General features: G+C 45.4%; 1 protein-coding gene and 1 long non-coding RNA gene across 2 annotated transcripts; both read left to right on the plus strand.

Moving 5' to 3' along the window:
• The first annotated feature begins 3559 nt into the window (after positions 1 to 3559).
• Positions 3560 to 34364, plus strand: LOC145402161 (uncharacterized). The gene is made up of 3 exons (XR_013897713.1): positions 3560 to 3622; positions 7368 to 7500; positions 34235 to 34364. It is a non-coding gene; the product is annotated as an uncharacterized LOC145402161 (long non-coding RNA).
• A 193-nt stretch (positions 34365 to 34557) lies between these two features.
• On the plus strand, positions 34558 to 75543 carry LOC145402160 (uncharacterized). Its single transcript, XM_080274280.1, has 2 exons — positions 34558 to 36088; positions 74619 to 75543. The coding sequence occupies exons 1-2, from the start codon at positions 35015 to 35017 to the stop codon at positions 75405 to 75407; spliced, it is 1863 nt and encodes a 620-aa protein (XP_080130406.1). The 5' UTR covers positions 34558 to 35014; the 3' UTR covers positions 75408 to 75543.
• Positions 75544 to 144179: the final 68636 nt, after the last annotated feature.

The raw sequence follows: 144179 nt of genomic DNA on the forward strand, positions 1-144179 counted from the left end.
CCAGTTACATCAACATGAACCTGCGATAACCGATGCGTTGTTTTCAGATCATGAACACTGTTTCTGATCAACTCCCGAACACATTCATTATTAACAATTTGCCATCCCCTAATCGAAAACCATAATTAAAGAAGTTGTTCCTAATTAACTTAATCAAGTGAGGCATATCAGCAAAAACACAAATTTCTCTCTCAGATGCTGCTGGGTTAACAAATGAACAATTATCAATACCTACACACAGTGCATTCTACAATCGCACATTAGTTGGACTCAGATCATTTACTATTGACACAACTGGATATCCAGTAGCCTCTACCTTCACAATTAAGTCAAACAGTAGTTCTTTGGTCATATCTATGTCAAAATTATAATAGATAAGCTGTTTCCATGAGCCTACTAACCCTCTTATCATGACACACTGAATTTTCCTTTTAGGAGCATAGAGTGTGTCACTTCCTTTATCATAGGTCCACTGGTATGCTACACTCATCTCGTTGAATGACAAAACACATACCCTTTCAAGTTCAGTCATGGTGTTACTTTTATGCTGTAATAGTTTCAAAACCATATACAGTGCTCCTGGTTCAAGATAAATTTTACGAACCCACCGATTTAAAGTGCTAACAGATGGTAAAGGAAAATGACTCTTATCATGAAGATATCTATAAGTTTTTGGACTCAGACTGCGAAAGGTTAAAGCCTCACTGATGTCATTTTCAGACCAGTGTTTAACTGGAACTCCAGTCAAGATAGACTCCACCAGCGAGGGTGAAAAAAATTTACTTAATATGTGTCTTGCAGTGGCAGTTGCCTGAACATAAGCATTGTGTATCTGCTTCTGTAGAGAAATTCTCTCCTTCTCCCAAGTTCTCTTCTCGGCGAGAAGTGCATCTCTCTCCTTTGTTACTTCAGAGAGCTGATGTTGCAATTCCTTGGTGGTCACAGTGGGTCTCACATCATCCTCATTTGCAGGACCTCCCTCATTTGCTTCAATTTCTTGCACCAGTCTTTTTTGTCCTCTTCTCTCTGTGTGAATCTCCCTAATACTGGAAGAATTTTCTGCAAATAATAAATTTTCCTCATATGAGAGAGGGAGAGAGAGAGGAGGCTAAACATCATAAATAATAGAAAGAAAGCAACAGCTGTCTTTTAAATTACCGTTGGTAAGGCTTACGTTTTATGCTGGTTTTAAGCCACATTGTCAAATGTATATATTCCGCATATATCATGGAGAGAGAGAGAGAGAGACTACGTAGATGCCAAATTGTTAATTATAAATAACAAATCTCTTAATCCGAGCTATTAAATATATGTGAATGTATTTCATATACTCTTTGTGGCTTCATGTACAGTGAGCGCCAATAGTCGTGTTGTGAAAATGGTGAAAACATAAGCCGATGGCCTAAACATCTGGTGCATTCCGCTGTCTGTCATACGGAAAGTTCATAATGTTTCACGAATTACATTTAATCTTCGGACAAAACCGCGACACGACTATTGGTGCTCACTGTACATAAAAAGCTATATATATAGTTTTTACGAATTATTCACTCTTTTAGAACGAAAAGTGGCTGTATAAATCATTTCCAACGACCTGGCACCATTGTTTTTGCGAAGGGAGGGAGGGAGGGAGGGAAGGAAGGGGGGGGATGATAACATACTTCTTGCCAAACGCTTCCAGATGGAATTACTATGTTACGAACCTGCTTTAAACAAATACATCCACCCTTACAGGTGGCTTTACATCGAGTGACAAGCCAAATACATCCACTCACTTGATGTAGTTAGTGGTAGGTGGTGGCGACCATCATCCACTCACTTTATGTAGTGCTGCCAACTTCTTCCTTAGCCTTTATCATTCTTTTTCTGTGCCTGCCCTCCTCTCTTCCTATTTCTCCCATCTTTTCTGTCACTATTTATTGCTTTTCTTTCCGTTACAGGTGGCTTTACATTGAGTGACAAGTCAAATGGTTTCCTGTAAGCCAAGAAACCATTTACAACGCTGGGTGGTAACCATATAACCAAACCATACGTGCTCCCTACGTGTCATGTGGGTTGGTGGAGGGTTAGTGCCCCTCCCTGTAAAACAAATAACTCAGAGTCAATGGCCACCCCGTATGGGATTACGGAGTCTGGCAATAGATAGACAGATAGACTTGATGTAGTGCTGCCTACTTCTTCCTTAGCCTTTATCATTCTTTTTCTGTGCCAGCCCTCCTCTCTTCCTATTTCTCCCATCTTTCCTGTCACTTCTTATTGCTTTTCTTTCTCTTACAGGTGGCTTTACATCGAGTGACAAGCCAAATGGTTTCATGTAAGCCAAGAAACCATTTACAACACTGGGTGGTAACCATATAACCAGACCATACATGCTCCCTACGTGTCAACAAGTGGGTTGGTGGAGGGTTAGTGCCCCTCCCCGTAAAACAAATAACTCAAAGTCAAATGACCACCCCTTGCGGGATTGTGGCGTCTGGCAATAGATAGATAGATAGATAGATTCTGCGATATACCGTACTTCATTTTCAACACTACTGCTTTCTTGCTAGGGTACTCAGTAATGGTTACCTACAGTACGTGGGTAGAACAAAATAATGGTGGGTAAATATGAATACTAGCAACTCATACTAGTGCGGTGGCCAGCTGCCTCAATTTATTTTACCTGGGCTGGTAAATGCAATGCACCATGTGCTTTTCCACATTTCTGCAAGCACTAACCCCGTGAGGGGCGATATACTGTACAGCTTATAAAGAGCAAAGCCCACCATGTACAGGGATATGCACCTATGCAAAGAGAGAGAGAGAGAGAGAGAAAGGGAGGACTTACCATTTAATGAAGCTGATGGCAGATTCAGCGTTGGCAGGGCGTGCTCTTCAAGGCGTTTTTGATTTTTTGGAATAGGCAGTTTGAGAAGTTCATATTTTAGATTTCTTTTATAAGCACTGTGATCAAAGTGAAGGCTGCAGATGCGAGCAGTATTCGGATTAATTGTGTCTTTCCTCTTGCACAGATGAATCCATTTAAGTCTAATCTCTTCATCTTTGGGGAAAATATGGAAAGTTATATCCCCTCCTTTCTTCAGTAAAGAGTTACAACCAAACACTGCACAATTGGTAGGCATTATTTCACTGGGCACATACAATGGAATAAAGTGCAGGTGACAGAGGTGACCTGTTTGTCGCCGTGACCTCAGAGCAACTGAGTCTACTTCTCACTATATGGCAACCCCTTCTGGGAAGCCCTCACCTGGTGTCTTCGCCATGACGTCATGCGCAAAAGGGACGCGTTTTGGGGTCCGTATGGTTAGACCCTGTATATATATGGGTCCTGGTTGGTGCCATACCCTGACTTATTTCGACCCTGGGCCGCACCTACTGCAGCTGGATATTCATTATTATTCATATCCTGGAAAACTTTTTCACACTCTTTCATATCCAGAAAGTGCAAAATCATAATTCCATAAAGTTACTATTCTAAAAAAACAAAAAGAGGGGGGGGGGGCAGGTATTGGTTGTTCAAGCGATCAAGAATGACGTTTACGTTACGCTTTGACGACGACGGTAGCGCACCGGTGTACTGAATGAAAGCATTCCACTGAGCTTTGTATTTAGTTTGCTGAGGGTATGTATGTATATTTTTCGTCATTGCGAGTGATACATAAGTATTATTCAAGCCGTCAGCATTCAGTTACTCAAAGCCATTGCGACGATGGTAATGTACAGTCATAGAAATTCGCTTAGGTCTACTACACAGTTAGTACATGTCCGTCAGTTTCCTACTTGACGAATCACGTCACTATGCTTCATCAGTGAGCACAAAAATAGCCACGCCTCTCAGCATTGGAATATTAGCCAGCAACGGAATGTAAAAACTGAAAAACGTGAAATAGTATGTACACTTGTCTCCGACTGTACTTCTCCCTGTCTGACACATCCCACGGCTTTGTTATTGGTTCCTGTTTTAACGTACAGTACAATAATTCTACGCAGTTTTACATATGTATATTGTGAGAGTGGGGATGCTAGACAATTTTTGATGATTACCACTGAATGGTAAGTAGATATGAGGTTGTAAGAAGGGAGTAATAACTATGGCCTCTGGAACTGTTTTTCCCACCGACTGCACTTCTGTATTATTTTAAATTCACTGTGCTTTACGAGTGGCCACTTATGCACTAATATTGTTACCTGCAAAACTAGCTTCCGTTATAATCAGTTCCTTCTAATAGCTCATTTAGTTTTTCTAGGTATAGCAAGATAACAAGGGACAGGGGAAGACTTTACACATTTCCTTCCTTGTCCTTTCTCACTGTAACACGCACATCCATCATTCATATAACTTATCTCACAGGAAATTGTCTGGCAGGGGTAAAGAAATAGGCACAGTAAGCAAAGATATGGATGTAATGGGATAGGATAGCATGGGTTGGGATGGAAATTTGGAGGGTGAAGGGGCTGGGACAGAAGTACAGCCTGTGAAAATGGGTGTTGTGGGGATAAGTGGTTTAAATGCAGTGACTGTTTACTTCAGAATATCCACACATAATCAGTGCCATGGAGGTTAAACAAAGGGGTATGAAGGGCAGAGAAATGGGTGGGATGAGCTTCAATTGTGGTGGGTGAGGGGTGGGGAGGAGCCATGAGAGTATACCTGTGAAAATGAGTATTGTATTATGATAAGCTGTTTGAGTGCTTTGAAGTCTTAAGGTATTTCAGAATTTTCTTCAGCAAGAGCAAGATGACCTCACGTTGCTGTCATATAGGCCTACCTGGTATCGTGTAATGCAGGTAAAAACAAACACAAATGTGACAGGTATATGATCTGGACCCAACTTTCCCTACCTGGATACAAGTATTGTCATTGCACTAGGGGTATGTGGATTTACCACATGAATGCTTAATTCCACTGGCTTCATAGCAAGTTACTAAAACAGCAAATTGGTAGAAGACAGTCTCATTTTACCCCCTTCGAGTACTAGCTATAGGTCCCAGGCTTAAGTTACACAGTCCAGTACATTTAAGAGATCTGACCAGCGTACTTCCCCTGTTGGTATTACTGTATAGGATTGAAAAGCCTACTATCACCTGTAGGAGATGGAACTGGGGTGTTTTAAACATTAGACCCACCAAGTACCTAAGACAGTCCATGATTTTTGCAACTTCACACAAGTTCACCTGGTCTGGACAGAACCATGTGTCCAGCCTAAAGAGTTCAGTCAGTGCCCCCCCCCCCTCAGCAAAGCTAATACTGATGCCCCTTTATTGTTCTCATTCTCATTGTTGGCAGTTAAGGAAGAAAAGTTATACCACTTCATTTGACAAGTGTGGATTTGCAGAAGTCATACACTGAGAAAGACCAAATGCAGAGTACAGGATCCAGCTTATTTTCATCGTTTCGACCACCAGGGCTTCTTCAGGAATAACACCAGTGGACAACACTCCACTTCTTAAATAGTCCCTAACCTGGCTGGTGACCTAAACACAACAAGGAAACAATTATCTGGCAACGTGGCTGTTCGATAGATAAGAGGTATGCCAATGGCTTCGCTAACATAAAGAATCCATTGTTTTGGTCGATATTACTTACATTTGCAATAAGAGCGGACTCATAGCATCTACGTTTTGTGGTGTTGTCTGCATAGGCTATTTAATAATTTTAGAATGTGTCTAGTAGGCATTATGGCCTGTATCAAACCTGTTTCACAGTGGCATTATTCATATTAAAACACTTCATGTCATATTTGTGTTCCATCACTCATTTCTCTAAACCTCGAAATGTTTCACCAACATATACCTTCTCACATCCTGAACAAGATACACTGTAAACTCCTGCCTGCAGTACATCCTGTCTGCTGTTTTTCTTGTTCAGTAAATTGCCCACTGTTACAGAAGCTGTTCTCACAACACTGATACCAACTTTATTTAGCAGTGGGGAAACATTACTGGCTACTGAGGTATTGGGTAACAGGATTCTCTTTTTACATTTCTCTCTTTTCTCTGAAAATATCCATACAAAAAAGAGAAAAGAGAGAAATGTGAAAAGAGAATCCTGTTACCCAATACCTCAGTAGCCAGTAATGTTTCCCCACTGCTAAATAAAGTTGGTATCAGTGTTGTGAGAACAGCTTCTGTAACAGTGGGCAATTTACTGAACAAGAAAAACAGCAGACAGGATGTACTGCAGGCAGGAGTTTACAGTGTATCTTGTTCAGGATGTGAGAAAGTATATGTTGGTGAAACATTTCGAGGTTTAAAGAAACGAGTGATGGAACACAAATATGACATGAATAATGCCATTGTGAAACATAGGTTTGACACAGGCCATAATGCCAACTGGACAAATTCTAAAATTATTAAATATGCAGACAACACCACAAAATGTAGATGCTATGAGTCCGCTCTTATTGCAAATGTAAGTACTGTAATATCAACCAAAACAATGGATTCTTTATGTTAGCGAAGCCATTGGCATACCTCTTATCTATCGAACAGCCACGTTAGCCAGATAATTGTTTCCTTGTTGTGTTTAGGTCACCAGCCAGGTTAGGGACTATTTAAGAAGTGGAGTGTTGTCCACTGGTGTTATTCCTGAAGAAACCCTGGTGGGCGAAACGTTGAAAATAAGCTGGATCCTGTACTCTGCATTTGGCCCTTCTCTGTGTATATTGTTGCAGTCATAGCTGCTTTCTACACAATTGCAGAAGTCATGTCAATAAAGATAGGAAAGTCGTTAACGAGGTGATGCATACCCGGTATAAGTTGTGAGGGCATTTGGCAAGAAAGTGTGAGAGTAGCACAATGAAATGCACTGTTGCACAGACTTTAATAAAAAGCCCTTGTAGGCAAACCAAGAAAAATATGGGATGGGGCACTAAGAACAGATCTCCAGTTCTTAGGGTTAAAAGAACACAGCTGGGATACTGCAGGAGACTGTTCAGATTGCAAAGCAGCAATCAGGTGAACATGGTTAATCCATGCAAGCATGGAACATGCCCTTTTAGAAAATATGCATGTACTGTATATACTTTGTTATCTGACAAATTCATGATGTGCTTTGCAAGTGCAGGTCTGTGGTGCCTATACAAAGAAAGTTGACCTACCCTGCTGTGGTACATTGCAGGTCCAGTGCACTTGAGATGTACTGTTGTGTCAGTTTTATGAATCCTAGATGATATGACCTGGTAGTATGTTTTATGTGTGGGCTGCAGCTTCTCACTGTCTGCATATGTTGCCAATATAGTAATCTAGCCTGTCTGCATGACTGTAGAAATGCATAGTACATTATCCACAGCACAGCATGTATGCATATAAGTTTTGCATTTACTGCACTGATTAACATATATGCAACTGGGTGCACTATATTTCAGGTAGCTACAGTATATGGTGTGAGAACAAGAGTGAAACTAGGTCCTCTGATGCCTGTTTAAGGTAGCCAGATGTTACCCAGTCTGACTTCACCACACCAGAGCTGCTGATGACTCTGTTGACTCCACCTGTGAGGTAATGTGTGTGAGGTCTGACTTACTATGTTTACTCTGCCTCTTGGCTTACTTCTGGGTTAAGTTGGAACATTGCACACTTGCCCTTATATCACTTTATATATGCTACACTTGCTGCATACAAACTAGACATATTTTACTTTCATGTTAGTATGTATAGTACATTTCAGTATACAGTACAGTACGTGTATGAAATTTTATAATACAGTACAGCTAATGCAAAACTAAAAAGTAGTCTTATCCTTTTTGGTGTGTGTGTGTGTGTGTGTGTGTGTTTTACTGCTCAGAACAATGGTAGTAAACATGTGTTACTGTTATTACTCCACAGATTAAAATCTACATATTATCTTTTGTCCATATTAATAACAAGCCCTAAAACGAAATATTTTCCATATTTTTGTTTATACAAGCATTCCTGATGTATTTTCAGCCTATACAATGACAGGAGGTTCCCCTGAGGAATGTGTAGCTTTGCATCATCATGAATCGATCCATTGTAATTTTTTTTTCTTTTTCTTTAATCATGCAAATATCTGATGCATTTATTCAGCTTAGGAGAGATCTGTAGTGAACAAATTAAGACTATATCTAACCCCCCCATTTCAAAAAGTCTTCCCTAAACTGTATGAAGTCAACTGGTAGCAACAAGAATGCAATCATAAGACATCATCAGATTCAAGGAGTTAAAGGGATTCACCAGCAAGTTAAAATGCAGCAGTATTCACAAGGTTCTGGTAATGCCAGCCTTCAATATTGAGCAAATGGGCTTGTACAATACACTCCAAGATTTAGTGGACAATACACAATTATCTGTCCAGGTTTTGTGAATTTGTGCCGTGAGCTGTAACGTACCCGGTATATGGATTGTTTATATTTTATTACAGTATGGTAAAGGTGTTTGAGAATTAGGGTTATACAGTAGTTGGCATAGAAGGATTTGAAGCATCTCTACTTTCATAATTTATTTTGCATATAACACCTTAACAATCTCTACTTTCATAATTTATTTTGCATATAACACCTTAACATTCTCTTGCATGCTGTTTATATAGTTTTATTATGACAATGATTAGGTGGATGTGCAGTGCGTCCCTGCGTGCAAGGCCTGGGGGGGCTGGGTTTACAATGGAAGAGTTGAGAGGTAGGATGGGACTGGAGTGAACTGGTGTTGTGATGAGAGAGGTAGATTGAGATGGTTTGGGCATGTGGAGAGGATGGGGGATGATAATTGTGTGCTGAAAGTGAAATGTGTTAATACTGGGGGTGGCGTTGCGACTGAGAAAGATGTGGGACGAGGTCATTGTGACCTCAGGGTTAAGGGACTAAACAGGGAGGCTGCCATAGACTGAGCAGCATGGAGAGCTGCCATTAGGTGACCAAGGCCGACGTATGCAAGCAGGTTGGAGCCTTTAAAAACGAAATGAAATGATTAACATAACATAACATAAACAACATACGGTACTGTACAAGAGGATACTGAGGTGCAATGTATAGTTTAAATCACCAAAGAATAGATGTTACAAAATCTCCAAAGCCACTAAGAATACCACCCTTTTTCCAAAGCCAGTAGGACTAGGGCGCAGATTAATATTAAGGTGTCCCCTGTTATATACATTCCAGGCAGGGCTCATTTATGCATCTTCCTTTAGACAGTAGGGAACCACCAACCTACAGTCTTTTACAAACCAGGGTGTTTGGAAAGTACTGTAATGGGCATTACAGCAGTTATTCCATACTCAAAAGTTATTAATAGTTCAATGCTTTTAATACTGAGATAATAGTCTAACAACAGTTCATTTTTGTAGGTGACAGTGAAAGCAGTTGTGAATCAGAAGCACCAAGTTTGTGTTATTAGTGAAGGACTTACGCCTTCACTTCTCCCCAAGACAATATCCCCTGTACCTCGCATCAACACATCCCATAACAGTGAACAATAAGTCAAACTCCTCTAGTAACGGATAAATCAGAGCAAAAACTGCTTGCAATTTATGTGGCAGGGGTCACATATAGTACAGTAACTGTCGTGATATGCACTATTAACAGGTATCAGTGTGGAGAACTGTCAAGTTTGGCACTCATTAGACAGATGAGAATAGAGAGGGAGAGAGAGAAAGTATACATTTGACAGATGCAATACTACAATAAGAGAACCTCAAGTGTTCTGAGCCTCAAGTGTTGTGATGGAGGTGGGTGAGAAATGACCAGGTGATAAGTCTGATAACGAGAACAGTGGCAAAATGTCAGCCTGGGACAATGATGATAATGTGTCAGACTGTGTTAGAAATGTGGCAGGGGTTAGTAAGGAAGAACAAACTGATACATTTGGTTGTGAGGAAGGTGAAGTATATGTTGTGGACTCTGTTGGAAGTGTGATGGAACTGTATGAAGAAAAACCAGCTGATAAATTTGGTTGTGAAGCTGGTTTAGTGTCCATGTGGGATAATAATGATGTCCAAGACATTGGAGGACCAGGAACAAAAGTGAAGGAAAAGTTTGAGTGTCAGGAGTGTGGCAGACAATTTGTTCATAAGTGTAGCCTCAACAAGCACTTAATAACCCACTCAGGAATCAAAAGGTTTGAGTGTGTGGAGTGCGGGAAATGGTTTGCCCGTAATGATGTACTAAGCCGGCACTTATTAATTCATTCTGGGGTGAAGAATTTTGGTTGTAAAGTTTGTGGTAAGATGTTTAAAAGTAAAGGTGAATTAAGTATGCATGTTCTCACTCACTCAAAAGAAAAAGACTTTGAGTGTTTGGAATGTGGTAAGCTATTTACAACTAAAATGAACCTAACAAAACACTTGTTAATTCATAAGGGCGATAAAAAATTTGAGTGTTTGGAGTGTGGTAAAGGGTTTATTGCTAGGAAGTACCTTACTAAACACGTGCAAGTTCATACTGGAGAGAAAAAATATGAGTGTGTGGAGTGTGGTAAATGGTTTACACACAAAGGCTCCCTCACATACCACTTACTACTTCACTCAGAAGTGAAAAGATTTGAGTGTCTGGAGTGTGGCAAGCGATTTGCTCGCAATTCTAAACTCGAACAGCATGTGTTAATTCACTCTGATGAGAAAAACTTTGAGTGCTTAGAATGTGGTAAACTGTTTAAGACAAAAGACTGTTTAACTCAGCATGCAGAAACTCAAAGTTTAAGTGTGATGTGTGTGGTAAATTATTTAAGAGAAAGAATGAAGTGGCTGTACACATTGCCCTACACTCTGATGTCAAAGAGTTTCAGTGTGTGGAGTGCGGCAAAATGTTCCACAGAAAAGACTACTTGACCCAGCACCTGACATCTCATACAGGAGAGAAAAAGTATGAGTGTTTGGAGTGTGGGAAACTGTTCAGCAGAAAGCAACACCTCAATCGTCACTCATTACTCCATTTGTGGTAATGTACCTGGCTAAAATCTCACCTTTCCAGTTTGAAAAATCTCTCCTAAATTGCAATATTCATTACTTTATTTATAGTAACTTTTGTGGCTGAATCTCTCTCCTGTAGTTTGGGGAAAAAAAAAAAAAAAGTCTAAGCTGAATAATATAATCTGTGCTGTGGTGATGTTCCTTGTTGTTTATTCTCACTGCTAACTAGACAGTTTTATTCAGCTGAGGAGAGCCCCATGGTATTGAAGATGTGAAGAAATCTGAGTATGATACCAATATTTGTGATAAACTACTGTACTTAAAGTTTAATGTAAGTGGCTGTCCACCTTGCCCTCCATTAGAAGTCAAAGAGTTTCAGCGTCTGGAATGTGGGAAATTGTTCAGCAGAAAATGCCAGTCATCACTTATTACTTCATCCATGGTAACATGTTTGGAACAAAAGGCAAGTTGATTAGATATCATGTGAAACTCACCTGAGTAATGATAAAGTGTGAGTGCCTGGAGTAGAGTTCATTGCTTAGTTAGTAATGTAATCTCAACAAAGGCTCTTTACCATAATTAATTTAGCTACATGTGAGGTATGAGGAATATCATTTGCTCACCAGACCTCATGCAGCCTAACAAGGTGCCATCCTCACACTTGTCAGTGGCAGAGAGAAATTTCAGGCCCCAAACACAATACTTTTGCCCAATTTGCTCTTTACACATCACTAGCACTTAATGAACATGTCCTGTATATCTGTTCAGCACAGTTCATGCAGAGTATGGATCCACACATGTACTACAAACACAAATACCAGGCAACTCTACAGCACTTGGGTATGTGACACATGCAGCACCTCCACAAACATTCCCCCTGTCACACTTAATACAGTTCCTCCACCCATCCCCAACAGTCCCCCTACTAACACAACCACTGCCACCACAACTTAGCCTCTCGGCACAAACACATCACCTACAACACAGTTCTACGCTATATGTGCACTGCCTTGAACATACAATGTAAACTCAGTGTCAATGGCTTCCACTCAGAACATCACAGACTGATGAATTGCTTCACAAACACAACACATGCATTGCACTGCTACAAGAAACAAAGCTCACATACAAAACTCCACACAGTGGATGCAATTCACACACCTATACAGACAGAAATTATGGTCATGGAAGAGGCCTCCTCATTTATATTCACAAATTCATCCTCTACAAAGACTCAGTACAGACAACACAATCACTCTTCCAAAACGACACCACATTAGAAATATTGTATGGTCACTCAGTGTCACTTCTGGTCACACACAAGATACCACAATTTTTAACATTTACATTCTTCTTAAGATGTCTCACTCTAGACAGACAGACATTCCTCGTGACACCTCCCATGCTATACTAGTGCAAAACAACCCTTAGGGCCATTTTCACAGTCTTCCCTAACCTTTCAGACCTGAACCAAAAGCATCTATGGATTTCACAGTTGCTCTGAATGGCATTTGGGAGCTTATTAACGTAGGGACATCTGCCTGTGTTGATGAGGTAGGGTTGGTAGTTTTAGGTGGCAAAAGCATGAATGAAGTAAACTGACAGAAGAAAAAGACACTTAACCCAGCACCTTCCATATGTTAAGAATATTTTAAAAATTGGAATGTAATGAATGTGATGAATAACATGGGAGGAAAATCCACTTCACACAATTCTTACTAATATATTCAGGAGTGAAGAAATTTGTAAAAAGGCAGCAAAACTAATGAATAGGAAATGTCATCGAAATAAAGAGTTAACTAACGGCAACCTCACCACACTCCTACTTGAAACTGAAAGTATGCTGAATTGTGATGAATGCTAAGTATTGTAAAAATGCTTCGGTATAAAGAACCAAGAAAAAGTAACATGCATAATAATGTCTAATAAGTGACAGTGTGGTTTATTAATAGGTATAGTATTAGTACTTGATCTTTTTTTTTTTTTTTTTTTTAAACAGGGCATAAAGTATATCAACCTTTACATCGGGCATCAGATATTAGAATTTTTATGAAACCATGCATTAGACAATGATTCTCGTATTTCTTTCGGGTCCGTTTGTTGTGAAGCTGCCACCAGTCTGCGAAAGGCTAGTATTCGGATACATGGTAGAAAGTCTTATCAAAGTACACAAACATAATTTTTGTTTCAATACCAGTTGCATTATTTATCTCAGCAATATTACATTGGGTATCTAAAGTTGAAATATTAATGAAAATGTTACATATAATGAGGGAGGGGGAGGGTGAGCTGGGGGGAGGGTAGTCAAATGGTGGGTGACAGAGTGACTTGGAGGCGTTTTGTCTGCGGCCACCCTTTGTGGGATTAGGGCATCGGGCTATAGATAGATAGACTTTCGAGACCGAAATTTGGGGAGACTCCAGGCTCCCAGAGAATGTTCCGGTAATTTGTTCAGGCCGTCCTGAATGCTGTCCCCGACAGGGGCCTCGGAAATGAAAACGTGTGTTCGGAGGCGAGTAGGCTGTTGGGAACTGCATTGGCGACGACTATGAAAATGGCCCTTAGTTCCTATCCCTAACACAGACTCATGATGCTATCATTTTCGGGAACTTGTGGTAAAAACACAGCCAAGTTAACAGCCGAGGCCTCAACATTCTAACAAAATTCAGTGTTTTGCACAGTGGCACCTCATAATACACCAGCATCCCAGTTGTGTGAAAAATTCATGCAGGTATATAGATTCAATATATTCCGTATGTAATGTATATCATCATCCAGACCTCCTTTCCCACCCTAGGGCAGGGTAAGGAGTAGCAATGTCCAAGCAGCTCAAATTTGCCCAATCCAGTGGGCCACGATTCCATTGACTCACTATTCAAGCCTCCGGAATCCTGGTTCTATCGGATATGCCGAAAACATTCATCACGTTCTGTAGCTTCACATAAACGTATCCGACAGAGTCAATCCAGTTGCTGTCATGTTAACCCGCCCCATCCCGCCATTTTCTGGGCAGTGGTACGCCACAGTCCCGACATTTTTGGACCTTCCCCCCCCCCCCTCAAACATCCGCTTTTGGTGAGAAACATCGAATATTCATAGAGAAATCGCTCACCTGAGGTTTAAAATACTCGATCCAGGTAGGAGTACCTCCTTACCTTACAGGGTTTTCTAACAGGCTGGCTGCAAAGAAAACGAGTTCTATGGGAGGATAACTATTCTACACCACTCATAAACGGTATTTATTTATTTATTTGGTACAAATTTATATGTAGTATGAGAGTATATTGGTTTTCAAACGGTAATATAGGCATTATAAGCATTATTTCACCCACTAACTCATCACCATTCCTGACCTTTTTTTGCCACATTACCTGATCATCATTTCTGACTGTTTCTTCCTCTAATGTTTGTCCTCTACATTGTCATCGATTAGGGAATCACTCTAGCCCTGAATTTCGTACTGTGGCATGACATGGCTTTACTGGCCAGGTCACTGATAACAGGTGAATTGCTGAGAAAAGATCATGCAGGGGGGGGGGGAGGTCATGCCGGGTAAGGCATTGTCCCTGCCTGGCATCTTGTAGAGGAAGGTGTCCCGTGTATACGTGCCAAAAATCACTCGCGAAAATTGAAAATTAGGGACCTTGCAATGTCCTTGCAATGTTCTATCTATCTATCTATCTATTGCCAGACACCATAATCCCTTAAGGGGTGGCCATTTGACTTTGAGTTATTTGTTTTAAGGGGAGGGGCACTAACCCTCCACCAACCTACTTGACACGTAGGGAGCACGTATGGTTTGGTTGTTTGGTTACCACCCAGCGTTGTAAATGGTTTCTTGGCTTACAGGAAACCATTTGGCTTGTCACTCAATGTAAAGCCACCTGTAACGGAAAGAAAAGCATTAAGTAGTGACAGGAAAGATGGGAGAAATAGGAAGAGAGTAGGGCAGGCACAGAAAAAGAATGATAAAGGCTAAGGAAGAAGTAGGCTGCAATGTTGCCGCATTAATTTACGTCTCTGGGATACGAGTGCACATCATGTGAGGACGTGAATTCACGTCTCCGGGACGGGGCGGGTTAAAAAGGGGTGCTAAATCCCTAATCATGTGCTTCTCCTCACAATATTCATCCAGCCAGCTTGACCTTCTGTCAGTCTCCTAGCCTCACAGACTTCCAAACCTCTCGTCTTCACACACTCATCCACCATATCCCTCCACCTTCTCCTTGACCTACCTCCCCTCCTCCCTCCTTCAAGTTTGCTCAGATATACCTTTTTCACCACTCTATTGTTATCCATTCTCTCTGCATAACCATACCATCTTATTACGTTCCCTTCGATTCTGGTGCCCACAGACTTCCTCACTCCACATATTTCACGAATCACATTATTTCGTATCCCATCCACTTTCTGTACTCCACATACATTCCTGAGCAGTCCCATCTCCACTACTCTCACTCTTGACTTTTCATTTTCATGCCACACCATAGTCTCATGTCCACATGTTAAAGTTGGCACTAACGCTCCTTCATGTCAGCCTCATGCAGCTGTAACACTCAAGTCTTTGTTTCTTAGCAAGGCCTTCATTGCACCAGCTACTTTCCTCACTTGCATTATTCAACTTTCCACTTCTTTTGCACATTTTCCTCTCTTTTCTATCACTGTACCCAGGTATTTGAACTCTCACCAGTTCCAGTCTCTCTTCACTAACTGCAACATCACACTGGGAGTCACCTTCTGTCTCAATAACCATCACTATGCTTTTCTACATTTAGTCTCAAAGCATGATGCTCACAGGTATCAGCAAACCTCTGCACTAGTCTACCAAGTTCTTGTCTGGTATTTGCAAATAGTACGGCAGTACATTACCCCTTCAAGAAGCACACAGTGGAGTAGACTGTAGCACCAGTCGAGCAGGGCAGTACTCCCGAGGTGGATGGAAAGCTGATGACAGGGAGTGCTGGAGCTCCCGTTTCATCAGCCCTCAGGACTAGTTCCTGACCATCCCCCTTTGCTGAACTTTTTCAGTGTCTCAGTTACACAGAGAGTAGGCCAGCATGCTCTCCAGTACAAATTTCTCTAACTATCTTCACCAAACTACATGCACAGTACACACTACACTTCCTATTCAAAATTCACCAAAAATGGCGTCAATTCACCCAGCCTCGGAGTCCCCAGGGGGGGGGACCATAAATGCCCCCGCCATCTGCCCCTCTCCCGGTGACGACTCGAGGTGCCTGGAACCACTGTCTGACTCTCTTCTTCTTCATTTCTGCAACATTCGCGGCCTTTCATCTAACTTTCGCTCTGTTGAGCACCACCTCTCCTCCTCTAAACCTCACCTTCTTTTTCTAACGGAGACTCAGCTGTCTGAGGCAACTGACAGCAAACCCTTTTCTGTATCCTCCTACTTTCTCTATACTCATTTCAAAGCCAAAGGTGGCTGTTGTGTATACATACGCAACGACTTATCTTGCTCTCGTGTTCCTGAACTTGATTCTTCTGAATTCTCCACACTCTGGCTTCGGCTTTCCTGTCATTCTCTGACTAAATATATCTGTGCTGTTTACTTATCCCCTAATTCTACTGACTATCAAAAATTCTTCGACTATCTTACTTCAACGATGGAACACATTCTGTCCATTTCTCCTTTCTCTGAAATCTCCATCCTTGGAGATTTCAATGTTCACCACCACCTTTGGCTCTCCTCTCCTTTCATGGATCCACCTGGTGAACAAGCCTACATCTTTTCTATCCATAATAACCTAGAGCAGCTTGTACAGCACCCTACCCGTATCCCTGACCGCCTTGGAGAGAGCTCCAACATACTTGACCTCTTCCTCACAACTAATCCTTCTGCTTACTCTGTTAATCTTTTCTCTCCGTTGGGCTCCTCCGATCACAACCTTATTACCTTAACCTGTCCTATCACTCCGGTACGGCCTGTAGACCCTCCAGGGAAACGTCGTCTGTGGCATTTTGGAGCCGCGGACTGGGAGGCCCTCAGGCAGTACTTCTTTGATTTTCCCTGGAATGATTATTGCTTCCATGGCCGGGAGCCATCTGAGTGTGCCTTGCGCATTACGGAGGTTATTCTCTCGGGCATGGAAGCATACATTCCTTTCTCATATCCTTTGACTAACGCAAGAAAGCCTTGGTTTAATCATGCTTGTTCTAATGCTGTCCGCAACAAGGAGAAGGCCTACAAAAGGTACCGGAGCCAACCCACCCCTGAATCACATCATCTTTACGTTTCTGCCCGGAATCGTGCTAAGTCTGTTCTTCGATCTACTAAAAATAATTTCATCCATACTAAATGCTCTCAACTCTCCAACTCGAATTCTTCCCACTCCTTCTGGCATCTTGCCAAAAATCTTTCTAACAACTTTACCTCATCATCCTTCCCTCCTCTTTACTACTCTGATGGTTCTGTAGCTATTTCTTCTACTGATAAAGCAGATCTCTTCGCACAGACTTTCTCCTCCAATTCCACCTTAGACGATTCCGGTGCTGTTCCTCCTTCACTTCCCCCCTCCGACTTCCTCATGGCTGACATTAAAATTTCTTCAGTTGATGTATTTTCTGCCATCACTGGCCTCAGTACTAACAAGGCATATGGGCCTGATGGGGTCCCTCCTGTTGTTCTCAAGAACTGTGCTTCTGTGCTTACACCCTGCCTAGGCAAACTATTTCGCCTTTGTCTGTCAACTTGTACCTTTCCTTCTTGCTGGAAGTTTGCTCTCATTCAGCCAGTCCCAAAGAAGGGTGACCACTCCCAACCCTCCAACTATCGTCCAATTGTTTTAACGTCCTGTATTTCAAAAGTTTTCGAGTCAATTCTCAATAGAAAAATTTTAAGACATCTTTCCTATCACAACCTTCTTTCCGATCGTCAGTATGGGTTCCGTCAGGGACGCTCCACTGGCAATCTTCTCACCTACCTTTCAGACTCCTGGTCATCCTCCTTTCGGGACTTTGGCGAAAGCTTTGCCATTGCACTTGACATCTCAAAGGCTTTCGATCGAGTCTGGCATAAATCTTTAATTTCCAAACTGCCCTCCTACGGTTTCTATCCTTCTATCTGTGCCTTCATCGCTAGCTTCCTTTCTGGTCGTTCTATAGCCGCTGTTGTAGATGGCCATCGTTCTTCTCCTAGATCTATCAACAGTGGTGTTCCTCAGGGCTCTGTCCTATCACCAACTCTCTTCCTTTTATTTATCAATGATCTTCTAAGCTGTACATCTAACCCTATCCACTCATACGCTGATGACTCCACCCTTCACCTTTCCATTCGGTTCCCGCAACGCCCATCTCAACAGTTACTTCAAGAAATAAGGGATGAGGCTTTGGCACACCTAATGTCTGACTTGGCTCATATCTCTGACTGGGGTAAAAATAATATGGTTGTCTTTAATGCATCTAAGACTCAGTTCTTACACCTATCAACCCGACAAAATCTTCCACAGGTATACCCACTAATGTTTAATAATATTCAGCTTAATCCTGCATCGTCCTTGAACATGCTTGGGGTTTCATTTACTTGGGACTTATCTTGGAAAGATCATATTACATCTCTTGTAAAATTTGCTTCCAAGAGATTGGGTGTGCTAAGCCGACTCCGTTGTTTCTTTACCCCTGCACAATTGTTGACTCTATACAGGGGTTTTATCCGCCCCTGTGTGGAGTACAACTCTCATGTGTGGGGAGGCTCCCCACATACAGCTCTTCTCAATAGGGTGGAGTCAAAGGCTTTTCGTCTCATTAACTCTCCTCCTCCTACTGACTCCCTTCAACCTCTGTCTCTTCGCCACACTGTTGCATCTTTATCTCTTTTCTATCGCTACTTTAATGGTCACTGCTCCTCTGAACTGTCTGCTTGCATTCCTCCACCTCTACGACGGGCGCGTAGCACCCGTCTGGCAGCAAACTCTCATCCCTTTTCTGTCCAACTCTCTAATGCAAGAGTTAACCGTTACTCCCAGTCTTTCATTCATGCAACAGGTCAGCTCTGGAACTGTCTCCCTCTGTCTGTATTTCCTCCTGCCTATGATCTCCAGTCTTTCAAACGCAGTGTGTCCAGCCATCTCAAAATGATCGGATCTTGAATTTGGCTCTCTATTGTATTTTGTTTTTCTCTTGGAGGGAACTGTAACTGCGGGCTCATGGCCTTTGGTTCCTTCTTCCTTGCAAAAAAAAAAAAAAAAAAAAAAAAAAAACATTACCCCTTCAAGGAGCACACAGGAATACATTTCCCCTTCAAGGAGTACTGACAGCACTGCACTCTCATTGGTTAAAGAAGTTCCCTAACACCTCTTCCTCAGCGATTTATGTTTGGATATGGCTAGTTAATATCTATCTATCTATCTATTGCCAGAGTATGGCCATGTTTTAAGGATTTATATAACACAGAAGAGGACAGTAGGGTGTAATGAGCAAAATAAATAGCTAAGGAAGAGGTGTTAGGGAGCCAGAGTCTAACACTGACGCCTTCCGATACATGTAGGGCCAAACTGACCCTCCACTGTGACCTTGACCTTCAACTGGTTATTCTCAAATTTTTTCTTCCTTGCTTGACCCTCAACCATTCCAATGTTACGTTCAAATTTCGAAAGTGTTCAAGCTGACTTTGACCTGTTATCCTTACCTTTGGCTGAGTAAAAATAAATAAATAAATAAATAAATAAATAATAATAATAAAAAATGGTTCAGTTCCATTCAGTAGTGTTTCCCATGAACTTGCTAATGATTAATATACAGATGTTATGTGTATATATATATACTGTATGTAAGTTTGAGAATCTCAGCCTGCTGTATTAAAAAATAATGGTACAGTTCACCAGATGTCACCACTTCCGCAGATTATAGAGCTGAACTTGGACCACCAGAAATATAATCAGCGGCAAGGGGAAGTGTTGGAATTGTTTTCATATAATTTGTTTCAGAATTAATGCATGACCCTACCGGACGACCCACACTAGGCAGCTCACATAACTGTGACCATGGGTCCTATGACAAGACTATGGCAGTAAAAATATATAAATACCAGTAATATAAATAAAAGAAATAAATAATTACTATCATCTAATCCTGTGTTTCCCCATGAGGAGTGTAGGAGCCCGGGGCTTGGCAAGTTGGTCCTGACATTTAAGATAAAGAGTGACCAGCCTCACTCATCCCTGAGTGGCATTACATGAGCAATAAATAAATCCCAACCATCCCATGGATATAAACCTACACAAGCTCAATCCGATTGGAGCGTCTTAATTACCCACTAAACCACTAGGAGCCATAGTCTGGTTATATGGTTACCACCCAATGTAGTAAATGGTTTCCTGATGCACAGGAAACCATTTGGCTTGCCACTCAGTGTAGTCACCTGTTTTTTATTTATATATATATATATATATATATACAGCAAGCTCGCCCCTAATGCGAGGGTTTCATTCCAACCACGGCGCGTTCGGCATGAAACCGTGTAAGTTTTAACTACTCATTATTTTGCTCCCTAGACCCCCTAAATGTGGTGTTTTGTTGTTATCTGCCATTGGTAATCAATATGAAGCACTTAGCAGGTTTATATAAATTTATACCTTACAAATACAGTACTGAACAGCAAAACTCCAACACACAAATACGTAAACACAAGGCAACATTCCGATGTCGATTGGTTTCGGGACAATTCGTCGTCAGTCAGTTTGCCATCACAACAATAACAAGACAATTTGCTGTCATTAATGAAGACAGCTGTGGGTGACGCTAAAATATAATTCAAAGGCGAAATAAGTATATTTATTGAATGACAGGGAATCATTCAGGGTGCGAATTGTCCTGATGGGGAATCGTCCATGTTTTGACGGGGAATTGTCTGATGGCGAATTGACGTGACGGAGAATTGTTTTGGAACCCGCTGATCATGGGTAATCATATAAATCAGGTTAACTGGTTACAAGGCTTTACTTAATGCTTTAACTTTAGTTAATGCTTTAACTTACAAGTGCATACCGGAATAGTAAATATTTAACTTACAAATACAGTAGTGTGGAAAATCAGTGCAGCAAATCTTTAATGAACAAATACAATAGGCAATATTCCGATGCCCATCAGGTAAACTGGTTATAAGACTTTATTTCTTGCTTTAACGTTATTTAATAGTACTTTAACTTGTACATAAACGTACCAGAACAGTTACGTAAATATTTAACTTACAAATACACTACTGTGGAAAAGCAGTACTGCGAATCACATGATCACGTGATCAAAACAAACCGTGTGTGCTGCGCCGAGGTTAGAGGATTTGGCCTTTCAAAGGCCTCTCGCGTAAATATATAGTGTTCGCAATGGTTCTTTAATTTTACGTTGTCTTATATGTATCCCAGCACTAACCACGTATAATTGCAAGCGCGTTCGGCGACAACGTGTTCGGGGAGAGCTTACTGTATATGTATGTATGTGTATATATATATATATATATAAAAGGTCCACTGCCAGGAACACTAACTATAGTTTAAATTAACAAGAAAAACTGGCAGAACACGCATAGCTTAGGAAATGACATGGAAACATAGTGTATATACTATAAAAGTGAAACCTAGGATGAAAGTAATACTGATGAGATAATGTTCTTCCCCCCTTTTACCCATTCTTATTTACAACTGCCTTTTATTAATTAATTCATTATTCCTTGAGACAATGGCGCAGCTCTTACATGACATAATGTTTCCAGTGCAAAGAAAAATGGAATTACTGGAGCCTCTTCCTTCTGACACTGGTTAATCACCCTCTGGTCCAATTAAGCTCGGCTACTTTGCCTGCATCTGTTTAAGCTCAGACCAAGGCCCACAGAACAAGAATGTGGGCCTTGACTCAGCCCAAGATCCATCAGTAAAATAACATGTGAGCCACCAAAACAATCATATTGCACTCACCATTTGGCAACAGAAGAGATGGCACAGCATCTTTTTTCAGTGCTTTCATGTGTGCAGGCCTTTCAGTTCCCAGCAGTCATGACTTCATATCGTCCATACAGTCATCTGGTCTGATATGCACACAGCAAATCCTTGCATTTTTGAGGCTGATTGGGTCAGCACGGCTACAAGGTCTGATCCATAGGTCACTGTATTGTTTTTCTCTCGGAAACAAGAAATATCTCATAGATGATCCTCTTGTGTTTTTGAGGGTGTCAAAGCACCCACACACTGAACAGTTACTTGGCATTGCTGGAGTGGATAGCTACATTAGAACTGTCTACTGCGTTTGCTGCTGCTTATGGTGCGGGAAACAGAGAGAGAGAGAATGTGAGGTGAGGTCAGGGTGAGGTCCTTCCTGTCGAGTGGACGACGTGATGTCACTGAGGAAGGATTGACAGCCCTAAGCTGTGCTCTGGCTGACGATGGATCTTGACTGACCCATACCTTTCCCCACGGTTTGTCTGTTATGGCCGATCTGACGCAAAGACACTGGATATTGTTATCTATGAGGAATATACACTTCTCTCTCCAAAGTCACTTTAAAACATACCCTGGATGTTGCAGTACCAATAAAAATTAATGAGGACAGCTACGGGTGACCCCAGAGTCGTCAGCAGCGAGGAAGAAACACGTTATCGCAATTACTGACTAAATGTGTAACTTATAATATCCAAAACCTATGTTACCGAAAGAACGTAGACCTTGATAGTTCCCCATTAATATTAATTATTACTGAAATACCCACCCCAATAGGAGACCCCAGTAGGGGTGGCACAATACCCACCCCACGGAGAAGCCACAGACCGGGTGTCAAAACACCCACCCCAGGAGGAGACCACAGGGAGGCGCATAGGGTGCACGTAAGGCCCAGCCGAGACGGGTCTATATTCCCCACAACCTTGCGCCGCTCTTCCCCTCAACAGGACCAAGAGCAGGAACACTGCCCCGGCGGACTACTCTACAGCCGGGCCAGCCCTCACCAGGATCAGGGCAGGACTTGTATCTATACAGTCCCAGGCAGCACTGCGACAATGCCCACTGTCCGCGTCGGGAAGGAAGAGACGGCCACCATATGCTCTTCAGCTGCTACCCCCTGCAAGACCGCTGTGATGGCCACCATCTGCACTGGGAAGGAAGGGACAGCCACTGTATGCCCTTCACTTGCAGCTACTCCTGGGAGCAACACCGCAGTGACGGCCACTGTCCGCACCGGGAAGGAAGGGACGGCCACAGTATGCCATTCGCCTGCCGTCTCAGGGGCAAGTGGAACAGCAACAACAGCCACCATCTGCATCAGGAAGGAGGGAATGGCCACCATATGTCCCTCATCCACTGCCCTTGTGACTACCCCTATGGAGGAAGTCCCTTGCTCACCTCACCACCCACCCAGAAGCCGAGCAGGACACCCTTCTCTCTCTCCCCACAGGCGCAGTTCCCCAGAGGAGTTGCAGCTGGAGGAGCTCTGGTGAGGTCCTGTTGTAAGCCTGAGAGTCTGTGCCCTGCAGCCAGCACCTGGGCGACGCCCCTTGCTGTCGGACCCCATGAGGAAGGGACACCGCAGGCAACTCCTGACAGCAACTCAACCCAAGGGAGACCGCAGCCTCCAGACGCCCAGGAGCACCCCCCAGGACTCCAGGGCGAGACCTCCCCAGTCCCACCAGCAGGCAGTCCTCCTCCAGGAGTAGGCGAAGGCAAGCCCGCCTGCTCACCCTGTTCGGCCTCAGTCCCAAGGGCCGCCTTTCCCCATTGAGGCCCCAGTAAGGAAAGGCCTCCCTCCACGCCACCCAGCAGCCCACTCCGGATGCCCCAGCCCTTGGCAGTAGTCCCGTGCCTCCTGTGGAAGGGCACACTTGATGATACCTCCCACACCCGGGCGACACCTGTAAGGAGCCCAAGACCACAGCAGCCCGGGCCAGAGTCTATAAATTCTATTGTATCCCCTGACCTGACCAATGTATAATATTAATAATGTAACCTGTTCACAGTTGTAACTAAGGTAATATACATGTAAGGTCGGTTGACTGGAGTTTTTATGCCCTATTCCCCTTGTTGTGTATTCTAGACCCGGTCTCGAAAGAGAACCCAAACTCAGTAGCTCGTGTTCTGAGGACAAGTCGACCCTAGAACACGTAGCATAACAACTGAGGTGTCTAGAATCACAACATCGTAAGCACCACTTTTTAAAAAATGAGAAAATGCCACCTAAAGTTACTGATGTGTCACAACATAACCATTAAAGGTATTGAATCGGTTTTTGTTTCTTTAAGGAGATATATCCCTTACATGTTTTTACAGTTTCATTACATGTGGCACCTGTGCACCTGCACAGGTGCAACAGAAGTATGTATAAGTTAGCTGCAGTACATTCAAAGGCATCAACATATTATAACATCATTGAAAAATGTTCATAACAGTGAGCCAGTACACTGCTGAAGGAAAACAATGGAGAAGAGGTTACTTATGTGGGGCTCAGTATATTCCTTGACAATATTATTATTATTATTTTAATGTTATTTTTCTAGTAATTATGCAAATAATGTGGAGAAAAAATTAATATTAACATACTAGTTTTATTTATTTATTTATTTTTTCCAGTCAGTTATACTAATATGACTGGAAAATTATAGTAACCCCTTTTCCATGAACACTGATTTTAAAACTCATCATTATAAACTTCTTCCCTCCGGTACTTTTGGTGAGAGGATTTCGCTTGTGAATAATGAGATGACACTGTGGGTAACGAACTAATATGCATACGAACACACTCAAGTTTCTGACCTTTTATTTTTGTAACACGTTCATGCATACCTCTTTTGTCAGGTATGGGAGTGCCCGTCAATGTCAGTTTCTTGACGACATTACGGACATGCATCTCACCAATGTCAAAAATAGAACAAAAAGCTTTCTGACACACTGTGTACTCATCTTTTCCACGGGCAATTTTGTATAATACTGTCTGCTGACGCCGAGGTGTTCCCTCAACAGGCTTACGACGACGCTTTACTGGTAATGATTCAACAAGAGTCTGGAGGTATGCTGTCTGTTTATCATGAGGCCCCAGCGCCCAAAAATTCTTAAAACACTCCTCAATCACTACTCGAGGAATCTTGTCAAAACACCCGTTATTGCATGGGGGTCCAATCCTCCGTGCACGCACTTTTTTTCCTGTGTTACGACCAACATACTCCTTCCCTGTGTCACGCAAATGCTTAGTTTTGTGTACTTTCCACTCACTCACATTACACTTTCTTTTTCTAACACTGGAGGGGCCAGGCTCCTCTATTTTTCTCTCCTCATCACTAGTAGACACTTCTGCATGCTCAGTATCACTCATGGTGTGTAATAAGCACTACAACACTCGCAAAGTATGCAAAACATCGGGTGTATATGCAGCAAGTGTTGCAAAAAGGTTGCCTCCATTAAACCTGCATAAACACTTAGCAACGCTACCCAGACTTTGTAAAAGCTGCTCCCTGATTGGCTGACAGCAGGCAGTATTCCCACTTTCATTCGGTAAATGAGGTCGAGAAGGTATAAGCGCCCAACTCCTTTTGGCTGAACTACCATTGCCTGGCTGTAGGGGGGGGTTTCGGACTTCTGCTATTGTGATTGGCTGGAAGATTTCCCATGTGAGTTACGTTTTTGTGATTCAAGCGCTCTATCCTGGGAGAGTCTGACAGCAACAAGAACCAGGGTTCTATACACTTTGTATAAGAAAAACGACCCTATTGCTGCGATCACATAATCGTAAATCCATCATGACAAGACAGAGCAGAGTTTGGGCAGTTGCCTGGTAACATTAGCTCCCTTTCGCCCGCGGCGGAGCTTACGATGTTTTGATATTAACCCTTTAACCGCGGGCATTGTTTTGACCCGACTGGCCCCCCCCCCCCGCGGGGGTTCCAGCCAAAATGTAAACAAACTTTAAACCTTTATAACTCTGCACAGAATAAATCTAGAGCGAAAAATAAGGTACCATTAGAAAGTACTAACCTTCGGCTTTGCAATGATGTAGGTTTCATGATTTCGTTGACTATCACTGGATGGGCAGTGCCATTAGAAGTGAGCGATCTAAAATCACTATTTTTCGCTCACACACCATTACCAAATGCCAACCTCATTCTGATAATAATACTATAAACATATATGAACACTGCACATATGATAAACACCCACTCTGTGTTCACTGAGGCAGGTAAAAGGCACTGTAATTGCCCGCACTTCACTGCCACATCAGCGGTGATGTCACTCACAAAGCTGGACAGATACTGATGCGTGTTTGGTCAGGGGTGGGAGGAGGGAGGTGGGGGTCGGCTGGAGTGAAAGAACCCTTGAAACAATTGGCACGCAGAAAAAACGCGCGGTATTCAAAATATTCACAAACATTCCAGAATGACACCCGCGGTTTGGTCCAGTTTTTGCAATGTCATTCTGGAATGACACCCGCGGTTAAAGGGTTAAGCACATTTATACAATAAAGGGAAATCGCCCAGGGTGCGAATTTTCCGAACAGGGAATCGTCCATCACTGGCATCAGTGATCTGTTCAAAGTAAATGATCATCCTCTAGCCTCACTGCCAACAAGGCAAATGCTCGCAGTTACTGATTGCTACCTTGCTCTTTGATAACGACCCTGATATATTCCCCAACTCTCCTTTTGACGCAAAACTTCCTGGTGTAGCGCACTTATTGTGCACCACACAGCCTCTATACGTGATCACATTTCCTCCACACAGCCTCCATACGTAATCATCACATTCCCTCCACACTTTGCACACGGAACCATGACACCGAGGCTTGAGTGACCCCCGGTGACCCTCCTAAAAACGCTAACCCACGCCGAGGGTGTCGCTCGTGCCTACTCCAGTCAAGTCACGCCGTGAGGTGCGTCTTCCAATTGCTTTCGACCAAAGGTCTAGCTGCCCAATCACAGTCTACCTAGTCATATGCACACGGCACTAGAGGCCTATGTGAGCGTCATGTGTACAAAAGCGCCTGGGGCATTGCCTGAAACCTTCTTCTCACTCCTTACCCCGTCGAGGCAACACCTGTGCACCCTCGCGTACACATACACACCACGGAAACACTTAACCCTTTGTAACTGCCTAACCCTCCAACTACTGAGTTTACATATCCGTCCCTCTCTCAGTAATCACAGTCACAGTACTTGCTCCAGCTCCAATACTATGTAATTCTCCCCTGTAAATGTGTTGGATACAGTGTTGAACCAGTGTTTATACATTTGGTGAATACACGCCTCTCTCCCAAGCTGAGTTTAGTATCAATCCCCATTGTGAGAATCGAACATATAAAAGTTGCAAATTATTATACTCGCTAAAGCGCTACACAGGCAACTATACCTCATACCAATTAATCTGGCCAGGCATGTATGGCAACACTGTTCCTGCCAAGATTCTGATTGGCTGGAGGTGTTTGTTTGATTTCGGTGTTGCTAAAACTGATACAGGTTTTATTATCAGATGTGATACTGAGTTTGTCGACAATACAATCGTCAAAAGTAATAAGATATCCGTTATATACTTATTAACAATGAAGTTTTCGTAGGAAGATTGAGATATGAGTCAACAAAGTATTTTAACAGTCCAAGTCAAGGTCAGCATTCGAACAATTCCTTTAAATCTCTGACACTTCGTAATATAACAGAAAATTAAGGAAACCTGCTTAATCTAAGTGTTGGTATAACACATATTTAAATTTTAAGATCAGTCCGCACCCTCAAATCGTGCCATAACTCTGAATAATTAAAAATTCTAATGAAAAGACGAGTTCTGGGGGGAGGGAGGTTTGAAAAAATCGCAAAAAATCAAAGTAGGCTAAGGGAAAACTTTCATTATAATTATATCCTCTATTATCACAGTGCGGACTGATCTTAAAATTTAAATGTGTTATACCAACGCTTAGAATAAGCAGGTTTCCTTAATTTTCTGTTATATTACGGAGTGTCAGAGATTTACAGGAATTGTTCGAATGCTGACCTTGACTTGGACTGTTAAAATATTTTGTTGACTCATATCTCAATCTTCCTACGAAAACTTCATTGTTGATAAGTATATAACAGATATCTTATTGCTTTTGACAACTGTATTGTCAACAAACTCAGTATCACATCTGATAATAAAAACAGTATCAGTTTTAGCAACAACGAAATCGAACAAACACCTCCAGCCAATCAGAATCTCGGCAGGAACAGTGTTGCCATACATGCCTGGTCAGATTAATTGGTATGAGGTATAGCCCGCATAACTAAGGCGCTACACACTAGCGAGCGTGCATCCTCCGCTCCTTTAAAATCGCTACACTGGCATATCATTGTAACACCCACCCTTCACCTGACACCGTGCCAAGGGCAATGACCATGGTAAAAATGATACTACCTACTTCACGAAGATACTCGATGGTACAGTACCTCACACCCTCTGTTGGGCTTTTCCTCAACCCTCGTTCCTTCCCTTTCCAGCTCGCTATTAACCACTTGCTATCCGCAGACGATTTTATTCAGCTCTGCGGATACTTCGAACTGAACAGGTTAAATACAACCATATATAATTATTACCCCTTCACTATAAGAGGTCTCCTCCATGCTGAATAAAAATGTCTGGAGGTAGCAAGGATCAATCAGTAAATTACGTTACCGCAAGACGCAAACGAAAACCCATGCCCAGTATTTTATCACTGTCATTTTATAATCCTCCAGTACGCAAACAATCGTAAAGCAGAATGGTACTGTACTATTGGGAATGTATGAAACCAAGATTGAACAACGAAGTCAGAAGCTCTACACAACTTTTTTTTCTCTCTCGCATTATTTTTTTCCCCAGTACGTATATCCTGAACACAAAAGTGCTGTCAGATTTTATATATTACAAATGCCACTGAAATTCTTTAATTTTTTGCAGCCATTTCCCGGGAGCCAGTGGCAGAACTATGGCTACACATCCTTTCCACAGCACTTTTTTCATGACTTAGCGCCATATTTTCATGTTAACATCTTGATACAGCTTAACATTGAAGGCGGAAGTGAACAGCATATTGTTTAGTGACCTCGTTTTCACACATAAACAGTGACAATATTTGGCCCGCACCTCGACAAGCAGGGGGAGTCCAACGAAGGGATTGGGTAAACTGATATAAAGGAAGCTCTGATTGCAAAGTGTCAAAAAGATTGCATGGTAAACACCTTGTGGCATCGCAGTTGCAGCTGAGCATATCGCATTCTGAAACTGTCCACTGCCTATAGTAAGGTTAACCACTTTCATTCTGTGATCAATGCATACATACACAAGACATACAGTATATTGTTTGCCTGTCAATCATAATTCATCACTTCAAGCTGCTTTATGCAACATTGAGGTATGGCTTACATGGAAAATTCAGGTCACATAGATTATTACTCCATTCATTATGTAGTTGTGAGCTGGAGTGGAGTTTAATTTCTAAATTTCCCATGTAAACTATCTATCTATTGCCAGACGACATAATCCCGTATGGGGTGGCCACTTGACTTTGAGTTATTCATTTTACGGGGAGAGGCACTAACCTTCCAGCAACCCACCTTCTGACATAGGTAGCATGTATGGTTTGGTTATATGGTTACCACCCGGCATTATAAATGGTTTCTTGGCTTACAGGAAACCATTTGGCTTGTTGCTCAATGTAAAGCCACCTGTGATGGACAGGAAGGCAATAAGAAGTGACAGGAAAGATGGGAGAAATAGGAAGAGAGGAGGACAGGCACAGAAAAAGAATGATAAAGGTGAAGGAAGAAGCAGGCAGCACTACATCAAGTGAGTGGATGATGGATGCCACCACCTACCAATTTAGGCAAATGCATGTTTTAGGGGGGCAGTAGAAGGGCATTACCTATTGAATTCATATTCCTCCAATTTGTTTTCTGTATTTTTCTATTTTCTGGATGGAAAATTACTTTTTCCTACTGAAAAACTTCCCGCAGTTTTAATTGTCACATTCCTTATGCCGCACCTACGGTTGTTTGTTTAAGGCATAATGAAAGAATCTTACTCAGTTTACTGAAAGGTGGATTTCGTTTCCCAACTTCCTGACTGGATGCTAGGTTGGGTTAGGCTAGATTATCAGATACAGTTAAGCTATGTTTGATTAGGTTTAGTTAAACATATAAGGTAGGACAGTCCCTTCCACCATTACGCTTGACAAATTAAATGAGATGACACTGCGGAACACTGCTAAAAACGAGGGAAATTAATTTTGCATGAAACATTTATTTACCACCCCAGAAATAATCCGAAAAATATAAAAGACTATGAGGAAGAAGAAGAACTGGTTTGGTAAGGTACTTCTGCCGCCACAAATAAAGCATATGTTTACCCTTAGTTATTTACGTAATTTTACTTTTTGTCCAGCTAGGACGTAGACTTAAAAGTCTATTCTGTGCAGTAAAAGTCTATTCCCTGCAGTCATCCATTGTACCATGAACCTCTCTCTCTCTCTCGAAAAGAAAAGAGGAATGCAGATCAAATGAATAAAAAAAAAAAAAAAAAATCCTCACACAAGATTGCAGGTGTCCTCCATTCTACAGTTGGACTTGAACAACTTTGTTATCATCACCCACCGTGCTCATACATAACTTAGGTTATGGTATTAGTGTTTTTGGGACTTGAACCCACATCCACTGGGACAGCCCACCAACTCTTACCTACCCCTCCAACATCATCTAGATACAGTACTGCCTGTGTTATTTCTCTAAGTTATGAATTATCTCCTATTGTGTCATGGTTAAAAAAAAGTCTTCCCTAACCTCCTCACACTGAAGGGAATTTACCTGTTTTATTCTTAGGTGGTAGATGGTGGCGACCATCATCCATTCAATGTAGTGCTTTCGAACATGTACAGTTCAAAAGTTACTATAGAAGACGAACAGGTAGACAGAGTTGTGGACTGTGAGGCAGGAGCAGGTGTAATTAGGCGAGACAAATCAGTAGACATAAGTAGAGGATGGGAAACAGTAGGAAGGGCCAGTGAAGTATCAGGAAGAGAAGCCAGAGTTGTCATCAGGATAAAAACATCAGCAGGACTGCGGGAGGGAGAACTGGAGACAATTTCCATAATCGTACATGGTAAAGAAAAGGCTGAACATAACCACTGAAAAATAAAGGATTGTGTGGGTGGAACCCAGAGTCTAGATGCCCATCCAATGACCCAAGCAGGGACCAAGCTCCAAGCAAACACTCGCTACCAGTCACGAATTGGCACGATTCTGTATCTAAACAAACTTGTGCCATTGAACTCTGGTGGAAAACCACTAATTTTAGTGGAATTTCCACTATTTATCACTCAGTTTAACCATCCCCGTATTCACCCGATCGGGAGTGTTTTCAGAACATTTTTCACTATTTCATAAGTGATCGTCCTTGTGCGCGACATTAGCACCTCCACTGAGTGATTTATTGTGGGTGTGTATCTATCTATCTATCTGTTGCCAGATGCCATAATCCCATATGGGGTGGCCATTTGACTCTGAGTTATTTGTTTTACAGGGAGGGGCACTAACCCTCCACCAACCCACTTGACACGTAGGGAGCACGTATGGTTTGGTTATATGGTTACCACCCAGCGTTGTAAATGGTTTCTTGGCTTACAGGAAACCATTTGGCTTGTCACTCAATGTAAAGCCACCTGTAATGGAAAGAAAAGCATTAAGTAGTGACAGGAAAGATGGGAGAAATAGGAAGAGAGGAGGGCAGGCACAGAAAAAGAATGATAAAGGCTAAGGAAGAAGTAGGCAGCACTACATCAAGTGAGTGGTGCTCACACTAATTCCGTTGGCCGTTAGCAAGTGCGGCCGGCACTCGCCCCTCTCTTGTAATTTGAAGTCAGTCAGACTTTGTGCGCCGTGAGAGCAGGTCGTTCTTCAGCGAGTTCCTGAAATTTCCACTCAGTGTGATCCGGCGTAGAGGTTCAGCGTGGTGGTAGCGCCCTTCCTAAGTAACGACACCCAGTTCATCCCGCCTAGCCACCTTTTCTGACCAGTATATCCTTTTGTTTTTCCTAGGATGAGTTTGGGAGAGTGTGTAAGAAACGGAATCTAAAGGTGAATGTAGGGAAAAGTAAAGTGATGGTCTTTGAGACGGGTGAAGTCAGTGAATGTATGGTGAGGAATTGGAAAATGTGAGTACGTTTAAGTACTTGGGTAGTGTGATGAGTAAGGATTGAGGTTTGGTGGGTGAAGTGCGTGAAAGGGTACAGCAGGGAAGAAAGGTTGCTGGTTCTTTGAAAGCAGTGATAAGAAACAGGGAAGTGAGCATGGAAGTGAAAAAGTTACTACATGACAGTATTGTGATACCAACTCTAACGTATGGAAGTGAAGCTTGGACATTGTTGGAAGGACACAAGTCAAGAGTGAGAGCAGTGGAAATGAGTTATTTAAGAGGAGCCTGTGGAGTCACATGGAGAGACAGGCTGACGAATGAGGATATAAAGGAGCGTTGTGATGTGGATGTGGATGTGATAGGAAGCATTATGAGGAACACACTGAGGTGGTTTGGCCATGTGGAGAGGATGGAGGGTGAAAGACTGACAAAGAGAGTGTATGTGAGTGAGGTGGAGGGGGGAAGAGGAAGGAGGAGGCCGAGGATGAGATGGAGGGATGGAGTGGAGACGTATCTGAGAGAGGGGGGTGTGAGTTGGGAGCAGGGCAGTGAAATGGCAGGGGACAGGGCGACTTGGAGGCTTTGTTTGTGGCCACCCCAAACGGGATTGAGGCGTCTGGCAATAGGTAGATAGATAGAAGAGTTTAGTTTAGCTTCTGAGTGAGCGAGTGAGTGTATCCTCTTTGTTATTTTGAATTCATTTTGAAACATACCGCTTTCCGTCCGATCAACGAAGTTAAGCAAGGTTGGGTCTGGTTAGTACTTGGATGGGTGACCGCCTGGGAACACCAGATGCTGTTGGCATCCCTACGTGTCAAGTGGGGTTGGTGGAGGATTAGTGCCCCTCCCTGTAAAACAATTAACTCTGAGCCCTTGGCCACCCCGCTTGGGATACATGGCGTCTGGCAATGAATGAATGAAATTTTGAAACATGTAACAAATTTATTTCATTGTAATTAATAAATTTTCAGTTCTTTTCTCTTGAGCTTAATGTAATGTAAACTCGTGTTTTATTTTCCCACATTAACATTATTTTACTTACCGCTCCTAGTTTGCATAACGCTTTGCATTATTCATACCTGGTACTTAGGCCAGTCCTTATGCATCAAACTTAAATCCGTTGTGCCAACTTGGAGTTAATGCATCAGCAAGAACCTGTTTATCATTCATAGCATTAGATATTGATTGTCAGGGGTGGAGTCACTTTCTCGCGAGGCTAGCAATACTAACAAACAGCATCTGTGAGTAATAGTCTCTGCTGTGTACTGCTGAGAAAGTAAATAAATTCTCGTCCTTAAAGAATCGGCGAAGTAAGCCGGCATAAAGTAATTATTGCTTGATTTTCACGAGTCATCTTTGTCTCTATTGACAAGTTAACATTTAAAGTATTATTTAATATAAAATTCACAAAACCCCGTGACAGTGGATAGCAACACTGTGTGGGAAAGCAGTCTCCTAGTACAATGTTAGGGCATCGGCCAATGGCTGAGAGTCCCACCACAAAGGAACAACATCCCCGGATCTGCAGCTGTAGCTCAGCAGCATTTCTGCCTCCACAAAGGTCCATACAATGGGGTGGTGTCAAACCACAATGGTCATGCAAGTGGCCAGACCAACAGCCCACAGGCACGCCCTAATCCTTCCTGCTGCAACATGCTAAGGGCCATTGGTGAGAATTTTGATCTATGTGGAAAGTTCCACTCTATTTAAAGCCAAAGATGGAATAGAGAGGAGATAAGAAAAAGGATGGAAGAAGCAACAATAGGAGAAAAAAGGGCCCTGCAGAATTTCTTGAGGCAGCAACAGGGACCAAAGGAGAGGGGAGAGGGCAAAACAGAATGGACACACAAATGTGGCATCCACCCAGCAGAAAAAAAAAAACTCCACACACTGTGGAAGTTCATTCAGGCATCCTGCTACACTGGTAGTTCCCCTACACATCACGTCTCTGTTGATGTCTCTGAAGCCCCCCCATGATGACAAGCAAGGAAATTGGGGGGAGGGGGTACCGGGTATTAGGGCAGTTATTTCATAGTAAATTCAAATTGAAAACGGTGAGTTTGCCTCTATTTTTAAGTTGCTTGTTTAATACAAACTGTTGTTGCTTGCAACTGACAGTGAAGGCCAACCACAGGAAGACCAGGAGTGAATGAAGAGTCAATGAGGTGTATTGAAGCAGTTATTCCATACTAAAACACTGATAAGGGTGTCTGTCATTGTTTATTATAATGATATAACATTGTGTGTTGTTGTTACAGGTGATGATGAAGGCCAACCACAGCACAGGACGACCAGTGAAAGAGTGAGTCAGCCACAAGCCAATGGTCACCCGTCTCATCACACCCTTATTTCTCACATAACACAATGCCTCACATCAGTGCATCCTAGAACACTAAATTACATCACCAGTTTCTGTGTGGCTGTTAACAAGTGCAAGAGATGCTGATTGTGTGTCAGAATTCCAAAGAGGTAATAGTTATGATATGCCTGGTATTGATGGCAATTTGTGTTTTTTGAATATCAGTAATTTGGTGAAGTGTCAAAGAAAAATGTAAAGCTGTGTCTGTGTTGCTACTGATGGTTTGTTTTCACCTGACAGAACTGGGCCACTCCTACGGTTTGAATACAGTCATGGTAGCGTGAACTTCACTGCCCTTATTATTTTACGAGGTAGGAATAGGTCTCCTTGGTTACTAGCAAACTGACCTTCCCAACAACACTTGGCCAGTAATTGAACTGAAAGTGGTTAGAAACATGTCATATTAGAACAGACATTATACCAGTGGTTTAACCGTGAAATTTACATTCCACACACGAATCATTGGTCGGTGTCACTTATAAATTATGATCGCATACTGAGCTGACGCAGAGTGGAAAAGAATTTGTCCGTCAGATAAAAGTGAGCTATTAGTGCCATGATGTACAGTATTTGGCAACTGGAGGAGTTGTAATGCTGCACCATCTCATCTGTTATGTGAAGAAGGAAAGAGAAAAAGTGTACAACACCATGGATGCACATGAAGAGTGTGTGAACTGTTATGATGGACATGGATAAGGGAACACCAGGTGACAAGTCTGATTGTGAGAAAAATGGTAGGGTGTCAGTGTGGGATGAAGCTGATGCTGATGATAAATTGCCAGACTCAGTAAGAATTGGGATGCAAATGGAAGAGGATGGACAAGTTAATGAGTTTGGCTGTATGGAGGCTGGTCATATGTCTATCAGGGATGTCGAGAATGTCCCAGACTCTATTAGAAGTGTGATGGCATTGGGCAAGGAAGGACAAGTAGATGACTTTGATTATGAACAGGACTATGAAGTGTCAGACCCTGATTATGACCCAGGCTCAGTTGGAAAGTCGGCTATAAAGAAGTTTGATTGTTTAGACTGTGGTAAGAGCTTCGCATATAAAAGCCACCTGAAGCAGCACTCAGTGGCTCACTCACAGGAGAAGACCTTTGCATGTCCAGTGTGTGGCAAGCAGTTTTCTCGTCAAGATAATCTTAACCAGCACACGATGATTCATTCGGAGGTGAAGAGGTTTGAGTGTATGGAGTGTGGCATTCAGTTTACTCGCAACAGTGATCTCAACCGGCACAAATTAATCCATTTGGGAGTGAAGGATTTTAAATGTGATATTTGTGGTAAGAAGTTTAGGAGAAAGAGTGATGTAACCATCCATCTCGTTGTTCATTCGGAAGTCAAAAAATTTGAGTGTCTAGAGTGTGGTAAACAGTTCACTCAAAAATGTTCCCTGAACAAGCACATGTTAAGTCATACAGGAGTGAAGAAGTTCCAGTGTGTGGAGTGTGGTAAACAGTTCTCACAAAAAGCATTTCTCACTAGACATTTGCTGACTCACACAGGAGAGAAGCATTTTAAGTGTGCAGACTGTGGTAAAATGTTTGCCTGTAACAGTAGCCTTAGATATCACTCACTAATTCATACAGGAGTGAAAAAACATGAGTGTTTGGAGTGTGGTAAGAGGTTTACTCACAAGAGTGACCTCAACAAACACTCGTTGATCCATTCAGGGATAAAGAGGTTCAAGTGTGAGGAGTGTGGAAGAGCATTTACACAAAAATACTCCTTAATTTATCATGTAACAAATGTTCACAAAGTTTCCAAATCTTCTGTTCCTAATTAGTACCCTTGGAGATTATTTACTGAATAACTGCTGACTGGTTTTTCATGGTTCAAATATTTCTGGTTAGATGCTGCCTATGTAATAATGAAAGTTTTAGTGAGATGATTGTAACAGTACCCTAGAAAATAATAAACACTTGACTGATGCAATTTTATTCTGTGCAACCCTCTTCAGAGGTTATGGCTTTGACGCGTTAATGGAAAAACAAAAAAGACATCTTCATAAAAAGAAAAAGAAAAAAAAAAAAACTTGTAGAAATTGCATCACTGGTGGATCAATCAGCATGAAGTTCTTACTGTGAATTTTAATCTCCCAACCCTCCTGTGACCAACCCTGCTCTATGCAGTGACCACTAAACAATTATGACAAGAGGCTTAAGGGGAAAGGAGAGATATCACATTTCTTCAACAGGAAGTAGAGCAAGCAATAATGAAAATTTTCCACTTTGTTTAAAACTGCCATCTCTTCATCTTCAATGATGGGCTATAACAAGAGATGCACCCCCTCAGTCATTTTGTTTTGTTTTTGAAGGCTCCAACATGCTTGCATGTGTCAGCCTTGGTCACCTAATGGCATCTCTCCATGCTGCTTGATCTCTGGGAGCTTCCCTAGTCAGTCCCTTACCCTGAGGTCACACTCAATGACCTCGTCCAGGTCTTTTTCGGCCTACCTCTTGCAACCCTACCCCTAACATTAACACTTCTCACTTTCTGCATCCAATTATCATCCCCCATCCTTTCCACATGCCCAAACCATCTCAGTCTACCCCTCCTCATCACAACACCAATACACTCCAGTCCCATCTACCCCTCAACTCTTCCATCGTAAACCCAGCCCCCCCCAGGCCTTGCACTCAGGGACACCCTGCACATCCACCTAATCATTGTCATTTCTGTATGTTTGAACCTGCAAATATCCTCTTCCTTTACTGCCCTTGTCTCACTAATATACAGCATTACACTTATGACACTTACTGCATACAAAGATCCCTTAGCACATAGGGAGAATCCTCTCCATGTCAAGTGGCAACAGTTCCCTGAACTTCTTCCAACCACTCCTCACTGTAGTCACTGAGCTAGACAATCCAAAGACATATTTTTCATTCAATTCTTGCTGTCTCAAAATGACGATGTCCAGCTTAGGAACATATTTTCAAATATGTGGTATATTATTTTTAGTTAGAAATCGTTTAAATAAAGCTCTCATGTATTTCCACATGGAAAAGTTTGAAAGGAATGAGAGAGTGTTTTTGATCGGTGATATGAATGGTAAAGTAGGGAATGTGAAGGTGGATGCAATAGTTGGTGAGTGGGGTGTGCCTGCTGAGATAGATGAGAATGGCAGTGCATTAGTGGACATTTGTGCTGGGAGGAGGTTGGTGATAGCCAATACCCTCTTCAGGCACAAGATGATCCACAGGTATACATGCAGAGTGATGAGAAGGGTGGGTGGTGAACTGAATGAAAGGAAGGCAATGATTGATTATGTGTGTGTGGATGAAAGGATGCAAAAATGTGTAATGGATGCAAGAGCTTATAGAGGCTGGGGGAGTGGACTTTCTGACCACTACTTGGTGGTGGCCAGAATCAAGATCCAATTAGGATGGAGAAATAGAAGAAGGGAGGGACGGGAAGAAGGAGTATTTGTAAGGAGAGTGGAAAGGTTACAAGAGGATGAGAAAAAGGCAGCGTATAAGAGAGAAGTGGAGGAACGGTTGGGCAATTATGAATTAGAGCAGATGGGGGACGTGGAAGGTGTGTGCAGGATATTTACAGAAGAAATATGTGCGGCATGTGATGTGGCGTGTGGGATGAAGAGAAGACGGAGGGGTGTGCAAGGAACAGCGTGGTGGAATGAAGAGGCAAGACAGGCTGTGGCACAAAAGAAGAAAGCACACAATGAATGGATGAGAAATAGGGGCGTGGAAGAAGTTGAGAGGCGGAAGAGAGAGTTATATGTAGAAAGAAAGAGAGAGGTGAAAAGATTAGTAAGAAGAGAGCGGATGAGGAATTTGGAAGGAACTTGAGTGTAAGGTGGCGGAACTGTAAGAAAATGTTCTGGAAAGAGGTGAAAAGAGTAAGACAGGGTAGAAGTGAAGTTAGCAGGGGAGTGAAAGATAAAAATGGTAGATTACTAGTGGAGAAGGGAGAAAAAGTGAGCAGATGGAGAGAACACTTTAAGGAATTGTTGAACGTAGAGGATGGAAGTAATGTGAGTATAAGTGGCTGGGGAATGGCTGGGAGAAGGAGGGAGGTGAGAAGACAGGAAGAAATCAGTAGGATAGAAGTTGTGGAAGCAATGAAGAGAGTTAAATTGGGGAAAGCCCCAGGAATTGATGGAGTGTGTGGTGAAATGCTGAAGTATGGGGGAGAGATAGTAGTAGAATGGATGTGGAAAATGTGCAGATTGGCCTGGGAGGAAGGTAGAGTCTCGGAGGATTAGAAGTCAGGTATAATTATTCCCTCGTACAAAGGAAAAGGGGAAAAAGAAGTGTGTGGTAGTCACAGGGGCATCTGTCTTCTTAGTATAATAGGAAAAGTGTACGGCAGGATACTTATTGACAGAGTTAGAGAAAGAATATAGGAATTAGTTGGAGAAGAACAGGGTGGTTTTAGGAAGGGAAGAGGTTGTGTAGATCAGATATTCATTCTTAGATCTTTAGTGGAAAAGTTTCTAGAGAAGAGAAAGAAGTTGTATGCGGCTTTCATGGATTTGGAGAAAGCATATGACAGGGTGGATAGACAAGGATTGTGGAAAGTATTAAGAATTTATGGAGTAGATGGGAAGTTGTTGAATGCTGTGAAGAGTATGTATGATGGTGCTAAGGCTGCAATGCGTGTGGATGGTGAACTGAGTGAATTTTTCTCTTTGAAGGTTGGGTTGAAACAGGGATGTGTCATGTCTCCATGGTTGTTCAATCTGTACATGGATGGGGTAATAAAAGAGGTACAAGGTAGGGTAGTGGATGTTGGAGTGGCCCTGGTGAGAGAGGATAGTGTTTGGAAACTCCCTGTACTGTTGTTTGCAGATGATTCTGTGTTGTTGAGTGAAGACAAAGGGGAGCTGCAAGGCTTGGTGGATGAGTTTGGGAGAGTGTGTAAGAAACGGAATCTAAAGGTGAATGTAGGGAAGAGTAAAGTGATGGTCTTTGAGAGAGGTGAAGTCAGTGAATGTACAGCGAGGTTGGATGGTGAGGAATTGGAAAATGTGAGTACGTTTAAGTACTTGGGTAGTGTGATGAGTAAGGATGGAGGTTTGGAGGGTGAAGTGCTTGAAAGGGTACAGCAGGGAAGAAAGGTTGCTGGTTCTTTGAAAGCAGTGATAAGAAACAGGGAAGTGAGCATGGAAGTGAAAAAGTTACTACATGACACTATTGTGATACCAACTCTAACGTACGGAAGTGAAGCTTGGACATTGTTGGAAGGACACAAGTCAAGAGTGAGAGCAGTGGAAATGAGTTATTTAAAAGGAGCCTATGGAATCACATGGAGAGACAGGCTGATGAATGAGGATATAAAGGAGTGTTGTGGATGTGGATGTGGATGTGATAGGAAGCATTATGAGGAACACACTGAGGTGGTTTGGCCATGTGGAGAGGATGGAGGGTGAAAGACTGACGAAGAGAGTGTATGTGAGTGAGGTGGAGGAGGGAAGAGGGAGGGGGAGGCCAAGGATGAGGTGGAGAGGTATATGAGAGAGAGGGGGGGATGAGTTGGGAGCAGGGCAGTGAAATGGCGGGGGACAGGGCGACGTGGAGGCGATTTGTTTGTGGCCACCCCAAATGGGATTGAGGCGTCTGGCAATAGATAGATAGATAGATAGACTGATTACCAATCACACTGAAATTTGGGATGTTCTCCTGATTTATTGGCAACTAGAGTATTTATTCATCTTGTTAAAAAATTTTTCTGTACACTGTTATAAAAAATAAAAATAAAGTGGAAGACAATCCAGTCTTATTCTTTTCTTTATCTTCTTGTCCCCAGATTATTTACTCAACTTAAAATGAACCTCTATAAGTAATAGTAGTTGTTGCTGTGTTAACCAGTCTTTCTGACTGAGCAGACCTATCAACCACAGGCTAGCAACCACCCCTAAAGGGCTGTCCCATGCAATGAACCATTGTTCCCATGCGGATGACAGTCTCACCATATCAAGGCAGGGAAATGACGTGGAGGTTTGGCTCCTGGGTGGATGCTCTATTTGCCTCCACCCAATTAACAGAGGCACCATTGTAGGCACCACATCACCCCATTATCTGGCTATTTGGTTACCACCCAGCATTGTAAATGGCCTCCTGAGTTACAGGAAACCACTTGACTTGCTATCCAGCATACAGCCACCTGAAGAGGAAAGATGAGTAATAAATAGTGACTCGAAGGATGGGAAAAATGTAAAGACAAGAGGACAGACAGAAAAAGTATGATAAGAAATGCAGGAAGAAGTAGGCAGCACTACATCAAGTGAGTGGATGATGGGTGTGCCCCACCTTCTACCAACCTCAAGTAGTAAAGGGGTTAATAAAGGTTATAATGTAAGTAACCCTTTCAGTTTGAACACTTTTGCCTGAGCCGCATAAAATCTTCAGGGCAAACCAAGATTACCGTATGTATATATATATATATATATATATATATATATATATATATATATATACACATATATATATATATATATATATATATATATATATACAGGACCAAAGTAGAGGATGAGTTAGAATTACTGAACTGGAATGAAATGGATCTGGACAGACTGTGGAATGCATATTGGGACTGCTTATTTAGGAATGCTAAAGCGGTGTGTGGTGTGGCAAGAGTAACAACAAAGAAGAAAGGTACAGCATGGTGGGATGAGGAGGTAAAGAGAGCGGTGGAGGAAAAGAGGAAGAAGTGGCTAAAGTGGTTACAGGATAGGGGTTCAGTTGAAATAAGAACTGAATATGTTGAGAGTAAGAAGCACATAAAGAGACTAGTGAAGAGGAAAAAGAAGGAGGTAAATGAGGATCTAGGAAGAAAAATGAATGTGAACTACTCTGAAAATAGAAAGTTATTCTGGAAAGAGGTGCAGAAATGTAGAAGTGAAAGTGGTAAGAAATGAGATGGTGTGAAGGATGCAGGTGGTAGATTATTAACTCATGGAGATGAAGTAAGGACCAGATGGAAAGAATATTTTGAAAGCCTGATGAATGGCGATAGAGAGAGCAGAGCAGCTGTAAACATCATTGGTTTTGGGGGTGTGCAGAGAAGGAATGCAGTGCCAGGAGATGTGACACTCGCACAGGTGAAGAGTGCTGTGAAGCGGCTGAAAAATGGGAAAGCAGCTGGGGTTGATGAGGTGTATGCAGAGATGCTTAAATGTAGTGGAAAGAATGGAATGAAGTGCTTGTTGGAGATATGTAAGAAGGCATGGATGAGTGAAACTGTGCCTGCAGAGTGGAAAAAGGCTGTGATTGTGCCCCTGTACAAAAATAAAGGTGAACGAATTGAGTGCACGAATTATCGTGGCATAAGCTTACTGAGTGTGGTAGGGAAGGTATATGGAAGAATTATTATAGAGAAAGTATGAGAGATATCAGAAGTCCAAGTGAGTGATGAACAGGGTGGCTTTAGGAGTGGTAGAAGATGTGTGGACCAAATATTTGCAGTGAGACAGATAGTAGAGAAGGCTTGTGAGAAGGACCATAAGGTGTTTATGGCATTCATGGATCTGAAAAAAGCATATGACAAAGTGGACAGAGAAGGATTGTGGAATGTTTTGCACATGTACGGTGTAGAGGGTAAGCTGTTAGGTGCCGTCAAGAGTTTTTATGATGGTAGTGACGCATGTGTCAGGGTTAATGGGTATCTAAGTGAATGGTTCACAATCAGTGTAGGCGTGCAACAAGGTTGTGTGATGTCCCCATGGTTGTTCAATGTATATATGGATGGGGTGATGAGATTTGTGAAAACACGAGTAATGGAGAGAGGGATGGCACTGGTAATGAATGATGATGGATGAAATATCTCAAATTTGTTGTATACTGATGATGCAGTACTGCTTGCAAGTACCGGACAAGAACTTGGTAGGCTAGTGCAGAGTTTTGCTGATGTCTGTGAGCATCGTGCCTTGAGAGTAAATGTAGAAAAGAGTAAAGTGATGGTTATTGAGAGAGAAGGTGACTCCCAGTGCAATGTTACAGTGAATGGAGAAAGACCAGAATTGGTGAGAGAGTTCAAATACCTGGGTACAGTGATAGAAAAGAGAGGAAAATTTGCAAAAGAAGTTGAAAGTAGAGTGACACAAGGAAGAAAAGCAGCTGGTGCAATGAAGGCCTTGATAAGAAACAGAGCCTTGAGTGTTGCAGCTGCACGAGGCTTACATGAAGGAGTGTTAGTGCCAACTTTGACATATGGATGTGAGACTATGGTGTGGCATGAAAATGAAAAGTCAAGAGTAAGAGCAGTGGAGATGGGACTGCTGAGGAATGTATGTGGAGTACAGAGGGTGGATAGGATACAAAATAATGTGATTCGTGAAAGATGTGGAGTGAGGAAGTCCGTGGACACCAGAATTGAAGAGAGTGTCCTGAGATGGTATGGTCATGTGGAGAGAATGGATAACAATGAGTGGTGAAGAAGATATATCTGAGCGAATTCGAAGGAGGGAGGAGGCGAGGTAGGCCAAGGAGAAGGTGGAGAGATATGGTGGATGAATGTGTGAGGAAGAGAGGTTTGGAAGTCGGTGAGGCTAGGGAACTGACAGGAGATCGAGCTGGATGGATGAATTTTGTGGGGAAATGTGCATGATCAGGGATTTTTGGCACCCCTTTTTGATGTGGCAGCGTCTGGACTGACTTTGTCGGATGCGATATGTGAAGCTACAGAACGTTGTGAATGTTTTTGGCGTATCCGATACAGCCAGAATTCCGGCGGCTTGAATGATGAGTGAATGGAAGCGTGGCCCATTGGATTGGGCAATTTTGGGCTGTCTGGAAATTGCTACTCCTCACCCTGTCCTTGGGTGGGAAAGGAGGTCCGGATGATGATGATGATGATGATGATATATACTGTATGTATATATATATATATATATATATATATATATATATATATATATATATATATATATATATATATATATATATATATATATATATATATATATATATATATATGTAGTTTGTGGTAGGTGGGGGCACTCACCATCCACTCACTCGATGTAGTGCTGCTGTCGGGTGTCTGCCCTTTCCTCTCCTCCATCCTTCTTTCCTTCCATCCTCTTCTGTCTTTCTTTCCTTCATTCTTTCCTCATCCTTCTGCCTGTGGGTAACTTTACATTCCCTCTTCTGTCTTTCTTTCATTCATTCTTTCCTCTTCCTTCTGCCTGTGGGTGACTCTACACTGAGTGACAAGCCAAATGGCTTCCTGTACACCAGGAAACCATTTACTATGCTGGGTGGTAACCATATAACCAAATTTTGGCGCCTGGTGGTTTAGTGGGTAATTATTGCACTCCAATCGGATTGAACCGGTGAAGGTTTATATCCAAGGGGTGGTTGGGGTTGACTGCTCATGTAATGCCACTCAGGGATGAGTGAGGCTGGTCACTCACCTTAAGTGCCGGGACCAACTGCTTAGCCCCGGGCTCCTACGCTCCTCATGGGGCAATGTAGGATTGGATGATAGATGCATGGATGGATGGATATATATGTAGTATTCATAAATCTCCCAAAACCAAGATTATAAAAAAAAAAAAATAAAGTAAAAAAGACATAGCCTAACTGTACTGATTGGAGTGAAATGAATCTCTTTATCTACTGGTATGTTAATTTTTTCCAATGTACCACAGTATGTAAATTCTGTGGCAAACTGTATCACTCTACATTCACAGTAAATGCTTCAGATTTCAAACTTGCATTCTGTTGTTTAAATACAATTGTGTTTTCCCCACAGACAAAGCTTAATACAGATCAAAATTCAGGTTTGACTCTGCATAACTTTCCTCTTAATGTAGTCTTGCTGCTACCAGACAATTTTATGCAACTTAGGAAAGGTTTCTCATACTGAAGGATATATTAATGCCATATATCCCCTCCAGTTTGAAAGTTAATCCTCAGGTGCATACAGTAAAATCTATGAGAGATGGCAAAAGTAAAATGAAAAAAACATCCCTACACTCAGTGGGATAATGGACATGATAATTTAACATACAAGAGCCAGAATCAATGATAAAGTATAAATGGCCAACACCAATATTATTATTATTATTATGGAGGAGCAAGGAATGGGAAGTGGAAGGTTGAAATAAAGTGGACTTTATATTCTGCACTATGCCATTTGTAATCTTGCCAAAGCAGCCAAACTGGCTCATAAATCTTTCATTTATCGCATGGGTTAATCCCCAGAACTCATGATGTCACCAATTTTTAATGCTGTATGGTGAAAAATGCCAAGAGCAGGCAGTTTGGACAAACCCAGTCCATGACAATGACATCAAGCAAAGAAAAGGAATAGGATGAAGGGCTTTTGTCCATCCATCCATCATCCAATCCTACATTGTCCCATGAGGAGCGTAGGAGCCCAGGGCTAGGCAAGTTGGACCTGACATTTAAGATGAAAGTGAAAGGGCTTTTGTAAACTAAATAAGTACAGCACATGAAGGCTAATCAGATGCCATTAAGTCAGGAGAATTATATAATCAGTGAGTCCTTCCACTTTTACCTTATGGATCGGAAACACTGAACCTAACAAAATCCTCAGAAACACACTTAGGAATGATCCAAGATGAATACAAAGGATTATGTTAAGGGTCACATGGACAGCTGAAAAGAGCTTCCTGGAGAAATGGACAGACAAAAGCAGTGGATATAATTACAATCAAAAAGCAAAAACAGATGTGGGCAGATCCATTCTCTGTAGAACAGACAATAAAAGGACAACCAAGATAACTTTGTGGCACTTCTGAGATGGAGTGACAGGAAGAGACAGACCGAGAATATGGTGGTAAGAAGAGATTCAAGAGATTCATCAGGACTGGACTGGATTAAAAATGCCAACATCCTATAGTCCATTGTGAAGAAAGATGGGAAAAAGCCCTTGTCCTGAAGTGGACTGAATCAGGCTGATGATGATGATGATGATTTTTTTTTTAATGCTCTTTTTGTTGCTCAAGACCACAGTAAATTGCAGAAAAATTGCATACTGATGTACCACTGTTAACTATAAAGCTGATTTAACAGTGCCTTTAACTTTACAGTACCAGTTGGATGGAAAAGTTGTAATATTTTTGAAGATATCCCTAACTGGTAATGAGAACTTCCTGTAATTTTAATATATTTCTTGGCTTATGACTCCACTGAACAGGTTTATAATGAAGGATAAAAAAATATGTACAGGGGCTAGGTTTACAACTGAAGAGCTGAGCGGATGGATGGGACTGGAATGTAGGCTATGTGCTGGGATGAGAAGGGGCAAATTGAGATGGTTTGGGCATGTGGAGAGGGTGGAGGATGGCAACTGGGTGTGGAAAGTGAGAAGTGTGAATGTCAGGGGTAGAGCTGCAAGGGGCAGACTGAAAAAGACCTGGGACGAAGTCACAATGTGACCTCAGGATAAGGGACTCAATAGGAAGACCACATTAGATCAAACAGTGTGGAGAGCCGCCATCAGGTGACCAAGGGTGACGCATGCAAGCATGTTGGAGCCTAATACAATACGAACATACAGACACTCTAGCTTGTAGGGTGGCACCAGGAATTAAAGGTTGGCATGATGCTTGAATATCTGTGTACGGTTGTCTATTTCGCCCGACACGATGTGTGATAATTTTACTTTTGCACTTTCCCGTGAGCTGATGATCTGTGACCCATACCATCTCCCCATTTCCTGAATCTTTCCTCCGCTTCCCTTTCATTCTCTGCAATCAACACCAAATCATCTGCATACAATATCTCCCACAGGAGTCCATTTATGAAGTCATGAGAGAGGGCTTCAAGTACTGTACCATGATAAACAACGAGAGGCTAAAAACTGACTCTTGGTGGACACCAGCATTCACGGAAAACTCATCACTCGTATCTCAATTCACTCTACCTGGATGCTGTGAGCACCCACATACATGACCATAATGATCCTAACCAGCCACTCCTTGATCTCAAGCTTTCTCACTGCCCACTTCACCATGTCTCTGGGGACTCTGTCAAAGGCCTTCTCCAAATCAACAAAAAGTACAGTTCCCTTTTCTTTCCCATACACGGTACACTTTTCCTGAAGCTGTCGAACAATGAATGTGGCATCAGTGGTCCCTTTGCCTTGCATAAACCCAAACTGCATCTCATCAATATTCACTCTTTCTTTAATCATACCTTCTAGAACTCTCTCCATTACTTTCATTATCTGGGCTAAAAGCTTTATGCCTCTATAATTTCCTCTTTCCAGGGCATTACCCCTCTCCTTGTGCACATTTACAATTACACTCTTCAGCCAATCATCTTGGACAACACACTCATATATAATCGTATTTATCAGGTCAGCAACTAACCTCACTCTGTATTTCCTGAGGCTTTCAGCATTTCATCAGTCAACCCAGACACACCTGCTGCCTTCCCCACCTGCATCCTTCCTATTGCCTCGCTCAAGGTAGCATCGTCAATCAGAGGCCAAGGGCCAAACACAGGATCTGCTGGCTCCAAACCTTCCCTGTCCCAAATTCCTCATTCGACAACCAGCTGTAATGGTCTCTCCATGCATTTTTAATATCCCCACTATTCACCACTGTCCTTCCTTCAACATTCTTCACACACTGCTCACCTACGATATCCCTGTTCTCCCTCTTCATCTGATTTGCCATCTTAAATATCATATTCTTCCTTTCCACATGATTTAGGTTATCAAGTAAAAGTTTCTGTGACTCACACTTCGCCCTGTATACCTCTCTTCTAGCCCTTCGCTTGGCAGCCAAGTATTCCTCTCAGTTACCACCCTTCTTCCATTCCCAGAAAAGCCTTCTTTTCTCCTTAACTGCAGCTTCTACACCCTCATCCCACCACCAGGTTACTTTATATCTTGGGGGGCCTCTTGGCTATCCATATACTGAATCAGTAACCCTCAAGAGGTTGTTCTTGAGGGCTCTGTACTGTTCATTAACACTTCTATCAACTTCTCCCTGTTCAGCCACCACTCTCCTCATCTCGCTATAGAAGGCATCCCTTACTACTTGGTTTTTCAGCTTCCATATTTTCCTCCTAGGTCCACAGGTCCTCTTTTTCATTACCGGCTCCTTAAGCACCATGTCACATATCAATAACTTGTGTTGCTGGATGCACTCTTCACTTCCTGTAGCTTTAACACCCTTCACTAACCTCCTGTCAGTCCTCCTGACCAGGAAATAGTCTATCTGGCTACTATTTCCCCCTGGCTCGTATGTTATCAACCTACTCTCCCTCTTCATAAAATGTGTGTTGCAAACAATCATGTTCATTGCCTATCCAAACTCGAGTATTTTTTCCTTCCTCATTTCTTGTGCTTGCCTCCGCCTGCTCCTGGAGGAGGGTCGTCTGGGGGTGGGGCTCAGGAGGTCCCGCCCCGGGGTCCTGGGGGTGCGCCTGGGTGCCTGGGGGCTGCGGTCTCCACAGGGTCGGATCTCCGTCAGGAGCTGCCTGAGGGTCCCTTCTTCGTAAAGTCCGTCAGTGGCGGGCGTCATCCAGGGGCGGCCTGCAGGGTGTGGATCCCCAGGCTCGGGATGGGTCCTCGCCACAACCCCTCGATCTGCAACTCCTCTAGGGGACTGCACCTGTGAGGACAGAGAGAGAGAGAAGTGTCCCACTCGGCCTCCGGATGGGTGGTAGACCAAGCCAGGAACTTCCTCCAAAGGGGAAGTCTCAGGGGCTGTGGACGAAGGGTGTACAGTGGCCGTCTTTTCCTGCTCTGTGGGTACAGTGGCCATCACCGCGGGTCCACGAGCCCTAGAGACAACAGCCAAAGTGCGTCCAGTGGCCGTCACTGTGGGTCTGCTCCCTAAGGAGGTGGCAGACGAAGGACGTACAGTGGCCATCACCGCGGGTCTGCCTCTTCCTGGTTTACCAGCTGAAGTGCATACAGTGGCCGTCACCGCAGGGCTGGTTCCAGGGGTGGCTGCAGCTGACATGCATACTGTACAGTGGCTGTCACCGCAGGGCTGCACAGGGTAACAGCTGAAGGGCGTACAGTGGCCGTTATCGCGGTGCTGCTTGGGACTGCGCTAAGACAAGTCCCACCCCAATCCTGGCATGGACTGGCCTGGTTGTGATGTAGTTGACCGGGACTGCTTTCCTGCTGGTGGCCGTGTTGAAGAGGGGTGCAGGGTTGTGGGGGACCTAGGCCCATCTGCTCGGGCCTTGCACTCTATCTATGCACCTCCCTGTGGTCTCCTTCTGGGTTGGGTGTGGGGCCGTGGGGCCTTCCTGGGGTTGACATTGTGACACCCCTCCCTGGGCTTCCCGTGGGGATGGGCATCTGACCACCGTTGATGGGGAGAAAGTCATGTCCCCGTGGCAGGAGGTGGTAGGTGTCTGAGGTGGTGGTCTGATGTGCCGGTGTGAGGTGGCGGAGGAGAGTGGTCCAGTGGTGGGTGAACTAGTTGGGCTCCTGGTGCAGAGTGTAGGTGATGCGGAAGGTGGAGGTGTGTGGTGTCTGTAGGAGGAGGTGGAGTAGTTGGGGTGTCCCCCGGATTTGTTGGCGTTGTCCCCGGGAAGGGGACCAGATGGCGTGTTGTACCTTCATCTCCGGTGGTGGTGAGTGGTTGAGCTCTCCTGGCTGAATGCTGGCGACAGGTGAGATGGCTGGGGTTGTATGGGAGCTCCTAGGGCAGGTGTGAATCCTCTCCCTGGGGGATTGGGTGGGTGGAACCTTCCACTGCGGCTGATGCATTCTCAGTGTGATGGGGGCTGTGCTAGGTGTGGTGGGGCTTGTTGGGGGTGGTTGTGGTGATGTTGAGGGTGTGGGTGAGGGCGTGACTGCATAGCTGGCTGGTGGGCGGAAGAGGCAGCCGGATCTAGTCGTGGTGGTGGTGAGGACGGGCATGGGTGGTGAGGTGTTGGGGCCACATGGTGCATTGGTCATTTGGGGCGTGGGTGGTTGAACACCCTGGTGGAGGAGTACGTGGGGTGGTGGTGGGCATGGGGCTGGTGTGTGGGGCGTGCATGTGGGGAGAATGTGTGGGCATAGGGGTGGTGGCGGGTGGTGATGTGGTGTGTGCACGTGGTGTATCAGGCAGGTGTGGGAGGTGGGTTGATTGCCTGGGTGGTGAAGTGTGAGAAGTGGTCGCGGCGGTGGGGGGTGTTGGACTGGTTCGTGGTTTGGCGTTGACGGTGGGTGAGGAGTGGGTGCGTGTGGGGGAAACTTTGGTGGGTGTAGGGGTGGTGTTAGTTGGTGTGCGGTGTTGGTGTTCTGGTGGCTTGACAGTGGGTGGGCGTGGGTGTCCCAGGGGATAGTCCTGCGTGTCTGGTGGTGGCGTGAGGTGAGGTGTCAGGTGAGGTCGCCAGTGAAGTGTTGTGGGCCCGTGGGGGTGGTGTGGAGCGGGGAGAAGGTGGGATGGGGGAGGTGTTGGTGGATGGGGGGGGGGTGGATGAATGTGAGGAGGAGGAGGAGGAGGAGGAGGAGGAGGAGGAGGAGGGTGTAAAGTAGTAATCATATGAGTCGGAGGAGTGTTCCAGGATGGCAGGAGGTGGTGGGGCAGCGTGGTGGGGGATGGAACGGGTGCGGCCTGGGTGGGCATTGTCTTGGGGGGCGCGAAATAGCTGCACGTGGAGGTTTCAGTACGTGCATGTGGTGCCGTAGTGCTGAAGAGTTACTTGATAGGGGTTGGGGATATTGATGACGGTGTACGGTCCCTCGAATCATGGAGACATTTTGCTCCGGACCGGTAGGTGTGCTACCACTACTGAGTCTCCTGTCTTGTATAGGTTGGGTGTTGTGATGTCCAACTGTAGGTCTTTATGCTTTTGCAGGTGGTAAAATCGTCTTTTGAGGTGATGAAAGAGGACAGATGTGGGGCTGAGGAAGGTGGATGAAAGTGGTGTCGGAGGGGTAGGAGGAGGGGGGTTTCTCTAAACACCTGTTCGTTGGTGGTGATCCCATCATTTCTTGGGCAAGTGTTCATACCCCACTATATTAACATGCGCCGGCCAATCCTCATTGTCTGTTTCCTGTATCCAAGCCCGCACTTGGTTGAGAAGGGTGCGGTGGCTCCTTTCACATACTCCATTCCCTTGGGGCCAGTAGGGGGAGGAATGGGAGATCTAATAACCGAATAAGGTGGCTAGTTCCTTCCAGATCTTGCTGGTAAATTCGAGGGCGCTGTCCGAGTGAAGGGCTTGGGGAATCCCAAAGTACAGGAAGACATGGCGGATGAGTGCTTCTGCTACGACCACGGTGTGGTGCTCCTTGGCTGGGCAGGCAATGAGGAATTTTGAATAGACATCCACAAATGTTATGATGTATCTGTATCCGGCTTTAGGTGGCCGGGACCCGACTCGTGTCTACGGACAATAGTTGCCATGGTTTGTGGGAGGTGATTTTTCCCAACAGCCCAGGTGTGCGGGTGATGTCTTTACCTGGCGAGCAGGCTCAGCAGGCTTGGGTGATTCGCTTGGCCAGGCTGGATGGGTCGGGTGTTCAGTAGATGTCACTGAATACAGGTAACTCGCACGGAACACGATCTCACGGAACGCGCTCGCAATTATACACGGTAAGGGCTGGGATACATATAAGACAACGTAAGATTAAAAAACCATTATGAAAACTACAAATTAACGCAGGAGAGGCCTTTGAAAGATCAAATCCTCGAACGTCACCGCAGCGCGCGGTTTGTTTTGATTACGTGACGATCTAGGCGGGAAATTATTCAGTGGGTGAGACATTCCCGAGTACAGTAGCACAGTATTTGTAAGTTAAATATTTACAGTACTGTACTGTTCTGGTAAGTTTATGTGCAACTGAAAGTACTATTAAATAACGTTAAAGCAAGAAATAAAGTCTTATAGCCAGTTTACCTGATAGGCGTCAGAATATTGCCTTTTTTATTTGTTCGTTTTTTCCACAGTACTGTACAGTATTTGTAAGTTAAATATTTACTGTTCTCGTATGTACTGTACTTGAAAGCACTTAAATAAAGTTAAATCATTAAATAAAGCCTTGTAACCAGTTAACCCGAATTATATGATTACCCATGATCAGCGTCGGAATATTGCCTTTTTTGTTTGTTCGTTAAACTCTTACTGTACTGCTTTTCTACAGTACTGTATTTGTAAGTTAAATATTTACTGTTCTGGTATGTACTTGTAAGCAGTTAAAGCATTAAATAAAGCCTTGTAACCAGTTAACCTGATTTATATGATTACCCATGATCGGCGTCGGAATATTGCCTTTTTTGTTTGTTCGTTAAAGACTTACAATAAGAGAAAAATACATTTTCGTCTTGGTATCTTTACCTATTTGCTCAGGTTTGCTGTAATGGTTTGGATCATTTGATGCAGTGCAACTTGTAGAAAACTGTGAAAACTTTCGGGAAGTGAACGAAAATCTGGGACATGAGACTGACCTTGACGTCACCCTCCCATGTATTATCTGTCACTCAGTTCACCACCTGCTATCGTGATTAGTGGATGTACGATTTTTTCGCTCGTGGCCATGCCTAACCACACATAGTTACACCCATTATCTCGACCCAGACAAAAAATACAATCTTTTTCCTCCCTTGCAAAACACAAACAACCACCTTGTTTACGAGACAACAATATATATTGCGAAAATAACAAGGCAAAATGATAAAGATGAACGTAAAATGATAGAGAAAGATGAACATGTTATGACGGAAGAAGTACGTTTTCCCTGTCTGTAAATGTATTTATTTCTGCTTTGTATCTGTATTCGTAATAATTAGACTTATTGTTAGTTCTGAAACTGCATTACGATTCTATTTTTAGCCATTCTCGTGGTGTGGGAGCTGGAAGTTGTGACACAACTTCCTTATTGCTAATCGGACTGACCCTCCACTTTATTCTTTCGTGGCAGAGTCTAGCCTTGGAGGACGTGCAGTTTTCTCATTTAGGACTGGAAATTCAACTCTTTCGCTCCCTTTTCCAAGCATGGGCACAACGATAACGTAAAAAATAACTCGAAACTACCATAAACATATATCAAAAAGGTGAAAATATATTCATAACATTTTTTTTTTTTCCAGCCATTCCAAACAGATTATGCACTGAAATCATTCGATACCACAGTACTGCATTTCTAAGTTAAATATGTACTGTTCTGGTATGTACTTGTAAGTTAAAGCACTGGTACCAGTTAACCTGATTTATATGATTACCAATGATCGGCGTCGGAATGTTTCCTTGTGTTTACGTACAGTATTTGTGTGTTGAAGTTTTGCTGTGGAGTACTGTATTTGTGAGTTATAACATTAAATAAACCTTCTAACCACTTAAAGTGCTTTCTAGTGATTACCAGTGACAGATAACAGCAAAACAACACATTTGGGGGGTCTAGGGAGCAAAATACGAAGTAGTTTAAATATACGCGATTTCGCACCTAACACGGCACGGTAGGAACGAAACCCACGTGTTCCGTGCGAGTTACCTGTACTTGTAAAAGTTTTTTTGTGCCGAGATGGATGCCATTGTTGGAATGTAGGTGAGTTACTGCATCGAGGGTGGTGTTGGGGTCAAGGATTATGTGCCTGGCCTGAGTAAATAGGCAGTCGCTGTGCCTGTGGAGCTTGGAGAACACCTTGTGGGCGTTCCTTATCTTGCCATTGTTGTATAAGGCTGGGAGTGGCAGTGATGGAATTAATTGGTAGGCAGGACAAGGCATTGGCATTGGTGTGTAGTTTCCCTGGTCTGTAGGTGATTTCGAAATCAACCTCCTCTAGGGCCTCTCTCCACCTGACCAGTTGAGTGTTATGGGTGTTGGACTGTCATAACCACTGGAGGGATTGATGGTCCGTGATGATCGTGACGTGAGTGCCGGAGAGGTAGGCCTGGAAATGCTCCAAAGCCCGTATAATGCCTAGGCATTCATGTTTGGTGGCAGCATAATTTTTCTCGGCTTGGTTGAGGGTGCGGCTGGCACAGGTGATTGTGTTCTTGCCCTCTTGGATCTGGGCCAGGACAGCGCTGATTGCCACTAGAGACACGTCAGTGTACAGGCAAAAGGGCAGGGTGTAGTCGGGGAAGGCAACGACCGGGGTGGTGATGAGTTTCGATGAGTGTGTGGAAGGCGGTGATTTGGTCATTGGTACAGATGAATGGTTCGCCTTTCTTAGTTAGGTCATAGAAGGGTTTTGCGATGTTGATGAAACCCTTGACGAAGCGACGGCAGTAGGTGAGCCCGAGAAAGGCGTGCACGTCGTTGACAACTTTTGGTAGGGGGAGGTCTGCAATGGCCTGCAGTTTGTCAGCGTCAAGCGAGATCCCTTCTGCTGAGATGATGTGGCCCAGGAAGGAGATGGACCATTCAGTTGGTTTGAGTTGGAGTCCCGCCTGATGGATGCAAAGGAAGACTTGCTTGAGGCACTGGAGGTTGTCGGCCCATGTCCATCTGAAAATGATCACATCATCCAGGTACGCCAGGCAGATTTCCCAGGTAAGGCCGCTGAGGACTGACTCCATCAGTCGGGAGAACGTGGCTGGGGCGTTGCAGACTCCGAATAGGAGGACATTAAATTCGTAATGTTTACCATTACTAGTGGAGAATGATGTTTTCCCTTGGTCCTCAGGGTGGACAGGGACTTGCCAATATCCTGACTGCAGATCTAAGGTGGAGAACCATGATGACCCGTATAAGGAATCAAGAGAGTCATCTATTCTGGGTAGGGGAGTGGCATCCACGGTGGTCATATCATTGAGTCTTCTATAATCCACACAGAAGCGCATGGTGCCATCTTTCTTTTTGACTAGGACGATGGGTGAGAACCACAGGTTGGTGGAGGGAAAGATGACGCCAGCATTGAGCATGTCCTGGACCTGCTGGTCTTCCTCAGCCCATTGTCTGGGGTTCTTTTGCCGTGATGGTTGGCGAACAGGTGGTCCTGTGGTGTGGATTTCATAGTTCAGGTACGTGGTGTGGCCTATGTCCACTGGTCCTGATGAGAATAGGTCTTGGAAGTCCAGGAGGAATTGTTGGAGGCTGTTAGCTTGGTGAGGAGAGAGGTGTTCAGGTAAGGGGGGTAGGGTGGCAGGGGAAGGGGGGGATCTTTACAAGGCTCGTCTTCCTCCATTTCTCCCACCACTAATCCTCTGGGGAGGGTGAGGAGTATGGTGGAGAGATTGGCAATGTGTACTGCTCCAAGGCGGGGAGGGGGAGGAAGGTGAGTGACAGTAGGTAGGAGGAGAAGGCCCCATGTGGTACGCTGGGGAAGAACAGGACGAAGGTGCCGGTAAGTATGTTCAGATGTAGCCAGGCCTCATGCTGGGGAGGAATGGTCAGGGTGGAAGCAATGGTTGCAGGGGAGGTGGGTTGGGGAGGAGTGGGGTGGGAAGGTGGGGTGGAGGACATGGTGGAGGCAGGGTGAGGGGGATGGTGTGCACGTGCAGAATGGCTGAACAGGGAGATCTGGAGGTTTTTAAAACTGGAGGCGCCGCTTGTGGCAGTTGATGTTGGTGTGTAGTTTCTGCAGAACGTCCAGTCCCAGGTGGCCATCATAGGCACGGCAGGTTGAGTTGAAGACAATGAACTTGTGTTTGGTGGAAACTTGCTGGTGGGTGTTGGCTTGTAGGGCCCAGGTCTCCTCACGAATTGGTAAGGGGCCATCCCCCGCGTCTACAAGATGAGCTGAGATGGGGAAAGGCGGGGCGAAGGCAGAGGTGTGGCGGGAGTAGAAATGTGTGTACAGGCTGGATATGGCCACTCCCGTGTCGACCAGTAACCTCGCTAATGAGTCCTTCCTGTGGTGGGTGTTGCAACACCCCTCCCTGGGCTTCCCGTAGGGGCACACATCTCACCCATGCCCAGTATTTTATCATTTTCATATTTTATAATCCTCCAGTACGCAAACAAATGTAAAACAGCAAAATCAAGATCACTAAACAACGAAGTAAACTCAAGACAACACAAGGCTTTTTGTGTGTGTGTGTATTATTTTAGCTATACCATTATGATGTGGCAGGGGTAAACCAGCTCTGCTATCGGGCCCTGCTATGGATGTCGCTGATTACAATGAGCAGTTGACCCTCGTGTGGTGTGGTGCGGCGAGGATCTGTCCCTTCTCCCCTTGAGACTAAGATACGAATAAATGTATATGTCTGGATGAGTAAATTGGGAGTGTATCGTCCTGTTTCGACTACCTCTCTTTCTTTGGAGGTTGCAGTCTAGGTATACCGTATATGAGGCGCTGAGTTCATTACTGGGTTAAGCACCAAAACTACAAAATGCCAGAAAATGCATTTAAAGTCTGGCGACTTTAAAACTTTGACATCTCGGTAACCGCTTGTATTATTTTGATGTGTGTTTTTTTATATTATAGCTTAAGGTATTTTCTTTATTTCAATAACCTCTATTTTGCACTATCTGTCAATAATCATGATGATATCGTGTGAAGAAGTAAAATTTTGCCCCCCACTGCTGGACCGATCGGCTAAGAAAATATTTTTATCCTACTAACTACTGAAATACATCATAAAAGGTCAATAATATATTAGTATAATGTCTCAGGAGTGTCATACTGTGGAGTAAAATCAAAGTTCTATGACATAAGTGAAGTACACACCCCTATGGAGACACCCACTCTGGGACGGCCCCACACCCAACCCAAAAGGAGACCATGGAGGGGCAGGCAGAAAGAGCGCCAGGCCCGAGTGAGATGGGCCCAGGTGTACCACGGCCATACTCCCCTCTTCCCCTCAGCATGACCAACAACAACTATAAACAGTACCGGTGGTCTACATCGCAGCCGAACCAACACTCACCAGGATTGGGGTGGGACTTGTCTACAGGCAGACCCAAACAGCACCGCGGTATCGGCCACTGTCCATACCAGGGAAGGTTCGGCCACTGTACGACCTTCAGCTGTTGCCTCCTACAGCACTGCAGTATTGGCCACTGTCCATACTGGGAAAGAAGCGGCCACTGTATGCCCTTCTGCTGCTGTCACCCCTGGAACCAGCCCCGCGGTGGCGGCCACTGTACGCCCTTCTGCTGCAGTCACCCCTGGAACCAGCCCCGCGGTGGCGGCCACTGTACGCCCCGGGTTGGACACGATGGCCACTGTACGCACATTGACTGGCAAGCCAAGGAAAGGCAAAACCAAAACGTCGGCCACTGTCCACGTCGGGGAAGGGTGGGCCACTGTACGCCCTTCGTCTGCCTCCTCCTCCTCTGGGATCAGCACTGCAGTATCGGCCACTGTCCATACGGGGAAGGGTCAGCCACTGTATGCCCTTCTGCTGCTGCCCTCAGAGCCTGTGGAACAGTGATGTTGGCCACTGTCCATGTTGGGGAAGGGTCAGCCACTGTATGTCCTTCATCCGCGGTCTCCAGGGCTTCCCTGGCTCAGCCCACTTGTCACCCAGAGGCTGAGCGGGATGCCCTTCTCACTCTCCCCACAGGTGTGGTTCCCAGGAGGAGCTGCTGTTTGAGGAATGGTGTCAGGGCCCGATCCCAGGAGAGGGAATGCACGCCCTACGGATCGCCCCTGGATGACGCCTGGCACTGACGGACACCACCCGGAAGGGAAGCCACAGGCAACTCCTGACGATGGTCCAGTCCAGTAGTGACCGCAGCCCCAAGCCACCCAGGGACATCCCCAGGACCCCGGGACGAGACCTCTCGAGCCCGTCTCGCAGGCGACCCTCCGCCAGGAGCAGGCGACGACAGGCGCGTCTGTTGGCCCTGCCAGGTCTCAGTCCCTAGGGCCACCCACCAGGAAAGGGCCTCCCTGTACATCAGTCCGCAGCCACGCCCGGACGACCTCACCCCCCTGCAGTAGTTCCGTGCCCCCTACGGCAGGGTACGCCCGACAACCAGCCTCCCACGCCTGGGTACCACTTACGATTAGCCCATGTTTCAGGAGCCCAATACGCCCAACAGTGTAATACCAGTGTCAACACTGTGAAACAGGGACTGACAGTGTCTGTGTTACATGTCTTATCCACACCTATGGTGCAGTGAGAACTGACAGTGTCTATACTCAACATAACGGCACCTCTAATGCACAGTGAGAACCGGCCAAGTCTAGAACTAACGAGTGGTACACTAAGACTGTATGGTAAAGGCTATTCAGACTATACTTACAACTACGGTGTATTTTTGGTGAACAGTAATGACTAACAGTGACTACACATGTATATAATACGTGAAGTAAATGTTGTGTATCAAAGCCTGACAATGCCCATATAACCTGTACTGTATATATTTGCTGTATATTGTAAGGGAATCAGAATTTAGGAAATATATCTGTACGGTTGGTCTGCCGAGTTTTTATGCCCTGTTCCTCTTGTGTGTTCTAGTTCCGGTCTTGAAAGAGGACCCCGCTCAGTAGCTAGTGTTCTTAGGACGAGAAGTCGACCTAAAAACACCTAGCATAACAATAAGTATTATTATTTTCACAATAATACCAGTTTAAAGGTCAGAAACTTTATGCGTGTTTTTCTCGGCGTTTTTAATCACCAATAAACACGAACCATATCACAAACATCAAGAAAAACACAAATTATTATGTTGCTGATAACAATTAAAAAAAAAAAAGTAAGACAGCATTCAACGTATGAGGACGTTATCAGAAAAATCCGGTACAACTTTAGAAGTACGATAACCAATGTTACCCACAATAAATAATAAAAAAAAAACTTAGTTACTTCTAATATTTTACCAAAACCCCTGTAACCTGAATGATATAAAAAAGAATCCACAACCTGAAAAAAAAAAAAAAACACTGCTACGATTACCAGTAACTTCACAAACACATTGGCAATCATAATCTATCTACCTATCTATAGCCCGACGCCCTAATCCCGCAAAGGGTGGCCGCAGACAAAACGCCTCCAAGTCGCTGTCACCCACCATTTGATTACCCTCCCCCCAACTCACCCCCCCTCCCTCATATACCTCTCACCTCCATCCCTCCACCTCATCCTTGGTCTACCCCTCCCTCCACGTCACCTACATACACCCTCTTAGTCAGTCTTTCATTCTCCATTCTATCCACATGTCCAAACCACCTCTGTGTATTTCTCCTGATCTTCTCAACCACATCCACATCCACCCCACAACGTTCCTTCTCTTCTTCACTCAACCTGTCCCTCCACGTCACGCCACATGCTCCTCTCAAGTAACTCATTTCCACTGCTCTCACTCTTGACTTGTTCCCCTCTTGCAAGGTCCACGCCTCGATTCCATAGGTCAGGGTAGGGATCACAATACTATCATGCAGTGACTTCTTAACTTCCATACTCACCTCCCTATTTCTCATCACTGCTTTCAGTGAACCAACAACCTTCCGTCCCTGCTGTACCCTTCCACGCACTTCATCCCCCAAAGTTCCATCCTTACTCATCACACTACCCAAGTACTTGAATGCACTTACATTCTCCATATTCTCACCATCCAACCTCACTGTACACTCTGTGACTTCATTCCTCTCAAACACCATAACTTTACTCTTGTTTACATTAACTTTCGGCTTCCTCCTCCTACACACTGTGCCAAATTCATTCACCAAACCTTGCAACTCCCATTCATCTTCACTCAACAATACTGTATCATCAGCAAACAGCAACACCGGAATCTTCCAAATCTCACCCTCATTCATTAAAGCCACCCCCACATCCACTGCCCTATCTTGCACCTCCTTTACAACCCCATCCATGTATATATTAAACAGCCATGGAGGCATCATACAACCCTGTTTCAGTCCCACATTGAGATAAAAGAACTCACTCAGCTCACCATCCACTTGCACAGTAGCCCTAGCTCCTTCGTACATACTCTTCACAGTACTCAACAATGTCCCCTCCACTCCATATATTCTTAATACCTTCCACATACCTTGCCTATCTATTCAGTCATAAGCTTTCTCCAAATCCATGAAGGCAGCATACACTTTCCTTCCCTTCTCTAGATACTTCTCCACTTAACATCTTGGAACAAATATCTGATCTACACACCCTTTTCCCTTCCTAAATCCCCCTTGTTCTTCTCCAACTAGCTCCTGTCATATCCCTAACCCTAGCAATGAGTATTCTACCATATATTTTTCCAGTCACACTAAGAAGGCAAATACCCCTATGGTTACCACATACTTCTCTCTCCCCTTTTCCTTTGTAAAAAGGAACAATTATACTTGATTTCCAGTCCTCTGGAACCCTTCCCTCTTCTCAAGCCAATCTACACAACTTCCATATCCACTCCACAACAATCTCACCCCCATACCTCAACATTTCACCACACACTCCATCAATTCCTGGGGCCTTTCCCATCTTGATCGTCTTCATTGCTTCCACTACTTCCGCCCTATTGATCTCTTCCTCCCTCCCCTCATCTCTTCTTCTCCCAGCCATTCCCCAACCACTTATACTCGCACTGCTCACTCTCTACATTCAACAAATCCTCAAAGTGCTCTTTCCATCTCCTCAATTTCTCTCTCTTCACCAACAATCTATTATTCCTATCTTTCACTCCCCTACTATTTCCCCTTTCACACTGCCTTACTTTCTTTACCTCCTTCCAAAACAATTTCTTACTCTCCCTCCATTTCACACTCAGATTCCTCCCAAACTCTCCATCCATTTTCTTCTTACTCTCCTTCACCAGTCTCTTAACCTCCCTTCTCCTGCTCACATATACCTCTCTCTTCTCTCTCTCATCTTTTCCCCTACCTCTACTCGCTAACCATTCACTATATGCCTTCTTCTTTTGTTCCACAGCTCGTTTCACTTCATCATTCCACCATGCTGTCCCTTGCACACCCTTGCATCTCCTCCTCACTCCACAAACCGCCTCACACGCAGCGCCTATCTCTTCCGTGAATATCTTACATAAGTCTTCCACTCTTTCCATCTGCTCTATCTCATACCTTCCCAATCTTTCTTCCACTATGCTCATATACTCTGCCATTTCCTCACTATCTTGCAAATTTTCCATTCTTCTCACAAAAGCTGTTTCCTCCTGTCTTCCCCTTCGTCTCTTCAACCATTTTCTTTGCAGTTTTACCTTGGCCATCACTAAATGATGGTCCGAGACTCCATTCCCCCACCCTCTCCACACTCTTGCATCCAACACTCGTCTTCTCATTCGCTCATCCACGCACACGTAGTCTATCATTGCCTTTCGATCAACAAGTTCACCATCCATCCTCCTCATTACTCTCCATGTATATATCATCTGCCGAAAGTAGGTGTTGGCTATTGCCAACCCCTTACCAGCACAGATCATAATAATAGTAATAATGGTTAAAAAATATATATAATAATAATGAGAAAGCATAAAGCTACTATGCACTAAGCTATACCTCATACCAATTAATCTGGCCAGGCATGTATGGCAACACTGTTCCTGCCGAGATTCTGATTGGCTGGAAGTGTTTGTTCGATTTCGTTGTTATTTAAACCAATACTCTCTTTATTATCAGACGTGATACCGGTACTGAGTTTGTCGACAGTACAATCGTAAAAAGCAATACGAAATCCGATATATACTTAACAACAATGAAATTTTCGTAGGAAGATAGAGATATGAGTCAACAAAGTATTATAACAGTCCAAGTCAAGGTCAGCATTCGAACAATTCCTTTAAATCTCCCGACACTTCGTAATATAACAGAATATTAAGTAAACCTGCTTAATCTAAGCATTGGTATAACAAACATTTAAATTTTTTATTATCAGTCAGCACCCTTAAATCGTGCCACAACTCTGAATAATTAAAAATTCTAATGGAAAGACGAGTTCTGCGGGGAGGGAGGTTTGAAAAAATTGCGAAAATCAAAGTAGGCTAAAGGAAAACTATTTCATTATATCTCCTCTATTATCACAGTACGGACTGATCTTAAAATTTAAATGTGTGTTATACCATCGCTTAGATTAAGCAGGTATCCTTAATTTTCTTTTATATTACGAAGCGTCGGAGATTTAAAGAAATTGTTCGAATGCTGACCTTGACTTGGACTGTTATAATACTTTGTTGACTCATATCTCTATCTTCCTAAGAAAATTTCATTGTTGTTAAGTATATACCGGATTTCGTATTGCTTTTTACGATTGTACTGTCGACAAACTCAGTATCACGTCTGATAATAGAGTATTGGTTTAAACAACAACGAAATCGAACAAACACTTCCAGCCAATCAGAATCTCGGCAGAAACAGTGTTGCCATACATGCCTGGCCAGATTAATGGGGTGCTTTCAAAGCTAGTATTCCGCTAGATGGCTCCACTGTTGCAGTAAACACATTCCCCGCACTGTTTAAAAAGTATATTTTTCTTTGTTAAATATCTATACTGTTGTGTGAAAATGTGGATCATGGTAATGTCATATGCCGAAATATAAATAATACAAATAGAACACGTATATATAACGTATCGTGAAGTGTTTATATTTACCATAAAGGGAAATTAAAATATCACTGATGGCATGTGATGGCAACCCGTCTTTCCAGTGACCCTATATTATTTAATTTCTGCTACATTTAGTGCAAATTTGGTTCTTAATACATTGTCTGTTCAGACTGTAAAGTACGCCTAGTGGGTATATAGACTCATCCAGTTTCTATGTGGGCAGAAATTTAATGTTGAGTAAATACTGGCATTCAACATTTTGCTCGCTTCCTTCACGCATGCGCACCACAAGACAGTCCCGTGTTTAAGTTTTTTCACGAAGGATGTCAAGTTTCCATGAAAAATTTTATTTTGATGGCGTGTAATGTCACGGATTCACTCAGAGTAGAAACAAGATATATTCATAACATTCGTCATTGGTTCATAAGTGACTATGTATAGGCAGTGTGTTTCACTGAGCGATATCTTTGTGTGATTGTCATTCCCACATCTTGCCTCTCTAGCTGTTAACTAAGCTACGCCCATTTCTCATGTCCCTGTACCCTACGTTGGTTACATTACTGTCGTAAATGGACACACCCACAAACACATATAGTTCAGTAATGTGAGTTTCTGACTGTTGAGCTGAGAGAGAGAGACCTTCCCCTGCAGCTTCCTTGCACCATGAGAGTCATATTCATATGTATCATTGTAGCTTTGTGTAAATAAAGTGTTACAGTGAAGTTTTGTCTTTTTCTGTTGAGAACTAGTGGTTATTTTAATTTTTACATTTCATCAAGTGCCTACCAAATAAATACCTTAAGGTCATCTTATCATCAATATCTCACACACATTGCCCCCTCTTGGCAAGTCCCTAAAGGTATGGTCATGTGAGAACTGTCTCCAGCCCACCTGTCCACACACATATGTTTGTAAGATCTTCCACTGATTGAGTCAGTAGCTTGTGCACATACCAGTCCTCTTGACCTGGATGCAATCTCACTGGGGGTAGACATTTAAGAGGATGCAGTAGTATTTACTCGTCATGTGTTCTCACGTTTGCATATATATATATATATATATATATATATATATATATATATATATATATATATATATATAAAATCGTGAATACTGAACTTGACTCCGTGTGAATCTTGTGGATCACTTGGAGGCGATGTCTTGGCTTGTGTACCTTCCACAGTCGTCTGTCCTCGGTGAGACCAGGCAAAGAATGACGCGTAAACGATCTTGGTTTTGGGACGGTTCCTGAGACCGGATGATTTATGATGGTGAATGCCAGTATTTACTCAATATTAAATTTCTGCCCACATAGAGACTGGATGAGTCAAGATACCCACTAGGCGTACTTTACACTGTGAATAAACTATGTATTAAGAATCTAACTTGCACTAAATGTAGCAGAAATTAAATAATATAGGACCACTGAAATGGCGGATTGCCATCACATACCATCAGTGATATTTTAATTTCAGTTTATGATAAATATAAACAATTCATGATACGTTATATATACGTGTTCTCTTTGTATTATTTATATTACGGCATATGACATTACCATGATTCACAATTTCACACAACAGTGTAAATATTTAACAAATAAAATTATGCTTTTTATACAGCGCAGGAATGTGTTTACTGCTACAGTGGAGCCATCTGACGGAATACTAGGCTTTTCAGAAGCACCCCATTGGTATGAGGTATAGTTAAGATAATGATTCATTTTTAATATTAAAATAATTTTATTACGATTTGTTAAACCATAGACTACTGAAGAAACTTTAATAAAATCTTTAGTAATCATAATAGTAAATTAATAAATTATCATCTTAAAGCTTAGTGACATCAATGTTATTCAGTACTCACGCTGATCAGCAATGGCGTAGTGCACAGGTGAGTTAAGGAGGGGGAAGAGGAGAGGAGCTGAATACGCTGATGACTCAGCGCAGTCGTACTCCAAACAGTCGTCATCAGGGTCAACCTCAGCAGAGTAGGTGACCTCCACTGCCTCCCTCTGTGACCTGAAGACTTCGTTGAAGTATTCGTCTTGAGGAGGTGGGATGAAGGCCAGCAGATCATGCAGGTGTTTCAGCTTGTCCGCCTTGATCTTCCGTGGCTGTGGGTACTTGTCAGGGAGAACTATGTCGTCGAGGTTAAACTTGCTGGGCTGGTACTTGGCACTGCCTGGCATGAGACGGACTGTACCAAGGGGGCTGTCATAGTCCATCCCGACCATGTAGCCCTCCCTGAAGCCAAGACGAAAGGCAAAGTGGCGTGCGCTGATGAAGCTGTAGGGTGGGCGTGGCTTGCGGTGTGTCACAAAATGCAGCAGGTGTTCAATGTCCTTGAACTCTTCTCTCTTCACAACTATTACTTCATTTTTCTGTTCAGTGACGTGTTTTATGGCCTGGCAGTAGCCATCGAAGTTGTAGATTGTTCCCTCAGACCGGATGTTCTTCTCGATCACACCAAAGGCACGATCACACGCCATGTGGCTGTGTCCAGGGATGAGGTAATAGTGGTCGATTTTCTGCAAACGACGACTATGTAGCTCACGAAGGTAGAACAGCATGTTGTTCAGGCTCTTGTTCTGACCTCTGCAATTGTCACTGAACACTATGAGTGTACTGAAGTTCTTCTTTCCGTATTCGTACTCGATCCACTTGCTGAGGCAGGTGAGAATCTCGACACTGCCATGCCCACCTGTGACCTCGTCCCACACGTAGAAATGACTCTTGCCAGTCTTGAGGTCGGTGATGCAGAAGATGTACATCCAAAGTTTCATCTTGTAATATGCCACGCTTGTCTGAAGTCTGGGGATAGGGAGAGTTTGCTGCAGATCCATACAGATGGCTCTCACATCGTCATCCTCGTCCTTTGCAGCGTCCTTCATCCACTGCTGTCCCTTCGCCACCTGATGTTGATGGGCCTTCAACTCTTCCTCCAAGACTGCCTTATCATCCTCCTTATTCTGGTCCGTGGCTAGCTTGAGTGCTGTTGTAAGCTGGTCGCATTTCGAACACGTGTCAGTCTGGGGTGGCTTGAAGGAGAGCCTGAAATCCTCATTGAACACCTTCCGGTAAAAGCTGTCCTTCATTACGTCAGTATTGGGGTGGTTTTGACGCATCCAGGTGACATACATCCGGTACATTTTGGCGATGGAAAGGTTTCTATCCAGGTAGCGGAGAAAAGGATAATTGGCCCTAGTGTAGTGCGAGGTGACTGTGGGAAACTTGCTGATGTGGTCACGCACGAACTGCACATTATCACCCTGCAACTGGCGTGCACGTGATTGACCCCTTTTTTCTCTAGTGGGTGTGCCAGACTCGATCACGGACTTCAGGGCAGTGTCCAGGCGCCTTTTACTAATACCCAGAATGTTCAGGAAACCCTGCCTACACACCTTGTAGGTCCTGCCTGCGTATGACAGGGTGCACACTAGGGAAACCGAGCGGCGAGGGGTCTGGCCTGGGTCGAGAGTCACACGTCTCCTTTTCACCTCCCCCTTCTTCACGTGCTTCTGGATGAAAGTGTTCTGGAGCACAAAGTCCCCAATTGCCCAGAAATCATTATGGACGGCTGTGTACACTGGTGCAGTGAGTGTGTCGTAACAGCCATCGCTGCAGGGAGCACCAATGCTGCGAGGCACCACATGTTTACCAGTGGCAACACTCGTGTAGCCCTGTCCAAGGTTCCGTTGTTTTTTGGCCACGTTTTTCTTCCATGTATCAGGTTTCGCCACTCTTTTCCTACCAGAAGATGGGCCCGGCACATTACTGTCACTAATATCAAGAGCACTCGCCATTTCAACACTCAAAAACACTGTTTTCTGGCACAAAATTAGCAATTTTAGTCCACAAACCGCGTACGGCGGATGAGGGAACAATACTGCCCCTTCCTCTCTCACCTCCACAGCTGCTGGTGGGAGTAGTGCAGGTCTGTGGAGTAGTGTCAGGCGTCAGTTTATCGGCTAGCTGCAGTGCAACCCAAGCATCTGATTGGCCAGGTTCAAGGGGGGTAAGGAAAGGGGTTGGGATATAGCCCGGTAATGCTCTCACATTTGCTTCAACTCCACAGGGAGTCAACATAAGATCCATAGGACAGGCTGAACTCATAGGAAAAGCGACCATACAGCCGGCGGAATTCTGGATCCAATCGCCCGCCTTGAGCACTACTGCGGCACCGGACGGGTTTATTTTTGCTGCGTGGCATGACAGAGCAGTACACATGGCTACTTAACCAGGATTTTGACCCCTTTGTAGGTTGTTTGTTAGCACTTTTTTACTTCCAACGTATAGAGGGATCTGAACTTGTTGGTGCGTAATGTACTCAGCGCCTCATATATAGATAATTTTAGCAGACTTGGTACTAATTACGTAGAAAACAACACAGAAGTGCAGCATATTACAAATGCCACTACAGTTTAATTTTAACTAAGCGGATATTTTCGTCTTGTACATTTTGCATCTATTTCCCCGAAGCCAGTGGCTGAGTGACAAAATTATGGCTCCACATCCTATCCATAGCACTTTTTCTTGACCTGGCACCATATTTTCGTGTTAACATCTTGATACAGCTTAACTGACAGAAGTGCACAGCGTTTTGTATAGTGACCCCGTGTTCTCACAAATAAACGGGGTAGACAATATTTGGCCCGCATCTCCTCGAGAGGCAGGCGGTGTCCGACAATGGGATTGCATAAACTGATATGAAGGAACCTCTGAATGGAAAGTGTCAAATAGATTGCGTAGTAAAAATCTTATCGTATCGCAGTTGCAACTAAGCATATTCCATTCTGAAACTGCCGACTGCGTAGGCTAAGCACTTTCACTCTGTGCTCGATGCGCACATACTCTAGACGTATTTTGTTTGGCTACCTGTCAGTCATAATTCTGTCCCTTCATGCTGCATGATACAACACTGAGGTATGGCTAACATTGAAAATTCAGGCCACATGGAGGTCATTATTCCATTCGTTAAGTAGTAGTGCGCTAGTAGTGATTAATTTCAACATTTTCCATGCATACTTATTTGGGTAAATGGTCGCTTTATTTGATGCAGTAGAAGGGCTTTACCAGTTCAATTCATATAACTCCTGTTCGTTTTCTCTATCTTTCTCACTTTTCAGGGTGGTAAATTACTTTTTCCTGCGGAAAAATTTCCCACAGTTATTATCACGTTCCTTATGCTGTACCTATGGTTGTTTGTGTACGGTGTAATGGAAGAATCTCACTCAACATGGTGAAAGGTGGATTAATTTCCCAACTGGATGCCATTGTCATGGCACACAACCGAGGTTGTCATCATTGTATTCTGGCAGCCTACCCATCATCAGTGCATCTGATTTCGTGTATAATATGGCAGCATGTGATTCGTGTATGTGTTCATGTATAACTATTCATGTATAATATATTCGTGTATATGATATGAAATAAGACACACTGTTGATGGACAGGCTGGCTGGGTACGATAATATCCTCAGAGTCGTGTGCTGCGACTGTAGGTTGGGTTAGCTTATATCATTAGGTACAGTTGACCTATGTTTGGTCAGGTTTAAACACTGGTTAGGACAGTCCCTTCCGCCATTACGCTAGACAAAGTTATAACAACACAGGAAAAATAACCCATACACCAGATTACAGGTATCCCCCATACATAAAAAATTGGTAACAACTGGACTTGACCCACTTCATTAACACCCACCATCCATACTTAATAAAGCTGGGGCCGGCTCATACGAGACTTAGGTAATGGTATTTGTTGGAGTGTTATGGGGAATTGAAGATGCATCCACTGTGACAGCCTACCAAACCTTATGTAGCCCTCCAACAATACAGTATCTTTATTCTTGATACATCAGTGCTTTTATTATTTTTCTGGGGGATGCCTTCTACAGGGAGATGAGGAAAGTGGTGGCTGAGGTTGACAGAAGTGTTAATGAACAGTACAGAGCCCTGAAGAGCAACCTCTTAAGAGTTACTTGATTCAGTATGTGGACGGACAAGAGGCCCACCAAGACATAAAGTAACCTGGTGGTGGGATGAGGGTGTAGAAGCTGCAGTTAAGCAGAAAAGAAGCCTTTCCAGGAATGGAAGAAAGGTGATAACAAAGAGGAATACTTGGCTGCCAAGCATAGGGCTAGTAAAGAGGTTTACAGGGCAAAGTCTGAGTCACGAAGGCTTTTACTTGATAACCTAAATCGTGTGGAAAGGAAGAATATGATAATTTAAGGTGGCAAATCAGATTAAGAGGGAGAATAGGGATATTGTAGGTTAGCAGTGTGTGAAGAATGATGAAGGATGGGTAATGGTGAACAGTGAGGATATAAAACAAACATGGAGAGAACATTACAACCGGTTGTTGAATGAGGAGTTTGACTGGGACAAGGAAGGTTTGGAGCCAGCAGATACAGTGTTTGGCCCTTGGCCTTTGATTAACACTGCTACTGTGAGCAGGGCAATAGGCAGGATGAAGGTGGGGAAGGTAGCAGGTGTGTCTGGGTTGACTGACGAAATGTTGAAAGCCTCAGGATATATAGGAGTGAGGTTAGTCACTGACCTGATAAATATAAATATATATGAGTTTGTGTTCCCTGACAAATGGCTGAAGAATGTAATTGTAAATGTGTACAAGAAGGGCAATGCCCTGGAAAGAAAATTATAAAGGTATAAAGCTTTTAGATCAGATAATGAGGGTAATGGAGAGAGTTTTAGAAGGTATAAGAGAAAGTGTATACTAATGAGATGCAGGTTGGGTTTATGCCAAGCACAGGGATCACTGATGCCATATTCATTGTTTGACAGCTTTAGGAAAAATATATAGGAAAGAAAAGAGAACTGTACTTTGTTTTTGTTGATTTGGAGAAGACCTGTGAGGGAGTCCCTAGAGAGGTGATGAAGGGGGCAATGAGAAAGACTGGGATCGAGGAGTGGCTAGAAGATGGTTATGGCCATGTGTGTGGGTGCTCGCACCCAGGTGAGGGTGAATGGAGATCTGAGTGATGAGTTTTCTATCAATGCTGGTGTGCACCAGGGGTCAGTTTTGAATGCCTTGTTGTTTATCATGGTACAGTATTTGAAGTCCTCTCATGTGACTTCAGAAATGGACTCCCATGGGATATGTTGTATGCTGATGATATGGTATTGATTGCAGAGAATGAAAAAGAGGCAGAGGAAAGATTTAGGAAGTGGAGAGATGGTATGGTGCACAGAGGCTTAAGAGTAACTGCGGAGAAAACAAATGTGATGGTACTGTCAAAGAGGAGGGAGAGTGGCCATGTGCAATTTGCCACAACAGCATGGGAATGAATTCCACCCTGTGCAATGTCTGTGATAAGTGGGTGCATAAGAGATGTTGTGGTATTAGAGGTAAACTGCGAGATAATGCTGATTTCGTGTGTGTGGCGTGCCAGGGAGAGCAGGTGAAGATTTTCAGGTGTGCAAGAATTGAACTTGCTCATGAGTTTCTTGAGTGTGTGGAAGAGTTTAGTTATGTGGGAGACATGTTATGTGCTGGTGGTGAGGCTGGAGGAAGCTCTGTGGCTAGAGAGAGGAGTTGTTGGAAGAAGTTCAGGCAGATGTTGCCTCTCCTGACACTGAGACCTCTCCCTCTGTGCAAAGGGATCTTTGTATGCAGCATGTGTTAGGATGTAATGCTGTATAGTAATGAGACTTGGACAGTAAAGGAAGATGATATTCACAAGCTCAAATGTTCAGAAATGACAATGATTAGGTGGATGTGCAGTGTGCCCCTGAGTGTGAGGCCTGGGGGGGGGCTTGGTTTACAATGGAAGAGTTGAGAGATAGGATGGGACTAGAGTGTATTGGTGTTGTGGTGAGGAGAGGTAATCTGAGATGGCTTGGGCATGTGGTGAGTTTGGGGGATGATAACTGGGTGCAGAAAGTGGTAAATGTTAATGTTAGGGGTAGGGTTGTGAGAGGTAGACTGAAAAAGACCTGGAATGAGGTCACTGAGTGTTACCTCAGGATTGCATAGCAAAGCCGCCAGAGATCGAGCAGCATGGAAAGCCCCCATTAGGTGACCAAGGCCAACACATGCAAGCATGTTAGAGCCTTAAAAAACAAACAAACGAGTTACCACTTACTGTGTCATGGTAAAAGTCTTCCCTATCCTCCTTATACTGAGGGGAATTTACCTGTTTTATTCTTAGGTGATAGGTTAGGTGGTGGCAACCATCATGTACTCACTCAATGTAGTGCTGCCAACTTCTTCCTTTATTTTTATCATTCGTATTCTATGCATGCCCTCCTCCCTTCCTATTTCTCCCAACTTTCCTGTCACTTTTGATTACTCTTAGCTATTTCCTTTCCTGGTGGCTTTAACTGTGTGACAAACGTAATGGTATCCAGTAAGCCAGGACACCATTTACAATGCTGGGTGATAACTGTATAACCAACTCATATATGTTCCCAATGGATGTGACACTTTGCTTAAAAAATGTAGACAGGACACTTTCTGTGGAAGGCTGCATGATGACCTCCACAGTTAAGGCAGGACTAGAAGGTCGATGTACATGAGGATGATAAGTGCCCAACGTGCCCAATTTGTGAACAGCTGGGGGAGACAGCCTGTGATCTGCAGTATTTGGCTGGATGGCCAAAATGCCAGCAGGAAGTGCATTGACGTGGTGGAGAAACATATTCTTTAACAGGGAGGACAGAACCCACGATGATGACAGAGGATGGGAAGGTAGCGAGACTCAAATACAATTTTGGCAATGTTCAGAGATGTACAGATACTAAAATTTCGACCGATACCGATACCAAAAAACTGGACTGATACCGATACAACTACTGATACTGATACCGATACCAGTGAGGGAGGATGGTGCCTGCCGTCTGAGGGCTGTGACAGGGCCCTGAGCCGCTGATGTGAGGCTACCAACCTGTCTTGTACATGTCCATGGTGGCAGATGTGGCTCATTACCAAAGAGTGTACTGTATTACTATGCACCATGTACTCAGTATGATACTAAATAGTTGGATATTACCAATAATTTATTTTTCGTGCCTAAACATCCAAATTCTAATTAACAAAATGACTTCCAGTGAGTGATATGCTAGGCACTAAATTCCTTTTAAGTATCAGTACTATCTGCAGAAAATCAGTCGATACCGATTCCAATACTCTAAAAATGGGCCGATATCACCGATACCGATACATCGGTACATCTCTAGCAATGGTAGCTAGTCATTGAAGGCGTCCATGGGTAGGGTTGGTATAACATTGAACAGAAAGAACTGGTCGATGTTGTCTGGAAATAATGAGCTGAATATCCTTAGATGGATGGTACCACACATGTAGATGAACTTAACTGTGCATCTGAATAAATTAAAACTAGATTGCCAGAGGGATCAACTGCAGACTCAACTTTTTCTTCTTGGGCTGCATTTAGCACTTTAAGAAGAATCACTGGGTCATACAGAGAACATAACATCAGTGCCTACTTGGCATAACAGAGAGAGGTGAAGTGAGAGGTGATCCGTGTATGAGGTGATGTAAAAATACTGGGACCAGGTCTCTGGCCCGAAAAGACAGGTGGTCAAGACAGGGCTAGTGAGTAGGGAAAAAGTACGAGGACAGGACAAGGAAGCCTAAGAAACAGGAAGGAAGGATAGATGGGGGAGGAGGAGGAGGCATATAAGGTTCAAAAGTTACGATAGAAGATGAACAGGTAGACAGAGTTGTAGACATATGGGACTGTGTGGCAGGAGCTGGTGTTGTTAGGTGAGATGAAACAGACATGAGCAGAGGATGGGAAACTGTAGGAAGAGTCAGAGAAGTATCAGGAAGAGAAGCTGGGGTCATCATCGGGGTAAAAGCGTTGGGAGGACCGGGGGATGAAGGGAGAACTGGAGACAATTTCCATAATCATACACGGTAAAGAAAAGGCTGAATATAACAACTGAAAAAGAAAGGATTGTGAGGGTGGAACCCAGAGTCTAGACCCAACAAGGGACCAAGGTACAATCATGCACTTGCTACCACACCCAAGGGAGGGATAGCAACAGTGTGTGCGAGAGCAGTCTCCTTGTACAATGTTGGGACATCGGCGATTGGCTGAGAGTCCCACCACAAAGCAACAGCATCCCTGGATCTGCAGCCGTAGCTCAGCAGCATTTCCGCCTCCACAAAGGTCCATACAATGGGGTGGTGCCAAACCACAGCTGTCCCCACAGCTGGCTGGAACAGCAGCCCATGGGCATACCCTATCCTTCCTGTTGGAACATGCTAAGGGCCATCAGTGAGAATTTTGATCAATGTGGAAAGTTCCACTCTATTTAAAACCAAAGATAGAACAGACAAGATATGAGAAAAAGGAAGGAAGTAACAACAACAGAAAAGGGCCCTGCAAAATTAGTTGAGGGAGCAACAAGGAGCTAAGGAGATGAGAGAGGGCAAAACAGTGGAGAGACAAATGAGGCGTCCACCCAGCAACCAAACCTCCATATACCGTGGAAGTTCATTAAGGTATCCTGCTATACCGGTAGTTCCCCTACACATCAAATCTCATTCGGTGTCTCTGAAGCCCCCCCCATGATGATGACAAGCAACGAAATGGGGGGGAGGGGATGGGTTTTAGGGCAGTTATTTCACAGTAAATTAAAGTTGAAAATGATGAGTTTGCCTCTACATTCAATCCTCATAAATTGCGTTTATAAATCACGGATTTGTAAATCACGGCTAAGTGGCTGTCAGACTGCCGGCACCCTTAAATCGCTGTTAAGTCACGAATATCGCGGACCTAGGCACCGAAGTGGGCTTTTTCCGAGGAGAATCGTAAATCGCAGCATTCAATTTGAAAATTGTGACCCAACAACCAATCACCACCCGTCTCCGGTGGCAAGTGTGCATACTAATGCCGCCAGGTTGTTGTTCTTCTTCCCATCAGTCCGCACACTACAGACCATCACCGTGAAGTACTGTATAAGAGCTACCTGCCTTTTTTTGTACACTTTCCCCCCCCCCCTACCTTCCATGGCCCCTCCCAAACCCCCGATGAAGTGCTCTAAGCAGTATGGCATCAAGAAGCAGCCGCCGTTGTCGTACAGTCAACGTTTGGAGCTCATTTGTCGTGTTGAGAAAGGAGAAAAGTTCTCAAGGCTGGCAAAAGAGCTCCTTGGGAAGAAGAAGCTCAGTGATTTGCTTATTTACACAGACTTGGCCAGGGAGATTGTGAAATCCATTGAACGTGATGAGGAAAGGTGTAGTGAGAGTAATGGTTACCTAGAAAAAGCTGTGCGTTTTTAAAAGGAATTGCATAATCGCGGAGTTAATGAGAAACATCAGGAACTCATCACCCGCTATTTTGCCTGGGTAAGGGCAGAAGCTAAGCCTGAACCACAGCCTGGCCCTTCACACACTGAGGACGTGGATGACGTAGCATCTGTCATCTCTGAGGCAGATTTTGAGGCCTTCCTGAGGGAGGCAGAGGAGCTGGAGAAGGGAGAACAGCATGAGGGAGCACCCCCACCTCATGCTGAGAGGTTCTAAGTTCTTCCCAACACCACCCCACTCCATTCACTTAAGCAATATTGTCATAGGATTACGGTGAGATCCCTTAACATTGCTTATTTCTATTAAATACATGCACTGAATATTCCTAAATTTGTACGTTTGTGTTTGACGCTGCCTAGATAGGTGTAGGTAGGATGCTGTGGGAGGCGGTTGGCCAAAGTCCAGACCCAAATTCATTTTTCACATAAGAGTTATTATTTATAAACCACAGAATTTGTAAATCGCAGCAGTAGTCCAGACCCAAATTGCCGCGATTTACAAGGATTGAGTGTATTTTTAAGGTGCTGCATTAGTACAGACTGTTGTTGATTGCAACCGACAGTTAAGGCCAACCACAGCACAGAAAGACCACGAGTGACTGAAGGGTCAGTGAGGTGTATTGGAGCAGTTATTCTGTTGTACAACATTGATAGGAGTGTATGTCATTGTTTTTTAGATGATACAGTATTGTTTGTTGTTGTTACAGGTAATGATGAAGGCCAACCACAACACAGGAAGACCAGTGAATGTGAGTGAGTCAGCCACAAGAAGTCTAAGGTCACCGTCCCATCACAACCTCATTTCTCACATAACGCAATGCCTCACATCAGTGCATCCTAGAACAGTGAACTACTTCACCAGTTTTAGTGTGGCAGTTAACAAGTAGTGCAAGAAGCTGTGTGCATTTGTGTTGCTACTGATGATTTGTTTTCACCTGACAGAACTGGGCCACTCCTAATTTAAATACAAAGTCATGGTAGCATGAAATTCAATGTCTTTATTATTTTATGAGGTAGGAACAGGTCTCCTAGGTTACTAGCGGACTGACCTTCCTGTCTAACAATATTTGGCCAGTAACTAAACTGAAAGAGATTAGAAATCTGCCATGTAAGAACAAACACATTATACCTGTGGTTTAGCTGTGAAATAAACATCTCACATACCAAACATTGGTGGCTGTCACTGATAACTTTGGTCACATACTGAGATGGAGTAGAACAGAAAATAATCATCTGTTAGCCACAAGAGAGCTATAAGTACTATGATAAATTTGGCAATTGAAGGTGGTGTAATCAAGGCACCAGCTCATCTAAGAAGTGCAGAGGAAAAGTGTATGATACCTCTGGCATACAATAAGCAAGTGTCACGATGGATGTGGATGAGAGAAGACCAGGTGACAAGTCTGACTGTGAAAAAAATGTTGAGATGTCAGTGTGGGATGCTGCTGCTAATGATGATAATGAGCCAGATCCAGTAAAAAATGGGATGCAGATGGAAGAGAAAGCACAAGTAAATGAGTTTGGCTGTATGAAGGATGGTCATATGTCTATCAGGGATGTCAACAATGTCCAAGACTCTGTTAGAAGCGTGAAGGCAGTGGGTGAGAAAGGACAAGCTGATGATTTTAATTATGAACAGGACTGTGAAGTGTCAGACTCTGAGTACCACTCAGACTCTGTTGGAAAGTCAGCTAATAAGAAGTTTGATTGTTTAGACTGTGGTAAAAGTTTTGCATACAAAAGCCACCTGAAGCAGCACTCAAATGCTCATTCACAAGAAAAGAACAATGTGTGTGCGGTGTGTGGCAAGCGGTTTTCTCGTCGAGATAATCTCAACCAGCACATGATGATTCATTCGGAAGAGAAGAAGTTTGAGTGTATGGAGTGTGGTGTTCAGTTTACTCGTAACAGTGATCTCAACCGGCACAAACTAATCCATTTGGGTGTGAAGGATTTTAAATGTGATATTTGTGGTAAGCAGTTTAGAAGAAAAAGTGATGTAACCATCCATCTCATTGTTCATTCAGAAATTAAAAAATTTGAGTGTCTAGAGTGTGGCAAACAGTTCACTCGAAAATGTTCCCTCAACAAGCACATGTTAAATCATACAGGAGTGAAGAAGTTCCAGTGTGTGGAGTGCGGTAAACATTTCTCGCGAAAAACCTTTCTCTCCAGGCATTTGCTGACTCACACAGGAGAGAAGAATTTTAAGTGTGCAGACTGTGGTAAAATGTTTGCCTGTAAGAGTAACCTAAGAGATCACGTACTAATTCATACAGGAGTGAAAAATCATGAGTGTTTGGAGTGTGGTAAGAGGTTTACTCAAAAGAACCACCTCAACAAACACTCGCTGATCCATTCAGGGATAAAGAGGTTCAAGTGTGAGGAATGTGGAAGAGCATTTACTCGAAAATTCTCCCTAATCTCTCACATAAAACATGTTCACAAATTTTCCAAATCCTCTGTTCCTAATTAGCACCCTTGGATGTTATTCACTGAATAGCTGCTGACTGGTTTTTTATGGTGCAAATATTTCAAGTTAAATGCTGCCTATGCAATAATGTGCACTGGAATGAGATGATTGTAATAGTGCTCTAAAATATAGTAACTGAAAGACATAACTGATGCAATTTTACCTTGTGCAATTCCCACTTGAGAGGTTAAGGTGTTGGCACCTTCATGAAAGAAAGAAAAAGGTACATGTGCATAAAAAAAAAATGAGAAATAGCTGTGTACTGATGAGGACAGTGCTTATGTGCATCCTTCTAGAAGCTGCACCACTGGAGGACCAATTTGCTTGAAGTTCTTAGTGTGCACTTTATCCTCCCAGCCCTTCTTTGACCAATTCTGCTGTAAGCTGTGACCACTAAACAATTATGACAAGAGACAGAAGAAGTTGGTGGGGAAAAGTAAAGTTCTTCAACAATAGGCAGAGCAAGCAATAGTGAAAAATTTCCACTTAATTTTGCCTAAAACTGCTACGGTATTTCTCCATATTCAATGATGAGCTATAACAAAAGATGAACCCCTTCAATCCAAAGACATAGTTTTCATTTCATTCTTGCTGTTTCCAAATAATGTTCAGCTTACGAGAAACTTTTCAGATGTGAATGGTTAGAGGTGGCCTTCATTAACCCCGTTTAGTAAGAGTTGGCTTTAGTGCATACAGTACCATAAAATAAAATAAAATTGAGATGAAAAATCAAACTGGGTACATGGAGTGAAAGGATCAACACTGGAATATGGTACTTTGACCAGGGTATAGGAAACTGGCTGCAAAAGGACAAAAATCTCCACCAAGTTAAGACAGATGAACTACAGCATGTGGTATGGCCTAGCTGTCCTTCCACACGCCAACAGATGCAGACGACACCACACACCTTCTGACTAAACAAGTTTATAATAAAAATGAACAAGCTTAAGTCAGGAAAGTGTTTTAGTTGATCAGCAACTCAATAATGAAATACTTAAACAGAAACAACTTTACACGAGGGGGACGAGGTCAATGGGTATGACCTCATGGATGGGGGACCAAATGGGGAGGCTGCCAGAGATTGGGCAGCATGGAGAACCACCATTAGCCTAGGTGGCCAAGGCTGACACAAGCAACCATGTTGGAGCCTTCATACACTGTAACATATGATACAATGAGGATTAACTATATGTAACTGTGACAGGATATTTATAATGTTTTATAGTTTTGGGGGGGCCAGTGATGTCTGCCTGAATGACATTCAGTCTGGTTGTGTAGTACTTAGAACACCCCAGTCAGAGCAATAAAAGGTGACAGGAAGGATGGGAAAAAAAGGAGGAGAGGACAGACAGGGAAAACGAATGATAAAACATGCAGGAAGCAGGTAGCACTACATCAAGTGAGTGGATAATGGGTGCCCCCACCTACCATCAACCCCTATTGGTAGAGGTGTTAACAAAAGTTATAATGTACCGACCTCTTTCAGTCTGAACATTTTTGACTAAGCTGCATAAAATCTTCAGGGCATACCAAGGTCTGGATATACGAAGATTTCTGTATAACAAAAAAGACATAACTGTACTGATGAGAGCGATATGAACCCGTTTAGCTATGTTAATTATTTCCAGTGTACTATGTCATATAATGTGCAGCTATTTTGTGGCAAACTGTATCAATCTACACTTGCATGAAACATTTCAGACTTCAAGCTTGCATTCTGTAGTTTACATAACAGAGTAGGAAAATTTGTATAGCCCAACAGCCTGAACTAGCCAGGCAAATGAATTTTAGAGTCCATGTGCCCGGTGCTCAGTGGAAAAATAGATATTTTGCTATACATGAAACTTCAATTATGAAAACAACTTATAAATTATTTTTTTATCTGCTCCGTATCATGAAATATTGATAACTGTAATGCCACCACTTGGAAGTGAAAGATTGGCTAATAGTCTAAATTCTAGGTACTGATAAATCAAATGTGGAAGTGTACTGGGTTAGTCTAAATTCTAGGTACTGATAAATCAAATGTGGAAGTGTAATGGGTTGATCTTTGGCAGCTCTGGTATGCGTATTAATGTGAACACACTGGCTTTACGTTTGTCTAACTACAGTGTTCATTATACAACATACACTAGCATTTACAACGTGAAACTGAAGGTAAGACCGTTAGTTTGAGGAACTGCTGATTAAAGGGATACTTCAGAGAATCTACACCAGTGCTTACAGCTGGCTCCAGGGTTGCTATTTGGCATTTTTCACTACTGACAGCAAACCCTTTTCTGTATCCTCCTACTTTCTCTATACTCATTTCAAAGCCAAAGGTGGCTGTTGTGTATATACCGGTATATGCAACGATTTGTCTTGCTCTCGTGTTCCTGAACTCTATTCTTCTGAATTCTCTACATTCTGGCTTCGGCTTTCCTGTCATTCTCTGACTAAATATATCTGTGCTGTTTACTTATCCCCTAATTCTACTAACTATCAAAAATTCTTCGACTATCTTACTTCTATAATGGAACACATTCTATCCATTTCTCCTTTCTCTGAAATCTCCATTCTAGGAGATTTCAATGTTCACCACCACCTTTGGCTCTCCTCTCCTTTCACGGATCCACCTGGTGAACAAGCTTACATCTTTTCTATCCTTAATGACCTAGAGCAGCTTGTACAGCAACCTACCCGTATCCCTGACCACCTTGGAGAGAGCCCCAACATACTTGACCTCTTCCTCACAACTAATCCTTCTGCTTACTCTGTTAATCTTTTCTCTCCGTTGGGCTCCTCCGATCACAACCTTATTACCTTAACCTGTCCTATCACTCCGGTACGGCCTGTGGACCCTCCAGGGAAACGTCGTTTGTGGCATTTTGGAGCCGCGGACTGGGAGGCCCTCAGGCAGTACTTCTTTGATTTTCCCTGGAATGATTATTGCTTCCATGGCCGGGAGCCATCTGAGTGTGCCTTGCACATTACGGAGGTTATTCTCTCGGGCATGGAAGCATACATTCCTTTCTCATATCCTTTGACTAACGCAAGAAAGCCTTGGTTTAATCACGCTTGTTCTAATGCTGTCCGCAACAAGGAGAGGGCCTACAAAGGGTACCGGAGCCAACCCACCCCTGAATCACATCATCTTTACGTTTCTGCCCGGAATCGTGCTAAGTCTGTTCTTCGCTCTACTAAAAATAATTTCATCCATACTAAATGCTCTCAACTCTCCAACTCGAATTCTTCCCGCTCCTTCTGGCACCTTGCCAAAAATCTTTCTAACAACTTTACCTCATCATCCTTCCCTCCTCTTTTCTACTCTGATGGTTCTGTTGCTATTTCTTCTACTGATAAAGCAGATCTCTTCGCACAGACTTTCTCCTCCAATTCCACCTTAGACGATTCCGGTGCTGTTCCTCCATCTCTTCCCTCCTCTGACTTCCTCATGGCTGACATTAAAATTTCTTCAGTTGATGTATTTTCTGCCATTACTGGCCTCAGTACTAACAAGGCATATGGGCCTGATGGGGTCCCTCCTGTTGTTCTCAAGAACTGTGCTTCTGTGCTTGAACCCTGCCTAGGCAAACTCTTTCGCCTTTGTCTGTCAACTTGTACCTTTCCTTCTTGCTGGAAGTTTGCTCTCATTCAGCCAGTCCCAAAGAAGGGTGACCACTCCCAACCCTCCAACTATCGTCCAATTGCTTTAACGTCCTGTATTTCAAAAGTTTTCGAGTCAATTCTCAATAGAAAAATTTTAAGGCATCTTTCCTATCACAACCTTCTTTCCGATCGTCAGTACAGGTTCCGTCAGGGACGCTCCACTGGCGATCTTCTCACCTACCTTTCAGACTCCTGGTCATCCTCCTTTCGGGACTTTGGCGAAAGCTTTGCCATTGCACTTGACATCTCAAAGGCTTTCAATCGAGTCTGGCATAAATCTTTAATTTCCAAACTGCCCTCCTACGGTTTCTATCCTTCTATCTGTGCCTTCATCGCTAGCTTCATTTCTGGTCGTTCTATAGCCGCTGTTGTAGACGGCCATCGTTCTTCTCCTAGATCTATCAACAGTGGTGTTCCTCAGGGCTCTGTCCTATCACCTACTCTCTTCCTTTTATTCATCAATGATCTTCTAAGCTGTACATCTAACCCTATCCACTCATACGCTGATGACTCCACCCTTCACCTTTCCATTCGGTTCCCGCAATGCCCATCTCAACAGTTACTTCAACAAACAAGGGATGAGGCTATGGCACACCTAATGTCTGACTTGGCTTGTATCTCTGACTGGGGTAAAAATAATATGGTTGTTTTTAATGCACCTAAGACTCAGTTCTTACACCTATCAACCCGACAAAATCTTCCACAGGTATACCCACTAATGTTTAATAATATTCAACTTAATCCTGCATCATCCTTGAACATGCTTGGGGTTTCATTTACTCGGGACTTATCTCGGAAAGATCATATTACTGTACATCTCTTGTAAAATCTGCTTCCAAGAGATTGGGTGTGCTAAGCAGACTCCGCTCTTTCTTTACCCCTGCACAATTGTTGACTCTATACAGGGGTTTTATCCGCCCCTGTGTGGAGTACAACTCTCATGTGTGGGGAGGCTCCCCACATACAGCTCTTCTCAATAGGGTGGAGTCAAAGGCTTTTCGTCTCATTAACTCTCCTCCTCTTACTGACTCCCTTCAACCTCTGTCTCTTCGCCGCACTGTTGCATCTTTATCTCTTTTCTATCGCTACTTTAATGGTCATTGCTCCTCTGAACTGTCTGCTTGCATTCCTCCACCTCTACGACGGGCGAGTAGCACCCGTCTGGCAGCAAACTCTCATCCCTTTTCTGTCCAACTCTCTAATGCAAGAGTTAACCATTACTCCCAGTCTTTCATTTATGCAACAGGTCAGCTCTGGAACTGTCTCCCTCTGTCTGTATTTCCTGCTGCCTATGATCTCCAGTCTTTCAAACGCAGTGTGTCCAGGCATCTCAAAATGATCGGATCTTGAATTTGGCTCTCTATTGTATTTTGTTTTTCTCTTGGAGGGAACTGTAACTGCGGGCTCATGGCCTTTGGTTCCTTCTTCCTCGCATTAAAAAAAAAAAAAAAAAAAAAAAAATTAGGCCAGATCTGGTAATGAAAAACCCGTTTGTTAATGAATCATCAAGATTTGGTATTGGGCTGAAATTGGTAGATAATATTAGTGAGGAACTTGCATATAATATTAGTAAGGAATATATAAACTTTCTATAACAGCTGGTAATGAAATGATCAATTTGGTAATAAAAATTGAGGAATTTGGTAATGAGACCATGTTCAGATCCTCGCTGGTCTGTTCAGTGTAGTAGCCTGTGTAGGCCAGTGAGTAACAGGTGTGGCACTGCTGAAATAAGTCATGATGGGTAAAAAACAAACAACTGACTGGTTTCTTCAAATGCCAAGAACCAGCATCAGCTACATGAGACAGGTATGCATAACCACAAGAAAAAACATATTATTGTAGGAATTTGTTAAGCAAGATTCACAATGTAATATATCTGGAGCTTTTTTGTTATCATCAAACTTATTTGTGGTAGGTGGGGGCACTCACCATCCACTCACTCAATGTAGTGCTGGTCTCAGGTGTCTGCCTTTTCCTCTCCTTTCTCCACTCCTTCCTTCCTCGTCTGTCTTTCTTTACGTCATTCTTTCCTCATCTTTCTGCCTACAGGTGACTTTTGTCTTTCCTTCATTCTTTCCTCTTCCTTCTGCCAATGGGTGACTCTACATTGAGTGACACGCCAAATGGTTTCCTGTACACCAGGAAACCATTTACTATGCTGGGTGGTAACCATAAAACCAAATTATGGCGCATGGTGGTTTAATGGGTAATTACGGCACTCCAATTGGATTGAACTGGTGAAGGTTTATATCCAAGGGGTGGTTGGGGTTATTGCTCATGTAATGCCATTCAGGGATAAGTGAGGCCGGTCACTCTCATCTTAAATATCAGGACCAACTTGCCTAGCTCCAGGCTCCTGTGCTCCTCATGGGGTAATGTAGGATTGGATGATGGATGGATGGATGGATCAAACCTCTTTAATGTATTACACACGCTGAAATGAAACACATATAGCAATCACACTGACTGATCCCAGAAGTCACTGGTTGCCATCTTGTCAAGCTGAATGGTAACTTTCCTACAAATCCACTAAGATCTATTTTTAAACTTAATTTGAGTGTACGGCAAAATTGGATATAATATACACTACTTAAACCTATACTATAGAACAGTTAACAGAAAGCTACAGTACTACAGAAAAACCACTATCCTCCAGTGCAAATCAAATTTGGTATATTTTCAAAGAGAATATCAAGGCAAGTAATGAGAGTATCCAGGTATGAACCATAAATTTCAGAAATCACTAGCCTGGGGCAAGTAAATTCGAAGCAAAACTTTTCCACCCTGTTACATACCGCAGTGTTTTCCCAAAAAAGCTTAACATAGATTAAAATTCAAGTTTGATTCTGGGTGACTTCCCTTGTAGGAAGGGTTTCTCATACTGAAGGCATTTATATACTGATGCTGTATTTGCTCTACAGTTTGAAAGTTTCTCTTCAGGTGAATCCAGTAATATCAAAGGGAGATGGCAAAAGTGCAATGATAAAGACATCCCTACACTCTGTAGGATTAGGCAGATGGTAATTTTACAAACAACTGAGTCAGAATCCCTGATGGGGTAAAATATAAATAAATCCCTGATGGAGTAAAATATAAATAAATCCCTGATGGAGTACAGTATAAATAAATCCCTGATGGAGTACAGTATAAATAAATCCCTGATGGAGTATAAATAAATCCCTGATGGAGTATAAATTAATCCCTGATGGAGTACAGTATAAATAAATCCCTGATGGAGTACAGTATAAATAAATCCCTGATGGAGTACAGTATAAATAAATCCCTGATGGAGTACAGTATAAATAAATCCCTGATGGAGTACAGTATAAATAAATCCCTGATGGAGTACAGTATAAATAAATCCCTGATGGAGTAAAGTATAAATGAATCCCTGATGGAGTACAGTATAAATAAATCCCTGATGGAGTATAAATAAATCCCTGATGGAGTACAGTATAAATAAATCCCTGATGGAGTAAAGTATAAATAAATCCCTGATGGAGTACAGTATAAATAAATCCCTGATGGAGTATAAATAAATCCCTGATGGAGTACAGTATAAATAAATCCCTGATGGAGTATAAATAAATCCCTGATGGAGTACAGTATAAATAAATCCTTGATGGAGTAAAGTATAAATGAATCCCTGAAGGAGTAAAGTATAAATGTATCCCTGATGGAATAATGTATTAATGGCCAAGACCAAAACAATTATTATTATTCTGGAGGAGTAAGGAATGAAATATTGTTATAGTTAGGAACTGGGAGGTTGAAATAAAGTGGAATTTATATTTTGCACTATGCCTTTTGTAACCTTGCCAGTACACAGCCAAACTGGCTCATAAATCTTTCATTTACCCTACAATCCCCAGAAGCCATGATGTCACTAATTTTTAATACTGTATGGTGAACAATACGAACAGCAGGCAGTTTAGGCAGACCCAGTCCATGACAATGAGAGCAAGCAAAGAAAAGGAATACGACGAAGGGCTTTTGTAAACTAAATAAGTACAGCACATGAAGGCTAATCAGATGCCATTAAGTCAGGAGAATTATATAATCAGTGAGTCCTTCCACTTTTACCTTATGGATCGGAAACACTGAACCTAACAAAATCCTCAGAAACACACTTAGGAATGATCCAAGATGAATACAAAGGATTATGTTAAGGGTCACATGGACAGCTGAAAAGAGCTTCCTGGAGAAATGGACAGACCAAAGCAGTGGATATAATTACAATCAAAAAGCAACAACAGATGTGGGCAGATCCATTCTCTGTAGAACAGACAACCAAGGTAACTTTATGGCACTTCAGAGATGGAGTGACAGGAAGAGGCAGACCGAGAATACGGTGGTAAGAGACTCAGAGATTTACCAGGACTGGATTGGATTGGACTGAGTAGGCTAACAACCAACAGTCAAAGTGGAGAAAGATGGGAAAAGCCTTTGTCCTGAAGTCAACTGAATCTGACTGATGATGATTATGATTTATTTTTTTCATGCTCTTTTTTGCTGCTTAAGATCCCAGTAAATTGCAGAACAACTGCATACTGATATACCACTGTCAACTATAAAGCTGATTTAACGGTGGCTTTAACTTTACAGTACCAGTTGTGTGGATAAGTTGTATATAATATTTTAGAAGATATCCCTAACTGGTAATGAGAACTTCCTGTAATTTTAATCTGTTTCTTGGCTTATGACTCTACTGAACAGGCTTATAAGAAGTGCACCTATATGGAAAATATATATACTGTACTTTTATGTATATGTATACATATATATATGTGTGTGTGTGTGTGTGTGTGTGTGTGTGTGTGCAGGAGCTAGAGGAGTTGAGAGGAAGGATGGGACATGAATGTATTGGTGCTGGGATGAGGATGGGCAGATTGAAATGGTCTGGACATGTTGAGAGGACGGAGGATGGCAACTCGGTGCGGAAAGTGAGTGTGAATGTCGGGGGAAAGGTTGAGAAAGGCAGACTGAAAAAGACCTGGGACGAGGTCACAGTGTGACCTCCGGGATACGAGACTGAATAGGGAGGCTGCCTGAGATCGAACAGTGTGGAAAGCCGCCATCACATGACCAAGGGTGACACATGCAAGCATGTTGGAGTCTTTACAAATATACAGTATGAACGTACAGCCACTCTAGCTTGTAAGGTAGCACCAGGATTTAAAGGCTAGCATGATGGTTGAATAACTGTGTAGTCTATTTCGCCCAGCATGATGTGTGATAATTTTACTTCTATTCTTTCGCTTTCTTTGTTTCTGGATCCTACCTCACCCCATCCTGTAGGTGGAAATTATTGTTGGGATGATATGCATTCTGAGTGTTATGCTAGGTGTTTTTAGGGCAGCTTCCCGCCCAAAGAACGCCTGGCCTAGTATTGGGTTCTTTTTGAGACGGGCTATACCACAAATATGGGAGGAACAGGGCATAAAAACTCAAGGCAACAACTTACACGTATATTCACTAATCTTAACACAAGGGCAATAGGATGTCTCACAATATTTCTGACTCATTAATTCTTGGGCTGCTGAAAGAGGTAAGCATATCTTGCAGGATACGTGATACACTTCACAATTCAGGGTGGTACAGTTCACAATATGAATCTGGTCACATGAGAGTTCTTATGTTCAACATTGTCACGATCACTGAGGGGTACACTGACTTGATCTTGTTGCTGGGAACAAAAGGGGGGGAGGGGAGAACCTAGGTTGACACAGGTACAAGGGAGAGGGGGGGCGTGCTGAGCAATAACGATCACCACATTTGGATAATGAAGCCTTACTTCTATAAAACTGCACTTTAAGTCCCTGTCTAGGCACGGTCACTTAATGAATCCACTTTTGGCACTCTACTGTATGTCAACGTACTAAGCCACACCTGAATCACTTATAGTCCAGATAGGTTGATGTCCCCCATGGGCGTGATGAGGGCCCCGGATGCTGGGGGCAGAGGTCTGACTGATGGGATAGGGGCCAAACAACTCCTCCAGACGCCTTCTGAGCCGCTGGGTGGAGGACCATGTCGCCTCGGCTGAGGGTGGGATGGGTCTCGCCCCGGGGAGCCGGGGGCGCTGTTGTGGACCCGGGGGCTGCAGTTCGCTCCAGGGTACTCCGCCATCAGGAGGGGACTGCGGCATCGTTCCGGGGAGGGGTCTTCAGGGGCGGGTCCTCCTCAGGGGCCGGCTGCAAGGAAAACAGCCCCAGGGACAGTACAGGGCCCTGCCACCAGGCTGCTAACGGTGAACTCCCTGGCTGGGGACTGGTCTATGGCAGGTGGACGTGGGAGGGCGACGTGCAGGCATAGAGCGGCTGGAGGCCGTCTCTCGTCCGTGGGCGCAGCAGGAGGCCGTCGCCTGTGTTGTGTCATCAGGACCGCCTCCAACCCTACGGGTAGTATAGGTGGAACGGCTGGAGGCCATCTCTTTGGTAGAGTGGCTGTTGCCGTCTCTCTGATGGAGCGGCTTGAGGCCGTCTCTTTGGTGGAGCGGCTTGTGGCCGTCTCTTTGGTGGAGCGGCTGGAGGCCGTCTCTTTGGCGGAGCGGCTGGAGGCCGTCTCTTTGGCGGAGCGGCTGGAGGCCGGAGGCTGTCTCTAAAATTGAGCGACTTGAGGCGGTCTCCAAGGGGCTGTATGAAGCCTAAGGTTCAGCTCCACCTCGATCTTGATGTAGGCCGGGCTGGAGAGAAGGTAGTGCACCCGGGCTGAGGTACACGGGTCGGGTTGATTCCGGGGAGTAGGGGCGCATGGCTACCCAGGACTTGTGCCCATACAGTACGGACACCCCGTACGCTACATCTAACCCTCCGTTGTTGCCTCCTGGGGATGTCGTGTCACTGCTCGCTGTTATCATATCACTGAGTATAGCCGCTACATACAGTGGTCAATCAGTCAACTGGGCTATCAATTAAAAAGGAAGAGCCAAACCTTCATCAAGTGCTCCTCTGTACATACATCATTCATCTAATTCTGTCTGTAATGCTAGGTATAAACGGCCTGACTCCTCGGTCCCAGAACACCTAACGTGTAGCGGGGTCCTCTTTTGAGACCGGGGCTTAGTGCAATAAAGAGAGGTAGGACACAAAAACTCCAGGCAATAACCTTTACACGTATATTACCACAGTCAGACACAGGACAAAACAGCAGATATTACAACACAGTACATGACAGAAAATGAAACGTTAACTAGGATATTAGTATCTCGCAGGATACTGGCTTAACCGATACTGATGCCAACACTGTAATTTTAGTGCACAGGTGTACAGGGAATACAGGATTGCGGTACGCGTGGGAGCGCGGGAGTGAGTCTCACACGGGGGGGGGGGTGACGCGCGGAGGGTCAGAACAGAGTTATAGTAATACTGAGAGGGAGTAAGTATTATTAATTCGAACTTAGTATTTTCTGATAGCAAAGGGGTTTTGACAATTGATTCTATTTCTCATCCAGGTTCTTACACACTGACTGCTGGGAGGAGGTTCCTTAAGGGAGGGTAGGGGACACTGGGAATTTACTATGTTTATGGTAATACTGTACAAGCGGGAGGATATTATTAGCATTTTTTCTCTACTGTTTCCTGGTAGCAAAGGACATTTGTATATTTTGCTATAGAGAATCTCTCGGGGTAGTAGTCTTACTGATTTTCTGCAAGGGTGTCACTCATGAGTATGATTCACCAGAACTTAGGTTCAGGACGCATACTTATTCATCTGCCCGTGATTTCACTCGCCCCGATATTCAACATACACTAAGTCACTGTATCACTGTTACACTAATTCTGAGGCAACGTCACACTTAGCATAAGTCACTTAACTGATTCTGGGGCAACACCACACTTAACATAATTCACTCATTTAGTGGGGGGCAGCGGGGAGACTCACCGGCGACAACTCCGCCGGAATGGGGGCACCGCCAAGGGAGGGCATGCTGAGAGGGCACAGGACGACTCGCAGGGGCGTCCTCTCTCGTCCAGGGCTGCAGGTGGTGAAGGGGCCCGTAGTCTCTGGGCTAAGTACAGGAGTGTGGCCCTCAGGACTGGGGCCAAACAGGTCCAGGAACCTGGCTCAAGTCTCGGCCAGAGGTGGATGTCTTTCGCCGTCGAGGCGTAGGAAGGTCCCACCCGGGTGCCCTGGGGAGAGCCTGCAATAACCGAGGACTGCGGTCCCTGGAGCCAAGTGGCGCCGACAGGGAGAGGCTGCGGCACCGACCCGAGTCAGGGTCCATCAGGTGGGTTTTCTCCAGGGCCAGGCATAGGGAGCAAAGGCCAGGAGAGGCGTCAGGGCTTGGCTGGAACTCTCCGGCGTCCTCTGCGTCGGGGGTCGGGATCCTGGTCTCACACCGTGGCAGCAGGACTGCTCTCACTCGTCTCTGGCATTGGGGCCCGGCTACCGGCCATGGCTCTCCAAGGGCGCTACAGGGAGGCATCGAGGCCTGGCTACTGGCCGTGGCTGGAGAGGGGGAATCAGCATGCCTCAGGACACCTTTGGAGCAGCTTTCGGCTGTCTGACGAAGGTGAAAGCAGCTCCAAGCCATCTCCTGCAGGAAGGGTGGGGAGCAGCTACAAGCTGACTCAAGGACAACACCTTCCGAGTGGCTACTGGCCGTCTGACGAAGGCAGGAGCAACTACAGGCCGTCTCCTTCTGTCGGAGGGAGGAACGGCTACAGGCCGACTCAGGGGCAACACCTTCGGAGCAGCTACCGGCCATCTGACGAAGGGGGGAGCGGCTAGGCCGACTCCTGGAGGAGGGGGTGTAGGGCGGCTTCAGACCAACCCCTGAAGAACACCTTCTGACGAAGGCGGGAGTGGCTTCTGGCCGTCTCCTGATTACCCTCAGGTTGGTACGAGACCGATTCCCTTAAGAGAGACGAGCGGCTTCTGGCTGTCTCAAGAAGGAAGACATCTTTGGAGAGGCTTCTGGCACACTCCTGTAGATGGCGGGAGCAGCTAACGGCCGTCTTCTGAGGGGCGCTGTGTGGAACCGGACAGACAGTTCCACCCCCACTTGATCCGATGGTTCCTCTTCCAGAAGGCTGTGTTGACTTCCTGCTATGGCGACGGTGAGGCAGCTGCGTGTCATAGGGACGCACGGCCCGGGCGGACTTATGCCGTTGTCGTGCGGGGTTGGCTGATTCAGCTACGGGTCCTCCGTGGGGTCCTGGTGGGGGTGTCGTAGAGTTCCCGGGGACACTGTACTGCAGCTGTGTCGTGGTGTTCTCAGGGGCACTATGTTGTAACTCATGCATTTTACCACCGTCCTCCCTGAAAAAGTCATGTCCCCGTGACTGGGGGTGATAAACGTATCGTGGGTGGCGTAGACGGGCTGGAGGTCCTTGAGAAGGGTTTGCCAGGCGGTGGTGGCGTGGTCTTCTTCTTGTTCTGCATCGCAGGTGATGAAGAGTGTGGAGGTGGTGGGGGAGGAGCAGAGGAGGTGAAGTAGGTGGCGTGGTCTCATAGGCGGCGGTTCTTCCCGTGAGTAGGTGCCCACATCGCCCGTCGAATCTTCATCTCGGTGGCTGTTGCTGCTGGTGTGGTGTGGTGCTGTATGCTGGAGACTGACGGTAGTGGCCGGGTTTTGTGCTGTGGTAATGCGGTGTAGAGTCTCTGGGGAGTGCAGGTGGTGGGGATCTGGGCTTGATGTAGCATGACAGTGTGAAGTTGGGAGGAGGCAGGTGGAGTCGGGGAATGGGTGTATCAGGCGGGTGGGTGTGAGAGGTGACCCAAACGGGTGGTTGTGGTCTTGAGGGTGGGCGTGGGTGGGGAGGTGGGTGTGCGGCGGGGGCATGACTGAGCTGTGTGTGGTTGGGCGTGAAGTGGGTGTAGCAGGGTGTGAGAATGTGGGAGTGGGTGAATGGGAGGGTGGTGGGTGGTGGTAGGTGTGTGTGGCGATGGTGTGGTGGTGTGGGCGGGACACATGGGGTTGGGCGGAGAGGTGGGAGTGCGGCTTGGGCGTGACTGAGCCGGGCGTGAAGTTGGGCATGAGATAGATGTAGGAGGGTGTGAGGATGTTGGATTGGGTGTATGGGAGGGTGCCGGCCGGATTGTGGCGGCATGGGCAGGACGCATGAAGCTGGGCAGAGAGGGTGGGAGGGAGTGGTGGGAGGTCAAGGGGAGAGCGGCATTGCAGGTGAGGTGCGGGGTGGGGTAGAGGTCGGGGAGACCGAGGCGGTAGGGGGGGAGGAGGAGGAGGGTGAGGAGGGAATGTAGCACTCTTGTGTGGAAACTGGGGTTGGTGCTGGGATAGGCAGAGGAGAGGGGCGCGGGGTTGGGGCAGTAGGGACGGAGAGGTGCGGAGCTGGGGCAGCGGGGGCAGAGACGCGAAGGGGCATACGTGGCGGTTGCGGAGGGTGCGTGGGGCGCCATGATAGTCGACCACGACTTGATAAGGGTTGGGGATGTGGGTAATTGTGTGGGGCCCTGTGAAGCGAGGGGCGAGTTTGTGTGGGATGGGGAGTTGGGTGACTACAACCGTGTCGCCAGGGCAAAAGGGGTTGGGGGTTGTGTTGGGGCTGAGGTCCAGATTTTTCTGGAGGTAGGCTAGCCGGCTCTTCAGGTGGTGTAATGGGTCTGTGGCGGGCGCGGAGGTGGATGGCTGTACGTGTTGGTGGAGGGGCATTAGGAGGGGTGCCTCGCCGAATATCCTCTCGTAGGGAGAGATGCTGTCTTCTCGGGGGCAAGAATTTATGCCCCACTGGACAATTTTCACGTGGGCAGGCCAATCGTCGTCTTTGGTGGCCTCAAGGTGGGTGCATAACTGATTGATGAGGGTGCGATGGCTGCGTTCGACACTGCGTTCCCTTGCGGCCAGTATGGGGAGGAGTGGGAAATCCTGTATCCACATATTTTGGAGAGTTCGTCCCAGAATTTTCCGGTAAACTCTGGGGTGTTGTTGGAATGAATGGCCTGGGAATACCAAAGTAGAGGAAAACGTGTCGGACAAAGGCGTTTACAACGGCGATGGCATGGTGCTCTTTGGCTGGGCAGGCTATGACAAATTTTGAATACATGTCCACAAATGTGATCATGTATTTGTACCCTGATTTTGGAGGAAGGGGCACCACAACGTCAATCGCCAGGGTTTGTAGGCGGTGATGTGGCCCGACAGTCCTGCGGTTCATGTGACGTCTTTTCCCAGTGCACAGGCGCTGCAACTTTGAATGATTTCCTTGGCTAGGGTGGAGGGATTGGGCACCCAGTATGTATCATTGAACACCTGTAGCAGCTTTTTGGTGCCCAGGTGGATGCCATTATGGGCATGAAGGTGGCACATGGTGTCGCACGCGGTTTCTGGGGCCAGGAGGATGTGGCCGGATGGGGTTAGGAGATGGTCGCCCTGCCGGTATAGCTTGGTGAACAGGTGGGTGGGAATCCACGGGGGGTGCTCCTTGCGGTGCCATTACTGTAGGAGGTCTGTCTCTGGCTGGATGGTGTGGACGGGGAGGCAGGAGAGGGCAACGGCGTTGGTGTGTTTTCCCGGTCGGTAGGAGATTTCATAATTGAACTCTTCTAAGGTTTCTTGCCACCGGATGAGCTAAGCATTCTGGGAGTCAGACTGACGTAACCGCTGGAGGGACTGGTGGTCCGCGATGATCGTGACCAGAGTCCCAGAAAGATGGGCACGGAAATGTTGAAGAGCCCAGATAATTCCGAGGCATTCCCGTTTAGTGGCAGCATAGTTCTTTTCGGCTGGGTTCAGGATGCGGCTGGCACAGGCAATGATGTGCTCCCTGCCTGCCTGAACTTGTACCAGGACGGCGCCAATGGCGGAGAGGGAGACATCGGTATAGAGGCGGAAGGGGAGGGCGTAATCGGGAAATGCGATGATGGGGGCAGAGATGAGCTTGTCTTTGAGCTGTTGGAAAGCAGCTCACCTTTCGTCTGTCCAGAGGAATGGTTCCCCTTTCTTGGTTAGGTCGTGAAGGGGTTTTGCGATGTGCGCGAATCCTTTCACGAACCGGCGGTAACAGGATCTCAGTCCGAGGAACGCACGGATGCCATGGACGTCCTGTGGCGGAGGTATGTCCGCTACGGAGCGGAGCTTGTCGGGGTCGGGGGAGATCCCAGCCTGGGAAATGACATGTCCCAGGAACAAGACAGTCCTAGCAGCTAGGATGCACTTAGAGGGCTGGAGTTTGAGGCCTGCCTGGGGAATCCTGGAAAAGACTTGGCGGAGGCGCTGCATGTGGTCAGCCCAGGTCCGGCTAAAAACGATGAAGGTGTCTAAGTACGCCAGGCATATTTCCCATGTAAGGCCACTCAGGACGGATTCCATAAGCCTGGAGAAGGTGGCGAGGGCATTGCAGAGTCCAAACGGCAGGACATTAAATTCATAATGCTTGCCTTTACTGGTGGAGAAGGCTGTCTTGCCTCAGTCTTCCTGGCGCACTGGAACCTGCCAATACCCTGACTGGAGGTCAAGGGTGGAAAACCAGGATGCCCCATAGAGGGAATCCAAAGAATCGTCAATTCACGGGAGGGGAGTGGCATCTTTGATGGTGACGTCATTCAGGCGGCAGTAATCGACGCAGAATCGCATCGTACCATCCTTCTTCTTCACTAGATGGACAGGGGAGGACCAAGGGCTGGTGGAAGGGGAAATGACACCGGCTTCTATCATTTCTTGTACCTGGCGGTCCTCTTCCTCCCGCTGCATGGGGTTTTTCCGTTGGGATGATTGTCTGATCAATGGGCCTGTCGTATGGATTTCATGCGACAGGTATGTGGTATGTCCTATGTCTGCTGGTCCTGTCGCGAACAAATCCTGAAAGTCCAGGAGCAGGTGACGTAGGGTGTCTCACTGCTGGGCGGAGAGATGGTCTGGAATGGGTGGTAGGGGGGCGGGGGAATGAGAGGGGGGTGGGGCGCAGGGCTCGGCTTCCTCCATCTCTCCGATGATGAGCCCTTTTGGGAGGGTGAGGGGGGAAGGGGCAAAGTTAGCGATACGGACAGTGGTGTGATGGGGGGGGAGAAAAGTGGGTGGGAGTAAGCAAGCAGAAAGGGCTCCTGGTGGGAGGAGGGAGGAGAATAAGACAGAGGGGCCGGAGGGTCGGTGAAGGGGCACCCAGGCCTCATGGTGGGGGAGATAGTAACGGCGGCAGAAATGCTGGCGGGGAAAGAGGGAGAGGGAGTGGTGGGAGGGGGAACGGAGGGAGGAGGGGGGTTTGAGGGAGGGGGGGAGGGGTGGGGCAGGGGAGGAGGGGGCGAATCTTCCGGCAGGGGCTGTGGCGTGCAGGTGCAAACGGCCTGGGTGGGGTTGGGTGGGGCCCGGAACTGGAGCTGCCGGTAGCGGCAGTCTATAGTAGCTCCGAGCTTCTGGAGTAAGTCCAGTGCCAAATACCCATCATAGCTCTGGCAGGAGGAGTCAAAAACAATGAATTGGTGTTGGGTTGACACCGGCTGGTGGGTATCGACCCGTAGGGCCCGAGTCTCCCCAAGGATGGGCAGGGGGCCATCCCCTGCGTCCACAAGGTGTGTGGTAATGGGGAGGAGTGGGCCGAAAGTCGATTTATGGCGGGAGAAGTAGTGGCTGTAAAGGCAGGACCTGGCCACTCCCGTATCGACTAACAGTCAGGCCTTCACGCCGTTCAATCTCACCTTGTGGTACACTGGGGGGCGATATTTGGGAGTAATGGCCCCCGCCACCGTGGGTTGGTGCGAGGGCGGGCCTAAAAATCCAGCTGTCTGGGGCTTTCATCTCCTGGCTTGTGCTCCTGTTCCCCAGGGTGGGGCTCCTCTATGGTCTCCAGCTCGTCCTCAGGAGCCTCATCCTCCAAGGAGGATACTTTGCGTGAACCCGGGGCTGAGGGCTTGCGGCGTGCAGCCTTAAGCTGGTCCCGTATGTCGTGTAGGGGACACCGGGAGCTGCAGGCTGTGAATTCCCACGAATTCACTAGGATCAGGTTGGGATTTTCTCGATGCATGGGACGCCGGAGCGAGGGCTGGGCTCTAGGCGGGCTCAGTGCCGGGGTGGGGTTGGTGTGAGGCAGGGGTGGATGTGGCATGGTCGGCGGAGCCGGAGTTTGCGAGGGAAATTTCTTCACCACATTAATTTGCTGGGGTGTAGGGCAGGCAGTCAGGAGGCGCTGTATCAGCTAGATATCTCTATCCATGTCTCCGGTTGGGTCATGGATAGTAAAGTGTTGCTTGACAACACTTGAGAGCACTCTGAGGAGAGTGTTAAAAGTGTGCTGATCCCGGGTTTCTTCATCTGCCTCCGGGTAGGCAGCGGTAACTAGGCGTCTTGCCTGTATCAGAGTATTATTTAAATTCCCGTCGTAGGAAAAGCTATCCAGTCGGGATAGTGCCACCACTTTCCCTAATGATTAGGTGATGGCTGCACAACAAACTTTGTAAAGTTCTGCCAGGTGAGCTCTGGGACGACTTTCGGTGCTATGGTCACCGCTGCTTTGTCCAACAATGGGAGTGTGACTGCGATTTTCTGTTGGTCGTTATCGAAGCAAATATCCAGTAAGGGTTTAATGATTACCAGATACGTGTGTATATCGTTCTGGTCTGGGTCAAACTTGGGTACCTGCACGTGTGGTTTTGTTGCCATTTTGCCAAATACTTCTTTCACTACCTCTCTCGTACACCCAGGTCAAGAACCACCGCTGTCCACCAGTGTAATGCTAGGTGTAAACGGCTCGACTCCTCGGTTCTAGAACACCTAACGTGTAGCGGGGTCCTCTTTCGAGACCGGGGCTTAGTGCAATAAAGAGAGGTAGGACACAAAAACTCCAGGCAATAACCTTTACACGTATATTACCACAGTCAGACACAGGACAAAACAGCAGATATTACAACACAGTACATGACAGAAAATGAAACGATAACTAGGATATTAGTATCTCGCAGGATACTGGCTTAACCGATACTGATGCCAACACTGTAATTTTAGTGCACAGGTGTACAGGGAATACAGGATTGCGGTGCGCGTGGGAGCGCTGGAGTGAGTCTCACACGGGGGGGGGGGTGACGCGCGGAGGGTCAGAACAGAGTTATAGTAATACTGAGAGGGAGTAAGTATTATTAATTCGAACTTAGTATTTTCTGATAGCAAAGGGGTTTTGACAATTGATTCTATTTCTCATCCAGGTTCTTACACACTGACTGCTGGGAGGAGGTTCCTTAAGGGAGGGTAGGGGACACTGGGAATTTACTATGTTTATGGTAATACTGTACAAGCGGGAGGATATTATTAGCATTTTTTCTCTACTGTTTCCTGGTAGCAAAGGACATTTGTATATTTTGCTATAGAGAATCTCTCGGGGTAGTAGTCTTACTGATTTTCTGCAAGGGTGTCACTCATGAGTATGATTCACCAGAACTTAGGTTCAGGACGCATCCTTATTCATCTGCCCGTGATTTCACTCGCCCCGATATTCAACATACACTAAGTCACTGTATCACTGTTACACTAATTCTGAGGCAACGTCACACTTAGCATAAGTCACTTAACTGATTCTGGGGCAACACCATATTTAACATAATTCACTCATTTAGTGGGGGGCAGCGGGGAGACTCACCGGCGACAACTCCGCCGGAATGGGGGCACCGCCAAGGGAGGGCATGCTGAGAGGGCACAGGACGACTCGCAGGGGCGTCTCTCTTGTCCAGGGCTGCAGGTGGTGAAGGGGCCCGTAGTCTCTGGGCTAAGTACAGGAGTGTGGCCCTCAGGACTGGGGCCAAACACGTCCAGGAATCTGGCTCAAGTCTCGGCCAGAGGTGGATGTCTTTCGCCGTCGAGGCGTAGGAAGGTCCCGCCCGGGTGCCCTGGGGAGAGCCTGCAGTAACCGAGGACTGCGGTCCCTGGAGCCAAGTGGCGCCGACAGGGAGAGGCTGCGGCACCGACCCGAGTCAGGGTCCATCAGGTGGGTTTTCTCCAGGGCCAGGCATAGGGAGCAAAGGCCAGGGGAGGTGTCAGGGCTTGGCTGGAACTCTCCGGCGTCCTCTGCGTCGGGGGTCGGGATCCTGGTCTCACGCCGTGGCAGCAGGACTGCTCTCACTCGTCTCTGGCATTGGGGCCCGGCTACCGGCCATGGCTCTCCAAGGGCGCTACAGGGAGGCATCGAGGCCTGGCTACTGGCCGTGGCTGGAGAGGGGGAATCAGCATGCCTCAGGACACCTTCGGAGCGGCTTTCGGCTGTCTGACGAAGGTGAAAGCAGCTCCAAGCCATCTCCTGCAGGAAGGGTGGGGAGCAGCTACAAGCTGACTCAAGGACAACACCTTCCGAGCGGCTACTGGCCGTCTGACGAAGGCAGGAGCAACTACAGGCCATCTCCTTCTGTCGGAGGGAGGAACAGCTACAGGCCGACTCAGGGGCAACACCTTCGGAGCAGCTACCGGCCATCTGACGAAGGGGGGAGCGGCTAGGCCGACTCCTGGAGGAGGGGGTGTAGGGCGGCTTCAGACCAACCCCTGAAGAACACCTTCTGACGAAGGCGGGAGTGGCTTCTGGCCGTCTCCTGATTACCCTCAGGTTGGTACAACACCGATTCCCTTAAGAGAGACGAGCGGCTTCTGGCTGTCTCAAGAAGGAAGACATCTTTGGAGAGGCTTCTGGCACACTCCTGTAGATGGCGGGAGCAGCTAACGGCCGTCTTCTGAGGGGCGCTGTGTGGAACCGGACAGACAGTTCCACCCCCACTTGATCCGATGGTTCCTCTTCCAGAAGGCTGTGTTGACTTCCTGCTATGGCGACGGTGAGGCAGCTGCGTGTCATAGGGACGCGCGGCCCGGGCGGACTTATGCCGTTGTCGTGCGGGGTTGGCTGATTCAGCTACGGGTCCTCCGTGGGGTCCTGGTGGGGGTGTCGTAGAGTTCCCGGGGGCACTGTACTGCAGCTGTGTCGTGGTGTTCTCAGGGGCACTATGTTGTAACTCATGCATTTTACCACCGTCCTCCCTGAAAAAGTCATGTCCCCGTGACTGGGGGTGATAAACGTATCGTGGGTGGCGTAGACGGGCTGGAGGTCCTTGAGAAGGGTTTGCCAGGCGGTGGTGGCGTGGTCTTCTTCTTGTTCTGCATTGCAGGTGATGAAGAGTGTGGAGGTGGTGGGGGAGGGCAGAGGAGGTGAAGTAGGTGGCGTGGTCTCGTAGGCGGCGGTTCTTCCCGTGAGTAGGTGCCCACATCGCCCGTCGGATCTTCATCTCGGTGGCTGTTGCTGCTGGTGTGGTGTGGTGCTGTATGCTGGAGACTGACGGTAGTGGCCGGGTTTTGTGCTGTGGTAATGCGGTGTAGAGTCTCTGGGGAGTGCAGGTGGTGGGGATCTGGGCTTGATGTAGCATGACAGTGTGAAGTTGGGAGGAGGCAGGTGGAGTCGGGGAATGGGTGTATCAGGCGGGTGGGTGTGAGAGGTGACCCAAAAGGGTGGTTGTGGTCTTGAGGGTGGGCGTGGGTGGGGAGGTGGGTGTGCGGCGGGGGCATGACTGAGCTGTGTGTGGTTGGGCGTGAAGTGGGTGTAGCAGGGTGTGAGAATGTGGGAGTGGGTGAATGGGAGGGTGGTGGGTGGGGGGTGGCGGTAGGTGTGTGTGGCGATGGTGTGGTGGTGTGGGCGGGACACATGGGGTTGGGCGGAGAGGTGGGAGTGCGGCTTGGGCGTGACTGAGCCAGGCGTGAAGTTGGGCATGAGATAGATGTAGGAGGGTGTGAGGATGTTGGATTGGGTGTATGGGAGGGTGCCGGCCGGATTGTGGCGGCATGGGCAGGACGCATGAAGCTGGGCAGAGAGGGTGGGGTGGTGGGAGGGAGTGGTGGGAGGTCAAGGGGAGAGCGGCATTGCAGGTGAGGTGCGGGGTGGGGTAGAGGTCGGGGAGGCTGAGGCGGTAGGGGGGGAGGAGGAGGAGGGTGAGGAGGGAATGTAGCACTCTTGTGTGGAAACTGGGGTTGGTGCTGGGATAGGCAGAGGAGAGGGGCGCGGGGTTGGGGCAGTAGGGACGGAGAGGTGCGGAGCTGGGGCAGCGGGGGCAGAGACGCGAAGGGGCATACGTGGCGGTTGCGGAGGGTGCGTGGGGCGCCATGATAGTCGACCACGACTTGATAAGGGTTGGGGATGTGGGTAATTGTGTGGGGCCCTGTGAAGCGAGGGGCGAGTTTGTGTGGGATGGGGAGTTGGGCGACTACAACCGTGTCGCCAGGGCAAAAGGGGTTGGGGGTTGTGTTGGGGCTGAGGTCCAGATTTTTCTGGAGGTAGACTAGCCGGCTTTTCAGGTGGTGTAATGGGTCTGTGGCGGGCGCGGAGGTGGATGGCTGTAGGTGTTGGTGGAGGGGCATTAGGAGGGGTGCCTCGCCGAATATCCTCTCGTAGGGAGAGATGCTGTCTTCTCGGGGGCAAGAATTTATGCCCCACTGGACAATTTTCACGTGGGCAGGCCAATCGTCGTCTTTGGTGGCCTCAAGGTGGGTGCATAACTGATTGATGAGGGTGCGATGGCTGCGTTCGACACTGCGTTCCCTTGCGGCCAGTATGGGGAGGAGTGGGAAATCCTGTATCCAAATATTTTGGAGAGTTCGTCCCAGAATTTTCCGGTAAACTCTGGGGTGTTGTTGGAATGAATGGCCTGGGAATACCAAAGTAGAGGAAAACGTGTCGGACAAAGGCGTCTACAACGGCGATGGCATGGTGCTCTTTGGCTGGGCAGGCTATGACAAATTTTGAATACATGTCCACAAATGTGATCATGTATTTGTACCCTGATTTTGGAGGAAAGGGCACCACAACGTCAATCGCCAGGGTTTGTAGGCAGTGATGTGGCCCAACAGTCCTGCGGTTCATGTGACGTCTTTTCCCAGTGAACAGGCGCTGCAACTTTGAATGATTTCCTTGGCTAGGGTGGAGGGATTGGGCACCCAGTATGTATCATTGAACACCTGTAGCAGCTTTTTGGTGCCCAGGTGGATGCCATTATGGGCATGAAGGTGGCACATGGTGTCGCACGCGGTTTCTGGGGCCAGGAGGATGTGGCCGGATGGGGTTAGGAGATGGTCGTCCTGCTGGTATAGCTTGGTGAACAGGTGGGTGGGAATCCACGGGGGGTGCTCCTTGCGGTGCCATTACTGTAGGAGGTCCGTCTCTGGCTGGATGGTGTGGACGGGGAGGCAGGAGAGGGCAACGGCGTTGGTGTGTTTTTCCGGTCGGTAGGAGATTTCATAATTGAACTCTTCTAAGGTTTCTTGCCACCGGATGAGCTAAGCATTCTGGGAGTCAGACTGACGTAACCACTGGAGGGACTGGTGGTCCGCGATGATCGTGACCAGAGTCCCAGAAAGATGGGCACGGAAATGTTGAAGAGCCCAGATAATTCCGAGGCATTCCCGTTTAGTGGCAGCATAGTTCTTTTCGGCTGGGTTCAGGATGCGGCTGGCACAGGCAATGATGTGCTCCCTGCCTGCCTGAACTTGTACCAGGACGGCGCCAATGGCGGAGAGGGAGACATCGGTATAGAGGCGGAAGGGGAGGGCGTAATCGGGAAATGCGATGATGGGGGCAGAGATGAGCTTTTCTTTGAGCTGTTGGAAAGCAGCTCACCTTTCGTCCGTCCAGAGGAATGGTTCCCCTTTCTTGGTTAGGTCGTGAAGGGGTTTTGCGATGCGCGCGAATCCTTTCACGAACCGGCGGTAATAGGATCTCAGTCCGAGGAACGCACGGATGCCATGGACGTCCTGTGGCGGAGGTATGTCCGCTACGGAGCGGAGCTTGTCGGGGTCGGGGGAGATCCCAGCCTGGGAAATGACATGTCCCAGGAACAAGACAGTCCTAGCAGCTAGGATGCACTTAGAGGGCTGGAGTTTGAGGCCTGCCTGGGGAATCCTGGAAAAGACTTGGCGGAGGCGCTGCATGTGGTCAGCCCAGGTCCGGCTAAAAACGATGAAGGTGTCTAAGTACGCCAGGCATATTTCCCATGTAAGGCCACTCAGGACGGATTCCATAAGCCTGGAGAAGGTGGCGGGGGCATTGCAGAGTCCAAACGGCAGGACATTAAATTCATAATGCTTGCCTTTACTGGTGGAGAAGGCTGTCTTGCCTCAGTCTTCCTGGTGCACTGGAACCTGCCAATACCCTGACTGGAGGTCAAGGGTGGAAAACCAGGATGCCCCATAGAGGGAATCCAAAGAATCGTCAATTCACGGGAGGGGAGTGGCATCTTTGATGGTGACGTCGTTCAGGCGGCAGTAATCGACGCAGAATCGCATCGTACCATCCTTCTTCTTCACTAGATGGACGGGGGAGGACCAAGGGCTGGTGGAAGGGGAAATGACACCGGCTTCTATCATTTCTTGTACCTGGCGGTCCTCTTCCTCCCGCTGCATGGGGTTTTTCCGTTGGGATGATTGTCTGATCAATGGGCCTGTCATATGGATTTCGTGCGACAGGTATGTGGTATGTCCTATGTCTGCTGGTCCTGTCGCAAACAAATCCTGAAAGTCCAGGAGCAGGTGACGTAGGGTGTCTGACTGCTGGGCGGAGAGATGGTCTGGAATGGGTGGTAGGGGGGCGGGGGAATGAGAGGGGGGTGGGGCGCAGGGCTCGGCTTCCTCCATCTCTCCGATGATGAGCCCTTTTGGGAGGGTGAGGGGGGAAGGGGTAAAGTTAGCGATACGGACGGCGGTGTGATGGGGGGGGGAGAAAAGTGGGTGGGAGTAAGCAAGCAGAAAGGGCTCCTGGTGGGAGGAGGGAGGAGAATAAGACAGAGGGGCCGGAGGGTCGGTGAAGGGGCACCCAGGCCTCATGATGGGGGAGATAGTAACGGCGGCAGAAATGCTGGCGGGGAAAGAGGGAGAAGGAGTGGTGGGAAGGGGAACGGAGGGAGAAGGAGTGGTGGGAGGGGGAACGGAGGGAGAAGGAGTGGTGGGAGGGGGAACGGAAGGAGGAGGGGGGTTTGAGGGAGGGGGGGAGGGGTGGGGCAGGGGAGGAGGGGGCGAATCTTCCGGCCGGGGCTGTGGCGTGCAGGTGCAAACGGCCTGGGTGGGGTTGGGTGGGGCCCGGAACTGGAGCTGCCGGTAGCGGCAGTCTATAGTAGCTCCGAGCTTCTGGAGTAAGTCCAGTGCCAAATACCCATCATAGCTCTGGCAGGAGGAGTCAAAAACAATGAATTGGTGTTGGGTTGACACCGGCTGGTGGGTATCGACCCGTAGGGCCCGAGTCTCCCCAAGGATGGGCAGGGGGCCATCCCCCGCGTCCACAAGGTGTGTGGTAATGGGGAGGAGTGGGCCGAAAGTCGATTTATGGCGGGAGAAGTAGTGGCTGTAAAGGCAGGACCTGGCCACTCCCGTATCGACTAACAGTCGGGCCTTCACGCCGTTCAATCTCACCTTGTGGTACACTGGGGGGCGATATTTGGGAGTAATGGCCCCCGCCACCGTGGGTTGGTGCGAGGGCGGGCCTAAAAATCCAGCTGTCTGGGGCTTTCATCTCCTGGCTTGTGCTCCTGTTCCCCAGGGTGGGGCTCCTCTATGGTCTCCAGCTCGTCCTCAGGAGCCTCATCCTCCAAGGAGGATACTTTGCGTGAACCCGGGGCTGAGGGCTTGCGGCGTGCAGCCTTAAGCTGGTCCCGTATGTCGTGTAGGGGACACCGGGAGCTGCAGGCTGTGAATTCCCACGAATTCACTAGGATCAGGTTGGGATTTTCTCGATGCGTGGGACGCCGGCGCGAGGGCTGGGCTCTAGGCAGGCTCAGTGCCGAGGTGGGGTTGGTGTGAGGCAGGGGTGGATGTGGCATGGTCGGCGGAGCCGGAGTTTGCGAGGGAAATTTCTTCACCACATTAATTTGCTGGGGTGTAGGGCAGGCAGTCAGGAGGCGCTGTATCAGCTAGATATCTCTATCCATGTCTCCGGTTGGGTCATGGATAGTAAAGTGTTGCTTGACAACACTTGAGAACACTCTGAGGAGAGTGTTAAAAGTGTGCTGATCCCGGGTTTCTTCATCTGCCTCCGGGTAGGCAGCGGTAACTAGGCGTCTTGCCTGTATCAGGGTATTATTTAAATTCCCGTCGTAGGAAAAGCTATCCAGTCGGGATAGTGCCACCACTTTCCCTAATGATTAGGTGATGGCTGCACAACAAACTTTGTAAAGTTCTGCCAGGCAAGCTCTGGGACGACTTTCGGTGCTATGGTCACCGCTGCTATGTCCAACAATGGGAGTGTGACTGCGATTTTCTGTTGGTCGTTATCGAAGCAAATATCCAGTAAGGGTTTAATGATTACCAGATACGTGTGTATATCGTTCTGGTCTGGGTCAAACTTGGGTACCTGCACGTGTGGTTTTGTTGCCATTTTGCCAAATACTTCTTTCACTACCTCTCTCGTACACCCAGGTCAAGAACCACCGCTGTCCACCAGTGTAATGCTAGGTGTAAACGGCTCGACTCCTCGGTTCTAGAACACCTAACGTGTAGCGGGGTCCTCTTTCGAGACCGGGGCTTAGTGCAATAAAGAGAGGTAGGACACAAAAACTCCAGGCAATAACCTTTACACGTATATTACCACAGTCAGACACAGGACAAAACAGCAGATATTACAACACAGTACATGACAGAAAATGAAACGATAACTAGGATATTAGTATCTCGCAGGATACTGGCTTAACCGATACTGATGCCAACACTGTAATTTTAGTGCACAGGTGTACAGGGAATACAGGATTGCGGTACGCGTGGGAGCGCGGGAGTGAGTCTCACACGGGGGGGGGGGTGACGCGCGGAGGGTCAGAACAGAGTTATAGTAATACTGAGAGGGAGTAAGTATTATTAATTCGAACTTAGTATTTTCTGATAGCAAAGGGGTTTTGACAATTGATTCTATTTCTCATCCAGGTTCTTACACACTGACTGCTGGGAGGAGGTTCCTTAAGGGAGGGTAGGGGACACTGGGAATTTACTATGTTTATGGTAATACTGTACAAGCGGGAGGATATTATTAGCATTTTTTCTCTACTGTTTCCTGGTAGCAAAGGACATTTGTATATTTTGCTATAGAGAATCTCTCGGGGTAGTAGTCTTACTGATTTTCTGCAAGGGTGTCACTCATGAGTATGATTCACCAGAACTTAGTTTCAGCACGCATACTTATTCATCTGCCCGTGATTTCACTCGCCCCGATATTCAACATACACTAAGTCACTGTATCGCTGTTACACTAATTCTGAGGCAACGTCACACTTAGCATAAGTCACTTAACTGATTCTGGGGCAACACCACACTTAACATAATTCACTCATTTAGTGGGGGGCAGCGGGGAGACTCACCGGCGACAACTCCGCCGGAATGGGGGCACCGCCAAGGGAGGGCATGCTGAGAGGGCACAGGACGACTCGCAGGGGCGTCCTCTCTCGTCCAGGGCTGCAGGCCCGTAGTCTCCGGACTAGGTACAGGAGTGTGGCCCTCAGACTAGGGCCAAACAGGTCCAGGAATCTCTGGCTCAAGTCTCGGCCAGAGGTGGATGTCTTCTGCAGGGTGGGGAGCGGCTACAAGCCGACTCAAGGGCAACACCTTCGGAGCGGCTACCGACCGTCTGACAAAGGCGGGAGCGACTACAGGCTGTCTCCTTCTGCCGGAGGGAGGAGCGGCTATAGGCCGACTCACGGGCAACACCTTCAGAGTGGCTACTGGCCGTCTGACAAAGGGGGGAGCGGCTAGGCCGACTCCCGGAGGAGGGGGTGTAGGACGGCTTCAGGCCAACCCCTGAAGAACACCTTCTGACGAAGGCGGGAGTGGCTTCTGGCCATCTCCTGATTACCCTCAGGTCGGTACGAGACCGATTCCCTTAAGAGAGGCGAGCGGCTTCTGGCCGTCTCAAGGAGGAAGACACCTTCGGAGAGGCTTCTGGCACACTCCTGTAGAAGGCAAGAGCAGCTACCGGCCATCTCCTGAGGGGCGCTGTGTGGAACCGGACAGACAGTTCCACCCCCACTTGATCCGACGGTTCCTCTCCCCGAAGGCAGTGTTGAATTCCTGCTATGGCGACAGTGAGGCGGCTGCGTGTCATAGGGGCGCGCGGCCCGGGCGGACTTATGCCGTTGTGGCGCGAGGTTGGCTGGTTTGGCTGCGGGTCCTCCATGGGGTACTGGTGGAGGTGTTGTAGAGTTCCTGGGGGCACTGTACTGAAGCTGTGTCGTGGCGTTCTCAGGGGCACTACGTTGTAACTCATGCATTTTACTGTCCCTAGTCGGTTTCCCAGCTTTATCAACTTATGTACCTTGCCTTATCACATTTACCCTACCATCCTTCTTCTTGGCCTACCACGTCTCCTCCCACCTTCAAACTCTCACATACAACATACGTCTTTTTCACAACCTTCTGTTGTGATGCAAAGTTACAGTATGCCTTCTTGTGGTGGCACTGATATAAACAGGTGGTGGAGCTGCCTGGTTAAACTATGTAAGCATCTCTCAACTCTCTTATCCTCCGAAAGGAAGATGATGGACTATGGGAGAATGGCAACTTCAGCCTGTAATCCACTGGGCTCACATCCAGCTGGGCCTCAGGCTACTTAACAACATAACAACAATCACTCTGACTACATGCAATCTCTCCATATAACAATACCCTCTAAGCACACACTCCCGCCCAAATTATCAACAGACTTCTTTCCTCTGCACCTTTTGAGAATCACATTACTAATTATGCTAGCTACTTTATGGACTACACACACACAATCCTCAAGAGTTCCATTTCTAGTGCTCTAGATTTTCTACCTGGATGTACTGCTGTTGTGATGAGGCAGGGTAGATTGAGATGATATGGACATGTGGAAAGAATGGAAGATAACAACTGGGTGCGGAAGGTGGGAAGTGTGAATGTCAGGTAGAGTAGCAACACACACGCACACACACACAAAAGCCTGGGATGAGGTCACAGAGTGTGACCTCAAGGATAAGGAACTTGATTAGGAGGTAGCCAGAAATTAAGCGGCGTGGATGACCGGGTTAAAAAATATATTATAATAATAATGAGAAAGCAATAAGTTACTATGCACTAAGCTAGTTAAGATAATGACTCATTTTTAATATTAAAATAATTTTATTAGGATTTGTTAAACCATAGACTACTGAAGAAACCTTAATAAAATCTTTAGTAATCATAATAGTCTATCTATCTATCTATATACCTAGGCTGCTTCCCCCAAGGAAAGGGAGGTAGCCGAGACAGGACGACTCACTCTCCATAAACTTATCCATTCAAACACATTCATTCGCATCTTAGCCCCAAAGGGGAGAACGGACAGATCCTCACCGCATCACACCGCACAAGGGTCAACTGCGCATAATAGTAAATTAATAAATTATTATCTTACTAGCTTAGTGACATCAATGTTATTCAATACTCACGTCGATCAGCAATGGCATAGTGCACAGGTGAGTTGAGGAGGGGGAAGAGGAGAGGAGCTGAATACACTGATGACTCAGCGCAGTCGTACTCCAAACAGTCGTCATCAGGGTCAACCTCAGCAGAGTAGGTGACCTCCACTGCCTCCCTCTGTGACCTGAAGACTTCGTTGAAGTATTCATCTTGAGGAGGTGGGATGAAGGCCAGCAGATCAAGCAGGTGTTTCAGCTTGTCTGCCTTGATCTTCCGTGGCTGTGGGTACTTGTCAGGGAGAACTACGTCGTCGAGGTTAAACTTGCTGGGCTGGTACTTGGCACTGCCTGGCATGAGACGGACTGTACCAAGGGAGCTGTCATAGTCCATCCCGACCATGTAGCCCTCCCTGAAGCCAAGACGAAAGGCAAAGTGGCGTGCGTTGATGAAGCTGTAGGGTGGGCGTGGCTTGCGGTGTGTCACAAAATGCAGCAGGTGTTCAATGTCCTTGAACTCTTCTCTCTTCACAACTATTACTTCATTTTTCTGTACAGTGACGTGTTTTGTGGCCTGGCAGTAGCCATCGAAGTTGTAGATTGTTCCCTCAGACTGGATGTTCTTCTCGATCACACCAAAGGCACGATCACACGCCATGTGGCTGTGTCCAGGGATGAGGTAATAGTGGTCGATTTTCTGCAAACGACGACTATGTAGCTCACGAAGGTAGAACAGCATGTTGTTCAGGCTCTTGTTCTGACCTCTGCAATTGTCACTGAACACTATGAGTGTACTGAAGTTCTTCTTTCCGTATTCGTACTCGATCCACTTGCTGAGGCAGGTGAGAATCTCGACACTGCCATGCCCACCTGTGACCTCGTCCCACACGTAGAAATGACTCTTGCCAGTCTTGAGGTCGGTGATGCAGAAGATGTACATCCAAAGTTTCATCTTGTAATATGCCACGCTTGTCTGAAGTCTGGGGATAGGGAGAGTTTGATGCAGATCCATACAGATGGCTCTCACATCGTCATCCTCGTCCTTTGCAGCGTCCTTCATCCACTGCTGTCCCTTCGCCGCCTGATGTTGATGGGCCTTCAACTCTTCCTCCAAGACTGCCTTATCATCCTCCTTATTCTGGTCCGTGGCTAGCTTGAGTGCTGTTGTAAGCTGGTCGCATTTCGAACACGTGTCAGTCTGGGGTGGCTTGAAGGAGAGCCTGAAATCCTCATTGAACACCTTCCGGTAAAAGCTGTCCTTCATTACGTCACCATTGGGATGGTTTTGACGCATCCAGGTGACACACATCCAGTACATTTTGGCGATGGAAAGGCTGCTATCCAGGTAACGGAGAAAAGGGTACTTTGCCCTGGTGTAGTGCGAGGTGACTGTGGGAAACTTGCTGATGTGGTCACGCACGAACTGCACATTATCACCCTGCAACTGGCGTGCACGTGATTGACCCCTTTTTTCTCTAGTGGGTGAGCCAGACTCGGTCATGGACTTCAGGGCAGTGTCCAAGCGTCTTTTACTAATCCCCAAAATGTTTAGGAAACCCTGCCTACACACCTTGTAGGTCCTGCCTGCGTATGACAGGGTGCACACTAGGGAAACCGAGCGGCGAGGGGTCTGGCCTGGGTCTAGAGTCACACGTCTCCTTTTCACCTCCCCCTTCTTCACGTGCTTCTGGATGAAAGTGTTCTGGAGCACAAAGTCCCCAATTGCCCAGAAATCATTATGGACGGCTGTGTACACTGGCGCAGTGAGTGTGTCGTAACAGCCATCGCTGCAGGGAGCACCAATGCTGCGAGCCTCCACATGTTTACCAGTGGCAACACTCGTGTAGCCCTGTCCAAGGTTCCGTTGTTTTTTGGCCACGTTTTTCTTCCATGTATCAGGTTTCGCCACTCTTTTCCTACCAGAAGATGAGCCCGGCACATTACTGTCACTAATATCAAGAGCACTCGCCATTTCAACACTCAAAAACAGTTTTCTGGCACAAAATTCGCAATTTTAATCCACAAAGCCCGCGTAATGTGGATGAAGGAACAATACCATCCCTTCTCCTCTCCCCTCCACAGCTGCTGGTGGACGTAGTGTCAGGCGTCAGCTTATCGGCCAGCTGCAGTGCAACCCGACTATCTGATTGGCCAGCTTCAAGGGGGGTAAGGAAAGGGGTTGGGATATAGCCCGGTAATGCTCCCACATTTGCTTCAACTCCACAGGGAGACAACATTAGGAACATAGGACAGGCTGAACTCATAGGAAAAGCAACCATACAGCTGGCGGAATGCTGGATCCAATCGCCCACCCTGAGCACTACTGTGGAACCAGACTTTTTTTTTTTTTGCTGCGTGGCGCGACAAAGCAATACACATGGCTGCTTAAACAGGATTTTACCCCTTTGTAGGTTGTTTCTGAGCAGTCTTTTACTTCCAACATAAAGAGGGATGATTTAGTTACTGTACTTGTTGGTGCGAGTAGGAGTTTGGCGGCCATTTTGGCGCTTAGCCCAGTAATGAACTCAGTGGCTCATATATAGATAATTTTAGCAGACTTGTTACTAATTACGTAGAAAACCTTCTGAACATAAAAGTGCAGCTGGATTTTACATTACAAATGCCACTATAGTTTAATTTTAACTTAGCGGATATTTTCGTCTTTTACTTTCTGCAGTTATTTCCCCGAAGCCAGTGGCTGAGTGACAAAATTATGGTTCCACATCCTATCCATAGCACTTTTTCATGACCTGGCACCATATTTTCGTGTTAACATCTTGATACAGCTTAACGGACAGAAGTGCACAGTGTTTTGTTTCGTGATCCTGTGTTCTCACAAATAAATGGAGTAAACAATATTTGGCCTGCATCTCCTCAAGAAACAGGTGGTGTGCAACAAAGGGACTGCATAAACTGATATGAAGGAACCTCGGAATGGAAAGAGTCAAATAGATTGTGTAGTAAACATCTTATAGTATCACAGTTGCAGCTAGGCTGGTAGTATTAAACAATCTCTTCCCCTTCTCGCGAACCATCTTCGTGAAGAGACTCTTCCCAGTTTGGTACTTTTAAACCCCGGCCGAACAGCCTCTTCCCAGAAGGAGACTACGGAAGGGTTGGTATGCTGCGGGGTTCTCTCTGGGAGAGAAATCGTGAGATTGGTACGCCGGAGGAGCACATGTTTGCCGTCATCTGTTTTACGTTTACTCTCATGTGATATATTGCGAAAATAATACGCTAAATCTGATAAACAACGTCTCCAAATCAGTCCAATGGTAGGAAATAGTTTTAATACTTGATATTTTAATACTTGAGAGGGGGTCCAATGGTGGTTAGGATTATGGCAACTGGAATTTGGCAGTTTTGTTTGTAAAATACATGCCGCCGCCACCACCAGGCCAACCACCCCCCTACCGAGCCGCAGCCCCACCACCACCCCAGGAGGACACCATGGTGGCCAGGTCAGGCTGAGGCTGACCCAGAGCGAGAAGGGCGCCGGGGCGCCCCCACCTTAAGTCCCTTTTACACCCAGCCGTCCCGACGACAACCAAGCAGGAAAAATCAACAACCCTGCGAGAGGAGCAGCCTTCACCTGGCTCGGGGTGGGACTGCTCCAGGAACAGTCCCAAGCAACGCCGTGGTAACGGCCACAGTATGTGCTGGGAAGGGAGCGGCCACAGTACGCCCCTCAGTTGTTGCCCCTTGTAGTGCCGCCACAACGGCCACACTACATGTGGGGGAAGGAGCGGCCACAGTACACCCTTCAGCTACAACCACCCCTGGGGACGGCCTCAGAGCATTAGCTATTGAGCGTGCTCTGACTGGCGAAGGAGAGAGTGGAGCCGCGACAACAGCCACAGTACGTGTAGGGGAGGGAGCGGCCACAGTACATCCCTCATCCACTACCTCCTCCTCCTACAGGAGTAACACTGCGGTAACGGCCACAGTACGTACCGGGGAGGGAGCGGCCACAGTATGCCCCTCAGTTACGTCCCGTCGGGCAGGCAGAGCCACAACAACGGCCACAGTACGTGTCGGGAGGGAGCGGCCACAGTACACCCCTCATCTGCCTCTTCCTCCTTCAGGAGCAGTGCTGCCACAACGGCCACAGTATGTGTGGGGGAAGGAGCGGCCACAGTATGCCCTTCATTTGCAGTTTCTAGGGTTGTCCCAGAGGGGAAGGTCCCTTGCACGGCCGACCCCCTACCTCTCGGCTGCGTGGGACGCCCTTTTCTCTCTCCCTCCAGGTGTGGTTCCCCGGAGGTGCTGCCATTCCAAAAGTGGTGGCAAGGTCCTGTCTCGGTCCTGTAGCCCACCCCTGGACGACACCGGCCCCTGACGGATGCCCGGCTGAAGAGGCGCCGCAGTCCACTCCTGACAACGCCCCGCTCTGTAAGCGACCGCAGTACCCGGACTCCCAGGTCCAGTCAGCAGGCCCCAGAGCAGAACTGCTCAGGCCCCACTCTCCCACGGCCCTCCGCCCGGAGTAAGAGGCAGCAGGCCCACCTACTGAAGCTGTTTGGGCCCAGCCCCGAGGGCCACCAAACAGGTCGAGGCCCCCAGACTGGAGGGCCTCCCTGCACCCCATCGACGCGGCCCTAGCACAAGGGCCGCCTATCAGGTCGAGGCCCCCAGATGGAAGGGCCTCCCTGCACCCCTCTGACGAAGCAGGCCCGGGCAGTGACGCCCCTGCGGGTGGTGCATTGCCTCCTGCAGGAGGGCTCCCCAGAAGGGCCCCCTCCCACGCCCGGATGCCACCTCTGTTAGCCCGGAGACCCAGGGCATAGTGGCGACTCCAACGCACCTCTCGAGTCGTGCCTAAGTGAGTGAAAGAGACAATGACAGTGGGACCGTGAAAATGCAATATAAAGTGACGAACAGTGAATATCTATATCAGGGCAGAAATAAGGGTCACGAGCGCGGATTGTGCGACAGGGACAGTTGTGATACATAGACAGTGTTGTGACTATACTAATGGTGCATAGGAAAAGACTACAGAAGTGAAACCAGAGAAATAGTGTCGTCGCGGCTAAGTGACTATTCCGAGTGCCGCGACTCGCGCCATAACGAACTTATACGGTAGAAATATTGACCCAACTGCCCCTTTATTCCATTCTTATGTAGTACATCTGGTAGATTGTATTAAATGTCTATTTATGCCTAAAAACTAACAACCGTACCGTGCCCTAGTGATTAACTGAATCTGTGTAAGTGACCATCTGTCCCAGACCTCACTATTGTGTTTGTGCACTTTGTATCTGAATCCAAATTCTGTCACCCTGTTCATTCTGTATCCAGTATCTCTTTGTTGCATATTGCAAAGTGTGCTGAAATAAGGTAATAGATGTGCTAAGATATACTAACGAGTTTTTATGCTCTGTTCCTTTGTTGGTACTTTATTTCCGGTCCGGAAAGAGGACCCCGATCAGTCGCGGCCGCGGGCGTTTTTAGGACGAGAGGTCGGACTAAAAACACCCCGCATAACAGTTTGGTGGTTCAGTTAGGTTGGAAATAGGTTACTTTACATCAGGTCAGGTTATCTAACAGACTTGTACACCATTCCACTTTTCATTACTGTCTTCAGAAACGTAAGCACGTGATTAGGATTACGGCAGTTAGAATTTAGCGGCGACTTCCTTAATCCTAACCACGGTTAGGATTACGGCAGCTAGATTTTAGTTGTTTGGTTTGGTGGTTCAGTTAAGTTAGAAATAGGTTAGGTTAGGTCAGGTCAGTTTTAGTTAGGTTAGGTTCATACCGCTACAGTTCAGCTTCAACCGCTAGAATTTAGCGATCATATTTGGTTTTTCTGCGATGTTAGAAATGTTAGGTTAGGTTATTTAGGTTAAGTTATGGCTACCGTAAAAAGGAAGTGATTAGGATTACGGCAGCTAGAATTTAGCGGCGATAGCAGTAATCTAAACACGGCCTTATATATACCACGTGTTTGCCTTTCTGAAGACAATAGTGAAAAGTGGAATGGTTTACAAGTCTGTTACATAAAGTGCTCTCGGAAATAAACTGTGAAGTTGCCTGGATCACCACTGTATGAGACACAGGTAACTTGGGAATGACAGAAGTCAACGACTGGGCTGTGCGTATGCAGGATATTATAGTGTTATGTATTAATATATTAAAGTACAACGAGGTGTATAGTAGGCTAAGTGTAAAAGTTATTACACCTCACCATAATATACAGCTACACCACCATACCTCCCCACATACCACAATATACAGACACACTCCTTTGCTAGCTTTGTCTTACTCTTAGATACACACTCTATCTTTGTCTTACTCTTCGAAATACCTTCTATCTTTGTCTTACTCTTAAGTGGATGAAGGGAATAAATAAGGGTGACATTAGTAGAGTACTAAAAGTACGTTCATGGGACAGAACTCGCAATAACAGCTACACCACCATACCTCCACACATACCACAATATTCAGCTACACCACCATACCTCCACACATACCACAATATTCAGCTACACCACCATACCTCCACACATACCACAATATTCAGCTACACCACCATACCTCCACTTATACCACAATATTCAGCTACACCACCATACCTCCTCACATAGCCAAATTTTCAACACTTCACCATACCTGTCAATGTTGGAAGATTGAGTGTAGGGACTGCATCATCCAGCAGTAAAGTCACACGATCTGGAATTGGCTGATTCAGGAGCTCGTACATAAGGTGTCTCTTGTATGCAGTATTCAAAATGCAGGCTGCAGACTCTTGCATTTTTAATATTAACTTGAGTTTTGCGGCTGCACAATTTAATCCACTTCTGTTGCACTTCTTTGTCTTTAGGGAAACGATGAAACTTTATAGTCTGATCTTTTTGCTTGAATCTAGACAAGCATCCAAACACCGCACAAGACATTGGAGTGGAGAGCGCGGGAGGTTCTGGACACACGTGTACAGGCAGGGTATAGGCAGTAGACCTATACTCAGGTGCGGTCGACCTCTAACTAACCTCAGAATCACCTGGGACCCCAGCCCAGTAAAACCAGGTGACGTCATGCGCCAAGCTGTCCCAATTTTAGCCAGGAGCGGACTAACCCTACGTAGTACTCTCTTAACCCTGTGCGTATGTAGCATGTCATTGAGCGGTAGTTTGATCGTAAATAAGGTAGCACCGGTCTCCTAAAAATCTATAAATAAAGATAGTATCACACACAAAAAAATGATAACAAACATTTTAAAAAACTGCGAATGCATTTCGTGAATGTAAAGGTACTAACTAGTTACATGAATATATCAGTATAAAAAAAGATACGACGATATTTGGGAAGAGGCCAGTGACGCTCCTGCTTCATATTCCAGTACTTTCTACCCCGAGAAAAGCATCACACTGCCGACTGTGTAGGCTAAGCACTGTCACTCTGTGCTCGATGCACACATACTCAAGATATATTGTGTTTGGCTACCTGTCTCATAATTCTGTCCCTTCATGCTGCATGATACAACACTGAGGTATGGCTAACATTGAAAATTCAGGCCACATGGAGGTCATTATTCCATTCGTTAAGTAGTAGTGCGCTAGTAGAGATTAATTTCAACATTTTCCATGCATACTTATTTGGGTAAATGTTCGCTTTATTAGATGCAGTAGAAGGGCTTTACCAGTTCAATTCATATAACTCCTGTTCGTTTTCTGTATCTCACTTTTCAGGGTGGTAAATTAATTTTTCCTGCGGAAAAATTTCCCACAGTTATTATCATGTTCCTTATGCTGTACCTATGGTTGTTTGTGTACGGTGTTCAGGTTCAGGTTAGTTTGAGGTGTATAGCCTTTCCAACGGCACACCTCTTCACTTCTCTATGTTTATGTTTTATTTTCCTTCAGTTCCTTTTCTCTCAATTTCCACATATCATACAGTTGTTCTTTCTTTTTTTCAATATTCTCTGCCTGGAATAAAAACTGTCCAATCACCAGTTCTTCGTCTTCTATTCTGGGTCGCTGTAGCTCTACTATCCTGTTTCTTACTTCCTGTAAACATGGGCAAAATAGTATAAAATGGGTCAGGTCTTCTTCTTCTAACTGGCACAGCTTACATATTGTGTGTTCTCCTTGGTGCCTCTTTGTATACTGGAGGGGTAAGCAGTTACTTCTAGCTCTATACCATATTACTGAAGATGGTCTGTTATCATAACATGGTTCTTCTTTTATTTCTTCCTTCCACTTTCTATATATCACTAATGACTCTTTACTTTCCATCTGTTCTTTCCACTTTATTGTATCTTTCTCTCAAATTCTTTGCCTTATTTCCACTACTTTAATCTTTTTCAGATTTCTACTTTCTATTCCACTTTCTTCCATATATTTCAGTGATATTTTTCTCCACTGGTTTTTCTGGTCCTCTGTTATTGCAGTCCATATTTTTTCCAATAGTTCATTTCCTCTTTCTTCTATATTCTGTATATATTTTATCCTACCTTCCACAATTCTTGATTTCATATTTGAAATACCTATTTCTCCTCTCATTGAGCACACTGTTGCACATCTTGGAGCTCCCAGAATCTGTCTACACACACTATTTTCGATTTTCTGCATATTTTCTATCTCTCCCTCTGTTATATTTATTACATTACTAGCATACAGTATTGCTGGGAGTGCTATGCTTTTCCAAAACGTTTTTCCAATTAATAATTTATTGCTGCTCTTACTTATAATTGGGTATATTTGCCATTTTCTGCATTTTTTCAATCATTTTCTGCTTGTGAGTTTTAAACATGTTCCTTTTATCGTCTGTTATCACACCTAGGTAACATATATTTTCTTTTACTTGTATGCCAGCAATTTCAGCTGGTTTTTCCTTCATATTATACACTATTACGTCACTTTTTTCTTTGTTTATTTCCAAACCACATTTTTCTCCTACTTCCGTTAGAATTCTTATGCTTCTTTCCGCTTCTTCCATTGATGGACTTAACAACAACCCGTCATCTGCATAGAATAGTGTACATATTCTGAACAGCTCATTTTCAAATCCACATCCTCTGCTTTCTAGTTCTTTCATAATTATGTAAGTATTTTGAAAAGAGTTGTTGACCCCGTACATCCTTGCCTGATACCACTGGTTACTGTTATTTCTTTGTTCACATCCTTTCCTACTTCCATTATGATCTTATTATCTTTATAAATCTCTTTTATTGCATCTACTACTGTTGGATGTACTTTATATTCCATCAGTGCTTTAATTAACTCTTCTCTCTTTACTGAATCATATGCTTTTCTAAAATCCACAGCTGTTACTATCAGTGCTTTCTTCCTTTTTAAGCTTTCCTGTACACAATATTGCAGTATAAACAAATTGTCTTCCACTCTCCCTCCTTTCGTGAAGCCTGCTTGTGTTTCTCTTATTTCATTATTCGTCTCTAGGTGATTTTCGATATCTTCTTTTAACAGAGACATAAAATTTTTATATGAAATGTTTGACAGAGCTATTGGTCTAAGATCTTTAACTGTGGGGTTTCTCTTTTTCTCTATTATTTTTATTTTGGATGCTTTCCACTCCTCTGGTTTCTCCTCCTTCTCTAGTGCTTTTTCATAACATTGTGTAATTTTCTCTAAGCATCTTTCACTTTTTACTAAGGCCTTGTAAAATTCTGGTTTTAGGTTGTCGGGTCCCGCTGCCTTCTTGTTTTTCATCTTTGCTACCACTTTTCTCACTCTGTCTCTTGTTATTTTTGGTTTTTCCATAGGAGTAATTTGTTTCTCTATTTTCATTCCCATGTCTAGATGTTCTCTTAAATTTCTCAGTTGGGACTCCTTGTGTATTTCTTCCTGCAGTTTTTCCATGTATTTTTGTTTACTATCTTCATTCCATATCTTATTTATTTCATTCTCATGCTTTCTAAATATTTTCTCCCAGAAATTACTGATCTCCTCTGCCGTTGCTTGTTCACTCAGTTCTTTTCCATTGTCATCATATATCTGAATCTCTTTCTTCGTATTATGTGGTCTTCCTCTTAGTTTGTTTATGTTTTCCCACAACTTTTTACTTTTGTCCTTTTTTATTTCTTCAGTTTTCTTTATTTCATAAGCCTGTACAGCATCTCTTATTTTTCTCTGCACTTTTTTCTTTTGTTCCTTGTATCTCTCATTGAGCCTATGTTTTTCTACTATGATGATTTTCTTTCCTTTTTTGTCTATTTAGCCTTTTTCTTTCCTTTATGCCTTCTCTTATTTCCTCATTTATCCATGGTGGTTCTATTTTTCTGTGACCCAATCCATTTTTTCTTCTGTATGTTTTCTGGAGTATTTGGTCAGCTGCCTGCTTAATTTTTCTGTTTAGCTCAGTGACATTATTTACGTTTTCTTGTGATAGCATTCTCTCCACCTCCTTTACGAATGATTGCAGGGATTCCTCATCAGTCTTATAGTACTTCTGCACTATCCACTGATTTTTACTGAATTTCTTTTGTTCATTCCCTCTAAAGCCAGCCACCACCAAACAGTGATCGGAGATGTCATATTTTTCCTTATTTTCATCTACCTCCATATACATAAATCTGTCATACAGTGCTGCATTCACTAACATGAAGTCTATGGCACTCTTTAGGTCTCCTCGGCTCCAAGTATACAGGCCTGTACATCTCTCATCACCGTTCAGCAGTATTAGGCTGTAGTCAGTCATCCAATCTATTACCATCCTCCCATTACTGTCCACTTCCTGGCTACCGAGAAAACCTAGGTGGCCGTTGAAGTCTCCTAAGATCAACAGACCCCATTCTGGATTATGGTTTTCAATTTTCTTTTCTACTACAGTACGGATTTTCTTGTTTCTTTCACGGTCTTCTGTCTTGTTGCCAGTACTCATGTAAACCACAATTATTCTGATGAAAAATCCACAGATTTTTCCCGTGATTTCCAGCACATCTTTATGCACTGGTTCTACCTTTTCTAACTCAATCTCTTTGCTCTGTCTATAAGCTATAAGCAGACCTCCTCCTTTTTTATCATGCCATTCTCTCATTTCTTGGTGGGTCACAATATTTTCTCCCCATGCTACTTTTTCTTGTCTGTTTTGAGTTTCTGTTAGGCACAAGATTTCCACGGAATTATGATCTATTAAATTTTCTATTTCGTACTGCTTCGTTTTTGTTAGCCCTTGTACATTCAACAATTTTATCACTACTTGGGGTTTTCCTCTCTCTTCTGACACTCTTTTGACTTTTACTGCTTCTTTCTCGTTGCATTTGCCCTGCACAGTTTTCCGTTTTTTATATACCATCCATTCTCACCGTTATTTCTCTTCTCCTTTAACTCTTCCACCAATTTCCTCTCTTGTTCTCGTTCCTGTTTTGTCATGTCCTTAGTTATGAACACTTTGTTTCTCTTTTGGTCTTCTTCATCCTTTAGATTTTTTGCTCTCTTCAAGATTAACCACTTCACTTTTTCTTCTTTCAGTTTCACTAACAGTGGTCTCGGTTTTTCATTCTCTTGCTTCTTTCCCAGCCTTATTACCTGTTGAATTTCGCTCTCCTTTATGCCCAATGCCTCTTTTACAATGTCCTCACATTTCTCTTTGTCTTCCTTTATTCTCTCTTCTGCATTTTCTTGTCTTGATTCTTCAATATTGTACATAACTACATTGTTTTTCCTGTATTTCTTATCTTCCACTTCCTTTATTTCCTCTTTTGTTTGCCTTACTGCAGTTTCTACCACAGCCGCTTGGTCTGTTATATCTAGCACTCTGGCAGTCACCTCGTCCACTATCTCCTGCCTCGATTTTTCCCACTTTTTTTCCATATTTTCTATTCTCCAATTCTATATTCTTTTCTTTTAGTTGTTTCACATCCCTTATCATGCACTCCACTGCCTGTTTACACCTGTTGCAGAACCACATCATCTCTTTTTCATATTTTCTCAAAATTCTATACAAGTCCACAGGAACCTTCTGGCATCCAGCATGGAACCAGTATTCACATTTATCACACTGAATAGCGTTTTCTCCATCTCCAACCCGTCTTTTGCACTCTTTGCAGTTGTCGCTTCCTTCTTTTTCCTTTTTTCCCCTCATTTTGGGACTTTCCTCCGTAAAAGACGTGCTTGCAGAATTTCTTTTCCCCGCCATGCTTCACCTTCGTCGTCATTAGGTACAGTTGACCTATGTTTGGTCAGGTTTAAACACTGGTTAGGTGTAATGGAAGAATCTCACTCAACATAGTGAAAGGTGGATTAATTTCCCAACTGGATGCCATTGTCATGGCACACAACCGAGGTTGTCATCATTGTATTCTGGCAACCAACCCATCATCAGTGCATCTGATTTCGTGTATAATATGGCAGCATGTGATTCATGTATATGTTCATGTATAACTATTCATGTATAATATATTCGTGTATATGATACGAAATCAGACACACTGTTCACTGATGGGCTGGCTGGGTACAATAATATCCTCAGAGTCGTGTGCTGCGACTGTAGGTTGGGTTAGCTTAAATCATTAGGTACAGTTAACCTATGTTTGGTCAGGTTTAAACACTGGTTAGGACAATCCCTTCTGCCATTACGCTTGACAAAGTAAATCAGTTGACACAACGGAACGTAGCTGAAAACAACAGGGGAAACAAATTTTGCAGAAAATGTTTATTTACCACTCCAGAAATAATGTGAAAAATATAAAAGACTATCAGGAAGAAGAACACCTGGTTTGGTAAGGTGTTTCTACTGCCTCAAATAAAACATATTTACCCTTATTTATTCACCTAATTTATTTATTTTTTTTTTTACATTGACTTAAGAGTCTATTCTCTGCAGTCCTTCAATGTACCATGAGCCTCTCATTTATTTTATTTTATTTTTTTTTTTAATAACAACACAGGAAAAACAAATGAATAAAAAAATAATCCATACACCAGATTACAGGTGTCCTCCATACATAAAAAATTGGTAACAACTGGACTTGACCCACTTCATTAACACCCACCATCCATACTTAATAAAGCTGGGGCCGGCTCATACGAGACTTAGGTAATGGTATTTGTTGGAGTGTTATGGGGAATTGAAGATGCATCCACTGTGACAGCCTACCAAACCTTACCTAGCCCTCCGACAATACAGTATCTTTATTCTTGATACATCAGTGCTTTTATTATTTTTCTGGGGGATGCCTTCTACAGGGAGATGAGGAAAGTGGTGGCTGAACAGTGAGATGTTGACAGAAGTGTTAATGAACAGTACAGAGCCCTGAAGAGCAACCTCTTAAGGGTTACTTGATTCAGTATGTGGACGGACAAGAGGCCCACCAAGACATAAAGTAACTTGGTGGTGGGATGAGGGTGTAGAAGCTGCAGTTAGCCAGAAAAGAAGCCTTTCCAGGAATGGAAGAAAGGTGATAACAAAGAGGAATACTTGGCTGCCAAGCGTAGGGCTAGTAAAGAGGTTTACAGGGCAAAGTCTGAGTCACGAAGGCTTTTACTTGATAACCTAAATCGTGTGGAAAGGAAGAATATGATAATTTAAGGTGGCAATTCAGATTAAGAGGAAGAATAGGGATATTGTAAGTTAGCAGTGTGTGAAGAATGATGAAGGATGGGTAATGGTGAACAGTGAGGATATAAAAGAAACATGGAGAGAACATTACAACCGGTTGTTGAATGAGGAGTTTGACTGGGACAAGGAAGGTCTGGAGCCAGCAGATCCACTGTTTGGCCCTTGGCCTTTGATTAACACTGCTACTGTGAGCGGGGCAATAGGCAGGATGAAGGTGGGGAAGGTAGCAGGTGTGTCTGGGTTGACTGACGAAATGTTGAAAGCCTCAGGATATATAGGAGTGAGGTTAGTCACTGACCTGATAAATATAAATATATGTGAGTTTGTGTTTCCAGATGAATGGCGGAAGAGTGTAATTGTAAATGTGTACAAGGAGAAGGGTGATGCCCTAGAAAGAGGAAATTATAGAGGTATAAAGCTCTTAGATCAGATAATGAAGGTACTGGAGAGAGTTTTAGAAGGTATGATAAGAGAAAGTGAATACTGATGAGATGCAGGTTGGGTTTATGCCAAGCAAGGGATCACTGATGCCATATTCATTGTTTGACAGCTTTAGGAAAAATATATAGGAAAGAAAAATGTACTTTGTTTTTGTTGATTTGGAGAAGACCTTTGAGAGAGTCCCTAGAGAGGTGATGAAGGGGGCAATGAGAAAGACTGGGATCGAGGAGTGGCTAGAAGGTGGTTATGGCCATGTGTGTGGGTGCTCACACCCGGGTAAGGGTGAATGGAGATCTGAGTGATGAGTTTTCCATCAGTGTTGGTGTGCATCAGGAGTCAGTTCTGAGCCCCTTCTTGTTTATCATGGTACAGTACTTCAAGTCCTCTCACGTGACTTCAGAAATGGACTCCCATGGGATATGTTGTATGCTGATGATATGGTGTTGATTGCAGAGAATGAAAAAGAGGCAGAGGAAAGATTTAGGAAGTGGAGAGATGGTATGGTGCACAGAGGCTTAAGTGTAACTGCACAGAAAACAAATGTGATGGTACTGTCAAAGAGGAGAGAGAGTGGCCATGTGCAATTTGCCACAACAGCATGGGAATGAATTCCCCCTCATGCAATGTCTGTGATAAATGGGTGCATAAGAGATGTTTTGGTATTAGAGGTAGACTGCGAGATACTGCCGATTTCGTGTGTGCGGCGTGCCAGGGAGAGCAGGTGAAGATTTTCAGGTGTGCAAGAATTGAACTTGCTCATGAGTTTCTTGAGTGTGTGGAAGAGTTTTGTTATGTGGGAGACATGTTATGTGCTGGTGGTGAGGCTGGAGGTAGCTCTGTGGCTAGAGAGAGGAGTTGTTGGAAGAAGTTCAGGCAGATGTTGCCTCTCCTGACACTGAGACCTCTCCCTCTGTGCAAAGGGATCTTTGTATGCAGCATGTGTTAGGATGTAATGCTGTATGGTAATGAGACTTAGATTGTAAATGAAGATGATATTCACAAGCTCAAATGTACAAAAATGACAATGATTAGGTGGATGTGCAGTGTGTCCCTGAGTGTGAGGCCTTGGGGGGCTTGGTTTACAATGGATGAGTTAAGAGATAGGATGGGACTACAGTGTATTTGTGTTGTGGTGAGGAGAGGTAAATTGAGATAGCTTGGGCATGCGGAGAGTATGGGGGATGATAACTGGGTGCAGAAAGTGGGAAGTGTTAATGTTAGGGGTAGGGTTGTGAGAGGTAGACTGAAAAAGACCTGGAATGAGGTCAGAGTGTTAGCTCAGGACTGCATAGCAAAGCCACCAGAAATCGAGCAGCATGGACAGCTGCCATTAGGTGACCAAGGCCAACACATGCAAGCACGTTAGAGCCTTAAAAAACAAACAAACGAGTTACCACTTACTGTGTCATGGTAAAAGTCTTCCCTATCCTCCTTACACTGAGGAGAATATACCTGTTTTATTCTTAGGTGATAGGCTAGGTGGTGGCAACCATCATGTACTCACTCAATGTAGTGCTGCCAACTTCTTCCTTTATTTTTATCATTCGTATTCTGTGCATGCCCTCCTCCCTTCCTATTTCTCCCGACTTTCCTGTCACTTTTGATTACGCTTTGCTATTTCCTTTCCTGGTGGCTTTACACTGTGTGACAAACGTAATGGTATCCAGTAAGCCAGGACACCATTTACAATGCTGGGTGATAACCGTATAACCAACTCATATATGTTCCCAAGAGATGTGACACTTTGCTTAAAAAATGTGGACGGGACACTTTCTGTGGAAGGCTGCATGATGACCTCCACATTTAAGGCAGGACTAGAAGGTCGATGTACATGTGGATGATAAGTGCCCAACGTGCCCAATTTGTGAACAGCTGGGGCAGACAGCCTGTGATCTGCAGTATTTGGCTGGATGGCCAAAATGCCAGCAGGAAGTGCATTGACGTGGTGGAGAAACATATTCTTTAACAGGGAGGACAGAACCCACGATGATGACAGAGGCTGGGAAGGTAGTGAGACTCAAATACAATTTTGGCAATGTTTAGAGATGTACAGATACTAAAATTTCGACCGATAACAATACCACAAAATTGGACCGATACCGATACCAGTGAGGGAAGATGGTGCCTGCCGTCTGACGGCTGTGACAGGGCCCTGAGCCGCTGATGTGAGGCTACCAACCTGTCTTGTACATGTCCATGGTGGCAGATGTGGCTCATTACCAAAGAGTGTACTGTATTACTATGCACCATGTACTCAGTATGATACTAAATAGTTGGATATTACCAATAATTTATTTTCTGTCCCTAAACATCCAAATTCTATTTAACAAAATAACTTCCAGTGAGTGATATGCTAGGCACTAAATTCCTTTTAAGTATCGGTAGTATCGGCAGAAGATCAGTCTACACCGATTCCAATACTCTAAAAATGGGCCGATATCACCGATACCGATACATCGGTACATCTCTAGCAATGGTAGCTAGTCATTGATGGCGTCCATGGGTAGGGTTGGTATAACAATGAACAGAAAGAACTGGTCGATGTTGTCTTGAAAGAATGAGCTGAATATCCTTAGATGGATAGTACCACACATGTAGATGAACTTAACTGTGCATGTGAATAAATTAAAACTAGATTGCCAGAGGGATCAACTACAGACTCAACTTTTTCTGCTTGGGCTGCATTTAGCACTTTAAGATGAATCACTGGGTCATACAGAGAACATAACATCAGTGCCTACTTGGCATAACAGAGACAGGTGAAGTGAGAGGTGATCCGTGTATGAGGTGATGTAAAAATACTGGGACCAGGTCTCTGGCCCAAAAAGACAGGTGGTCAAGACAGGGCTAGTGAGTAGGGAAAAAGTTCGAGGACAGGACAAGGAAGCCTAAGAAACAGAAAGGAAGGATAGATGGGGGAGGAGGTGGAGGCATATAAGGTTCAAAAGTTACTATAGAAGATGAACAGGTAGACAGAGTTGTAGACATATGGGACTGTGTGGCAGGAGCTGGTGTTGTTAGGTGAGATGAAAGAGACATGAGTAGAGGATGGGAAACTGTAGGAAGAGTCAGTGAAGTATCAGGAAGAGAAGCTGGGGTCATCATCGGGGTAAAAGTGTTGGGAGGACCGGGGGATGGAGGGAGAACTGGAGACAATATCTATAAACATACATGCTAAAGAAAACGGTGAAGATAACGAATGAAAAAGAAAGGATTGTGAGGGTGGAACCCAGAGTCTAGACCCAAGAAGGGACCAAGCTCCAAGCATGCACTTGCTACCACACCCAAGGGAGGGATAGCAACATTGTGTGCGAGAGCAGTCTCCTAGTACAATGTTGGGACATCGGCCAATGACTGAGAGTCCCACCACAAAGCAACAGCATCCCTGGATCTGCAGCTGTAGCTCAGCAGCATTTCCGCCTCCACAAAGGTGCATACAATGAGGTGGTGCCAAACCACCATGGTCCCCAGAGCTGGCAGGGACAACAGCCCATGGGCACACCCTAATCCTTCCTGTTGCAACATGCTAAGGGCCATCGGTGAGAATTTTCATCAATGTATAAAACTCCACAATATTTAAAACCAAAGATCGAACAGACAGGATATGAGAAAAAGGAAGGAAGTAGCAACAATAGAAGAAAAGGGCCCTGCAAAATTAATTGAGGCAACAACAAGGAACTAGGGAGATGAGAGAGGGCAAAACAGTGGAGACACAAATAAGGCATCCACCCAGCAACCAAACCTCCACATACTGTGGAAGTTCATTAAGGTATCCTGCTATACCGGTAGTTCCCCTACACATCAAATCTCATTCGACATCTCTGAAGCCCCCCCATGATGACAACAAGCAAGGAAATGGGGGGCGAGGGGGTGAAGGGTGTTAGGGCAGTTATTCCATACTAAATTAAAGTTGAAAATGGTGAGTTTGCATATTTTTAAGTTGCTGGTTTAATACAGACTGTTGTTGATTGCAACCAACTTCACAGTGAAGGCCAACTACAACACAAAAAGACCAGGAGTGACTGAAGGGTCAGTGAGGTGTATTGTAGCAGTTATTCCATACTAAAACACTGATAAGGGTGTCTGTCATTGTTTATTATAATGATATAACATTGTGTGTTGTTGTTACAGGTGATGATGAAGGCCAACCACAACACAGGAAGACCAGTGAATGAGTGAGTGCCTCAGCCACACCAAGCCTGTGGTCACCATCTCATCGCAACCTTATTTCTTGCTTAACACAATGCCTCACGTCAGTGCATCCTAGAACATTGAACTACAGTACATCACCAGTTTCTGGGTGACAACAAGTAGTGCAAGCAATGCTGATTATGTGTGTCAGCATTCCAAAGAGGTAACAGATGTGATAAGCCTGGTATTGATGGCAATTTGTGTGTTTTGAATATCAGTAATTTGGTGAAGCGTCAAAGAAAAATGTGAAGCTGTGTCTGTGTTGCTACTGATGGTTTGTTTTCACCTGACAGAACTGGGCCACTCCTATAGTCTGAATACAGTCATGGTAGCGTGAACTTCACTGCCCTTATTATTTTATGAGGTAGGAATAGGTCTCCTTGGTTACTAGCAAACTGACCTTCCTGTCTAACTATATTTGGCCAGTAGCTAAACTGAAAGAGATTAGAAATCTGCCATGTCATAACAAACACATTATACCTGTCGTTTAGCTGTGAAATAAACATCTCACACACCAAACATTGGTGGCTGTCACTTATAACTTTGGTCACATACTGAGATGGAGCAGAACAGAAAATAATCATCTGTTAGCCACAAGAGAGCTATAAGTACTATGATAAATTTGGCAATTGAAGGTGTTGTACTCAAGGCACCAGCTCATCTAAGAAGTGCGGAGGAAAAGTGTATGATACCTCTGGCATACAATAAGCAAGTGTCATGATGGATGTGGATGAGAGAAGACCAGGTGACAAGTCTGACTGTGAAAAAAATGTTGAGATGTCAGTGTGGGATGCTGCTGCTGCTAATGATGATAATGTGCCAGATCCAGTAAAAAATGGGATGCAGATGGAAGAGAAAGCACAAGTAAATGAATTTGGCTGTATGGAGGATGGTCATATGTCTATCAGGGATGTTAACAATGTCCAAGACTCTGTTAGAAGCGTGAAGGCAGTGGGTGAGAAAGGACAAGCTGATGATTTTAATTATGAACAGGACTGTGAAGTGTCAGACCCTGATTACCACTCAGACTCTGTTGGAAAGTCAGCTAAAAAGAAGTTTGATTGTTTAGACTGTGGTAAAAGTTTTGCATACAAAAGCCACCTGAAGCAGCACTCAAATGTTCATTCACAAGAAAAGAACAATGTGTGTGCGGTGTGTGGCAAGCGGTTTTCTCGTCAAGATAATCTCAACCAGCACATGATGATTCATTCGGAAGAGAAGAAGTTTGAGTGTATGGAGTGTGGTGTTCACTTTACTCGTAACAGTGATCTCAACCGGCACAAACTAATCCATTTGGGTGTGAAGGAGTTTAAATGTGATATTTGTGGTAAGCAGTTTAGCAGAAAAAGTAATGTAACCAACCATCTCATTGTTCATTCAGAAATTAAAGAATTTGAGTGTCTAGAGTGTGGCAAACAGTTCACTCGAAAATGTTCCCTCAACAAGCACGTGTTAAATCATACAGGAGTGAAGAAGTTCCAGTGTGTGGAGTGCGGTAAACAGTTCTCGCAAAAAACCTTTCTCTCCAGGCATTTGCTGACTCACACAGGAGAGAAGAATTTTGAGTGTGCAGACTGTGGTAAAATGTTTGCCTGTAAGAGTGACCTAAGAGAGCATGTACTAATTCATACAGGAGTGAAAAATCATGAGTGTTTGGAGTGTGGTAAGAGGTTTACTCAAAAGAACCACCTCAACAAACACTCGCTGATCCATTCAGGGATAAAGAGGTTCAAGTGTGAGGAATGTGGAAGAGCATTTATACGAAAATTCTCCCTAATCTCTCACATAAAACATGTTCACAAATTTTCCAAATCTTCTCTTCCTAATTAGCACCCTTGGATTTTATTCACTGAATAGCTGCTGACTGGTTTTTTATGGTGCAAATATTTCAAGTTAAATGCTGCCTATGTAATAATGTGCACTGGAATGAGATGACTGTAATGGTACCCTAAAAAATAATAACTGAAAGACATGACTTATTCAATTTTACCTTGTGCAATTCCCACTTGAGAAATTAAGGCATTGACACCTTGATGAAAAAAAGAAAAAGGCATATGTGTATTATTAAGAAAATGAGAAATAGCTTTATATTGAAGAATATGGTGCCTATGTGCATTCTCGTAAAAGCTGCACCACTGGGGGACCAATGTGCTTAACTTTCTTGTGTGCATTTAATCCTCCCAGCCCTTCCTTGACCAACTCTGCTGTAAGCCGTGACCACTAAACAATTATGACATGAGACAGACGAGGTTGGTGGGGAAAAGTAAAGTTCTTCAACAATAGGCAGAGCAAGCAATAGTGAAAAATTTTCCACTTAATTTTGCCTAAAACTGCTACGGTATTTCTCCATCTCCATGGATGAGCTATAACAAAAGATGAACCCCTTCAATCCAAAGACATAGTTTTCATTTCATTCTTGCTGTTTCCAAATAATGTTCAGCTTACGAGAAACTTTTCAGATGTGAATGGTTAGAGGTGGCCTTCATTAACCCCGTTCAGTAAGAGTTGGCTTTAGTGCATACAGTACCATAAAATAAAATAAAATTGAGATGAAAAATCAAACTGGGTCAGTGTCCATGGAGTGAAAGGATCAACACTGGAATATGGTACTTTGACCAGGGTATAGGAAACTGGCTGCAAAAGGACAAAAATCTCCACCAAGTTAAGACAGATGAACTACAGCATGTGGTATGGCCTAGCTGTCCTTCCACACGCCAACAGATGCAGACGACACCACACACCTTCTGACTAAACAAGTTTATGATAAAAATGAACAAGCTTAAGTCAGGAAAGTGTTTTAGTTGATCAGCAACTCAATAATGAAATACTTAAACAGAAACATCTTTACTTGAGAGGGACGAGGTCAATGGGTATGACCTTATGGATGAGGGTCCAAATGGGGAGGCTGCCAGAGATTGGGCAGCATGGAGAACCACCATTAGCCTAGGTGGCCAAGGCTGACACAAGCAACCATGTTGGAGCCTTTATACACTGTAACATATGATACAATGAGGATTAACTACATGTAACTGTGATAGGATATTTATGATTTGTCACTTTTTGTGGGGAGAACAGTGAAGTCTACCTGAATGACACTTGAAGTCCGGTGGTGTAGTGCTTAGAACAATCCAGTCAGAGTGATGGCTGTGCATAGGTTTAATCACCAAGCAGTGAGTGGAAGCTTTCCATTTATGTAATGCCATCAAGGGAAGTAGGCTGGTCACCTACCCTTAAATGTTCTGGACTGTCACAATAGTAGCCTAGCCTCAATCCCTATACCAGGAAGAAGATCAAATGGGACCCTTTTTAAATATCCTCAAACTGCTGCTGCCTCATTTAGGGTCAATCATGGAATCATAGACAACAATTCACTCTTCTAGTGACCACCACCTTCCCCATTTATGGCAGGAAATGTTTTGCATTCAATGGATGATGGCCAGTGGGTCATGAATTTTGTGAATGGATGAGAGATGACACAAGTTAACCTCATAAATACAAGTGTGTCTTGCTTATTTTATTTTTGATACAACCAGACAATGATATTTAGCTAAATGGAGACTTTTCAAGCTGGAGAGGTTGCATCTTGTCTTCATAAACCCCTTTGCTACTAGATATCTTTTGGAAGGTTTGGATCATATGATGGTTGGAAAAAAAAATTAAGGATGCCATTGTATTGAATTAATCTTAAATGTGTTCTTGATTAGCAACCACAATGAAGAGCTGCATGTTCTCCTCCCATGTTGGCATCCAGAGTATAATTAATTCACCTTATTGGCAATTATCAGTATGTTTGAAAAAATGTCAAATGGAAAATGATGATGTGTTTCTTCTTCTTCTTGCCCTCACATGATTTTATTCAACTAGTAGTAGTTGTTGTGTTACCCCAAACTGTTTGATTAAGCAGACCAATCAACCATTGACAACCACCCTCGCACGGCTGTCCTGTGCAGCGAACCATTGTTCCTGTGGGAATGAGTCCCTTGCCATAATGAGGCACAGGAATTAGCGCGAGGGTTTGGTTCTTGAATGGATGCTGCATTTGCGTTTCTCCACCCAGTTAACAGGGGCACCATAGTAGGCTCTACATCACCCTGCTATTTGGCTATATGGTTACCACCTAGCACTGCAGATGGTTTCCTGGACTGCAGGAAACCACATGGTTTGCCACTCAGTGTAGAGCCACCTGAAGTGGAATGAAGAGTAATAAACAGCGAGAGGAAAGGTGGGAAAAAAAGGAAGAGAGGACAGACAGAGAAAAAGAATTAAAAGACATGCAGGAAGTAGGCAGCATTACATCAAGTGCATGGATAATGGGTGCCCCCACCTACCATCAACCTCTAGTGGTAGAGAGGTTAACAAACATTACAGCTACCTAACCCTTTCAGTTTGAACATTTTTGTCTAACCTGCATAAATCTTCAGGGTATACCAAGATTAATGTATAACAACAAAAATCTTCTGGACATACCAAGATTTTCATATAACAAAACAGACATAACAGTACTGTACTGATGAGAGCAATATGAAGCCCTTCAGCTATGTTAATTTTCTCCAGTGTACTATACCATATAATGTATAGCTATTCTGTACAAACTGTATCGATCTACACTTGCAATGAACACTTCAGACTTCAAGCTTGCATTCTGTAGTTTACATACCAGAGTAGGAAAATTTGTATAGCCCAACAGCCTGAACTAGCCAGCCAAATGAATTTTAGAGTCCGTGTGCCCGGCGCTCAATGGAAAAGTAGATACTTTGCTATACATGAAACTTCAATTAAGAAAACAGCTTATAAATTATTTTTTATCTGCTTCCTATCATGAAATATTGATAACTGTAATGCCACCACTTGGAAGTGAAAGATTGGCTAATAGTCTAAATTCTAGGTACTGATAAATCAAATGTGGATGTGTACTGGGTTAGTCTAAATTCTAGGTACTGATAAATCAAATGTGGAAGTGTACTGGGTTGATCTTTGGCAGCTCTGGTGTGCGTATTAATGTGAACAGACTGGCTTTACGTTTGACTGACTACCGTATAGTGTTCATTATACAACACACACTAGCATTTACAACGTAGGTAAGACTGTTAGTTTGAATAACGACTGATTGAAGAGGTACTTCAGAGAATCTACACCAGTGCTTACAGCTGGCATTTTTCATTATTTAATCAGGCCAGATCTGGTTGTGAAAAACCCGTTTGTTAATGAATCACCATGATTTGGTATTGGGCTGAATTTGGTAAATAATATTAGTGAGGAACTTGCATATAATATTAGTGAGGAAAATATATATACTTCTTATAACATTTGGTAATGAAATGATCAATTTGGTAATGAAAACTGAAGAATTTGGCAATGAGACCATGTTCAGATCCTCGCTGGTCTGTTCAGTGTAGTAGCCTGTGTAGGCCAGTGAGTAACAGGTGTGGCACTGCTGAAATAAGTCATGATGGGTGAAAAACAAACAACTGACTGGTTTCTTCAAATGCCAAGAACCAGCATCAGCTACACGAGACAGGTATGAATGACCACAAGAAAAAACATATTATTGTAGGAATTTGTTAAGCAAGATTCACAGTGTAATATAATTGGAGCTTTTTTGTTATCATCAAACTTATTTAATGTATTACACACACTGAAATGAAACATAGTGGTCACACTGGCTGCTCCCAGAAGTCGTTGCATGGGGTGCCATCTTGTCAAGCTGAATGGTAGCTTTCCTAGAAATCAACCAATAACTATTTTTAAACTTTATTTGAGTGTGTGGTAAAATAGCATACACTATACACTACTTAAATCTCTACTACAGAACAGTTAACCGATAGCTGCACAAACAAAATACTCAAACATGCACAATAACAAAAAGATGGCTGGCAAACTACTTAGCAGGCAGATTTGCACGTGTAACATTTGCCAGTCAGTCTTCTAACATCAGAAACTTCACAAATGGCGTCCCCCAAGGATCGGTTTTGTCCCCTACATTCTTTAACCTATACATGCATGACATACCCACACCCCACACACCACAGATACACATAGCTTCCTATGCAGATGATATAACACATGTACACACCAAAATGCAAACACAGCTGCACACATCATCCAACCTTACCTCAACACACTACATGAATGGTTCATCACAAACAGGCTCAAAATAGCCCCAGCCAAATCTACAGTGACCCTTCTCACAAACTGAACAGCAGAACACAGTCACATCCCACACCTCACCATAAACAACACTCCCCTACCACACAGACACACACACCCAAAATCCTTGTTGTAACATATAATACATCAATGTCATTTAAACAACACATCACAAATATTAAAAATAAAATAACACCAAGACTCAGTACCTTGAGGTCACTTGCCCATACAACATTTGGACACAACAAAGAAACCACCACCACAGTATACAAACAATACATACGTTCAGTGATGAATTATGCAAGTCCTGCTTGGGCTCCTAACCTCACTAAAACACACTACAACACTCTACAGACCATACAGACCAAGGCCCTAAAAATAATCACAGGCTGCACAGCTACTACACCCACAGACCACCTACATCAAGAAACCAAAGTCCTCAAAGTCAAGGATCACCTAGACATGAGAGGCACCCAGATTCTTGCTGCAGCCTCCACAAACCCACAACATCCACTGCATTACATGGCAGCACATCCACCCACACCAAGGAACATCAAAACAACTCCCAGCACACTATATCATACACAAATACTCTCATCTCTCCCCCCTTGCCCACCTCAGACCAGCTTCCACAAGCATATCAATACTCAAATCACTCGCCACTCCATTCAGTCACTTAAAGACAACACACAGCTGCATGCACGGCCTCCTGACATCCACTCTTCTGAATCCTAACTCCCTTGTGAGGACAGGAACCACCTGGCCAGGCTGAGATGTGGGCACCATCCAGCCCTCTTAAGCTAACCGAAGAGGCTGGATGACTCCGTCGCTGATGCCTGTCCAGGGTGTAACACAGCACCCCACACTATTAAGCACATTATGGAAGACTGCATTGCACACAATCACCTACGCCAACAACACAACATACACTCTTTGAAAGGTCTGTGGGAAAGCCCGGTCTCTGCCACGGCCTTCTTAAGCTGTTCAGCCAGCCTGCCTAGGGAACAACTACTACTACAGACAGCTACAGTACTACAGAAAAACCGCTACTCTACTGTACAGTAAAGAAAATCAAAATTGGTACCTATTCATAGAGAATATCAAGGCAAGTAATGAGAATGTCCGGGAATGTATACCATACATTTCAGAAATCACTAGCCCGGGGCAAGTAAATCTAAAGCAAATTCTTCCCGCCCTGTTACATACCATAGTGTTTTCCCAAAAAAGCTTAACTCAGATCAAAATTCAGGTTTGATTCTGGGTGACTTTCCTTTTAGTATATTCTTGCTGCTGCCTGACAATTTTAAGCAACTTAGGAAGTGTTTCTCATACTAAAGGCATTTATACACTGATGCTATATTTGCTCTCCAGTTTGAAAATTAGTCCTCAGGTGAATCCAGTAATATCAGAGGGAGATGGCAAAAGTATAATGATAAAGACATCTCTACACTCTGTGGGATTAGGCAGATGGTAATTTTACAAACAGCTGAGTCACAATCCCTGATGGAGTAAAATATAAATGAATCCTTGATGGAGTACAGTATAAATAAATCCCTGATGGAGTACAGTATAAATAAATCCCTGATGGAGTACAGTATAAATAAATCCCTGATGGAGTATAAATAAATCCCTGATGGAGTAAAGTATAAATAAATCCCTGATGGAGTAAAGTATAAATAAATCCTTGATGGAGTAAAGTATAAATAAATCCCTGATGGAGTAAAGTATAAATAAATCCCTGATGGAGTACAGTATAAATAAATCCCTGATGGAGTATAAATTAATCCCTGATGGAGTACAGTATAAATAAATCCCTGATGGAGTACAGTATAAATAAATCCCTGATGGAGTACAGTATAAATGAATCCCTGATGGAGTACAGTATAAATAAATCCTTGATGGAGTAAAGTATAAATAAATCCCTGATGGAGTACATTATAAATAAATCCTTGAAGGAGTAAAGTATAAATGAATCCCTGAAGGAGTAAAGTATAAATGTATCCCTGATGGAATAATGTATAAATGGCCAACACCAAAACAATTATTATTATTCTGGAGGAGTAAGGAATGAAATATTGTTATAGTTAGGAACTGGGAGGTTGAAATAAAGTGGAATTTATATTTTGCACTATGCCTTTTGTAACCTTGCCAGTACACAGCCAAATTGGCTCATAAATCTTTCATTTACCCTACAATCCCCAGAAGCCATGATGTCACTAATTTTTAATACTGTATGGTGAACAATACGAACAGCAGGCAGTTTAGGCAGACCCAGTCCATGACAATGACAGCAAGCAAAGAAAAGGAATACGACGAAGGGCTTTTGTAAACTAAATAAGTACAGCACATGAAGGCTAATCAGATGCCATTAAGTCAGGAGAATTATATAATCAGTGAGTCCTTCCACTTTTACCTTATGGATCGGAAACACTGAACCTAACAAAATCCTCAGAAACACACTTAGGAATGATCCAAGATGAATACAAAGGATTATGTTAAGGGTCACATGGACAGCTGAAAAGAGCTTCCTGGAGAAATGGACAGACAAAAGTAGTGGACATAAAAGCAATAATAGATGTGGACAGATCCATTCTCTGTAGAACAGACAACCAAGGTAACTTTATGGCACTTCAGAGATGGAGTGACAGGAAGAGGCAGACCAAGAATACGGTGGTAAGAGACTCAGAGATTTACCAGGACTGGATTGGATTGGACTGAGTAGGCTAACAACCAACAGTCAGAGTGGAGAAAGATGGGAAAAGCCTTTGTCCTGAAGTCAACTGAATCTGACTGATGATGATTATGATTTATTTTTTTCATGCTCTTTTTTGCTGCTTAAGATCCCAGTAAATTGCAGAACAACTGCATACTGATATACCACTGTCAACTATAAAGCTGATTTAACGGTGGCTTTAACTTTACAGTACCAGTTGTGTGGAAAAGTTGTATATAATATTTTAGAAGATATCCCTAACTGGTAATGAGAACTTCCTGTAATTTTAATCTGTTTCTTGGCTTATGACTCTACTGAACAGGCTTATAAGAAGTGCACTTATATGGAAAATATATATACTGTACTTTTATGTATATGTATACATATATATATATATGTGTGTGTGTGTGTGTGTGTGTGTGTGTGCAGGAGCTAGAGGAGTTGAGAGGAAGGATGGGACATGAATGTATTGGTGCTGGGATGAGGATGGGCAGATTGAAATGGTCTGGACATGTTGAGAGGATGGAGGATGGCAACTCGGTGCGGAAAGTGAGTGTGAATGTCGGGGGAATGGTTGAGAAAGGCAGACTGAAAAAGACCTGGGACGAGGTCACAGTGTGACCTCCGGGATACGAGACTGAATAGGGAGGCCGCCTGAGATCGAACAGTGTGGAAAGCCGCCATCACATGACCAAGGGTGACACATGCAAGCATGTTGGAGTCTTTACAAATATACAGTATGAACGTACAGCCACTCTAGCTTGTAAGGTAGCACCAGGATTTAAAGGCTAGCATGATGGTTGAATAACTGTGTAGTCTATTTCGCCCAGCATGATGTGTGATAATTTTACTTCTATTCTTTCGCTTTCTTTGTTTCTGGATCCTACCTCACCCCAACCTGTAGGTGGAAATTATTGTTGAGATGATATGCATGCTGAGTGTTATGCTAGGTGTTTTTAGGGCAGCTTCCCGCCCAAAGAACGCCTGGCCTAGTATTGGGTTCTTTTTGAGACGGGCAATACTACAAATATGGGAGGAACAGGGCATAAAAACTCAAGGCAACAACTTACACGTATATTCACTAATCTTAACACAAGGGCAATAGGATGTCTCACAATATTTCTGACTCATTAATTCTTGGGCTGCTGAAAGAGGTAAGCATATCTCGCAGGATACGTGATACACTTCACAATTCAGGGTGGTACAGTTCACAATATGAATCTGGTCACATAAGAGTTCTTATGTTCAACATTGTCACGATCACTGAGGGGTACACTGACTTGATCTTGTTGCTGGGAACAAAAGGGGGGGAGGGGAGAATCTAGGTTGACACAGGTACAAGGGAGAGGGGGGGCGTGCTGAGCAATAACGATCACCACATTTGGATAATGAAGCCTTACTTCTATAAAACTGCACTTTAAGTCCCTGTCTAGGCACGGTCACTTAATGAATCCACTTTTGGCACTCTACTGTATGTCAACGTACTAAGCCACACCTGAGTCACTTATAGTCCAGATAGGTTGATGTCCCCCATGGGCGTGATGAGGGCCCCGGATGCTGGGGGCAGAGGTCTGACTGATGGGATAGGGGCCAAACAACTCCTCCAGACGCCTTCTGAGCCGCTGGGTGGAGGACCATGTCGCCTCGGCTGAGGGTGGGATGGGTCTCGCCCCGGGGAGCCGGGGGCGCTGTTGTGGACCCGGGGGCTGCAGTTCGCTCCAGGGTACTCCGCCATCAGGAGGGGACTGCGGCATCGTTCCGGGGAGGGGTCTTCAGGGGCGGGTCCTCCTCAGGGGCCGGCTGCAAGGAAAACAGCCCCAGGGACAGTACAGGGCCCTGCCACCAGGCTGCTAACGGTGAACTCCCTGGCTGGGGACTGGTCTATGGCAGGTGGACGTGGGAGGGCGACGTGCAGGCATAGAGCGGCTGGAGGCCGTCTCTCGTCCGTGGGCGCAGCAGGAGGCCGTCGCCTGTGTTGTGTCATCAGGACCGCCTCCAACCCTGCGGGTAGTATAGGTGGAGCGGCTGGAGGCCATCTCTTTGGTAGAGTGGCTGTTGCCGTCTCTCTGATGGAGCGGCTTGAGGCCGTCTCTTTGGTGGAGCGGCTTGTGGCCGTCTCTTTGGTGGAGCGGCTGGAGGCCGTCTCTTTGGCGGAGCGGCTGGAGGCCGTCTCTTTGGCGGAGCGGCTGGAGGCTGGAGGCTGTCTCTAAAATTGAGCGACTTGAGGCGGTCTCCAAGGGGCTGTATGAAGCCTAAGGTTCAGCTCCACCTCGATCTTGATGTAGGCCGGGCTGGAGAGAAGGTAGTGCACCCGGGCTGAGGTACACGGGTCGGGTTGATTCCGGGGAGTAGGGGCGCATGGCTACCCAGGACTTGTGCCCATATAGTACGGACACCCCGTACGCTACATCTAACCCTCCGTTGTTGCCTCCTGGGGATGTCGTGTCACTGCTCGCTGTTATCATATCACTGAGTATAGCCGCTACATACAGTGGTCAATCAGTCAACTGGGCTATCAAATTAAAAAGGAATAGCCAAACCTTCATCAAGTGCTCCTCTGTACATACATCATTCATCTAATTCTGTCTGTAATGCTAGGTATAAACGGCCCGACTCCTCGGTCCCAGAACACCTAACGTGTAGCGGGGTCCTCTTTCGAGACCGGGGCTTAGTGCAATAAAGAGAGGTAGGACACAAAAACTCCAGGCAATAACCTTTACACGTATATTACCACAGTCAGACACAGGACAAAACAGCAGATATTACAACACAGTACATGACAGAAAATGAAACGTTAACTAGGATATTAGTATCTCGCAGGATACTGGCTTAACCGATACTGATGCCAACACTATAATTTTAGTGCACAGGTGTACAGGGAATACAGGATTGCGGTACGCGTGGGAGCGCGGGAGTGTCTCTCACACTGGGGGTTGGGGGTGACGCGCGGAGGGTCAGAACAGAGTTATAGTAATATTGGGAGGGAGTAAGTATTATTAATTCGAACTTAGTATTTTCTGATAGCAAAGGGGTTTTGACAATTGATTCTATTTCTCATCCAGGTTCTTACACACACACACTGACTGCTGGGAGGAGGTTCCTTAAGGGAGGGTAGGGGACACTGGGAATTTACTGTGTTTATGGTAATACTGTACAAGCGGGAGGATATTATTAGCATTTTTTCTCTACTGTTTCCTGGTAGCAAAGGACATTTGTATATTTTGCTATAGAGAATCTCTCGGGGTAGTAGTCTTACTGATTTTCTGCAAGGGTGTCACTCATGAGTATGATTCACCAGAACTTAGTTTCAGCACGCATACTTATTCATCTGCCCGTGATTTCACTCGCCCCGATATTCAACATACACTAAGTCACTGTATCGCTGTTACACTAATTCTGAGGCAACGTCACACTTAGCATAAGTCACTTAACTGATTCTGGGGCAACACCACACTTAACATAATTCACTCATTTAGTGGGGGGCAGCGGGGAGACTCACCGGCGACAACTCCGCCGGAATGGGGGCACCGCCAAGGGAGGGCATGCTGAGAGGGCACGGGACGACTCGCAGGGGCGTCCTCTCTCGTCCAGGGCTGCAGGCCCGTAGTCTCCGGACTAGGTACAGGAGTGTGGCCCTCAGGACTAGGGCCAAACAGGTCCAGGAATCTCTGGCTCAAGTCTCGGCCAGAGGTGGATGTCTTCTGCAGGGTGGGGAGCGGCTACAAGCCGACTCAAGGGCAACACCTTCGGAGCGGCTACCGGCCGTTTGACAAAGGCGGGAGCGACTACAGGCTGTCTCCTTCTGCCGGAGGGAGGAGCGGCTATAGGCCGACTCACGGGCAACACCTTCAGAGTGGCTACTGGCCGTCTGACAAAGGGGGGAGCGGCTAGGCCGACTCCCGGAGGAGGGGGTGTAGGACGGCTTCAGGCCAACCCCTGAAGAACACCTTCTGACGAAGGCGGGAGTGGCTTCTGGCCATCTCCTGATTACCCTCAGGTCGGTACGAGACCGATTCCCTTAAGAGAGGCGAGCGGCTTCTGGCCGTCTCAAGGAGGAAGACACCTTCGGAGAGGCTTCTGGCACACTCCTGTAGAAGGCAAGAGCAGCTACCGGCCATCTCCTGAGGGGCGCTGTGTGGAACCGGACAGACAGTTCCACCCCCACTTGATCCGACGGTTCCTCTCCCCGAAGGCAGTGTTGAATTCCTGATATGGCGACAGTGAGGCGGCTGCGTGTCATAGGGGCGCGCGGCCCGGGCGGACTTATGCCGTTGTGGCGCGAGGTTGGCTGGTTTGGCTGCGGGTCCTCCATGGGGTACTGGTGGAGGTGTTGTAGAGTTCCTGGGGGCACTGTACTGAAGCTGTGTCGTGGCGTTCTCAGGGGCACTACGTTGTAACTCATGCATTTTACTGTCCCTAGTCGGTTTCCCAGCTTTATCAACTTATGTACCTTGCCTTATCACATTTACCCTACCATCCTTCTTCTTGGCCTACCACGTCTCCTCCCACCTTCAAACTCTCACATACAACATACGTCTTTTTCACAACCTTCTGTTGTGATGCAAAGTTACAGTATGCCTTCTTGTGGTGGCACTGATATAAACAGGTGGTGGAGCTGCCTGGTTAAACTATGTAAGCATCTCTCAACTCTCTTATCCTCCGAAAGGAAGATGATGGACTATGGGAGAATGGCAACTTCAGCCTGTAATCCACTGGGCTCACATCCAGCTGGGCCTCAGGCTACTTAACAACATAACAACAATCACTCTGACCACATGCAATCTCTCCATATAACAATACCCTCTAAGCACACACTCCCGCCCAAATTATCAACAGACTTCTTTCCTCTGCACCTTTTGAGAATCACATTACTAATTATGCTAGCTACTTTATGGACTACACACACACAATCCTCAAGAGTTCCATTTCTAGTGCTCTAGATTTTCTACCTGGATGTACTGCTGTTGTGATGAGGCAGGGTAGATTGAGATGATATGGACATGTGGAGAGAATGGAAGATAACAACTGGGTGCGGAAGGTGGGAAGTGTGAATGTCAGGTAGAGTTGCAACACACACGCACACACACACAAAAGCCTGGGATGAGGTCACAGAGTGTGACCTCAGGGATAAGGAACTTGATTAGGAGGTAGCCAGAAATTAAGCGGCGTGGATGACCGGGTTAAAAAATATATTATAATAATAATGAGAAAGCAAGTTACTATGCACTAAGCTAGTTAAGATAATGACTCATTTTTAATATTAAAATAATTTTATTAGGATTTGTTAAACCACAGACTACTGAAGAAACCTTAATAAAATCTTTAGTAATCATAATAGTCTATCTATCTATCTATATACCTAGGCTGCTTCCCCCAAGGAAAGGGAGGTAGCCGAGACAGGACGACTCACTCTCCATAAACTTATCCATTCAAACACATTCATTCGCATCTTAGCCCCAAAGGGGAGAACGGACAGATCCTCACCGCATCACACCGCACAAGGGTCAACTGCGCATAATAGTAAATTAATAAATTATTATCTTACTAGCTTAGTGACATCAATGTTATTCAATACTCACGTCGATCAGCAATGGCATAGTGCACAGGTGAGTTGAGGAGGGGGAAGAGAAGAGGAGCTGAATACACTGATGACTCAGCGCAGTCGTACCGTACTCCAAACAGTCGTCATCAGGGTCAACCTCAGCAGAGTAGGTGACCTCCACTGCCTCCCTCTGTGACCTGAAGACTTCGTTGAAGTATTCATCTTGAGGAGGTGGGATGAAGGCCAGCAGATCAAGCAGGTGTTTCAGCTTGTCTGCCTTGATCTTCCGTGGCTGTGGGTACTTGTCAGGGAGAACTACGTCGTCGAGGTTAAACTTGCTGGGCTGGTACTTGGCACTGCCTGGCATGAGACGGACTGTACCAAGGGAGCTGTCATAGTCCATCCCGACCATGTAGCCCTCCCTGAAGCCAAGACGAAAGGCAAAGTGGCGTGCGTTGATGAAGCTGTAGGGTGGGCGTGGCTTGCGGTGTGTCACAAAATGCAGCAGGTGTTCAATGTCCTTGAACTCTTCTCTCTTCACAACTATTACTTCATTTTTCTGTTCAGTGACGTGTTTTATGGCCTGGCAGTAGCCATCGAAGTTGTAGATTGTTCCCTCAGACTGGATGTTCTTCTCGATCACACCAAAGGCACGATCACACGCCATGTGGCTGTGTCCAGGGATGAGGTAATAGTGGTCGATTTTCTGCAAACGACGACTATGTAGCTCACGAAGGTAGAACAGCATGTTGTTCAGGCTCTTGTTCTGACCTCTGCAATTGTCACTGAACACTATGAGTGTACTGAAGTTCTTCTTTCCGTATTCGTACTCGATCCACTTGCTGAGGCAGGTGAGAATCTCGACACTGCCATGCCCACCTGTGACCTCGTCCCACACGTAGAAATGACTCTTGCCAGTCTTAAGGTCGGTGATGCAGAAGATGTACATCCAAAGTTTCATCTTGTAATATGCCACGCTTGTTTGAAGTCTGGGGATAGGGAGAGTTTGATGCAGATCCATACAGATGGCTCTCACATCGTCATCCTCGTCCTTTGCAGCGTCCTTCATCCACTGCTGTCCCTTCGCCGCCTGATGTTGATGGGCCTTCAACTCTTCCTCCAAGACTGCCTTATCATCCTCCTTATTCTGGTCCGTGGCTAGCTTGAGTGCTGTTGTAAGCTGGTCGCATTTCAAACACGTGTCAGTCTGGGGTGGCTTGAAGGAGAGCCTGAAATCCTCATTGAACACCTTCCGGTAAAAGCTGTCCTTCATTACGTCACCATTGGGATGGTTTTGATGCATCCAGGTGACACACATCCAGTACATTTTGGCGATGGAAAGGCTGCTATCCAGGTAACGGTGAAAAGGGTACTTTGCCCTGGTGTAGTGCGAGGTGACTGTGGGAAACTTGCTGATGTGGTCACGCACGAACTGCACATTATCACCCTGCAACTGGCGTGCACGTGATTGACCCCTTTTTTCTCTAGTGGGTGTGCCAGACTCGGTCACGGACTTCAGGGCAGTGTCCAAGCGTCTTTTACTAATCCCCAAAATGTTTAGGAAACCCTGCCTACACACCTTGTAGGTCCTGCCTGCGTATGACAGGGTGCACACTAGGGAAACCGAGCGGCGAGGGGTCTGGCCTGGGTCGAGAGTCACACGTCTCCTTTTCACCTCCCCCTTCTTCACGTGCTTCTGGATGAAAGTGTTCTGGAGCACAAAGTCCCCAATTGCCCAGAAATCATTATGGACGGCTGTGTACACTGGTGCAGTGAGTGTGTCGTAACAGCCATCGCTGCAGGGAGCACCAATGCTGCGAGCCTCCACATGTTTACCAGTGGCAACACTCGTGTAGCCCTGTCCAAGGTTCCGTTGTTTTTTGGCCACGTTTTTCTTCCATGTATCAGGTTTCGCCACTCTTTTCCTACCAGAAGATGGGCCCGGCACATTACTGTCACTAATATCAAGAGCACTCGCCATTTCAACACTCAAAAACACTGTTTTCTGGCACAAAATTAGCAATTTTAGTCCACAAACCGCGTACGGCGGATGAGGGAACAATACTGCCCCTTCCTCTCTCACCTCCACAGCTGCTGGTGGGAGTAGTGCAGGTCTGTGGAGTAGTGTCAGGCGTCAGTTTATCGGCTAGCTGCAGTGCAACCCAAGCATCTGATTGGCCAGGTTCAAGGGGGGTAAGGAAAGGGGCTGGGATATAGCCCGGTAATGCTCTCACATTTGCTTCAACTCCACAGGGAGTCGACATAAGATACATAGGACAGGCTGAACTCATAGGAAAAGCAACCATACAGTTGGCGGAATGCTGGATCCAATCGCCCACCCTGAGCACTACTGTGGAACCAGACTTTTTTTTTTTTTGCTGCGTGGCGCGACAAAGCAATACACATGGCCGCTTAAACAGGATTTTACCCCTTTGTAGGTTGTTTCTGAGCAGTTTTTTACTTCCAACATAAAGAGGGATGATTTAGTTACTGTACTTGTTGGTGCGAGTAGGAGTTTGGCGGCCATTTCGGCGCTTAGCCCGGTAATGAACTCAGTGGCTCATATATAGATAATTTTAGCAGACTTGTTCCTAATTACGTAGAAAACCTTCTGAACATAAAAGTGCAGCTGGATTTTACATTACAAATGCCACTATAGTTTAATTTTAACTTAGCGGATATTTTCGTCTTTTACTTTCTGCAGTTATTTCCCCGAAGCCAGTGGCTGAGTGACAAAATTATGGTTCCACATCCTATCCATAGCACTTTTTCATGACCTGGCACCATATTTTCGTGTTAACATCTTGATACAGCTTAACGGACAGAAGTGCACAGTGTTTTGTTTCGTGATCCTGTGTTCTCACAAATAAATGGAGTAAACAATATTTGGCCCGCATCTCCTCAAGAAACAGGTGGTGTGCAACAAAGGGACTGCATAAACTGATATGAAGGAACCTCGGAATGGAAAGAGTCAAATAGATTGTGTAGTAAACATCTTATAGTATCACAGTTGCAGCTAGGCTGGTAGTATTAAACAATCTCTTCCCCTTCTCGCGAACCATCTTCGTGAAGAGACTCTTCCCAGTTTGGTACTTTTAAACCCCGGCCGAACAGCCTCTTCCCAGAAGGAGACTACGGAAGGGTTGGTATGCTGCGGGGTTTTCTCTGGGAGAGAAATCGTGAGATTGGTACGCCGGAGGAGCACATGTTTGCCGTCATCTGTTTTACGTTTACTCTCATGTGATATATTGCGAAAATAATACGCTAAATCTGATAAACAACGTCTCCAAATCAGTCCAATGGTAGGAAATAGTTTTAATACTTGATATTTTAATACTTGAGAGGGGGTCCAATGGTGGTTAGGATTATGGCAACTGGAATTTGGCAGTTTTGTTTGTAAAATACATGCCGCCGCCACAACCAGGCCAACCACCCCCCTACCGAGCCGCAGCCCCACCACCACCCCAGGAGGACACCATGGTGGCCAGGTCACGCTGAGGCTGACCCAGAGCGAGAAGGGCGCCGGGGCACCCCCACCTTAAGTCCCTTTTACACCCAGCCGTCCCGACGACAACCAAGCAGGAAAAATCAACAACCCTGCGAGTGGAGCAGCCTTCACCTGGCTCGGGGTGGGACTGCTCCAGGAACAGTCCCAAGCAACGCCGCGGTAACGGCCACAGTATGTGCTGGGAAGGGAGCGGCCACAGTACGCCCCTCAGTTGTTGCCCCTTGTAGTGCCGCCACAATGGCCACACTACGTGTGGGGGAAGGAGCGGCCACAGTACACCCTTCAGCTACAACCACCCCTGGGGACGGCCTCAGAGCGTTAGCTATTGAGCGTGCTCTGACTGGCGAAGGAGAGAGTGGAGCCGCGACAACAGCCACAGTACGTGTAGGGGAGGGAGCGGCCACAGTACATCCCTCATCCACTACCTCCTCCTCCTACAGGAGTAACACTGCGGTAACGGCCACAGTACGTACCGGGGAGGGAGCGGCCACAGTATGCCCCTCAGTTACGTCCCGTCGGGCAGGCAGAGCCACAACAACGGCCACAGTACGTGTCGGGAGGAAGCGGCCACAGTACACCCCTCATCTGCCTCTTCCTCCTTCAGGAGCAGTGCTGCCACAACAGCCACAGTATGTGTGGGGGAAGGAGCGGCCACAGTACGTGTGGGGGAAGGAGCGGCCACAGTATGCCCTTCATTTGCAGTTTCTAGGGTTGTCCCGGAGGGGAAGGTCCCTTGCACGGCCGACCCCCTACCTCTCGGCTGCGCGGGACGCCCTTTTCTCTCTCCCTCCAGGTGTGGTTCCCCGGAGGTGCTGCCATTCCAAAAGTGGTGGCAAGGTCCTGTCTCGGTCCTGTAGCCCACCCCTGGACGACACCGGCCCCTGACGGATGCCCGGCTGAAGAGGTGCCGCAGTCCACTCCTGACAACGCCCCGCTCTGTAAGCGACCGCAGCACCCGGACTCCCAGGTCCAGTCAGCAGGCCCCAGAGCAGAACTGCTCGGGCCCCACTCTCCCACGGCCCTCCGCCCGGAGTAAGAGGCAGCAGGCCCGCCTACTGAAGCTGTTTGGGCCCAGCCCCGAGGGCCACCAAACAGGTCGAGGCCCCCAGACCGGAGGGCCTCCCTGCACCCCATCGACGCGGCCCTAGCACAAGGGCCGCCTATCAGGTCGAGGCCCCCAGATGGAAGGGCCTCCCTGCACCCCTCTGACGAAGCAGGCCCGGGCAGTGACGCCCCTGCGGGTGGTGCATTGCCTCCTGCAGGAGGGCTCCCCAGAAGGGCCCCCTCCCACGCCCGGATGCCACCTCTGTTAGCCCGGAGACCCAGGGCATAGTGGCGACTCCAACGCACCTCTCGAGTCGTGCCTAAGTGAGTGAAAGAGACAATGACAGTGGGACCGTGAAAATGCAATATAAAGTGACGAACAGTGAATATCTATATCAGGGCAGAAATAAGGGTCACGAGCGCGGATTGTGCGACAGGGACAGTTGTGATACATAGACAGTGTTGTGACTATACTAATGGTGCAGAGGAAAAGACTACAGAAGTGAAACCAGAGAAATAGTGTCGCCGCGGCTAAGTGACTATTCCGAGTGCCGCGACTCGCGCCATAACGAACTTATACGGTAGAAATATTGACCCAACTGCCCCTTTATTCCATTCTTATGTAGTACATCTGGTAGATTGTATTAAATGTCTATTTATGCCTAAAAACTAACAACCGTACCGTGCCCTAGTGATTAACTGAATCTGTGTAAGTGACCATCTGTCCCAGACCTCACTATTGTGTTTGTGCACTTTGTATCTGAATCCAAATTCTGTCACCCTGTCCATTCTGAATCCAGTATCTCTTTGTTGCATATTGCAAAGTGTGCTGAAATAAGGTAATAGATGTGCTAAGATATACTAACGAGTTTTTATGCTCTGTTCCTTTGTTGCTACTTTATTTCCGGTCCGGAAAGAGGACCCCGATCAGTCGCGGCCGCGGGCGTTTTTAGGACGAGAGGTCGGACTAAAAACACCCCGCATAACAGTTTGGTGGTTCAGTTAGGTTAGAAATAGGTTACTTTACATCAGGTCAGGTTATCTAACAGACTTGTACACCATTCCACTTTTCATTACTGTCTTCAGAAACGTAAGCACGTGATTAGGATTACGGCAGTTAGAATTTAGCGGCGACTTCCTTAATCCTAACCACGGTTAGGATTACGGCAGCTAGATTTTAGTTGCTTGGTTTGGTGGTTCAGTTAAGTTAGAAATAGGTTAAGTTAGGTCAGGTCAGTTTTAGTTAGGTTCATACCGCTACAGTTCAGCTTCAACCGCTAGAATTTAGCGATCATATTTGGTTTTTCTGCTATGTTAGAAATGTTAGGTTAGGTTATTTAGGTTAAGTTATGGCTACCGTAAAAAGGAAGTGATTAGGATTACGGCAGCTAGAATTTAGCGGCGATAGCAGTAATCTAAACACGGCCTTATATATACCACGTGTTTGCCTTTCTGAAGACAATAGTGAAAAGTGGAATGGTTTACAAGTCTGTTACATAAAGTGCTCTCGGAAATAAGCTGTGAAGTTGCCTGTATCACCACTGTATGAGACACAGGTAACTTGGGAATGACAGAAGTCAACGACTGGGCTGTGCGCATGTAGCAGTCATTGAGCGGTAGTTTGATCGTAAATAGGTAGCATTAGTCTCCTAAAAATCCATAAATAAAGCTAGTATCACACACACAAAAATGATAACAAAATTTCAAAAAATTGCGAATGCACTTCGTGAATGTAAAGGTACTAACTAGTTACATGAATATATCAGTATAAAAAAAGATACGACGATATTTGGGAAGAGGCGGGTGATGCTCCTGCTTCATATTCCAGTACTTTCTACCCCGAGAAAAGCATCACACTGCCGACTGTGTAGGCTAAGCACTGTCACTCTGTGCTCGATGCACACATACTCAAGACGTATTTTGTTTGGCTACCTGTCTCATAATTCTGTCCCTTCATGCTGCATGATACAACACTGAGGTATGGCTAACATTGAAAATTCAGGCCACATGGAGGTCATTACTCCAGTCGTTAAGTAGTAGTGCGCTAGTAGAGATTAATTTCAACATTTTCCATGCATACTTATTTGGGTAAATGTTCGCTTTATTTGATGCAGTAGAAGGGCTTTACCAGTTCAATTCATATAACTCCTGTTCGTTTTCTGTATCTTTCTCACTTTTCAGGGTGGTAAATTACTTTTTCCTGCGGAAAAATTTCCCAGTTATTATCACGTTCCTTATGCTGTACCTATGGTTGTTTGTGTATGGTGTAATGGAAGAATCTCACTCAACATAGTGAAAGGTGGATTAATTTCCCAACTGGATACCACTGTCATGGCACACAACCGAGGTTGTCACCATTGTATTCTGGCAACCTACCCATCATCAGTGCATCTGATTTCGTGTATAATATGGCAGCATGTGATTCATGTATAACTATTCATGTATAATATATTCGTGTATATGATACGAAATCAGACACTGATGACTGATAGGCTGGCTGGGTACAATAATATCCTCAGAGTCGTGTGCTGCGACTGTAGGTTGGGTTAGCTTAAATCATTAGGTACAGTTGACCTATGTTTGGTCAGGTTTAAACACTGGTTAGGACAGTCCCTTCCGCCATTACGCTAGACAAAGTTATAACAACACAGGAAAAATAATCCATACACCAGATTACAGGTGTCCCCCATACATAAAAAATTGGTAACAACTGGACTTGAACCACTT

This window comes from Coenobita brevimanus, chromosome 57, assembly GCF_032717465.1.
Source record: "Coenobita brevimanus isolate Jiangsu-jjx chromosome 57, ASM3271746v2, whole genome shotgun sequence".
Lineage (NCBI taxonomy): Eukaryota > Metazoa > Arthropoda > Malacostraca > Decapoda > Coenobitidae > Coenobita > Coenobita brevimanus.

Bases quoted from the DNA above. Each gene is read 5' to 3' on its own strand.
- LOC145402160 (XM_080274280.1), top strand. From the start codon at position 35,015: ATGATGGACATGGATAAGGGAACACCAGGTGACAAGTCTGATTGTGAG. The intron at 36,089-74,618 runs GTTCACAAAGTT...TCTGTTGGAAAG, and splicing joins TAATTTATCATGTAACAAAT to TCAGCTAATAAGAAGTTTGA.